Source organism: Astyanax mexicanus, chromosome 16, assembly GCF_023375975.1.
Source record: "Astyanax mexicanus isolate ESR-SI-001 chromosome 16, AstMex3_surface, whole genome shotgun sequence".
Lineage (NCBI taxonomy): Eukaryota > Metazoa > Chordata > Actinopteri > Characiformes > Acestrorhamphidae > Astyanax > Astyanax mexicanus.
This window is the reverse complement of record NC_064423.1, coordinates 35,073,482-35,217,660: the sequence shown is the minus strand read 5'-3', so window position 1 is coordinate 35,217,660 and position 144,179 is coordinate 35,073,482. Positions and strand designations below refer to the sequence as shown.

General features: G+C 38.6%; 2 protein-coding genes across 8 annotated transcripts; both read right to left on the bottom strand.

Moving 5' to 3' along the window:
- Nucleotides 1–10,230: 10,230 nt before the first annotated feature.
- Nucleotides 10,231–16,753, bottom strand: rassf10b (Ras association domain family member 10b). Its single transcript, XM_022670055.2, is given in 3 exon segments — nucleotides 10,231–16,080; nucleotides 16,083–16,116; nucleotides 16,211–16,753. Coding segments are annotated over 3 exon segments (1,470 nt in total). The 5' UTR covers nucleotides 16,616–16,753; the 3' UTR covers nucleotides 10,231–15,049.
- Nucleotides 16,754–25,788: 9,035 nt separating this feature from the next.
- On the bottom strand, nucleotides 25,789–141,437 carry tead1b (TEA domain family member 1b). Of its 7 annotated transcripts, none has more exons than XM_015607221.3 (15): nucleotides 141,225–141,437; nucleotides 140,652–140,800; nucleotides 96,063–96,315; nucleotides 62,019–62,083; nucleotides 56,684–56,746; nucleotides 56,530–56,592; nucleotides 49,948–49,959; nucleotides 44,223–44,357; nucleotides 43,866–43,903; nucleotides 42,064–42,125; nucleotides 41,829–41,953; nucleotides 39,717–39,890; nucleotides 36,917–37,057; nucleotides 34,575–34,727; nucleotides 25,789–32,494 (listed from the first exon to the last, which is right to left on the bottom strand). In XM_015607221.3, exons 3-15 carry the CDS (start codon nucleotides 96,208–96,210, stop codon nucleotides 32,381–32,383), a joined length of 1,293 nt encoding a protein of 430 aa, XP_015462707.1. In that variant the 5' UTR covers nucleotides 96,211–96,315; nucleotides 140,652–140,800; nucleotides 141,225–141,437; the 3' UTR covers nucleotides 25,789–32,380. The 7 variants fall into 7 exon arrangements, with proteins under 7 accessions (XP_015462707.1, XP_015462706.1, XP_007254712.1 ...); XM_015607220.3 differs by having other exon boundaries at nucleotides 43,866–43,912; nucleotides 141,225–141,436; XM_007254650.4 differs by lacking the exon at nucleotides 49,948–49,959 and having other exon boundaries at nucleotides 43,866–43,912; nucleotides 141,225–141,436.
- Between the last annotated feature and the right edge of the window lie 2,742 nt (nucleotides 141,438–144,179).

Here is a 144,179-nt window from a genome sequence, read left to right as displayed (position 1 = left end):
TATTAAACAGTTGCTTAGACAAGCCCATGTTTGATGAGTGTTAATACAGTGTCCTGGAGAGCCTACAAAGCCTGAAATTTGACCCAGCTGACATTTCTTGATCACCACTGGTAACATACCTCATATGTTCATAAATGCCCTTCATGCTCATTAGGGTGAGTTGCATATTGTGCTGCAGTGAGGGTGCAGTCATTAAAGCAGTGTATACTGATCATGTGTGAAAACATTCCCGGCTTTGCTCGCTCAGCTGGAACCACAGCTTTGGTCTGGCCTTTTTTCCCTCTCAAAACATAATCTCCCCTGAGGCTCATCACGCTTCATAACTTAATCGTCACCTGCGTCCCAAATATACACATTCTCTCATACAATATACAGACAAAAGTATTGGGACACCTGCTTAGGCATTGTTTTTCACAAATTGTGTTCTATTGTATTTTGTCTCTTTTTAACACCTCACCCCCCGGTCTCCCCAACTTGCCCCCGTCTCCCCAACTCGTACCCAAATTCAACATCCCCAGCCCCAAAATCAACAACTTGAACCCAAACTCCACAACTCATTCCCAAATTAAACAACTCATCCCCAACTCAACCTGAAACTCAACAACTCGTACTCAAACTCAACAACCCTTACCCAAACTCGACAACTCGCCCCAACTTCACAACTCGTACCCAACTCAACAACTCGTACCCAAACTCAACAACTCGCCCCAACTTCACAACTTGCCCCCAAACTCAACAACTCGTACCCAAACTCGACAAGTCGTACTCAAACTCAACAACTCGTACCCAAACTCGACAACTCGTACCCAAATTTGACAACTTGCCCCAACTTCACAACTCGTACCCAAATTCAGCAACTCGTACCCAAACTCAACAACTTGCCCCAACTTCACAACTCGTACCCAAACTCAACAACTCGTACCCAAACTCAACAACTTGCCCCAACTTCACAACTCGTACCCAAACTCAACAACTCGTACTCAAACTCGACAACTCGTACCCAAATTTGACAACTTGCCCCAACTTCACAACTCGTACCCAAACTCAACAACTGGTACCCAAACTCAACAACTCGTACCCAAACTTGAAACTTGTACCCAAACTCAACAACTCATTCTCAACATCATCCCCAAACTCAGCAACCCCGTCCCCAGACTCAACAACCCCGTCCCCAGACTCAACAACCCCGTCCCCAGACTCAACAACCCTATCCCTAACTCAAACCCATCCCCAAACTCAACAACCCCATCCCCAGACTTACAAACCTCACCACAAACTCAACAACCTCATCCCCACACTCAACTACCCTATCCCAAAACTTAACAACCCCATCCCCAAACCCCATCCCCAGACTCAACAGCTCAGACCGAACTCAACTACCCCATCCCCACACTCAACTACCCCATCCCCACACTCAACTACCCCATCCCCACACTCAACTACCCCATCCCCACACTCAACTACCCCATCCCCAGACTCAACAACCCCATCCCCAGACTCAACAACCCCATCCCCAGACTCAACAACCCCATCCCCAGACTCAACAACCCCATCCCAAGACTCAACAACCCCATCCCCAGACTCCACAACCCCATCCCCAAACTCAACAACCCTATCCCTAACTCATCTCCAAACTCAATATCTTCATCCCAAACTCCTCCTCAACTCCAAACTCAACAACTCATTCCCAAAACTCAACTTCATTCTCAACACTGAACATTTCATCCCAAACTCCACAATTCATCCCAACCCAAGTGCCAGGTGAAGCATTATTATTCCAGAAAACACAATTCCACTGCGTCACTGCTCAATGCTGGAGGGTGTATACTCCTCTAGCCACACCTTGCTTTAGGCACAGTGTCTGTATGTTCAACATGCTTATGTATTTTAGAGAGTCCTATTCTACTGGCAGTGCTTCTTTACAGAATTTGTATAAGCTCTGTCTGGATTTGCACACCTGCCTTAGCAATGGGTTGAACTTAGTAGTAGCTGAATGTGTGCATTTATTAAAAAGGGTGTCCACAGACATACAGTGTATCAGTACAGTCAGTAGAGCTGCATGTAATGAGGCTCTGCTGAGGCAGTTTGCTCAAAAGGAGTGTGCATGTATGTGTTTAGTCAAAAGGATGCATGCGGATGAGTTGTTGCGTGGGTGTGTGTGTCTGTGTGTGCACTGGTGGATGTTTCATGATTTGCATGATGTTAAATTGCAAATATGGCAATTATGTTTGCCTCCTCAAAATAATAAAATGGTGGCCATAGACCAGATGTCACCAGCCGTACCAGCATGTGCTTGCCTGTAGAGAACCATTTAACAGTTATGAGTGGGAGTCACTGGGCATCTTACCAAAGGATATCACAACATTCTGCCCATTATAATGATCACACAATACTTTTATTCTGTGATACTCAATACATCACAAGACAATTCTCTACGATACGATACACTTGTCTTACTGAAGAGGATAAAATACACCTAAAAGAACAAATATCAAGAATTATTGATTTATTGGTGTCAGTTTTACAGAATTTCACAACCAATATTCTTCACCGCAGGATTACCCTATAAATTGATTAGCGCCACCATGTGGGGCTAATAAGGCAGTGACTAACCTTAAGTTAAGTTATTTATTATAATTTAATTTTAATGTTATAAGTTATAATTTGGGGCAAGTCATAAGAAATTTAGAGCACCTATGTTTCAATAAAAATATCCATATTTGATGCCACATATTTATTATGTCACTAATGAAAGCCATATGCTATATTTTATCTTACCCCTATTACCAGTAGAATATGACTTTCTGAAAGAAATATACATGAATATGTTGGCACCCCTGAACATTGAGTTGTCGAGCAGTGGAAGGACTGTGTTCTCTGGAATGATGGTGCTCCATAACGATCATGACCAAGCTAGTTGGCTTGCAAGACCATGCTGGTAAAACAGCATGACCAGGATGAACTGGTTAACCAGCTAATTTACCAGCATAGGGTATGTTTTGACCAGCTTTTTAAGCATTTTGCCTTAAAAAAAATAGCTTAGACCATCTCAAACAGTGACACTGCACTGACTTTGGACTTAATAAAATACAGTGGATCAACACCAGCAGATGACATGTCTCTCCAAACCATCACTGATCATCAGTAAATTTTACATTTCTTTGGAAATCAAGGGAGCAGAGTCTGGAGGAAGAGACACACAGTCCAAACTGCTTGAGGTCTAGTGTGAAGTTTCCACCAATCAGAGATGGTTTGGAGAAACATGTCATCTGCTGGTGTTGATCCACTGTGTTTCATTATCAAGTCTGAAGTCAGTGCAGTTTTGTTTCCCCACAAAATCTTACAGCACTTCATGCTTCTCTCTGCTACTGACAACTTTTATGGAGATGCAGATTTCATTTTCCAGCAGGACTTGGCACACTGCCCACACTGCCAAAAATACTGATTGGTCTTATATAATATTTTAATTTTCTGAGAGACTGATTTTTGAGTTTTTTTATTGGCTGTAAGCCATACAAATCAACAATAAAATAAATATACTATATTCTAAATAAAAATAGATCACTCTGTGTGTAATACATCTATATAATATATATGTTTCACATTTGGAACTACAGAAATAAAGTAACTTTTTTAATGATATTCTAATTTTGAGATGCTCCTATACAGTTCTCAGTATATTTTCTGATGTGTGGCAAGCTTTTTCTGAACTCTGCAGGAAAATGCTTGCTGTCTCTCTTCATCCACAATAAATAAAGTAACGGTGCACCATGGTGGGTGTGAGAGACACAGGGTGTTGCATGTAAGCATGCTAATTGCTTGAAATGTGAGTGTCTCATGCCTAATGCGTGTAGCTATTCAGTAAATTAGTAAATTAAGTTGTGATGTGAAAGGCAGGGTTTTCAAACATTACTTCTTGTAGTTGTAGCGCTGCATACTGCACCTAAAACCTTTGATTTTGTTATCTATTTTATCTGTGTTTATCTTTTTTAACAACAGCTCTTGGGTGTAAACTGAATCGTCTCATGTACCACATGTGGTGCGAATGACAAAGTTTCCTTGAATCCATGAATCCTTAAAAGAACACTTTCCAGCTTTGTAGGTCAGGCACTGAACTTGGTCAATGTTCTGTGGCAGGCTAAAAAGCAAGAAACTGTTTTGTGTTTCAAAACTGTCTGTTTTTTCCACTGCGGGAAAATTGCTGTACTATAAAGTCTACTTAGATACGGGGAGCTGGGTGAAGATTCTTTATCTCACTGCTCTGCGGTCCGACACTTTTACAGCATTCCTCTCACTGCTCCTCTCACAGTTTACTGCATTGGAGAGCAGGGCAGCACCCTGTAAATACTGTAAATACTCCCACTGCTCCTCTACAGACGTCACAGATCAACTAACTGCTCTTCAGCTACAGGAGAGCCAACTGCCTATAAACACTGATACCAGACCTTACAGAGGCAGTTTGGCCAACAATCGAGTTTACACAGTTTCCCCCCTTCTGTCAGAAGTATGTGATTAGTTTAGAAATGGTTAGTGTAGCTACAATGCTAAACGCACAATGAAAGCTTTAAATGCTGTAGAATGTAGGATGCTTTTGTCATATTTAGAAGTAACCATTTAGAAGTACACTTCTAAAAAAAAAATAATGCTAACGCTAAAAGATACATTTATGTAAATGCTAAAAAATGTAAAACACAATCGGTATACAGCCTGTTGAGATCCTGTTAAATTTGGGCACACCTTCTCATTCAATGTTCTTCTTTTTTTCCTACATTGTAAATGAATACTCATAAATCATGTTGTAACTTAAAAGTGTTAAACAAAGCAAAATACTGTTAACTTAAAGTTTCTGAGGCTGGTAACTTAATTTATCTTGTACAACAGAGGAAACTCTTGGTTTTTCTTTTCTTGGGGCGGTCCTGATGAGAGCCAGTTTCATCAGAACATTTTCGATGGTCTTAGCGACTGCACTTGAGGATACTTTCAAAGTTTTTAAAATGTGTCAGATTGACTGACCTTCATTTCTTAAAGTAATTTTTTTCTTTACGTAGTTGAGAAGAAATTGCTTCTCATAATATGAAGTAGAATTACTCAAATAGAGCTATTCACTGTATACCTGTAACTCTACCTCTTCACTACTTTACAACTGATGCTCTCAAACACATTAAGAGGGAAATAAATGAATTGATGAGGAACAGCTGTTAACTGAAAGCTCTATTCCAGGTGACTCTACCTCATAAAGCTGACTAATCGAGACTAAATACGATTTTTTGCTCAGATTTGATTTGGTTATCTTGACGGTGATCTGTATCTGTGTGTAATGTGAACAAATCTGTACCTGAAACGTCTAACATGCGCACAATGATACCCATATAAACAACACCTTCTTCAATAAAACAAAGAAAAAACGTCATATTAGAGAGACAAGAGACTCGTAGCTTTATAAAGGGAAATGGATGAGTTAGCAGCTCATATGTGGAGCATCTTTTGCTGGAGTGGAGAGTAAACAGCTGGTCTGAAGTTCATGCTCAGGTCGAGGAGGTGAAAAAAGGTCAGGCGGTTTGCTTTTGCTGTTTTTGCAGCTATAGCTGCACAGCTGCGCCAAGAGATGTGTTGTGGGTACAAGAGAGAAGCACGTAACGCTAATGCGTAAAAGCAAAAAGACGCTTGAATTCAGATTTGATTGTTCACATTCATGTTGGATATCCATGGATTGGATATGTATCTGATTGAGGACCACATATGGAAGTGACTCAAATCGGATTTGGCACGTTCACACAACCTTAAAAAAAATCAGATTTAGTCGCTTCAGTCTGTTAGTGTGAACACAGCCTAAGAAAATGCCAAGATGTGCAAAGCTGTGATCTAAGCAAGAGATACTTCTTTACAGAATCTAAAATAGAAAACATATTCTGGTTTTGTACTGATAAATAAATTATTCCAGATGTTTTTTTTAAGATAATGAAAAAAAACCCCACTGAATTTAAGATATGTTCAAACTTTTTTTATTTATTTAATGTATTTAACAGATACATGTTTCATGTATCATCAATTTTCATACTTTGCAAAACTATACTTGCAACAATACTTATGAATATATATATCAGTTTTCCATATGATTAAAGGTAACAGTACACTTTGGCAAGTTGTAAGAGATTACTTAACATCCCGACACAGTTTGAGGCAAGGGCATTTTGAGTGTCATAATCATAATGTGATGTAACATGATGAGAGACTACACACATCCAACACACTGATACTCACTCTGCTCTCCTTCCTTCAGGACTAATATTTTACAACAACATCTGAGCTGAGCGGCAAGTGTTCAAATCGACTGTTCACGTTACCTTTACGCTACACTGTTCAAAAATCAGCTGTTTTAGGCTACAAGTGGAGGAGACGATGTGTGCGCAGTGCATTATAAGTGATTATAACATTATAACGTGCAACTTTTTTATTTAAAGACACAGTTTGATTTGTTGCTTTGCTTTATTGCGATTATCACACCATAGCTTTATATAAAATAAAAATAGCATAAAAAAAAAACAGAAGGCCACGTCTCAACATTTTTTTGAGTCCGGCCTGAGGAAAGTTGTTGAAAATCCCAACTCGAGTTGGTAATTGGGTCTAGCTCAAGCTCTGTTTTAAGCTCCTATCACTGTCTCATATACAAATAGTGCTAAAAATTTAGTCCTTCTTGAAGCCTCAGGTAGGCTTGTCACAATAATTACATTATCGAATTATCATACAATAAATGAACATGATATCAATAATATTTCATAATCGTGATATTGTTTATTGTGTTTACTTGTATGTTTACTTGTATACCAATAATGCTTCAAAAACTGACCAATGCTTCAATAACTTTTACTCCATATACACACACAGCAGTAGGTTAAGAAATAAGTATATCATTCCTAAACTATGATTAATTTAAATAAAAAAAAATGGTATGATTGCTTTTTTATGCTATTTTGTTATCATTGTCATTGGCATTTTATGATCTTAAAATGAAAAAAATATTGTGTATCGCAATAATGTCTGGGACGATATATCATCCACAAAAAAATCATATCGTGACAGGCCTAGCCTCAGGGTCAAAATAGGCTAACAGGGTTCCTGCGGGTCCTTAAAAAGTATTTAAAATTTTCAGACGGCATGTTTAATGCATTTAAAGCCAGTGGGGAAATTGGCTTGGAACAGATTTTCATTTTGAGCTTATTTATAATAGAGACTGCTTTATGTGTTCTTTCATTATTCTTCATGGTTTCTACATGCAGTTCTGTGTGTTGTTTAACGTAATGCAACTTCATATATGTTACATTTGCTCTGTTCTGCATCACAATGGAACAAATAAAAAAAAAAGATAATAAATAGGAAATGTTAAGTTTTGATTTGCAATACAATAAATTATTTTCTACCAGAGAAATTATGACTACATTTTCGGTGGTCTAAAATTATATTTATAGAAGTCATAAAAAGGTCTTAAAAAGCATTAAATTTTAGTTTTAAAATGATGCAAGAACCCTAACTAAAACACTTTTGTGTCCCACTGACACTTTAGTAATTTCTGGTCAAACCACTGTTTTAATAAAATTTGTGAATGTTCTTTGAAAGGCAGGAGCTCGTGCCGTCGTGTTTCAGTGCAGTGTGATTGTGGGAGGTCAGATCAGATTTGAAGCTCTGAACCCAGGGGCAGCACGGGTGTGGTAATACCACTGGCCAGATGCTGATGATGTGGAAGTGACGGGTGCCATTTGCAAAGGTCATGAGGGATTTTAATCCCACTCGAGGATAGTGCTGCATACCTGGAGCTGAACTGCTGCATGCTAATGTCTGCATGCTAATCGAACCGTGCTGTTTAGAGTTGCATTTGCCTTATAAATCTGACAATTTCCCCATATACAGCAACCTCATTTAACATTTTATCTTAAAATAGCATCTGTGATGCTACAGTGGCAGTAATACTGATAATAGCCTCTCTGTTATTGCCATTCCAGACTAGTCACACTGCTAACTGCACTATGTAACATTCGGCAAGCAGGCAGAACCAAGTTTAAGACGATACGTAAGACACGTTTCTTTTAGTTTCTTTAAGCGAGTATTATGTATTTCTCAGCTTGTCCAGAAATGCATGTGTAAAGCGTGTCCTCCTTTATCGCTGGCTCAAAGCATGAATTCCACTTCCATTCTTGCACAATGTATTACACTGATATGTCAAAGATCATGAGATAAAAGTCTGTAAATTGATTATAAAATTTTACCTTAGTAGAACACCCACATCTGTATGTGTTGTGAGGTGTTATCTTGTGAGTGTGGTTGAACACTGGCTGGCATGCTCATGGCTAGGTGTCCGTCTGCAAAAATCCACTTTTTCTTGTTCTTTGTGAAATACTATAGGACTCTCTGCGTTGTTTATGATGCTGCACATAAAACTGTTCCTTAACCTCCATTGTCTGCAGTAGTTAGTAAAAGAAATCAGGTAAGGAAAATTCGATCAGGAAAAGCACCATGTCCACGTCAACTTGTGAATTAAAATTCATGGCCACGCCCACTCTCTGCTCGCAACATGGCAGTTCATTTCTGTGTTATTTGTGCAAATATCACATCAGTGTTGTATGCTTTGCCCAGTAATTCAAACCAAAACAAATGGTTAGAATTTGTCTATAAAACACCACCAGCAAAGTACAATTGAGATAGGTAGGTGTATGTTTAAAACAGTTCTGTTTACACTAGTTAAAAGTAAAAATCCACCCCAGGGTTTTGTGGATTTTTACTTTTTGGACCTAAACTACCCACCTCTGTGTGTAACTATAGGTTCACAAGGGATCTCTGGTGGATTTTGTATTTTACAGAGACTCTAAGACTCAGTCAGTGGCTGAACTGTACTTAGCAGCGCATTACACATGTTGTAAAGTAACATATGACATTGTAAAGACTGTTATTTGTGTAAAAAATTATTTATTTAAAAAACTTTTCTAACTGATGTTCATCTCGCTGCCTCACAGTGCTGTTAGTCAATCAGAGGCAAAATGTTTGCATGTATATATGCATATATTTATGAGCAAGAGCCAAAATCCCATCGTTTGTCCTTTTCCACTCCTCCACTGAACTAAAGCAGCATTATACTGGATCACCGGGGCACTTTTTTTTTCACAACAACCAGCTCACATGGCATTCATTTATACTAAATTATTCAGAACACAACTAGACATTTTAAAATGAATGAAAAAACTATGAAATGAGACCTTTAACCAACTTGGGTATAGGTCAGCGACATGGCAAAAGTCATGGGATATAATGTTAATTAAACTTTCAACTTTGTCTCACTATTTTAGCCTAAAATATAGTTGAATAAAGAGGCACAGGCACAAGGCAGACACCTACAGCAGTGTCCTCGTCTCACTGTCCAGTGTGTATAATAACACCTGGGTCCAGATTACCACCGTTAACCGTGCCCCCGCTAATACACTGATGCCATCAGTCCATCACAAATCTCAGTGATGCCCAACTGGCTGAGCTGTGGGCACGCTGACCTGAGATGACCCTGGCCGTCTGTGGTGCTCCTGGCTGTTTGACGTGTGGACGCTTGGACACGTGAGGCAGGTCTGAGTTATGTAAGTGGCCTGTTTTCACCGTGGCACCGCCTGGCATCTGTGTGTATACTGTGTGTGTTTCACCTGCTCAGCTGTTCCACAATAGCCAGTCAATACAACAACAGACACACTCGTCAAGCGCTGTGGGTTTTTTCAGGTGATGCTTTGTGTAATGATGATCCTTCATAGAAGAGTTTGGGTTGGGCAAACTGTGCAGAATGTGGCTGTGCAACCTAATTAAACACTGTGTCAAAACTCTACTATGTTTTATGACTTGGAACAATTGTAGACCAACAGGGGTGTCAAGCAACAAAGTAGAAATGCTGGAGTGTAATTATTTTCTACTCTTTACATTTTAAAAATAGCCTCGTTACTCCTATTTCATTTCAGCTCCAGTTTCTCCTCGTTCAATAAAACCCCTATCCAGATAAATCTCTCCATCCAGATAGAGTGAATCTGATTGTGATTGGATGTAGAGAAGTATACACGTATACCATTCCGACTCTCTAATGGTTTATAGTGTGATCCATCACACCTGCACACGCTCCCACACTCCAGCAAGAACATAGCAGACGTATGTAGTCTAGTATGAAGATGATCCGTGCAGAGACTTAAGAGAACTCAAGACAAACTCCAGTCCAACTAAACTTCTTTAATATATTTACATTCTACTAAAATACATTCATTTACAATCAGCATGTATATATGCAGCTGATACACTAGGGAGTCTAGTGCATACCCAATTTATCAACATCAATATTTTAATATAACATTATAGTCATTATGGCTTTTAGAAAAATGTGTTTCTCCTTTTTTTCCCCTTATATTACTTTTAGTTTTATACTTTAAGTAGTTTTGAAACCTGTACTTTTACACTTTTTTGTTGTAAAAAGCTTGAGTTGATACTACAGAAGTTTTTTAAACCCTAGTATTTATACTTCTACCTACAGAGTAATGAATAGGAATATTTTTTAAACCATTAATTAACTTTTATAAAATGTGTTAAATGTAATGAAAAACACTCCAAAGTATCTAAGAGATGTTTGACTTCCCCCACAGTTGTCCAGTGGTGTCTGCTGGATATCTTTGGAAAATTAGATCCTGGAGTAGTAAGACTAGAACTAGAGGATGGATGTATTTAATACGTTCACATATTTACCCCCATATTGGTTCAGTCTGTGTGCATATATGCTTGACTTTGGTCAAACTAACACTCTGGGTAATCAGATAAATCTTATTGGTCATCCTAACCAGAAATGAACTCTTCATAGAAATAATAGCTGCCAAGAGGATAGGACTTTGGCTCCTACAGCCCCTTCTGTTATAATGACATGAAGTGTGATGATTTTTTAGTGTGATTTTTATATGATTAATAATTTTTAGACCTTTTCCATGATTTAAAGCTTCTGTACCCTTTAAAATTAATGAATTTAATTGATTGATTCTTTACATTCATAATGAGGTTCATTAAAGAGACCATATTATGGAATATTCTAAAATAAGAGTTTGACTGTAGTCAGTAGCAAGTAGCAAACACTGTTACACTTTCAAATTGTACCTTTACTCCCCAACTAAGCTGCAAACTAAATATGTATTAAGCCTATTGCTTTTGTGATTTAACATAATTGACACATTTACATACTTTACATGGGACAGCTACACTGAGTCAGCAGAGCTTTGGACACTTTTCTGCACTGTGCTCCTCAGCACTCGGTGAGCCCACTCTGTAACTTTACATGGTCTGACACTTCGTGGTAGGGCTGGGCAAAATATTGTAATTATCATTATATTTAATCTATGTTATTCATGCCTTATGTGTGATAAATTCCAAAAAAAATGTACTTTGGTCATTTGTTTGTAAATGGAATCTAGGGCTGAGTGACATTGAATAAAAAACTCATATCTCAGTATGCTTAATAAGAGAAATAGTGTTTGTAACTCCATATAATAGCATGTTCTGTATTTAAAAACTGATTTTTAACTGTGTGAATAAATAATAATATAAACATTAGACATGAACATTATATAATTGCACACTTTTTGCTTATTTGACTCAGCAAACTGCCCTGGATGATTATGTTTGAGATGGTAAAAGAAATTTTAAGAACCGGCAGGAAACGATGTTACGATATATTGCCCAGCCCTAGAAGACATTCAACCGAGAGCAGCTTAATTAATTTATTAATAATTAATAAGCAGAATGGCTTTATTGTTTTTGTGTTAAACGTAATCATCCAGTCAGTAAAACATGCTTTGTGTAACTTTCCTTTTTTGTTTATTCTTACAAAATATATAGTACCAGTCAAAAGTTTGGACACACCTTAAATTCTGTATTAGATTAATACTAATAGAATAAGTCATCTAAACTGTAAATAAAAACATATGAAATTATTCAGTGAGCAAACCACAATATTTTATGTTTTACATTTTTTTAAAGTAGCACCTCTTTCTTAGATTAGACAGTTTTGCACATCTTGGCTGCTGGATTTTCTCAGTCAGCTTTATGAGGTAGAGTCACCTGGAATTCAGGCTTTCAGTTAACAGCTGTGCTGAACTCATCAAGAGTTAATTACTTGAATTTCTTGCCTCTTAATGTGTTTGAGAGCATCAGTTGTAAAGTAGTAAAGAGGTGGAGTTACAGGTATACAGTGAATAGCTCTATTTGAGTAATGTTCTAATCCATATTGTGGCAAGAACTACTTGCTGAAACTGGCTCTCACCAGGATTGCCCCATTAAAGGAACAGCAAGGACAGGATCCTGTTGTACAGGATAAGTTCATCAGTTACCAGCCTCATATACCGCAAGTTAACAGCTTCACAGAGTATTTAGTTTGGATTGTTTAACACTTTTAAGTTACTACCCTGTTCTGTTACAAATCTGATAAAATTCTTGTATTTTTTAATATCTCAGTTAGGGGTGTGCCATCAGAGTTCCTGCGGGTCCTTAAAAAGTCTTTAAATGTCTTAAATTAAAATCTTGATAATTAAGGTCTTAAATGGCCTACCATAAACATCTAATCCAGGGAGAGAACTAAGGTTAGCGGAGAGCTAGCTAACATTAGCAGCTAGTTAGCTAAAATACTACGTTAGCAGCAAGCTAACTAATGTTAGCAGCAAGCTAGCTAACATACTAACTTTAGCTAGCTTAAACGAGCTAGCTAACGTTACCAAGGATAGAACTAAGGTTAGCAGAAAGCTAGATAATATTGGCAGCGAGTTAGCTAACATACTAACATTAGCAGCAAGCTAACTAATGTTAGTAGCATTTTAGCTAACATACTAACTTTAGCTAGCAACCTAAAACGAGCTAGCTAACCTTACCAAGGATAGATGAAGGTTAGCGGCAATCTAGCTAACATATTGACTTAAGCTAGCTTTAACAAGCTAGCTAACATTACCAAGGATAGAACTAAGGTTAGCGGAGAGATAGCGAACATACTAACTTTACCCGGAAGAGAACTAAAGAAATTATGACTACATTTTTGGGTCTAAAATTATATTTATTAAAGACTTAAAAACGTCTTTAAAACCATTAAATTTGACTTTTAAAATGCTGCAAGAACCCTGCATATCTTGAAATATTTTTTTTTAATTCAGTGTTTTGTCATATCACCATGAGTATAATTATCGCAAAAATACCATGAAATATTGTGATATTATTTTGGGGCCATATCGCCCACCCATATACTACAAACAACTTCAGAAAGAAATTTGAAATATGGATATTTAATATACGTGGAGCCCTTTAATGTAAAAAGATTCTTCTTGTCATTTACAAAAAGCGACGCGGTTCTAAAACCAGTCCCCCAGGTCCTGAGGTGTTGGTAAAGAGGGGAAAATCACAATGTGGACCATCAGTAATGGTTTCTGAACCAGTGCTCCTTTACTCCAACCTAAATCAGACACACCACTTTCAGCTAAGCAAAGCTAGGTTCACATTAAAACCAATACAAACCATAATCAATTCCTTTATGTTTGCTCAGATCATATTTAGCTCAGATCTCAGTTGCACTGGTTTTCAACATACCTTGTTGGTTCATGTTTATAAATGTAAGTTATCTAATTAGCAAAGATGTCAAAAGTATTCAGATCCATTATTCTGTAGATAGAAGTATAGATACTAGGGTTTAAAATACTTCTGTAGAAGATGAAAAGTATCAACTCAAGCTTTTTACTAAGTAAGTGTAAAAGTACAGCTTTCAAAAGTACTTAAAGTATAAAACTAGGCTCCCAGTTTCAGCTGCATACAGCTCTGGAAAAAATTAGACCACTTAAAAATGATGAGTTTCTTTGATTTTACCAAATTGAAAACCTCTGGAATATAATCAAGAGGAAGATGGATGATCACAAGCCATCAAACCAAGCTGAACTGCTTGAATATGGGTAATGGGTAATATTGAGTAAGACTGGTGGAGGAGAACATGTCAAGAAAACCAGGGTTATTCCACCAAATATTGATTTCTGAACTCTTAAAGCTTTATTAATATGAACTTGTTTTCTTTAATTGAGGTATTATTTGAGGTCTGAAAGCTCTGCATCTTTTTTGTTATTTCAGCCATTTCTCATTTTCTGCAAATAAATGCTCTAAATGACAATATTTTTATTTGGAATTTGGGAGAAATGCTGTTCCAAATATTGTAGTTTATAGACTAAAACAACAATGTTCATTTTAATCAAACATATACTTATAAATGGCAAAATCAGAGAAACTGATTCATAAACTGAGGTGGTCTCTATATATTTTTTGCCAGAGCTGTGTATGGCTATTGCAAATGAATGTAAGTATATTAAAGAAGCTTAGTTGGACTGGAGTTTGTCTGGAGTTCTCTTGAGTCTCTGCATGGATCATACTCATTCGAGGCTACATACGTCTGCTATGTTCTTGCTGAAGTGTGGGGGGGAGGCGTGACGTGTGCAGGTGTGATGGATCACAGTATAAACCAATAGGGAGTCGGAATGGTACATTTTTATACTTCTCTACATCCAATCACAATCAGATTCACTCTATCTGGATGGAGAGATTTATCTGGATAGGGGTTTTATTGAAATAGGAGTATCGACGCTATTTTGAAAATGTAAGGAGTAGAAAGTTCAGATAATTGTGTGAAAATGTGAGGAGTAGAAGTAAAAAGTTGTCTGAAAAATATAATTACTCCAGTAAAGTGTAGATAACCAACATTTCTAAGTAAGAAAACAAAGTATTTGAGTTTGGTTCATTTGACACCTCTGCTAATTAATGACTTAAATCTAATGTGAACATAGCCAAAGACTTCTGAAAGCTGCACGTTGCATCAGTTGGATTTGAGTTAGATAAGAGTTTGGTCCAAAGTCTGGTGGAAGTTAGCTCTCCAGGAGCTCTCCAGACCATTTGGAGACCACTGTTCCATTATGGCACCATTATTATGAAGATTGGACATGCATTGTGTATTGAGTGTCCATAGCACAGCTGTGCTCTGCTATACTAAAGACTCGCAGACGGGCGCACTGTCCGAGTCCTGGCTGTGCATGGAGCTCAGTCCAGTGTCTGAATCGTCATCATTGCTGTTGCTGCAGGTCTTTGAAAGCCCCCTGGCCTGTTCCACCCATCCATTGGGGCACTGAATGGACGAGACCCTGGTACTCTCTGGGTCTGTGCTGTCCTTCAGCCTCCTCGCACATGCTTCTTCCCCCTCATGCCTATTTACATTCCCATCCTCATCATTATCCTCATCATCATCCTCATCATCCTCCAGCTCCAGCGAGTCCACCTTGTCCAAAAGGTCCCTCAGCTCCTTATCTCTCGCCTCCCAGATCTCCTGGCTCAAGTCCAGCTCGTTCTTCACCGTCTCCATGTCCGTGCTCAGCCTCAGTCCGATGTACAAACTTGTGTCCAGCTCGGTTCTCACGCGCTCCTCTTCCAAGACCTCCCCCTCTTCAGCTCCCGGAGGTGCTGCAGCAGCTGCTGCTGTCGCGAGCTCCTTATGCCTGCGCTCCATCCAGCGCCGGTTCAGTTCCTCCTCGAGCTGACTGGTCAGACTGGAAGCGAGGGCCTCGCGCTCCGCCAGGTCCTCGTGCAGACGCAGCACCTCCTCGCACCGGTCCGCATACTCCTCCAGACGGAGCGCTAGGAGGACCCCTTTAGGGGGGCGCACGGTCCTACCCCTGCCTTCACCACCTTTTTGCTCCTCCAGCGTCACAGGCGCACCGTCCTGTTCTCCAGCACCCACTAGATACGTGTCCTGCACGTAGTTGGCACCGTGCGCCTTGACGCGGTCCAAATGCACGCGCGCCTCGTGCCGGTCGATCTCCGCGTCCAGCTCCTCGAGCCTGCGGAGTTGCTGCCGGATGGTGTGGTCCTGCGAGACCACCACGTGCACGAGCGTCTCCATCCTCTCGGCGGAGCGCGTGTCCTTGCTTGCCGCGGCTCGCGCGCGCCTTCTGTTCATCCTCTCTAGCTTTCTGAACGCCTTGCGCACGATGCGCCGCTGCCGCTCGCGCGAGAGCGCGGTGCTGGCCGTGCCGGCGGTCGAGCATGAGGAGGCGGCTGTGGCTGCTGTTGCAGTGGCGTCTGAAGCTGCTGTGGCTGCGGTGGCAGTGGCAGTGCCTGTGGCAGAGGCGCGCGCGCTTGCCCGGCACACTCGCGGGCTGTCCCGGCTCAGCACGACGCGCGCTTCCGCGCTCCGAGGGGCACCGCCGGCCAGGGACGCCTCGCTGCGCACGAGCACAAAGCGCACATTCTCCTGCTCGTCCCCCCACGCGCTCCACAAGCGCAGGATCTTGGTCTTGTGCGGCAGCACGCGCTCCGAACCCCTCCACTTCTCCACGATGCAGTAGGAGCGCGGGCACGCGCCGGAGCTCTGCTCCTCCAGCAGCACCTTGATCACATCAGCGCACGTGGTGCGCTTGGAGAGACCGGACACGAGCTTCTCCTCGCGGCAAACCCACACGGAGATCTTGCTTTCCTCGGGCTCCATCTCTTTACACACTGAAAACGAATCGAACTGGAAGAAAAACCGATTTAAAAAAAAAAAAGTCTGAACCATTCGGGAAGAATCTCAAGCTCCGGATTTGTTTTCGCTGGCTCGCGCGCCGCGCGGACGCTCCGAGCTCCGTCCCCCGTCCCAGTGCGCGCTTCGGAAAGCTGACCGCGCGAGACGAGCCGCGCCGCAGTAAAGTTTAGAGAGGTGCTGTTTTGTTTTTGATTTTTTTCTCTTTACTTTCTCACCCGTTTTCCCGCAAACCACGCCCCTTTCACTGTAATTGGCTGAAAGTCTCTACTCAAAGGCATTTTTTTATTTTATGCACCCGTTTTCTCCACAAACCACGCCCCCTTAAACTCCTATTGGCTATTATAGTGTTGAGGGTCATTCCTATTGGTCACTCCCAGGTCTGGATTTCTGTATAGCTGGCTTAGTGAAATAGGAATACCCTTCTGATTTTCCCACCTGTTTTGCGACAGGACACGCCCTCCTCTACCCCAGCACCACTGTCTTAAAGGGTGTCCCAACAACTAGTTTTGAAGTCTAATATACTCATAATAAATTCACAATGCATAGCATGTTTTAAATACGTGAAAGTGCGCAATTTATTATGTTTATATACACAGTACCTTCAGCTAGTTATCCATTAGTCAACTGATGAAGGGTTTGCAGAATTCATTAAATGGAAATGCATGAATTTTAGAGATTTCTTTTTTCAGCAACAGCTGGAATTCATGCATTTCCACAGAATTAATTTAACAGTCTGTTCCCAGTGAATTAAAGGTAGTTTGAGCTTGTTAATGGTGTAAAAATAGTGATTTATTGGAATGGTCAATGCTATGCCCCTATCATTAGCATTGTAGCATGTTTTACTACAACCATTTTACACTAGATTTCACCTTTAAACAAAATACTTAAGCATTTCTGGAGAAAACTATGAGTATTCAAAATGATTGGTGCACAGTTTAAGCACTAATCTCAGTGTTTCACAACATTTACCACTAAAAACACTGAAAAAAACTGTCTGAAAACTGTACAATGTTGTAAATTAGAATAAGCACTATACGTTTCTCATTTATTTAGTGAAACAAAGCTTTGTAATGACTGTTTACAGCTCAGTGACTGTGAGAATGTGTGTTTAGAGCATTGTCAATGCTGATATATTTGTGAACAAAGCATTTACTTTGATTGAAGTTTTACTGGACTAAAACTGTATTCACACTCATGGCACATCCAGACTCTTAATTTCCATAAAGCTGTAATTATGAGTGAGTCTATAGCTGAGGGTTGATGGATGAGAGAAAGTCTCAGTCCTCAGTACTGTAGCGGTGGCTCACCGTGGCTCAGAGGATTTGTGTGTAATGTCACAAAATCCCTCATAAGGATTTACCCTCTTTTTCAGCATGCCATTGTCCCTGATAAAATTGGAAGCTCGTGGCATCACAGTTTGTGTGTGTGAGAGTTGATAAGAAATGCTGCTTTATCCTTCTGATATGTTTATTATTAATATTAAAACATGCTGAATCATTATTTAGTGAATCTAAACCCTATAATAAATGCCACACCACTAAACCACTAAACTACCCACACAATACCAAACTAACTCATTATGCTCCTATTCTACTAGACAATCTGTGTGTGGGTGTGCTTTTGCACATCTGTGTCAGCAATCTTAAAGTAGCTGAATGCATTCGTTAGAAGGGGTGGACAAAATAGTGTATTATAATTACTGTTATAAACACAATGCATATAGGGATGTAACATATAGTATTGTATGCAGTATTATTGACAAAAATAATCCTGAAATTTCATGGTAATATTTTAGGGCAATATAAGCCTTTTTTTTTTAATTCACACTGTTCTCATTTCCAATTAAATATCTATTAGAGGTTATAAAGATTATATGTGACCATTTTCTATTTATTATACTTTAATCCTGGATATATGCATTGCATTATTATTCTTATTATAACATGTATCATTGACTTATGTTACAATCTGGTAAAAATCTCAATTAGGGGTGTGCTGTATTACAATATATAAGCAATAATATCGACAAAGAAACTGTAATATTCATTTTGTTGCAGTAGGCTATTCTTAAAATGATTATTTTTTAATTCAATGTTTTGTCATATTGCCAAATAATATTGTGATATTATTTTACGGCCATATCATTTATCCGCAGAGAGTACACAAATTTCAGTATTTGTAGCTGTTTATGGCACATTGTAAACTCCTGTAAACTATTATATAAAGTATAAACTATTACACAGTATAAACTGCACTGCCTGGGTAAAAAAGAAATGCCACCTGGATGTAAGTAAGTAATGATGTGGGGTTGATGCTGCTGATGGTCTGCAGGTTTAGGTTCAGCAACAGTATGTGCTGTAAGAATGAGGTCAGCTGACTACCTGAATATATTGAATATAGACCAGGTTATTCTATCAAAGGAATTCATTTTTTCCCCAATGGCACGGCCATATTCCAAGATGACAATAATGTCATGAGTTCATGGGGCTGAAATTGTGAAAGAGTTCAGGGTTCAGGGAGCATGAGATCATCATTTTCACACATGGATTGAGAGAGAGTTCACCACAGAGTCCAGACCTTAACCTCATTGAGAATCTTTGGGATGTGCTGGATGGAGAAGTGCTGCTTTGTGCAGCGGTCAGACTCTACCATCATCAATGCTGCTGCAAGATCTTGGTGAAAATTTAATCCAACAATGGATTTAAATACATTTTGTAACATTGCAGAAGCTTATAGAAACAATGCCACAATGAATGTGTTCAGCAATCAAAGCAAAAGACTGTCAAACCAATTTGTTTGGTCAGGCAGTGTAATACTGTATGCTACTGCTGAATATTCTAAGAATAACTGTATCACCCTTTTCGGCCAGTGTAATACTGTGAGTCATGATTTCTGTGGGGCACTGGGGCTGAAATCTTTTCCGCTGCATGCTCTGGTGGGAAGCAGCACATCCGTCCTGACCTTTGCTTTAATCCTCTCCTAAAGAGGAAAGGAGGAGGAGAGGAGACTGATTTCCTCCAGCAGGTTTTTGCCCAGTTTAGGATGAAGTGTAAGCACTAAGATTAAGTGGTAGTGATGAGTGTGTCCAGTTTTGTAACAGTGGTGTAACAGTGAATGATTCACTGCTACTGAGGATAAATTTTGAGTTAGTTTTTTTGTAGGCCGATAATTCAAGCACAACACTGCCCTCTGCTGTATTATATTGCAGTGAGGGAAGTTCATTCATAAAGTATTAGTAAAACAATCTCTCCCCCTGGTGTTTAACAGCATTATTGCATGTACCTCACTGTTGTTACTAAGAAAATCACTTTATACTACAGTTCATGCCGTGTACAGTGCTGTGAAAAAGGTTAACAAACACCATCTAATATGAACCAAAGATAATCTGAGTAAATAAAAGAACAGTTTTTAAATGATAATTTCATTGATTAAGTGAAGAAAATCTATTCAAACTAATCTGGCCCTATGTGAAAAAGTATTTTAAATCTAAATCTTAAATCTAATAACTTGTTTGTGTCACCCTTGACAGCAACAACTGCAATCAAGCTTTAATGATAACGGACAATGAGTCTTTCACCTCTGTGGAGCAGTTTTGTTCCACTCTTCTTTACAAAATAAGTTTTCATTCAGCCATATTGGAGGATTTTCCAGCTTGAATGGCTTGTTTTAGATCATCAATATCATTTCAATCAGACTTTGACTAGGCCACTCCCAAACCTTAACCTCTGTCGGCTTAGTGGTTAGCACGTTCGCCACCCAATATATTCTATATTGTAATACCCTAAACTGATCTGGTGTGTATGTGTGTGTGTGTGTGTGGTTTGTATTTAAGTTGGCACTTTGTCCTTGGTAAATGCTGTAGTGCCCGATGCAGTCCTCCTCCAGGTGGACGGTTGTTTCCGGTTGAGAGTACGCTGTGCGCTATTGGCTGCCGCTTCTCAACGGTGTGTGGATGAGTGCTGAGTATGAATGGTTGTGTCTAATATGTGTAAACTGTAAAGTGTCCTTGGGTTTCTAGTAGGGGTGTCACGATTCTCTAAATCTTCGATTCGATTTCATTTTCGATTTGAGGGTCACGATTCGATTCGATTCTCGATTTTCTTGTTTTTTTTTTTTTCTTGTTATTATTTTATGCCTCATAAAATTTAAATAATATATTTATTATTATTATTATTATAAATATTATAAATATTATTATTATTATTATTTATTAAGATATATATGGTAATGCCATCTAGTGACTTTTTTTGGTAGCAACAGTGTGCACTATTAAAACAAGCAGTTTATCAGAGCTGTGTGTGGATGGCTGGTGAAACTGCTCACTTACATGAAGCTGCAGTTCTTCATCAAACCACTAGTCGGAGCTGCAGCAGCACAAGCCCCGCTCTCTTCACTCAGTCACTACTTCAGTACAGCCCAGCCACGGGCTACAGAGCTCAGCCAGTCCGTTTTTACTGTTTCTGTAAACAAATAAAGGTTTTAACCCCACTAACCGGATAATACAGCTCACTACAGTTCATCTTTCAGCCCAAGCAGCTAACAGCAGCAGGTTAGAACAGCCGACACGGAGTCACTGCTCGGATTACATTATAAACAGGTCAGTTAGCGCGCTGCTAACCTCAGGATGTTTATAACTACGGAGTTTAGTGGACACACCACGGCCGCCAGGTAAGTCTTTTAAAGGCTACTGAAGACTATTAAAGGCTATTAGAGGTTATTGAAAGCATTATTGGGGGGCAGAAATCAGTACAGGCTGGTTAGATAAGTGATGTGGTGAAACTGTGACTAGCACTGTCACAGTGATGTTTATTAACGTCATTAAAACAGATGTTGTCAGGTATTGTCTTATAAATATTTACACATAACTTATATCTCTCCTGAAAAGCTTTTATTTTAGTCAGAAACACGCTTGTGTTTACTTTATCTGAGAGAAAGATGTTTTTTTTAATTCAATGGAAAGCAACAGGTGTAGTCAATTATACGTTTAAGATTTTTAATCCACCTCACTGTGATCTATAGTCAGTGTTCTCAAGTCACACTGACACACGCATTTCAGCGAGTTCACACGCTCTCACCTGCGCGCACCCACCCCTCCGTTAGATACAGATACAAAACCTGCGCGCCCAACCCCCGCCCCCCCTCCCCCGTTGGACAGATAAAAAACAGTGATCACACTCCCGCCGACACTCAAAACTTGAGAGCCCTGTCTATATTTCTATAAATCCGTTTTCAGTTTCTCCTCCGTGGTTGAAAGGCAGCTGTCTCTCACACAGCAGAACTGAGGGCGGGGCTGCGCTCATGCAGTGGCTATCTCTATTTAAATGAATAGGATGCGCTGTGTTGGTGCCGCGCCATTTGCGTAGCGCGCGCGGCAGGGATCGTCGATCCTCTTTTTGACTTCGATACTCGAGACCATGACCTCATTTCGATTCGATTTCGATAAAATATCGAGATCGTGACACCCCTAGTTTCTAGAAATCCTATATAAGTTGAACTCTGAGGTCGATTTGTTGGTGTGCTTTGGATTATTGTCCCGCTGCAGAACCCAAGTACACCTGAGCTTAATATCACAAATTGATGGCCGGATATTCTGGTTCAGGATTGTCTGATAGAGAGCAGAATTCATGGTTTCATCAATTACAGCAAGTTGTCCAGACCCTGAAACATTAAAGTAGCCCCAGACGATCACACTACCGCCACCATGTTTTACATTCAGTATAATGTTCTTTTCCTGAAATTATGTCTTGGGATCATCAAGATTGTTTGTTGCCAAATATGGAATGGGCCTTTGTGTTCTTTTTGTTCAGAAGTGTTTTTTTTTTTTTTTTTTTTTTACGTCTTGGAACTCTCCTATGAAGTCCGATTTTCACCCAGTCTCTTTCTTATTCTTGAATCATTACCACTGACCTAAACTGAGGTGAGTGAGACCTGCACTTCTTTAAAAGTTGTTCTGGGTTCTTTTGGTATCTCCTGGATGAGTTGTTGATGCCCTTTTGGAGTAATTTCGGTCGGCCGGTCACTCCTGTTCCATGTTTTCTCCATTTGTAAATAATAGCTCTCACTGTGGTTCTCTCGAGTCCAAAAGCTTTAGAAATTTAGTAGAGGTGTGCCAAAAAATCGATTCACATAAGAATCTTGATTCTCATTTACTACGATTCAGAATCGATTTAAAATGTCCCAAAATCGATTCTAAGGTCCAATCCCATTTCTTCCCTTGGCCCTACCCCTCACGGTAAGTTCACACTGCAGCGGCACGAAGCGTTTTTCGCTCCGCCTCCCACTGCCCAAAGCGACCGTGGCCGCTGCAGTTTGAACTTACCGTCAGACCCACACAGAGCGTAGGTGTATGAGAATCACCGGTAAGATGGCAGAACAAGCACTATATTACCTTAGATTAACGTGTAGTTTTAATGTTTTATGGCAGAATGCTTCATAACAAGCATAAAAAAGATCGCTAGTAGTTAGTTTCAGTTTCTGTTAGCTAGCTAACTAGCTAACTTTCCAGTTCCACCTTAAATAACGCTACAGGTGGCAGCGGGCTGCAGCATTTAAGGCGGAACGGAAAAATAACAATAAGCTAATCAGAGCTAATTTCAGCTCCCCATCACAGAGGAATTAAGGAATGGACAATATGAATTAATTTCTCCACCTCCTGCCCCCTTTCTGAAGAAATACAACGGCCTAAAATTAACTAGTTAATCAGCAGCTGCTCCTGAACTTTAGCGCTCCACTGCTATCATCACATCAGCCCAGCAGCGTCACCTACACACCACCGCTAGTAGCCTGGTAATAAAGCAGTGTTATTTATTATTTATTTATTGTTCATTAACGTCATTGTGATATCCCAGTGATTCCTCTGTCACTGAAGACCCACATTCCTGCACATTTTATTGTTTTTGTAACACATTACCTTCTCCAGGACCAGTGTATATTTTGGAGGCTTTTTTTTCAATAAGTTTTCAATAAATTTTTATAAATCAAATCGTTTTGAATCAAAAATCGATTTTGAATCGAATCGTGGCCCCCAAAATCGGAATCGAATCGAATCGTGAGATAGTAAAAGATTCCCACCCCTAAAATTTAGACTTTGTAACCTTTTCCAGACTGATAGATGATCAATGTGATCAATGTTTTCTCATCTGTTTTGGATTTCTTCAGATTGAGACATAATGTGTTGCTTTTTGAGATCTTTAATCTGCTTCATGTTGTCACACAGATTATATTTTAGTGATTTTCTTGATTCTACAATTCTGGCAGTAAGCAGACCTGGTTGTGATTTGTAGTGAAATTAAACCTAGCTTTCCAAGAAAATTTGTTAATCACAGTTAATTCATATGGAAATATTACTTTTAAGTGAAATCATCATTTAAAAACAGATTTGTTATATACTCTATATTTGTGTGATGTTAAAAATGATAAAGCAAAAACAAAGAAATCTGTAAGGAGGTAAATACTTTTCTATGGCACTGTAAGTCTATGCTTGCTTTGGATTTATTGACTGTAGAAGTGAATGAACAAAAAATCGAATATGCCTTTAAATAGAGGTATGCCCAGGTCTGTATGATAAGAACTAATTAAATGCATTAATATTAAATGACATTGCTTTACATTACATTTGGCAGACCCTTTTGTCCAAAGCAACTTACAATAATGCTGTACATAGAGTAATAAATGATGTACATTTAGTAATAATGTACATAATTAAATGTAGTCTTTTGCTCACATCCAAACCACAGCATTAGCTACCAGTAACAGTGATAGAGCAGAGGGCAGTGGGTTTAATACTCAGGCTCAACATGCTGCCTTCACTGTGCCCATGAGCAAGATATCATTTATTAATCATATTAATCAAATAGTAGTGAAATACCTCGTTCTCCATTTAATGTGAAAACCCTTCAAACTGATACTGATCTAAACTGTTTAATCACTATGTCCAGTATTAAAACCCACTCTCTTTTGTTGCTGATACACATTATATAACTTTGGTATATTATCATATGCTTATGCTCCTTATAATGACTAAAAATAAGTTTTAAGTATTAATAGGTCCCCATTACAACCTGTTGGAATATTGCAGATGTCATTAAAATGAAATTAACATCCGGATGAAGTGATAACTTTTATGAAACTACTGTAGGTAGATAATCAAAACATATTATTTATTGTTTATTGCACTCTTAGTATTCTCTTAATACAATACAAAAATAAGTTATATTTTCCACAATTACACAGTGTAACACTGTTAACAGTGTTATAGTTATGAACTCTAAAGCTGTGTCTGAAACTGTGGCCTATTCACTATGTAGTGCACCACGTTGTAGTGGTGTCAGACAATTCCACTCATCAGAACAGGTGTCCAAAAACATTTGGACACATTTTGCATGATAACTATTGTTATAAAAGACTGTAAATGCACCAATCTTTGCAGTCCTACACTGTAAAAATCTTACAACGCTCTATAATGTATACAATACCAGGCAAAATTGTGGACACACCTCAATTAATTTTTTTTTTTTCTACATAGTAAATAAATAGTGAAGTGATCCAGACTATAAAGGATCACATAAGGAATCACCTAGTAACTTAAAAGTGGCGTTATTTAGCTCTTATCTGAGGATCTGTTAACTTGTAACTCTGATGAGCTCATTCTGTACAACAGAGGGAACTCTTGCTCTTCCTTTCCTGGGGTGGTCCTGATGAGAGCCAGTTTCATCATAACGTTATTGATGGTCTTTGCAGTGAGGATACTTTTAAAGTTCTTAAAAGTTTTCGGATTGACTGACCTTAATTTTTTAAAGTATTTTTTCTTTACTTAGTTGAGTAGTTCTTGCCATAACGTGGATTCGAACACTACTCAAATTGGGCTATTCACTGTATACCAACTCTACCTCTTCACAACTTCATAACTGAGCTTGTTATTGGTGTTGAAAATAGAAACTTCTTTGCATGTGCAATGCTGTGCACCTGTTGTAAGCATTGTGAGCCTGTTGTGCTATTTGAAAAGTTTGTGCTTTAAATAGCTGTGCTACGTGGAGGTGAAGTAAGTGGATGCATGTTTAATGCATTATGGTAAATGTATCGTTAGACAAAGGGGCTAGTCCTGCTTACTGAGGAGTGAATTAATCTGCACAAAAGTATATAACTTTAATTAAATTGCATGTTAACCTACAACACTTGAAAATGAAATGAAAGGACAAGCCAAAAAGTGTTTTTACTTATTTTATTCAATAATGTATACATACAAAGTATCTAGAAAGCTACAAAATATCTACCACTTTATCAAGAAGGCATCAAAATGTTACAGAGCAAAGACAAGACCATATGCAGTAAAGAACACATACACATAGCAGGATTTCTTCTCCCCCCTCGCCTTTGCTCCAACGCTTTACCGTCGTTATGGATATTAAAAGATATCACACCTTTGTACCAAGAAAAGCCAGAATATATAATTTTATACAAAGCACCTTTTTACAAAAAAAGAAAATCTCTGCACACAGACCCAATAGTTTTCTTTTTTATGATACTATTTTGAACTAGAGAATAGTTCACTTTAAAGCCAACGTCTTAAATGGTAATGAACAAAGGAGGTACCAGTACCTACACACAGACAAAATACAAATAAAGAACAAGAGCTAGACTGCTGACGTGATCCCGTTAAGAAAGCAACTGCTTTAGTGTCCGTTACTATCAAAACAGTGTCCTAACATTCATCGTGTTAAAGGCATTGATTTCGGCTCTTGAGCCGAGTAAAGGGGTGGCAGCTGGAATCGTTTTCGGGCTTCTGAACCGACAGTGTGGAAAGGTACCAGCAGTGCAGCAGTAACAGTTTCACCGCCCTTCACTGGGCCTCCGATTTACTGACATCACAAAACCATCGCATACACAGAAAAACAGGAATTACACGCCTCCAGAATTCACGCGACGAGACGCGAACCAGAACAGAGAGGAGAGCTGAGGGCAAACACAAAAACCATTAAAAATAGTCCTGTCGCTTTCAGAGAGAGCGAACACTAAAACTCCACACTTTACATTAAGCAGTACATAAGAACATACAGATCAGTCAGTCACGCAGAGTCACAACCCACGTGACTGTTCTTTAGAAACGACTGGAATGGATAACTTGGGTACATGTTGTATAAAAAAAATATTCATAATATGAATGAGTTCAGTGAGTTTTTAAAACCATAAAAATGATTCCCAATTGATAAATTAGACCAATGACTGTAGAAAACATGGACAGCAGTCTAGCGCCACTGTTGGCTGGTTGCAGTATAATGTGTAGCTCTGCCTATTTCCATATATATATATATATATATATATATATACAGCTCTGGAAAAAAAATCATATTCATATTCATAAAGTATTCAAAGTTCAGAAATCAATATTTGGTGGAATAACCCTGGTTTTTAAATCACAGTTTTCATGCATCTTGGCATGTTCTCCTCCACCAGTCTTACACACTGCTTTTGGATAACTTTGTCACTTCTAGTGCACAAATTAAATCAGTTCAGTTTGGTTTGATGGCTTGTGATCATCCATCTTTCTCTTGTTTATATTCCAGAGGTTTTCAATTCGGTAAAATCTAAGAAACTCATCATTTTTAGATGGCCTCTAATTTTTTTTGTGTCCATGTTTTATTACAGTCATTGTGCTAGACTTTTGCACCACTTAAAAACGTTTTTTAAACCCTCCAAAAAAAACAGTAAATTTGTTCTTCAAATTCCAGTAAAACCAAGACAGTTCTGCAGTATTTATAAAGAGAAAACAAAAAAAAAATAGCACAGTGATACTGATAAGATAAACGGTTAAAAGGTTCCAATTTTCTGTAAGAAATGTGTGTTTTTACCCCCAAAAAGTTAATAAATTCCTTTAAAAACACATACAAACGGAGGTGCTTCTCAAAATATTTTACAGTCTAAATCATTTTAAATAATTATAGTAATAATTTCTCTAATCAATAATCGTCACATAATGTTATTTCAATAGTTCTCCACTGAATAGTCCCTTGTCGTCTACTAGAACTTTATTTTTTAGGAAAGGCATTGTGGTGAATATTTTTTACGTACATCCACTTATTTGGTTTTTCTGTTGATAATCTTTTTTAATGCAAAATAAGAGTCTGTCTTTTCTAAGCTGGAAAAAATTAAGAAAAAAAAGGTGAACCAAAGGCACTTTCATGCTACAGTGCAGGAGACTAGGAGGAGATCACTGTACCTCCAAGGACATTTTTGGTCTTTTCCGATGAGAAAGGCGTGGTCAGTTGGTTTGAGCAGTGTTTTACTGTTTACTGTAGTGTGTAAGAGATGCAGTGGTGCAGTGATGGGTCGAGACACTGTTCTACGTGCTCAGGTTTTAGTGTTTCTTGGGCGAGAGACTGTGAGAGACAGTATGAGAGAGAGAGAGAGAGAGAGAGACAGACAGGAGAGAGTGAGACGTACTTTTCCACGTTCGTGCGGCATCCACTAAGGCACTGTGCTGGATATTGTTAACGCTTTGGCAGCTCTGTACTGTACAATTCCTACGATGTGTGACGCAAACGAGAACGAAAAGTCTTCCAGCTTAGGAAAGAGCTCACAGCTTTAGTGGCATCTTTTGGAGGAAAAAGAAAAGAAAAGAAAAGAAAAAGAAATCACACGAGCATGTGGTTAAGGCTCGCAGTCTCTGGAGGAGACCGGAGGAGGCCACAGAGGCATGGGCTTGGTGGTGTCTGGAGTTAAAGGCAGCAGAGGGACTCCTTAAATAAGAGAAGATCCATAGAAACGGAGAGATACTCTCTTAAAAATACAGATTCCTAAATGATTCCTGGTTCGGAATGTGTTAAAGGTGGAAATAAACTGGTTTAGAATCGTAGGGTTACATAATACTGTGCAAAAAATCAGTTCATTTCCAGTCCAAGGCTGCGTTCACATTACCAGGCTAAAGTGAATTAAACAATTGTTTTGATTTGTGGGCGTGCATGCTGTTTCAAAACAGATTCACATTACAGACAGATAAATACAGGTTACTTACATTCATAAATGTGAATCATTAAGACATCCAAATCTGACCTGAGCATAAAATCTAAATAGATTAATAATGCCTGTGATGTGAATGTAGCCTAAATAGCCATTAAGTACAAGTTTATCATTTTATCAGCAAGTATTTGTGAGGAGACTAGATGTAAGATAATAAATCCACTTGTTTTTTAGGAAGGTAATATCAAAGCATATGTATATGTATATGGTGGTGATAGATTTTCCAGCAGTTTTTTCATCGGTTCCTAGAGCAAATAGGACCTTTATTAACTGTAAGAGACCTGGTTAACCTAGTAAATATCTTAAGTTAACCCTCTACGGCATAGTGTTGCCCTTAGGCAACAAACCACATTTTAGTTATTATACCTTTCCATACCATATATGTTTTAGTATATTTATGAATGTTTTTATCTTTACTACATGGCACATGTTTGCATATGTATGTCCAATACAATGAGGCATACAAGTGGGTTTTATAAATATGTGTATGTTCAAGAATATGTAAAGAAGTATATTTGGCAGTTTATATTTTTACTATTTCCTTACATTCTTGTTTTAAACAAAATGCTTATGCTTTTTATTGTTTGCCGTGTGCAGTTAGACAGCTTTTTGTTAGATTTATCATGGTAAAGCAGTGGTTTGCATCCTACCCTGTAATTTAAACCAATTTATATTATCAGCTTGTTATCAAAAGTCAAAATCTTAATTTAAATTTGCTGCATCCACAGGGAACAGAAAGCTTTTATGCAGATACAGCAAACATTAAATAAAAATATAATTAATGCCCCAGAGGCTTAATTTAGACAATCTGTGTTACAACAATGGGTAAAACTTAATGTAATCAATTATATTTCTATATAATTAAAAAAAAAAATGCATATCTTGTACTTAATGGCCATTTTAAGCAATTGTTTCACAAAATTGGGAACAAACCATTAAGACACCTTTATTTTTAAGAGCGTACGCATTCCAGCAACAAGCAGAAAGGGGACGAGCCTCGAGCGAAGCTTCCCTGATGTCTTTAAGATACGATGCGATTGTGTCTCGACAAAAAGATCCGAGGAGCATTGTCCGCGATCCGAAAGAAGAAACGTAGGATCGCTTGATAAGGCGTGTCCTACTAGAGGATCAAGTGCTTGGGACATTGTGTCTATCGATAAGCCCCCCTGTGTGTGTACATTATGTATAGTAGTGCTTTTTTTACTTTTATTTATTTTAGTGATACACTTTAACTCTTTAATGTGAGGGCATGAGAACAGGAACTGGCTGTGGAGGAGGGGGGATTGTAAATGGATCTCAAATCTCTGCTTTTCTTTTTATTTATTGTTTATTATTATTATTTTTTTTTTGTCGTTATTGCAGGTGATGACTCGCCTTTAGCCACAGCAGAGAGAGAGTGAGAGAGTGAAAGAGAAGGTGGAGTAAAACCTCTGGAAAACGCCATCACAGTGCAGTCAATCATCAAAAGCCAGGTAAGAAAAAAAATAGTTCTGAATAAAACTTTTTTTTTTTCTTCAAGCCTCGTCCACACGTATCCAGATATTTAAAAAAGTATATATATATATGTATATGCCAAGATTTCCTTATATATTTCCATCCACAGTAGAACAAAAACTCTTGCATTATAATGGTATAGGTATATGGTATATTATATGGCATTATATGGTATAAAGATGTTTTTACCTTTAACTTCCATTACTTTTGTACTTCACTATTGTAAGTTGCTTCGGACAAAAGCGTCTGCCTAATGTAATGTAAATGATAGCTCTGCATGGAGTGATAGTCACTCATAACAAGAGACATACATCAACACACCACTAAAAAGAAAGAAAATAGGGAGTAGTGTGTAATTTGGAACAAAACCTTAGTGTACTACACAAGTCAAAATAAAATCTGAAATTACTGATTATAAGTCTAAACATGGCATTATATATCTAACATATATTTACGTATGTATAGGGTTCATACTTTTTTTAACCAATACATTTCCAGGCCTCTGTAACTAAAAATGAACTAAAACTAGAATTAAAATTGATTAAAGTAAGCCTAAAATTAATATGATAATGTTGACACACAATCTTTAATAATAAAATGTGTGTCAGATACTGAGAGCTCCGTTGTGTAGAGTTAATATACTGAATTAACTCTGAGCTGATGCATTTTTTTTTTTAGCTTAAAATAGATTTTCTGCATCGATAAATTGAAACACAAAGATTTGTAGAGCAAATTTCTATGACTTTTCCCAAACTTTCTGGGTATTTTTATTTTTCCAAAACTTAGCCAGGCCTGGAATTGCTATTTTCAAATTCCATGACTTTTCCGGGTTTTTCATGATCGTACGAACCCTGTATGTAATCTGCGTGTAGACACTAGTTTTATAACTTGCGTAGTTCACTATATAGGGAGTGTCCCTCGTTCACACTAGCAGGCAACAAAGTGATTTTTTTTCCTTATCAGATTAATGCAAATAAATAATAATGTGTAGATTGTGGAAACGGCTTCTACTCGCCAAAATAAAAGCTCCATCAAAAGTTTTACCAGGAGACTCTAATGCAAATAACTCATTATGATTCATTATTTCCTCACAAATTGTTCTGATTTTGTCTTAATTTAAAATGGTTTCATTTTGTATGCTTGAGTTAAGAGTCTTCTCCTTGTAGAGCTTTGTGTTTTACATTATATTGTATGAGCCTCTGCACTGATACAGGGTCAGTTCAAATAAAAGTAAAACAAATAATACTATTAGCCACAATTTGAATATTTTTATTAATTAGATACCAAATTTTGGTAAAGTATTGTATATAGTTGTGGTCTTAAATACGAGATGAGACAAAGTCATCTACTGGTGTGAATGCAACTTCTGCCTGTTCACATAAAAATACTGAAAACGACTTTTCCCCTAAATCTCTATTTTGAAAGCATTTACAAAAAGCTCTGTTGGTAGTGATTAAAAATGGTGTTTTCATGCAGAAAGGAAGCTAAAACACATTAAAATACTCTCTCTATTTCCTTTTTAAAAAAAATATCTGGATACGTGTGGACAGGGCCTGAGATTTCTATTTCCTGGGCTGGATTTTGAATTCCCTGATGCTACAAGCGTCTTTTTAAAGTCAGAAATATGTAGAATCTGTCTAATGGCCACGATAATGAACCAAACGTTCTTTTCAAATGTACTTTTTTTTTCTTTGGAAAAACAACACAAACAGAAAAAAACAAACAATGAAGAACTACATTTTATGTGAGTATATACATCTATACACACACGCTCACAAATTTAGGCCTACACACACACAAAGACGTAATCGTTTTACATGAACCATAGAAAGAAGGCTAAGATCTGCGTTCAGGGTGTGTGATAGAACATTTAAAAACCGCTAAATCAGTCGCGTCCGTTCGACTCGTTCCTCAGATCAGATTTTATCTAATTGGAGGCGGCCGCGAGTTTACGGATAGTGTTAACTTTCTATATACAACCTACGGAGGAGAAACGTCAGTTAGGAGGAGTCGTCCTTTATAATGAAGAATTATTTCCTGTATCAAAACATAAAATACAACTGTACCGCAATTCACAGCTGCAGTCGGAACATCCAAACACACATACATAATTAAAGACTGAAAAAACAAACAAACGAACAATCAAATAAACAAAACGTAATAATGTAATAACAAAAAGTGTCACCCGGGCGTGAGCGAGAATCGTTGCGGGTGAGTGTTGAACTAGAGGCACTGCCACTTTCTTTTTTTTTTTTTGTATTGAGGTTGAGAGTCTATAGGACAGGAGCTTCAGTCTTTCACCAGCCTGTAGATGTGATGCTGCGCCCCGTGCTCGCTGTTCGACACCTCAAACACACAGGCCATGCACAGCAGGGTCTCCTGTGTGTCTCTGTTTGTGACCACCTGCCTCACAGAGAAAGAAAGAGAGAGAGAGAATGTGAGAGAGTGCGAGGTTACATGCCGTTACTGCACATCCTAACAGCCTGCCTAATACTCCCTCAAACAAACACACACCCTAGGTTTCCTCGAGAAAGGTATTCACATGTGTATTCACGTGTATTTAGGCAAAACAAACCATAAACCACTTGATGAAAAGGAAATATGGCATTCAAAAGTTTGGTCTCTGCTAGTCACAAATGCAATTAAATCAAAAATGAACTTAAAAAGGACAGATTTTAAGATTAAAATACATTTTAAAAATGTTAAACTAAAACAGTTAAGCAAAAACACTACAGTAAACACTACAGTTTGTGAACACTTTTTCATAGCCAAGTAAGTTTGCATTCAGGTTTAGTTAAATATAGTATATATACTCCCCCATTCACCCCCAGCATTCACAAATACAGTGCTTATCTCATAAGGGCATAGTGTTACCCATGCAAATAAAATCACTATTTTTACACCAATAACAAGCGCAAAGTATCTCCACACTACATTGGTTTAATTCTGAGGCCCTGATTATTAAAAAGGAGGCACTGGAACCTTTTTAATCATTAAAACTTTTAAATCCAGGTAAGCTAGGTAAAAAGGCTTTACAGTTTCTGGCTTTTAAAGTGTTAAAAAAAAATATTGACTGAATTTAGGATTGTTTCTGTTTGTTTTTGCTGCTCGACTGTATAATAAACTAATAATCTTAACCTTCCTATTATCTTTTGACTTGCTAAAACCCTTCTCTTCTTTATCTGTGGGGTCAGTTTGAATTTAGCAATTAAAACACGAATTGTTACCCAAGTTTATGTATGTTTTATGCAGCTAAAAAAAAAGCCTAGGGTAAAACTGACATCAAATAACACTGGTGTTTACAGGATGTAAAAAATATATTATTGTGTTAATTATGTTAACCCTCCTGTTATGTTCCGGGTCGGTTTGATATGTTTTAAAGTTTGAAGATCTAGGAAAAAGTATTTTTTCAGTATGAAACTTCTTTTGCTTGCCTTAATTAGTTTAATCAACATATAATATGAAAATGCTTCATCTCACATATTTGCAACAACCACCCCCTGCAACAACTAAAACAAAATGACAGTTATATTTCAATGTTATGTAAAACTATTGTTTTTTATGTTGGTCTTTTAAAAGTAATAAAGTAGTAAAACATAAAAAAAGTTTGAGCATGTTTTTTTTTAATGAAAAACAAGTGAATTATCCTAATTGAACCATCATTACCTGTTAGAGGTAAGAAACTCCATTATAATAATTAGCAATGGAGTTAGTAAAAAAGAAAATATATTTACACTGCTTGTAAGGATTTTTGGGGGGGTTTTACACATCTTTTGGATAATTAAACATGCATCGGTTCAAATTAACCCCGGTTCACCATTGCTGTTCCTGACAAATGAACATAACAGGAGGGTTAACTTGATTTTCCACATTAAAAAGTCGTTAAATATGAAGCACAAATGTTAAACACTGACTTTTCTGTCTAATTTTTAAATAGCCATAACAGTCAAATATTTGTTTTCTGAAAAACTTAAATTAGTTAATATATGAGGCGATTATAATTTAGGAAAGTGTCGATATGCATTCTTTGCATAATTGCAGACGTGTAAATCAGCTTTAACATAAACACACACTTTCCCTGCAGCCCCTCAGGTCAACCTGGGTGAAAGTAGGCGGCTCTACAGATCCCAGCAGTGCTGCTGTCAGTTTTACAGGCCGTGTTAGAATGGGTCTATCTGTGGAATGTGAGGAAGTGATGAAGATGTAAAGAGGGGAGGAGGAAGAAGAGGAGCAGAAAGAGCACCTATAACTGCATTCATCACGCTCTATTCCTGCAGGAGAAACTCAGCTCTGATCCCTGTGTGGTTCCTGCCTAATAAAACCACCCCCTCACCCCCCTCTCCACAGGAGATTAGCAGGCTCCAGGAGAGATTGCAGGAATGTCAGGAATGTTGAGCCCAGGGCCACAGGCTCCGCCCACCGCCCTGAGGAGGCGGCGGTCCAGATAGAGAAAGAGAGATGTTGATAGAAGAAGGTGACTCACCAATAGGATGGTGAAGTTCTCCAGAACGCTGTTCATCATGTACTTCTCAGGCAGGTGTTTGAGTTTGTGGATGAAGTTGATCATGTATTCACACATCGGAGATCGGCTTATCCGGTACACGAAGCGGCCGTTCTCGAAGCGAGCATACTCCGTCTGCAGAAAAGCACAAAGACCAAAGTCAAGGCAGGTATTACACAAATATTTGGAAACTTCACAAAAAAAAGGTTAGTATACCCGTAGATGAAATTGACCAAATTGGGCCCAAATTGTTAATATTTTGTGTGGCAAACATTATTTTCTGGCATAGATTTCACTACAGCTTCACAGGTATTCAGCCACTGGAATCCTCTTCCACCTTCCAGGTGAGTAAAGACCAAGAGCTTAGCAATAAACTGCATGAAATTCAGCTTTTGTTAAGACAGACAATCTTCAAGCACAGTTCAAGATCAGATCAGACAGTCTACACAAGATGCCGCATAGGTCACTCAGAACTAACACATAGAAACCTTATGAGCAGTGTTGGGCACGTTACTTTGGAAAAAGTAATTAGTTATAGTTACTAGTTACTTCTTCAAATACGTAACTGAGTTACTAACTAAGTTACTCCACTATAAAAGTAACTAGTTACCAGTAAAAGTAACTATCGTGTTAGTTACTCGCCCCCATAACCCTGTTAACCTCAAACATCTAATTTAGTACATATTTACTGAGTTACATTTCCCTTATCATGCCATAACCTTTGAACAATTGTACTCTATCTCTATCTACATAAAAGCAAGTGTATGCCACAAATAGCCACAATTTTGGTGAGGTGGCAATAAAACCTCGACAACAAACCAACCAACCAATCCAGGTGAGGATGCCCCACAGGTGCTCAATTAGGTTTCTAGTCTAGAGATCATGTTCTGCTTTAGAACTCACCAGTGCTACTCATACAGCTCAGACCATGATGCTACCATCACCATGCTTGACTGTAGACATAGAAACAGTTGTCTTGGTACTTCATACCAGGACACTGCCACACATGCTGGACACCATCTGAGCCAAACAAGTTTATCTTGATCTTGTCACACCACTGAACATGATTCCAGAAACCCATACACTTGGGCTGGTTCAGCAACCTATGTGCAGGCTTTATTGTGCATTAGCTTCAGAAAAGGCTTCCTTCGAGGACAGTGCCATGCAGACAGAGTTGATGCAGTGTATGGTCCGAGCAATTCTTCAAGCTCTGCAGCAATGCTGGCAGCACTTGTGCCAGCCTCTGGATATTACGCTGAACATATGCACTCAACTTCTTTGGTCAGTTTTGATTTGACGGGTTGTACTGGAAAACTGCTGCATAAGCTTGGCCCTCATGCTGTATCTCAGTCTTTTTATAGCCTAGGCATCTTTAATGAGATAAACGATTATGTTTTTCACATGTTCAGAGGATTCTTGCCATGTTGAATATCCAGTGGCTAGTATAAAAGAATTGAACCCAAAACACCATATTTACAGACCTGCTCCCTATTCACAGCTGAGACCATGTAACACTAAAGAGTCACATGACACCGGGGAGGGAAAATAGCTAATTGGACACAATTTGTGCCGTTTTCACTTAGAGGTGTACTCACTTTTGTTGCCAGTGGTTCAGACCACTGTGTTAATTTCAACTGATTTTTTTTTTTTTAATGGTCACATTCTTTTCTATGTTGTCAACTTTTTAAATACATGTTATATATAATATACATTCACAAAAGTGAGTACACCCTTTAGTACATTCCCACACCACGTAAAAAAGATGCCTAGGCTATAAGAAGATTGCCAACACCTTGAAACTGAGCTGCAGCAAGGTGGCCAAGACCATACATCAGTTTACCAGGATGGGTCTCACACCAAAGAAGTTGATTGCACATGCTCAGCATAATATCCAGAGGTTGGCTTTAAATAATGAACTTAAGAGTACTGAGAGCATGGGATATAGGAGGTGGGAGGTCAGCCTGCAGTGCTCAGAAGATATGCTGGACACTGCATTGACTTGGTCTGCATGGCACTGTCCAAGAGAAAGCCTCTTCTAAAGCTGATGCACAAGAAAGCCTGCAAACAGTTTGCTGTGGATTATTACATGAATTTCTGGATAATGGTGACTTAACCCAATTGAGCACCTGTGGGGCATCCGCAAGCAAAGGGGGAAGAGGACAAGGTGTGGAAAGAGTGGAAGGGAATTCCAGTAGCAACCTGTGAAATCTAATATAATCTACTGAACTCTATGCTTAAGAGAGCTAAGGCATTAAGGCAGTGCTGGAAAATAATCCCTTTCAACTTTGTTGTTTTATTTTTTGAAAAGCTTGTGTACAACCTACCTCCACTTTCTCCACCACCTGTTTGCCGAAGGAGCACACTTTAGTGGAGCAGGTGATGGTCATGTTCTCCGGGCTCTCGTACTGGCTGGTGACTCCATAGAAGGCACCGGTTTCCTCCTGAACGTTGCAGTTTAAATCAGCCTGAAAAAACAGCAGAAGTGTGAAACATTAGAGCTGACAGCGGGATCACTAAGTCTATATTTTAATGAAAAACAGCGTGTCTATTTTAAAGAGTGTGACTTTTGTAGCACCCATTAACACCTTAGCAACAGTAAAATAATACCACAAACTGCTATCTGCAGTCAAACATGAGTATATAGGATAATTGCACTAATTGTAGTTTGGAAAGGGGGGAGAACATGTTCTGCTTTAGAACTCACTAGTGCCAGAGGCACTCATACAGCCCCAGACCATGATGCTACCACCGACATGCTTGACTGTAGACAGTCGCCTTGGTACTCCATACCAGGGCACAGCTATCTGTTTTAAAGAGTGTGACTTTTGTAGCACCCATCAACACCTTAGCAACAATTAAATAAAATCACAAACATTAGTATATATTAGGATAATTACACTGAATCATAATGTAAGTTAGACAATGAAGTTCTGGACCTTGGCTTTAATTAAATAACCCTCTTCAAAAAGTACTTTTTCCAAAAATATATATAATAAATAAGTACCCTCTCTATTAAAAAAAATAAAACATAAAACGGATGTATAGGCCAATTTATAGGTTCTTGCACATCTCTATTAAAAAACAGTTTTTAAATGGCAAGTGGTTCCTATATGGCATCACACAAAGAACCATTTGAAGCATTATTATTATTATTATATATTACATATTAGTATATTTAAGTATATTACTATATATACCAACATAATGCTGTAATAATAAATAATACAGTAATACAGGCTTTTTTATACAGTGCTGCCACCTGGTGGACATGCTGAGAGTAGTTCACTCTTAAAGCAGGCTCCCTCTTATTACTGTAAAGATGAACAAAACCGGATCTGTTCTGGTGCATTAAGGATGAAATTAGGGAAATATCCAGGAGAGATCTGTATCCCTTAAGTAAATAGTTTGGATCATGAAACTCTATTCATTTTCAGCGCTGTGTTTTCCATTCATCTCTCTAACAATCTGAGCCTTTATGCCTGTCCATTTAAAACAGCGCTGTATCAGCGTGGCCTTTCAAAGGCAGATGATAAAGAATAGATTAAATGACATCATGCGCGAAAGCTATTTCATCCCTGTGAAAAAGAGCAGCTCTCAGTGGCCCCCGTTTTCTTTCATTAGGAGCTGATGTTCATTATCGAAATTAATATGAAAAAAGAAAGGAAAAGAAAAGAAAAACGCAAATATTCCTCTCCGGCATGCTCTCCCCTTCATTAAGACAGCCCGTTAGATTTTCACATAATATTCAGAAGAGGCATTATTGTGCAGATCTGCCGATTCATTTGAAATTCAGATCCGCTCATCACTTCAAACGGAATCTGAGCCGCCTCGCTCTGGCCCACTTTGTTGCTCGCCGCTAGTTAGCATTTTGTTTTGGGTAAAACATATGCAATGTTTAAACAGCTATTAGAGCCGCAGTCGGGCCTAGCAATTGTTTTCAAATATTAGATGGAATTAGCGAAGGCTTTGATCCGGCGCTTTCCCGCTATGCCACCGCAAATATAGAGCCGCATGTAAACTGCGCCTGAAGTGGCTCATTCTTTTCATGCCCAAGTGGGCAGCAGTCCAGAAATTCAGAGAGAGCGGAGAACAGCGCATACATGTTCAGAGAGCTGCTGGAACAAGAACACTCTTAAAGGAGAAATCTGGTGTGAAACGGACTTGTAGTGAAACATGATGAAATATCCCTAGCATTCCCAAATACAGCACTTTTAGCTGATACTCCCAACAGGCTTACAATGCTAGAGATAGGGGCATAGCGTTTCCCATGCAAAGAAATCTTCATTTTTACACCATTAACAAGCTCAAGAGTAGCTCCACACTTCATTGGTAGAATTCTGAAGGCCCTGACATTTAAGAGCTTTAACAATGCACAGATTGGGTATAAATCATGTTTTTAATAAACTGAGTACCTTCAAGTAGTTCTTCGGTGCAGTCATTTTGAAATTCATCACAATAATTGAACTGAGGATTGGGGAACAGATAGCAAAATGAATAATAGAGCTATTTTCAGCTGGAATTCCACTGAATTAATTTAATCCATTTCCCCTATCCTACCTATTTGTTTGTGCTTGTCAGTTGATTTATTGTGACTTATATAAAGGTATATAAATGTGTATACTGACGGACACTGGAGTTACACTTCAGAATGCGGGTCTGTGACTGAAAATTGAAGACATTTTTGGATATTTTAGATTAAAAAGATAAAACATCTGTATGTGAATTGCGATTATTCCATTTTTTATAAAAATCACATTAAAAATCATGTAATTCGAATGAACCAAATTAATTGTGAATATTGCCCAGCACTAATCACTACTATTTATATCAGAACTATTTAAATACTAAATGCATTGTGTGTGAGACAAATGTGTTGATAGGATTACATTACAACTTTATATCTACTTTAGCCTTGTAGTTCTAATACATAACTAAAGAACTGAGCATCAGGCACTACATACATACATACATACATATTCAGAATAAAAAGGGGAAAAAATGTGTTGATTACATTTTTTTCACCAACATATTCATCTCATATTCATCTCAGTGTCAGACTACGTGTAACATAAGGTAGATGAAACCCTGCAAATAAACTCCGACTCGCCGTGAAGAGCCACTCACCCAGAACTTTATGAGGAAGAAGGAATTCTGAGGGCCTTTGCCAAAGAGCTCCTTCAGCCCTCCTTTCTTCTCGGGGAATTTGTCGTAAATCTGACGGATGTCCACCGACTCCAACAAGGCATCGTTGTAGGAGTGATTTGTCTGACCGATGTGCACAAAGAGGTGCTTGTTGTACTGCGGAGAGAAGAGAGACAGACGCTCAGGAACAAGGAAACGTGATGCTTTCCAAACACACACAACTCAGTTACAGATCGGACCGAGCGAGCGGTCGAGCCGGGAGAAAATAGCAGCTGTCTCCTGAGCTTCAATAACAGCGTGACAGTAAATGTACGAGGTGTTTTATGTTCTTAGGGCTTTCACAGTAACTCATAAAAGCCTATTACTGAGCTAAATTTAGCAGCTGCAGTCCCGCGCCACAGATACGAGCGTTTCAAACACGCAGCTAAACGCATGATAAATGGCTGATGTCACGCGTTATCGATAGCAAAACAAAGCTCTCTGGAGAATGCGGGAAAACTAAGACGGATCGCGGCCGTCTCAGACAAATCATAAAAAATGTGAGGCTCGGGCTCAGGGTTGCCAGTCTGAGGGACAGAAGAGCGCTTGGCCTTTCTGCCTGACCTCGTCTCGTGTCTGCTTACAGCGATACAGACAGCCTGGCATACCCATAGAGAGAGAGAGAGCGGGGTGATGTGTGTTTGTGTATAAATGTATTTTTTAATACAGTAAAATATGTAAGTATGTATAACAGTTAACAGATTCAGGGTTAAACCTAGTGCTGGATAAGATGAGTTCAAATACTTTAGTGTTCTTGTGAAAACAACCAATAGCTTTGGACTGATTATTGAGTAATACAGACCCAAAAATATAAGCTATTAGCTAAATATTACATTTCTAGCTAAATACATACTTTATCCCAGCGGGGGTTTGTGCCAAAAGTGCTGGAACTTTTTTCGGTTTTAGCTTAATCCTCTGACTGAATGGAATGGTTAGAAAGTACGTATGTTAGTCTGTGGGAGGTGCTGGTAATCAACGTAAGGTGGATAAACACTTCAGAAATGAGGAGCGTTTTTTAATATTTTAGATCAAAAAGATTGTGAAAATTGTGATTACTCCATTTTGAAAATCACATTAAAAATGTAATTCGAATGAACCATTCAATTAATTAATTAGCTTTGGACTGATTATTGAGTAATACAGTTAAACTTAAAAATATTCTAAGAGTTGTCATGGGCTCTGCATATCACCACCCTGGATTTGAAATTAAACAAATAAAATCGAAGTGCAGACTTTCAAGTTTAATTCAAGGGGTTGAACAAAAACATCTTATGAAATGTTTAGGAATTGTGGAGATATTCTTCAAAACTCACCTTTTTAAAAGTAGTAGGACAAATAAAATGTAACATGAATAAAATGTTCATTTTTAATACTTTGTTGAGAATACTTTGCAGGTAATGACTGCCTGAAGTCTGGAACCCTGGAACATCACTAAAGTACAAACTGCCTTTAGTTGTCTTAAACAAGCGAAAGGCTGCTGGATCAGGTTCAGATCTAGTGTTTGATTCAGCCTCTGTTGGGTTGTTTTGGCTGCGTTTGGTTTAATCTGAGCGGAAAGTAATTCTCTAAACTTCAGAATTCATACTTCAGCTTCTGTCACTTCAATAAACACTAAATCTTACAATAAACACAATAAAAAATAAAATCTATATTGTAATATCGCAATATTCTTGAAAGCATGTTTGTATATATGCAATTTTTATGCATTAAATATGCTGAACTTTAGTTTTGCAGTCAAGGTTTGTTGTTACAATACTCTATTTTTGTAACATTTTTATTATATTGTTTTACAAAATCTTGGTAAGGTTCTGTTTACAAAATAGACCAAATTCCTAGATTTTTTTTTTTTTTTGCTTCTTCTGAATGTATAAAACTGCTATATTTATACTAAATAAAAAATAATATTTTTATTTTGTTGCAGTAGTTTATTTCTGAAATTAAATGTTTGGTTAATTTTCATTCATCTCCAAGAATCTCCAAGAATATCGATATCACAAAAAATACCCCGAAATATCGTGATATAATTTTAGGGGCATATCGCCCACCCCTACTCACAGAGTCTGGGTCCCTCTGCTGCTCCAGAAATGCTGAGAACTCCACCAGCCGGAGTTTGGTGGTGCCGATGGAGCGGCCCTGCCACGCTGGCACTGTGGGTGCTGGTGCTGCTGGGGACTCGTAACCTGCTCACACACAACACAGCCAATGGTTTCTTTCAGCAATTCCAAAAATTCAACTTAAATCTGACTCAAATATTTCTAATTCATCAATAAATCATTAACAGGTGACGTACTTGAGATTGCTGTGGTGACGGCGGGCTGGATGGGGTAGGCTTGCTGGGCGAATGGTTTGATACTGAAACAGACAGGAAGAGGAGGAGTCAGGGCAGGGAGCACAGCTGTCCAACACACTGAAGATATTACGAGAGCCGGACACTGAAGAATAAAACAAAGCTGGACGAAGAATTCAGACTTGGATGAGCTTTGTTCCTGCCTTTAATACAGCAGAGGAACGAGGGAGGAGGAAAAGAACAAAGACATGGGGATGGATGCGAAAAAGAGAGGTAGAAGGAGAACAAAGAGAAGACAGACGGTAGGGGTGAGAGAGAGAAGGGGAGAGAGAGAGATACTAAAGATGATGAAGAAGCTGAAGATTGAGAGAAAAGAGAAATGATTAATCTTAGAGATAGTAAGACAAAATAAAAGAATGAAAGAAGCCCAAATCAATGAAAGAAACAGGTGAAGATATGCCTAGATGAGAAATAGAGAGAAAGAAAAAGAGCAAGAGAAATGAAATTGTCACTGTCCAATGAAAAACATGCATCTCCAAAACAGCAACTGTACAGGAGAGAGAGGAAAAAAAAAACCTTCTAAACTTTCAATGGAAGCCAAAGTAAAAAGTGTTTATTTCAGGTCAATTTGAAGCATTTTTATTGGTCTGTTCATCAATAATTGTGGTACAGTGTGGACAGTTTGTGTGTTCAAATTATTTAGTAAACTAAACATCAACAACATGGAGATACTTATTTTTCCAAATGTTTAGCAAAATTTGATATCAACAATTTTTTTTCACAAGTTTGCATTTATTTTGCCACTTTTTTTATTAGGGGATTAACGGTACGTATATTCTTTAGGAGCCATCATGATACGGGGTCATGGTTTGGTTCACGTAAACGTGAGAAGAATACACAGTACAGCCTAAAGGAGACTTGTGGAACCAAGGAACGTACTGCAGAACTATGCAAAATGTTCACAGGAGTGTTGCACCCGGCGCTGCACTGAAACCACGCCCTGCCATAGGAAATGAATGGTCGCCTATCGCCTGTGTGTGAACACAGGGTTAGGCGCTTGTATTCTCTCTCTCTCTCTCTCTCTCTCTCTCTCTCTCGCATGTGCACTGGCTCTCTCGCTCTCACTTTCTCTCTCCAGTAATATGTTTAGGGGGAAAAAAATGTAGTTTAAACTTATTTTGTTGTTTCTGTTCTTAATAAACATGCATCCCAATAAACTAAACATGATTATAATGAAGAGTCACTGTTATTATGAAGTTAATAAAGGTGAGGCTATACAGAATGCCCAGCCTCTTAAAATTTTTCCACCGAACGTACCGAAAACATAGCAAACTGTGGGGTTTATACAGAGGTGTGGACCGAACCTTGATTTTTTTGTACTGTTACACCCCTATTTTGTTTATCATTTAAATCATCTAAATGTATTTAGATTAGAGAGAGAGAGAGAGAGAGAGAGAGAGAGAGGAACATTGAAAGTATTTAGTTGAGAAAGCAAGAAATAGAGAAAGAAAAAAGGCAAGACTCATTAGAGAGAATGAGTAAAAGGGGGGAGAGAGAGATAAGAATAAGAGAAAAGGAGATAGGGAACAGAGGTAAATAGTCAGAAAGAGAGGGAGAGAAAGTATGATATAGCGAGGAGGAAAAAGCAGAGGAATAGGCAGATAGAGATACAGAAAGTAGAAGAGTAAAAGAGTTTTAAAGTTGGCTCAGAGAGAAAGGGAAAGAATGATTAGAGAGAGAGAGAGATAAAGTGTGTATTTGGCTGTTTTGGAGCAGAAGTTTGGAGTTTGGAGGGAAGTACTCACTCTTGTGAGGATCCTGGCTGGCCCGTGGAAATCATGCCCTGCCAAAACTGAAGAATTAGATAAATAAATAGACAAAACAGCAAAGCCTTTCCTCACACACACACACACACACACACACTCCCACTCACACACACTCCCGCTCCCACCCTGCAGAGTGTGATACCCCCCTTATCTGACAGTTAGTTCCCACTCCTACAAAGCCCAGGTGAATAACGTGCCATACTGGCCTGTTATCTTGACTATAGCATTGGTGGCTTATCAGATGTGGCCAGTGGATGCGAGCTGGGCTTGCTTGTGTGTGTAATGGGATTGGGCCCCGGTTGGCCGATAGCGGGGGGCGCCAGAGGGCCGTCTTACCCCAGCTGCTCCGGGGAAGGCGGGGCGAGGGATGCCTGGCAGGCCCAGCTTGTTGTGGATGGCCGTGGCGGAGACGATCTGTGCCGAGGACATGGAGGCCATGCTCTGGAGGGCTTTGTCCTTCACGGTCTGATCCTTCAACAGCGTTCACAAAAGGGGCTTAAGACTCCATGAAGGGTGAGGGGTGGGGGGGAACAAAACACAAAACACACATCCGACAAGACAAGCGGGACACAGCCTGTGCCTTCATGAAACAAGCAAAGACGTGATTGGCCGAAATGGAAGAGAGCAAGCCAACTAGAGGAAGTCTCTGCAGTCACAGAAGCACTGGTTTCAGAACAGCATCAAAAGCAGTTAAAGTGATGGAGTCCGGTGCCAAGACCTGCCCATCATGAAGAGTACACTATATGGGCAAAAGTATTGGGACACCTGCTCATTCATTGTCCTTAAACATGGTGTCCACAAATTTTTGGACAATATAATGTAAGAGCGCTAATATAGAGGGTGTGTAATAGCAGTCTACATAGCCCTTTTCACATGACGATTAATGACATTTGTTCATATTTCAATAAAATATATACAGTGCCCTCCATAATTATTGGCACCCCTGGTTAAGATGTGTTTTTTAGCTTCTCATAAATTGAGTTTTGTTCAAAATAATATAGGACCACGATGGAAAAAAAGAGTAAAATACAACCTTTAACTCAAGTGAATTTATTCAGTAGGAAAAAAATCCCACATTAAGAAATAATTATTTAACATCAAATCATGTGTGCCACAATTATTAGCACCCCTGATGTTAATACTTTGTACAACCCCCTTTTGCCAACAAAACAGCACCTAATCTTCTCCTGTAATGTTTCACAAGATGGGAGAATACAGAAAGAGGGATCTTTGCCCATTCCTCTTTGCACATTCTCTCTAAATCATCCAACGACCTGGGTCCTCTCCTCTGCACTCTCCTCTTCAGCTCACCCCACAGGTTTTCAATGGGGTTGAGGTCTGGGGACTGAGATGGCCATAGGAGGAGCTTGATTCTGTGTGCGGTGAACCATTTCTGTGTAGATTTGGCCACATGTTTAGGGTCATTATCTTGCTGAAAGACCCAGTGACGACCCATCTTCAGCTTTCGGGCAGAAGCACCAGATTTTGTTTTAAAATGTCCTGGTATTTTAGAGCATTCATGATGCCATGCACCCTAACAAGGTTCCCAGGGCCTTTAGAAGAGAAACAGGCCCACAGCATCACTGATCCCCCGCCGTATTTCACAGTGGGCATGAGGTGCTTTTCTGCATACTCAGCTCTTGTGTTACGCCAGACCCACTTAGAGCATTTGTTGCCAAAAAGCTCTATCTTTGTTTCATCTGACCAAAGCACACGGTCCCAGTTGAAGTCCCAGTACCGCTTAGCAAACTCCAAACGTTTGTGTTTATGATTGTGAGTGAGAAATGGTTTCTTCCGTGCATGCCTCCCAAACAGCTTGTTGGCATGTAGATAGCGCCTGATGGTTGTTTTGGAGACTTTGTGACCCCAAGAAGCTACCATTTGTTGCAATTCTGTAACAGTGAGCTTTGGAGAACTTTTTATTTCTCTTATCATCCTCCTCACTGTGCGTGGTGGCAAAATAAACTTGCGTCCTCGTCCAGGCTTGTTTACCACTGTTCCAGTTGTTTTAAACTTCTTAATAATTCCTCTGACAGTAGATATGGACAGGTGTAGGCGAGTAGCGATTTTCTTGTTGCCATTGCCTGACTTGTGAAGGTCAACACACATCTGCCTCACTTGAATGGTATGTTCCTTTGTCTTTCCCATGTTGAAGATAAATGGCCTCTGTGTCACGTCATATTTATACCCCAGGGAAACAGGAAGTTGTGAATTACTAATTAAATGTTCCTACATACTCTGATCAACTTCGTAAACTACTGTAGAAGTGCCAGAAATACTTTTATTAAATTTATTTCCTAAGAATTGTTAGGGGTGCCAATAATTGTGGAACAGGTGATTTTATGAAGAATAATTATTTCTTAGTCAGGGATTTTATTTCCCCCTTAAAATTTACTTGAGTTAAAGGTTGGACTTTACTTTTTTGTCCCATCGTGGTCCTATATTATTCTGAACAAAACTCAATTTATGAGAAGCTAAAGAACACATCTTAACCAGGGGTGCCAATAATTATGGAGGGCACTGTATATATATATATAATATATATATATGGTACACATATAGTACAGATTGCCTTTGGGTCCATTTTGAAATTATGGTACAAGCTGGACCTACCAGCCATTGTGATATGATACATAATAACAATACAGGGGGTTATGATTTAATATACTGATTTAATACTTAATACATATTATGATAGCATTACTGTTAAACTATTACACATAATTACACTAATCTACACTGTCTGAATGTATGCTTAATTTCATATTGTACAATTTAAATATCAGTAAATCACTGTCCAATGGAAAAACAAAACTTTACAGGAGAGAAATAAACCTTCTTAACCTTCAATGGACATCAATGTAAAAAGAGTTTATTTCAGGTAATTCTGGAGAATTTCTATTGGTCCATTCATTAAGCAATTTAAAGGACAGTTGCGTGTTCAAATTGTGTAGTAAACTAAAAATTGTTTACTGTGATTGGGAAGTCATCAAAGCATTTCAGTGTTAGTTCAGTGCAGTGTATCACCGTGTATGTGACAGTGATACAGTAATTAAAATTATGAAAAATGTTGATTTTTAGCATAAAAACAACATACACATATGATTGAGTAAACAAAATTAGACCCATGAGACCCATTAAAGACAATGGATACTGATATGTAATGGAGGGTTTAAACACAACACTAAATAAACCAATGCCTTTTCACCAATCTTTAAAAATGTAAACTAATAATAAAAATTCAATACTTTGTTTTTGAAAATTTATACAGCATTGCAAAACATAATCTCACAATACTTTGATATATAGCTATATCAATGCCACCCTTAGTAATGTCCTACATTCTGAGTGTGAAAAGGGCTAAGCCAATTGCCTGAAAGCAGGCTTATTACATAATTTAGCCATATAACATAATTATCCATTTTTCTGTCCATCAGACCCATCACTTTAACAAGCAGTATTAAAGAGGCAGTATTGTAACTGTAGAAAGATGTCTTTTGTATACTTCGGTAATAAAAAAGTATCTGAAACTCTAGGGAACCATATGTGTGATTGATGGCACAGCCAATTCGCGTTACCCTATGCAGCGGCGGCGGCGTTCAAAACATCAGCCGTCTCGCAACTTCTATGAGCGACAGGAAAGCAATAATAGCCTCCCATTCTCCCGTACACTATATTCCACATCGGCAGGCAGCCATCAAGGTTACCAACAGAGCCCAGTCAACAACGCAGCTAATGCCTGAATGAAAGAAAGCGGAGGATGCTGTGATTAGCACGCTTTCTCCTTAAGATATCAACTCATTAACTAGAGCTTTAATCCTCGCGGGGAGGCTAAAGGCTAACTCTGCATATAGACTTTCAGATTTCCTTCAATTCTCCAAGCGCTCACAATCCCAGGCACCTCTCGACGTGCCAAAGGTTAATTAATAAGCGGCAAGAGCCATGTGGGGACCTGTGAGAGCACAAAGGCTACAAAAGACATCCTTCTGCCCGCCACACACCACAGACAAGAAGAAGAAGAACACAGAAAAAAAAAACAGCATTCCTTCCGATGCTGCAGAAGCGTAAAGAGCTCGTCATGTAATAACAAAGGTTTGGAAGGCCCTGTGCGGAAAAGCCTGAGGAATGCTGCTTTCTAACGCCATTCAAGCACCCGGAGCTGAATGCCAGCGTGCCGCTGACCGGCCTTCTGTGCAAAAGCTGCGAGCGCGGGCTGGAAGTGAGGTGAACATGCTGGCAAGGGCTGTGTGAGTGAGTGTATACACAGGTCAAGCAGAACATAATGACTAACTCCTTGTTTCGACACCCATTATCTATATTTTTCATCAGCTCCATCATTACAGACTGAGACTCAGGAATGCTGGTATGCGTGTTTTGCTGGTTTGAGTCAATCAGATACAGAAGTGCTGCTGGAGGTTTATAAACTAGTGCTGTCAATCGATTAGATTTCTTTTTTTGGTGATCAGCTTTTTATTTGTTTTACAAATGTTTAACAGCAGGGAAGCTCACTATAAATTTAACACAGACAATATACAACTTCAAGATAAAACTATTACTAAAGATCCATCAGATAAGAGATTATAAATCAGACAACTCATCAAAAAGCTACACAATCCACAAATGGATAGGCTCATAATTTCTCCCAGTTACTGATTGCTGAAAATATCAAAATTTAGCTTTGTTAATTTTAGCTGTTAAATATTCCATTCTGACTATATTTTGAAAGCTAGAGATCCAGAAATTCACAACTGAAATCTGAGGAGAAATCCAGTGTTGCAGAATCGCATCTTTTCTTCTTCTTAAAACTAAGCTTATTATAATAGGTATATCCATGTAAATGAAAGAATCAATTTTAGATTATGTAAAAATGAAATTATATTTATATTAGTGATGTAAAAAGTATTAATCACAGCAATATTCAGTGATTAATCATAATTAAAATACAACAAAATAATTGAGAGCCTTAGTGGAAGAAATTACTGCTAGCTCTATATTCTACCTTATACAACTTGGAAAGGAAGTGTGCCAGCACAGGAAAAAAAAGAGATTTTATATATTAGCATACATATAAAATAACCTACCTTTTAATCTCAGCACTAGTAAACAGTGCAGTGTTAATAGTGCTAAGAAAACACTAATAATGTCACAAGACTCTAAAATAGTGCTGTCAAAGTCTGAAAACAGCATTTTACAAACACCTAAGTGTCACTTCTGGACTGATAATAAAACTTTAGACTTGATAATAAAACACAGTGGATCAACACCAGCAGATGACATGTCTCTCCAAACCATCACTGATTGTAGAAACTTCACACTAGACCTCAAGCAGCTTGTACTGTCTCTCCACTCTTCCTCCAGACTCTTCTCCCTTAATTTACAAATGAAATGTAAAATTTACTGACGATCAGTGCTGCTGTTGATCCATAATTCTATAATATTAAAATTTTCTGGAGACACTGATTGTTTGGGTTTTTATTGGCTGTAAGCCATAATCTGAACTGATAATAGACTACCAACAGCATCCTGGGAGCACTGATGAAGTTCTAGAAGATGGTCAACACTGTAAACTGTGCAGCAACAGATTCAGAGCTTCTGTTTCGGACTTTACTTTATCTACATGGTGTTTCAGCTGTAGGTAGGAGTGTGTAATAGAGTAGAGGACAGTGAGTATTTAAAAACTCCAGCAGCACTGCTGTATCTGATCCACTCACTGTACATCAGCACAACATACACTAACACCTCATACACCACCACCATGCTAATCAGTGCTAATCACCGCAGCGCTGAGAACAGGGTGAAAGGACTATAATAGAAAATAGTATATAGAGAAACAGATACAGGAATACAGTCTGTGATTATAGAACTAGAGTGGAAAAATGGATAATGTTTGTAGAAACGAGCAGGTGGTCATAATGTTATGCTTGTGTGGGTAATGCTGGGCTGGTGAGGAGCTGGCTGCTAGCACACATCATAAGCAGTCGTGCACAAGCAAGGCGCAAGGCCACCATCAGTACACGATGGCAGTGCAGCAGTGGACGCACACTCAGAACACAGTACTTACCATGCTCGTCACCTAGACACACAAAAGAAAGACTTTATGTAGTCACACAATATTCAATATTCACAAAATTCATAACAACAGATAAGAGACAAAACATTTCCACCATGATCTGATCCCATTCAAAATCAATCAGCTTGATTACTTCCCCACTTTACTAACTAAAAGTGATGGTTCAGCCAAAAATCCCACTGATTTGACTTTTTATATACAGATCCAAAAACAAAATTACATTATACTGGGGCTACAAATAATTTGCGCACATGATAAATTCGATCTGTACAAATCATATTTGAGTAATTTCATCAGTAGTCTTATACAGGTGCATCTAAAAAAAATAGAATATCATTGAAAAGTTACTTTATTTCAGTAATTCAGTTTAATGTGAAACTCATCTTATATAGATTTATTACACACAGAGTGATCTGTTTTAAGACAATTAGAATATTATTTAATACCAATTGGTACTTTTGGCAGTGTGGGCAGTGTGCCAAGTCCTGCTGGAAAAAAAAATCTGCATCTCTATAAAAATTATCAGCAGAGGAATGCATAAAGTGCTGTAAGATTTAATGACATGTCTCTCCAACCCATCACTGATTGGTGGAAACTTCACACTAGACCTCGAGCAGTTTGGACTGTGTGTCTCTCTACTCTTCCTCCAGATTCTGCTCCCTTGATTTACAAATGAAAGGTAAAATTTACTGATGATCAGTGATGGTTTGGAGAGACATGTCATCTGCTGGTGTTGATCCACTGTGTTTCATTATCAAGTCTAAAGTCAGTGCAGTGTTTTCCAGGATAATCTTACAGCACTTTAGCTGATTTCATTTTCCAGCAGGACTTGGCACACTGCCCACACTGCCAAAAGTACCAATTGGTCTTATATAATATTCTAAGTTTGTAAGATACTGAGTTGTGGGTTTTCATTGGCTGTAAGCCATAATCAACAACAATAAAAGAAATAAACTCTTAAAATAGATCACTCTGAGTGTAATACATCTATATAATATATGAATTTAATGTTTTTAACCGAATTACTGAACTAAAGTAACTTTTCAAGATGCACTATTATACATCATCTCAAAAATACTAGTGCTCAAAAACGCCTCTTAAAGAAATTATATTATTGTCATTTTAAGCCCATTAAATGTGACTGACATGATGATAATAGAATAGCATAACAAAGCAATTACACACTTTTGAAGACAACTAAATTTAACTCTAACTTAACAGACATTAGCCTGTATACAGGCTAGAGGTGTAGGTGATACAAAACCCTTTATCTCTGCAGTACATTATTTATATTCTAAAACTTTTAGAGTTTTGGAGAGATTCTCCTGCAGAACAGTTGGAGAAGCTGCGTATTCACTCTGTACTCTTAATCATTTTTGATCAGGGATCAAGTCCAAATTCTGCATGATTAAAAATAGACATAATAACTAGACAATCGTTATAAAATTCTAATTTTAGAGGACACAAAATGAATAATTTACATTTAGAAAAATATTGATTTAAAAATGTTAAAAGTTCAGGAAAGTGCCAATTTATGATTTTTATTACTTATATTTTGACAGTTGCAAATTTACTTCAATATTTTCTATTACAATTACAGTTAAGATTTTCAGTCATCTTTATGATCAAACATGAACCTTTATGTGTATTGCTTAAAGAGAAATTCTCAAGATATAGCTGTGTAATATCAGGCAAAAAATTGTCGAAATACCGGCATGTTAAGGGGTTAATTAAATTATAATCTGGTAGATATATACATATATAAAAAAAAATACAACAGTCAGTGTTGTGTGTATGGAGTCACAGTTATTAAAGCGCTGGTTCTTACACAGCTGGTTAAAATACTGTTCCCTGATATATATGTGAACAAACATACAAATAAACACAATAGATAATATATTATCAAATGAAGCCATTATCAAATACTGTTGAGGTCATGTGCATTTATTCTATGATAAGTTAATAATGTAATCATGATTACAGGCCTTTGTAGCACCTTTTTATTAAGGTTATTATACTACCATTACCTTAACGTTGCTGAACCACAAATTTGATTTCTGGCTGAACCATGACTTCAGATCTAGAACATTCCACTGCCCATTACACCCAGCTGATTCTGGATCAGTGCTGAGGCTTCACTCAAACCACCCTTCACCCCTCTGAACTGATCAGAATGGAAGCGTGGTCATCAGGTGAACAGCAGAGCAGCATCTTAAAGGAAGATATCAGGGCTGATGATATGGGAAGGGTGGGGGGCGGCTGGGGGGCCTTTAGATCATCGTGGCCACCTTTCATTACGAGCTGCCCGGAGAGTGGCACCGTAATGACCGTCATTTCACTCAACATGTCTGAGCTAAGAGGACGCGGGGCCCGATCGCTCTAATGCTCGGCCGCAAATGGCGGGAGGGAGGCGGCTCGGATTCTTCCTCTCTCCCCGTTTCTAATTTGCTTTAGATGAGAGGAGACAGAGACCCATACAAAAGCTGCCTGCTTCTACTCAGCAGACGCCAGTGGCCCTGAAAGACCGGCCATTCACAGCGGAAACACACACACACACACATACGTACACACTGACACACACACACACACATACACATACAAATACACAGGACACAAATGAGGGGTCATTAATCCATCTGAGTAAACTGGAACTGTGGAAAAGTGTGCTGGTCAAAAGAGTTAGTCATCTTTTCAGAGAGGTAGTTGGGTGAGGGGGGGTTGGGTGCTTGGTTGGGGGTAGAGAGAGAAAGAGAGACATAAAGAAAGTATATGAGAGAGAGAGAGAGAGAGAGAGAGAGAGAGAGAGAGAGTGAAAGAAAGAGAGAGAGAGCATCTACAAGGTCAAAGACGTTTATAGGTAACCCTTACAGAAGCGTCTTAAATAACAGGGCAATTTATTATCAGATTAGACACCCCACAAAAAAAGCCTCTCAGGCTGGGGTGGGCTCTGTGGGCAGGATTTGGACTCAGGTGAATATATCAGGATATCTGCAGGTATGGGGAAATTAAATTACTTTTTATTTTAACACTTTTATTAACATTCAGAGTATATAAGGTACAGTATGTATTTTCTTGTCTGACAAATCGGTTTACTTTAAGTTAGTTTTACTGACATTGCAGTATCTCTGCATCTCTGTAACTAAAATAAAGTTATATTAATAGCAAATATTTAGCATCCAGCAGAGCCATGAATAATGGCTAGTAAACCTGGATAAGAAATTTGTGTGGATATAAGTGTGGCATTTGTAAGATCTTTGGAATTTTAGGATGGATTTAAAACATTTTATTACAAATTAAGGCATTTTTGGCTAAATGATTTAAAATTTAAGACCCTTTTAACACTTTCAGAAGATCCACAGACAGCCTGATATACCCAGGACTCCGGATTCTGTTTGTTTGAGTGAATTATAGAAGATGAGGGTAAATGGGGGCTCGGGGCAGCAGTGGGGGGGGATTTCAGTAGTTTCATTAATGCAGCATGAGGTAAGCATCTGACAGCCAGTGGGGTTATGGAAAAAGAGGACACAGGAAAAAGAGCGAGCGAGAGCAAGAGAGAGAGAGAGAGAGAGAGAAAGGGAGTGATTGAGAGGGAGAGAAAAAGCAAAAGAGACAGGGTGGGAGGGAGAAAGTGAGAGACAAGGAGGAAGAGAGAAAAAGAGCAAGAGAGAAAGAGAGTGAAAGAGGGAGAGAGATAAAAAGAGGTAGAGTAAGCAAGAGAGGGAAAAGAGGGCTAGAGAGAGAGAGAGAGAAGTAGAAGAGAGCAAAAGAGAGAGGGGAAAAAGAGTGAGAGGGAGAAAGAGAGAGAGAAGACAGAAGGAGAGAAAAAGTGGGAGAGCGCAAAAGAGAGAAAAAGAGAAAGGAAGAGAGATGGGGAGGAAGGGAAAGAGAGAGCAAGAGAGATAGAAAAGAGAGAATGAGAGAAAAATAAGGAGAGACAGAGGGAGGCAGAAAGAAAGAGGAAAAGAGTGAAAAAGAGAGCAAGGGACAGAGAGCAAAGAGGAAGAGAGTGAAAGGGAGAGAAAGAGAGAATAAAAGAGGTAGCAAGCAAGAGAGAGGGAGATAGACAAAGAGAGAGGGAGAGAGTGATGGAAAGAAAGTGAGTGAAAAAGAGAGAGGGAGAGAGTGATGGAGAAAAAGGAAGGGAGGGAGGGTGGGAGAGGAGCCGAGCCCCTTAGAAATAGAGCATGTAGAGAAATAGAGCAGCTGCTCTAATGGTGCCTCTTTAGTCCATCATTCCACAGAGAGTTGGGCCAAGAAGAGAAGAGATGACTTCATCACTACTAGAGCACCAGAAACCAGCTTCAGTTTCAGCACCAGCTTCAGTACAGCCGGCCTCTCCTCTCCTCTCCTCTCCTCTCCTCTCCTCTCCTCTCCTCTCCTCTCCTCTCCTCTCCTCTCCTCTCCTCTCCTCTCCTCTCCTCTCCTCTCCTCTCCTCTCCTCTCCTCTCCTCTCCTCTCCTCTCCTCTCCTCTCTCTTTATATAGTATTTAATATCACTAGCGCACTATTATACCTTTAGAGCAACGGTCAAGAAAACAGCTGACCGTCTGACCTGCAGCTCTCAGCCACTCACCCACCAGCCAAAGCGCCTTGCCAGCATGCCATCAAACGTCCACAGAGAAGACCACCATACAACAACAAAGCCAATCAGAACACTGCCCCAACACACACACACACTGATATATACACACACACTGACATATACACACATGCAGGACAGGGCTGTGCACTCGGAAGAGCAATGCAGCACTATGTATTCATTCAATAATTAACACTATGTTTATTAATAGTGTAATATTATTTTTTTTTATTTATTTTATAAATCTATAATTAACTCCTTATCGTGGCGCTTATAGTTCATAAAAAACAATTAATTAATAAATATTTTTGATAATTATATGAATAAACTTATCAATACAAAAGTGCTAGAAGAGCTGAACATAATAACCTTTGAAATATATATTTTTATAATAATATTAATATTTTGCAATTTAACAATTAGTTTTAATGAAATTCTATTTCCTTTTGTAGTGGAATTTTAAAGACCTTTGGGATTTTAGACATTTTAAGCTAATTTTTTTAAATAGAAGTTTTGTTTAAAACTTTGAGTATCCACAGACTATTCTATAGACTATATACTAGTGTAGTTAAATCACCTCACCATCTCAGTTCATCAGGTTTAGATTAGATGATTAAAGTGGAGGAATAACCCTTTTTTTACTGTTTACTACCCTGTTTACAGTCCCTTAATTGTATTTTTGTGCTTAATATTAATCTACAATGTAGAAAATCAAATAAATATAGAAATAAAGAAACACATTGAATTAAAAGGTGTCTCCAAACTTTTGACTTTTTACTGGAGTAAAATTATCAATATTGGGAAGATATAATCTGCTTCTGGTATACATGTCATGAGAAATGATGATGTATCAAGCAGCAAAAAGTTTTAATAAATGTAATTTGTCATTTATGTCCTTCGATGTGACTACTGCAGCACTAAAACTATATACAGGTCTAAAAAAAATTAAGAGACCACCTAAAATTACGAGTTTCTTTGAGTTAAAAACCCCTGGAATATAATCAAGAGGAAGATGGATGATCACAAGCCATCAAACCAAGCTAAACTTTTGCACCAGGAGTAAAGGCATAAAGTTATCCAAAAGCAGTGTGTAAGACTGGTGGAGTAGAACATGCCAAGATGCATGAAAACTGTGATCAAAAAACAGAGTTATTCCACCAAATACTGATTTCTGAACTCTTAAAACTTTATGAATATGAACGTGTTTTATTTGCATTATTTGAGAATAAAGGCTCTAAATTACTATTTTTATTCGGAATTTGTGAGAAATGTTGTCTGGAGTTTATAAAATAAAACAACAATATTCATTTTACTCAAATATATACCTATAAATAGCAAAATCAAAGAAACTGATTCTGAAATTGAGATGGTCTCTTATTTTTTTTTCCAGAGCTGTATGTTATCTAACAAAATAACACAAGGCTCATTTGTAGCTGTATTTGAGTGATTCAACAGGTGATCCTCACACAGTGTTTTAGCAAACACCTGCTGCTACTGTTTTATCATGCTGACTGACTATTCCAGCCTATTTAGAATATATCTATGTAGCTATATTATGGACTAATTAAAACAATAATAGCACAATAGTATTGCACTAATTTTACTGTTAAAGTATTTAAACGGCAGAGAGACACAGTGTTAGAGGCACAGGACACAAGCAGACACAGCAGCACAGAGACGCATGGTCAATAGAGAGACACTAAAAGACCTGAGGGAGCATCAGAGTGAGTGAGTGAGGGAGTGTGTATAAGTATAATATGAGTGTGTATATATATGTGAGATTGTGAGGGTAAGAGGGGGTACACAAGGGTCAGACATGGAGGATGGAGGGGAAGGTGTGTGTGTGTGTGTGTGTGTGTGTGTGTGTTGTGGGGTGAATTCTACACTCTAAAACACCCACTACTGCATGCAGGTTAAGAGAATCAGACGCAGCGGAACAGGAGGAAGAGCGGCGGCGTAGCGTTCAGGAAGCCCAACAGCAGAAAAGCGCATACCTTCAGCTTGGAATGAAACTCACGAGATTTCCTTCTGGCAAGAACCTGAATGTGACTAGACACCTGCGGGGTAGGGGGAGGGAGGAAGACAAAGGAACAGCCTGTAACCATGGCGATGAAAAGCCCCCCTGCAAGTGGGCGGAGTCAGACCTACCTTGATGGCAGCTTGGATTTCGCGAACTTTCTTTCTTGCTAAGACCTGTATGTGACTAGACACCTCCAATTTCAGAAGAAGAAGAAGAAGAAGAAGGAAAAAATAAAAAACAAAACAATACAAAAAGGCATTACACTTTCTCTCTTTTCCCTTCTTTCTTTTCATTCAGAGAAACACTTTTCAGGATATTTAGATTTAGACAGTTGTTTGTTTTTGTTTGTTTTTATCGACAGGGCTAGCCAGAGGAAGATGTGAAAGAAAAAGAAGGAGGAGAAAAAGAAGAAGAAGAAGAAGAAGAAAAAGAAGCTGAAGCCCGAAGCTCGCAGCCACACAGCGCAGTGCAGCGGCTCCTCCATTAAGTGAGCTGATTAAGGAGGATGCAGGCTCCTTAAGCACATTAAGAGACGGCAGATGTGCTCAGCTGCGCGCTGAATGAGAATGGGCATGTCTAGTATCCTTCAGGGACCGAGGAGGAGGAGGAGGACCAACCAGCCTCGCAGCCCAGAGCTCCAGGGGTGTAAATCTCTGACCTCACAACCATTCGATTGCATTAAGAGTCGTTAGGAAACGATTCAAAGCGATTCAATCACAAAATCTCAAATCTCTCTGAATTGAACTTATTTTTATATGACAATTGTGTTCAAAAGTTTGAATTTGTGGTTATTTTACTTGTGAAATGTTTTAAATGTGAAATGTTATAGGAATCACATAATTTACTATTATTTAGTTTTCCAAGGTTGTGAATCAATTAGCAACTCAGAAATATCTCTTAAAATGACTCATTTTTACCAATTAACAAATTTACTGGAAATTAAATACATAATTGGTCTATGACTTTGAGGGTCATTCAGCCTCTATTATTTATGATGAGAGATAAATATGATTGCCAACTAATCGCTGCCAAATTATCGATGAAGTACATTTCATGAAAGCTTGTTGAATTAATTAACTTTGTCCTACTTATAAATAAAAATAATAAAAGTCGTCTGAAACAGGTTTACACCGCTGTCGAGCTCTTTACCTCCCAGGACCTTTAGTTCATTGCACTGAGGCAGTGCTGATTTAGCTAAGCCCACACTAAACGCTGTATCAGTGATGGAGGGGGCGGGAGGTCGGTGTGGTCGGGGGGCGTTGGGGGGCACGGGGGGGCTGAGGAGCGAGTGTTCCCTGTCTTAATCAGGCCAATCATACTCAAGAGGCTGTTGAGCAGCCTCACACTGAACGCAGAGTGTTAATGAGGGCCGCTGGCCTCCGGAGGCCCGATAACTCTCAACACTCCAGCGCGGGCAAAGTCGCATTTGTGCATATTTCAACAGCGCAAGTGCTCCTTTGACCTTTACAATTTAATTACAACAATCACTTCAGCTAAGCCTGAGCTTAAGCAAATCAAATTAGTATGTAATTGTGGTCGTGTTAACATGCACTGCTAAATCAGCCTTACTTTGCGTAAACTGCAACAAGTGCAACCAGGAAAATTCACTTTTCACATCTGTTCATATTATTAAGAGCGTTTTCAACTGAAATCTTACAGAAAATGCATTGGGGGGAAAAAGACAGCATTAAAATATATTATAATGAAATGCGTGCATAATTTTCATATGAATAAATTATTGTATATACTGCCCTGCTATATAAACACATTTGCTTTGTTTTTTTCTACCTTTGGCAATAACTATTAACTATTAACTAATTTTTAATTTTAATTTCTAAGTATTTTTGGCTCTGTGCGCATTTTATTTGTGTGTGCTTATGCACCAAATACAGTTATAATTAATAACTCCATGACCATTCTTCCAACCTTTCTTTAGCCCTTATAGAATTAAACAAGTGGTTTCTGGTACTGTCGCTTCATGATATACACAATATGAACAGTAAACAGTATAGGGAACATGAAGTGTATTATAAAAAGTTTATCCTGCGTTTGCTGGAGTAACTGTCTCTACAGTGCAGGGAAGTGTTTCTACTACTTATTGGATGGTTACCAACCCACCTCATTATTCCCAACTTACAAAAAACAACACCCATGCATATATCTGCCTAATCTGCCTACATTAGTTATGCTTTAGCCATTTAAAGGGTTATTGAGGCATGATGGCTTTATTAAGTAGTAGCGTTCTTAAATACAGCGCTTTTAGACCATGCTCCCAACAGGCTTACAATGCTGGTGATAGGGGCAATATATTAATAATGTGAAAATGCATGAATTCCAGAATATCTCTTTAATACTCATGCATTTCTGTACAAACAGTGTTTTACATAAACTATCTATTCACTTCCAGAGTTCTCAGTGTCTCATTTTAAATGTCGGTGTGGAGCTACTTTGTGCTGGTTGTTAATGGTGTAAAAATAGTGTTTTCTTTGCATGGGCAGTGTTATGCTTCTATCACTAGCATTGTAAGCCTGTTGCGAGCATCTGCTAAAAGCCCTGTATTTTGGAAATACTGAAGATGAATGGGGAGGAGATATTCAATGCAAGTAACAGTAATTCTGAGTTTTTAAGTCTTGTTTTTTGTTTGTAAGGGCTAAAGACAGGGTGGAAAATGGTCATATAAAAATGAACCCAAATGCTCTACAGTTTGATGCAAATGTTTTAACATCCTTGGTCAAATGGAACATACATGATGATATCAGAATTATATTGTATTGGATGATAATTATGGCAGCTCTGATGTATTTATTGCATGCTTGAAAAGGACCATACACTGCTGGCTGTGCATCTCTGTGTGTCTGGTCTACCTGTAAGTTATAGTTGTGTACATTAGCAGATAAATTACGTGTAACATTGGATATTGAAATCTGCTCAAAATTAGCACATCAGTGTGTTTTTTTTAATGGCATGTTTAATTAATTTGCTATGTTAAATTAAATTAACAATCTGTAAACACTTTAGATAAATATATCTAAGATATATTTATCTTCATCTCTTGACTTCATACTTGAGAGCAATAAAATAGATCTTACACTTTCTCTTGTACAAAAAAATGTATTCTTTAAAAAAAATTGACCTTATTTTGTTTTATCGTTTCTTTAATATTCTGATTTTAATTTTTTGATTTTATTTATTTATTTATTTTTTTACAAATAATACATGTCTTAACCAAATATTTTAAGTTTGCTGCCTAAAGAGGATTTGTTCACTTATTTTTTTACTAATAAAATCAGCAAAACACAACTGAACAGGGATACCCAAACATGTGCACACTACTGTAAGTAGACCTCAGGCAGAAAATACCACAAATGTCAGAAAAATGCAGGATATGTGCCTCTCGATATCTAAAAAAAACCCAGAAAGGCTATGGGGACGTGTGCATCTTCATCTGCAGTGTGTTGCTGTGATGAAAGGGTCAGTCTGTTGTGGCTAAAAGGGAAGTGATGTCATGGCGCTGCTGTCTGATCTGGAGAGTGCTGGTCAGTGAAGTGCTGCAGGACTGTGGCGAGGCCTGGATCAGTCCGAGCCCAGACTTCACAGGTAACACGTCACGTCTAATTACGTTTATCAGGAAGAGAGACGCGGGTTCTAATGAGTTAACGGGAAATCTGATTGGAGGTTCTGCAGCAGCGCTTTGTTTTTGCTATTAAGGCATGAATACATACAGCTCTGGGAAAATATAAGAGATCACTTCAGCTTCTGAATTAATTTCTCTGAATTGGCTAATAATAGGTTTATGTTCTATAAACTACAGACAACATTTCTCCCAAATTCCAAATATAATAATGTAATTTAGAGCATTTATTTGCAGAAAATTAGAAATGGCTGAAATGACAAAAAATGCAGAGCTTTCAGACCTTAAATAATGCAAATAATACAAGTTCATGTTCATAAATATTTAAGAGTTCATAAATCAATATTTGGTGGAGTAATCCTGGTTTTTAATCACAGTTTTTATGCATCTGGTCATGTTCTCCTCCACCAGTCTTACACACTGCTTTTGGAAAACTTTATGCCTTTACTCCTGGTGCAAAAATTCAAGCAGTTCAGTTTGGTGGTTTGATGGCTTGTGATCATCCATCTTCCTCTTGATTATATTCCAGAGGTTTTTAATTTTGTAAAATCAAAGAAACTCATCATTTTTAAGTTGTCTCTTATTATTTTCCAGAGCTGTACGTTGCTTTGTTCTGACTTGTAACGTATGTGTATATTTGCACGTGTTTGTGTGTTTTGGCTGAAGCCCCAGTTGAACAGCATGCTCTCATGCAGCCGAATTTAGGGAATAATAGTAATAATAACAACAATAATAATAATAAAGAAAAGCCTGCTGGCAGAGAATTCAGGAGTATAGAACACCTCTTCCAAGGCCACATCAGACCATTTATCCCGAGACAGGGCATGCTGCAAAGCTCCATGCTGCTCTGAGAATGTGTGTGTATATATTTGTGTATATATGGATGAACCAAATATTAATACAAATAACATTTTTTTAATGAAAAATGATCACACTGGAGTGTTTCCTCTAACATTAGGATTCTTTTCAGCAGCAGCAGAAGGCTCACACTACCTTTCTCCACTCCTGCATATTATAGTGCTACTGTATACAATGTTGGCAAGGAGCCAACAAACGGCAGGTTTAAGTTCATTTTTACACACTACTCACACAATTCAAAGTAAATAAAATGTCAGCGTAACTTATCACACTTGGCAGCAGTTCATTATCATCACAAAGTGTATGATTATGATCTGGCTCTTTTTGAGCTGAAAGATACAAGCTGTACTGGGCTAGGATAGTAACGTTAGCTGAGCTAACTTAGCCTAAGCATCTTAGCATCTCTGTGTAAATCTCAATCACATGTATCTAGAGTAGCACTGCTGAGGTAAATTTAGGTTTAGAATAGCAGTGCTAAGGTAAATTTATAACAAGAACAGCAGTGCTGAGATAAATGTATAGCTTAAATATCACTACTGAGGTGAATTTGGGTTTAAAATAGCAGTGCTATAAGGTAAATGTATAATTTGAAAAGCAGTTATTGTTTTGTGGGTATATCAGAGTTCAAATATTATTAATATTCAAATATAGTTTGAATTCAGTTTATTCAGTCATAAAACTGTGAAAAGCATGTTCAGTATTCAGCTTTATGTTTGGTTGCGGTCGAATATTTTCACTTTGGTGCATCCCTGTGTGTGCGTGTGTGTATGCATCAAATAGTGTGATAGTGTGTGCGTGTGAAAGCAGTGTGTGTAAGTGAGGGTATATGCAGGTATCTGAGCGGGTGCTTAAATAATCTGAAAGTGTTCTGAATAACGCTTTTATGCAAAAAGCTCAGCCAGCAGGCGGCCCATTCAACAGTAAAGGTCTTCCTCTGCTTTGTGCCATGCATACGCTGCCAGTCTGAGCCTTACCTGCTTCCTCGTCCTCGTCTTCCCCGTCCGCAGCTTAATGTATCTGGCTATAAGCTCGTTCCGACCTGAAAGAGAAAGAAGCAGAAAAGGAGAGATATTTACCCAGAGGCAGCTTTGTAGGAGCGGGCGATATAGCAAATATGGAATACTGCAATACTACTATATATACTACCAATACACTATGCAATACTTACACATATACAGTATGTTTAATTTTATCTAATTCAGCTAAGCCAATTAACCCATCCACTCAGTATAGATCTCCCCAAAGTCTCAAAGGCTTTATACTATATTTTCTAGCTGTAATTGCTGTGATAATTTAATTAGCGACAATGCAATTGGTGACAAGGTAATTTTGAAGCATTTCTATTGGTCCATTCATTGTGAACTGTACATTAGTCACATTATGTCCAAAACACATTATGTTTTTAAAAAAAGTTACTATAAATATTCATAATGCTAGGTACGTAGTTAAAGTCCTAATTTTATACTTTATTAATGTGTCACAGTTTTTACGAGAAAAACATTGCATACTGGCATTGGCCCACAATTTCCATACAAATGCTTTTTTCAGTACCACTTAATTAATCAGTACCTTCTAATTATTTAAAAATAGTATTTACTAGGTTAGATAGGTTAAATAGGTTAAATAAGTGTTGCCACCATGATTGGGAGATTGCTGGATTGAGTCCCAGTCTTGCAGCTTGCCACCAGCTCATAGTGTGATATCAATCGGCACAAGGCTGCGTCTGTGAGCTGATGTATCGGAACCGAGTCGCTGCACTTTCCTCCGAGAGAAGCTGTGATGCTATTTGGTAAGGCTGCATCAGCAGAAGTTGGAAAAGAGGCCAAGTCTGACTTCAAATGTATCAGAGGAGGCATGTGCTGGTGTGATGAGGGATATACAGCTGAGTAGCATTAGTATCAAAATAGGTACTAATGATTCGATACCTACTAATTAGGCAGTAAGCACTTATTATTCAATAAGTAGTAATTTATAAGTAACGTCAATAGTTTAAGTATTATTTATCACCTACTAAGTATTTACACCTACTAAGCACTTATTTTATGTACTTAAGCATTTTGGGTTTGACCATTATTAAAATATAAAGATAACAGTGTAGTTGACTGATTTTAGTCTTAATATTGTTTGACAGCATCAAATACATATTATATACTATGATGATTATTATACTATTATATATTATATACTGTGATAATATAATATACTTTAATATTTACCACACAATCCTAAACACATGGTTATATCACCTGTACCCGTGTCCTGCTGTAAACGCAGCCCCCTATTCAGCGTGTGTATATTCATGACCGGTGTACAGGCAGCGCGGACCTGTTTCCTGTCCCGCAAATAAACAAACATGCTTCATTTAAATGCAAACGCGGCCCGCTCGCAGTATTACCATGAAAAAAGCCGGCCAAGTCTATAGCCTTTCAGATTAATCTAATTTAATGCCAATTTCTTCAAAGCCTCACGCCATGAAAGGAAACAGATCCCGACATTCATACTGTTACAGCCTATAATGGCGGAGGAAATATGTTCATTTAACGCAGTGCTGTTCTCACTAAATTATAATTAAAGCATGGCTTTGTAGTGATTTCCAATTAATGGCAGCTCCAAACATTCTTCTGCCCTCGGCTCTCCCACCCCTAATTGCTGATGCGAAACACAATGACCCCTGCTTAGCCTTTTCATATGTTAATAACATACCGCTACCCCAAAACTATTACGCAAATTATAGGTAAGGAGCCACTCTAATTATGTGTCCAGCTGTATCCGACGGTTGTCATAGAACTGTTTTCATTTTTTTTTTTTTTTTTTTAAATCAGGGCCGTGCGGCATAATAAGCTTTTTAAATGGGCACGCTGTGGATTTCCAGTACAATTTAAGGCTCTGACCTCACAATTTACTTTGGAGCAACATTAAACTGTGTTTTTCAGCGCTGTGCTGTAATTAGTCTGGGCAAAAGCAGCATGAAAATACAGAAAAGGACACGAATAAAAAGAAAACGATAAGCATCACTCTAAATAACATGATTAGAGCCTCGGAGTGTTAACCCTGACCAGTGAGACGGAAACGTGACGCCACCAATACGTCTCTACCAGCGTCTACAGAGGAGTGAACTGACTGAGACTGCCTGAACCAACCATGCTGCAGGTTATCTTGTAAGTTATACTGACATGATGAAAGGTCATGGAATGGCATATTTTAATTGATCGTGGTGTGTTGTATCCGTTGTGAGGTGTTATCAATCTGAGTGACACTGAACACAGGACACAGTGCTCATGGCAAGGCAACATGAATTATCATTGCACAGTTCCGAAAAGGACTGTAGCTATTGAATATTTTTGTAAGATAAAACATATTTTTGCTTGGTTAAAGAGCTATTATAAATTCACAAGAGAAAATAAGAAAATTTTACTTAACAATAATTTTTTATATAACTGTTTTATTCTTATATCACACTGTAAATAATAGTCATAGTCATATCAAAATTATGACTTGGAAGCTGGGAGGCATTTACACTTTCAAATCAGCTGATATTCCGTGAACCAATCACTTGATCTGTGTAGTGTTTAAATGCTTTGAGAAACTTACACTATGGGTTGAGTGTAGAGTCACTGGCGCGTTGAGCGAATGAGTTCAGGAATCAAGTGCAAATTCGTATCAATGATTCAAAACACTGTTTATACGCCTGGGTTGATATTAAGACACTGAGCTGGTGTAAACATAAACACAGCCTAGGGGAAACTCCGAGATGACACAGAGCTCTCCTCAGACACTGGATTATACTGAGAAATAAGGCAGTAAATCAGTCACAGAAAGATACTGTCAAATAAACTTTGAAGGAGAGATAATTATTATAATTATTCAGTGTTTTCCACAAAGGATTAATGGATAACGCTGCAGTTTTTTTTTTAGAAATGCCAGAATTTCTTTCTCCAGCTCTTTCTAGTCATGTATATGGTTATGCTGATGTGTTGAGGTATTTGGGAGTTATAAAGTTGACAATAAAGTGTGATTTTTGTAACGTTGTAAGCATGTTGTGATGCATTAAAAGCTTTACAATTAATTAAACGATTCCTCACGGCAGAGAAAAGTGTTTACCCGGGAATAAATCATGAAAGGCATTACCACTTACAGTAGACAGTGCAGTGGGTGGTAATGATTGTGACCGGCGGTGTCTGGCTAGAATTGTCCATGTGATATCACTTTTACATTCAGTGCAGGAGACCCAAAACACACATAACCCACATATCAGTGTGGCATTCTTTAGCATCCATGAGACATGGCAAAAGTCATGGGACATGACACTAGTTCCTGTCCTATGACACGGGGCATATCAGTGTATTTGCGTTCTAATTTTTACACAGTTTAAGAATAATAAATGTGGGTGCGTCCTAACATTTTCCACACAACAAATACTTAATTTGTACATTTATATTAAGTACATTTTACCAATTATTTTAAGTTTTTTTGAGTAATATTACCAGCATCTTTTGATATTGTTTAAATAAAGGTCAACAGTCCAAATGTGTATAAATATGTTAAAAATGAGGCGTCCTACTTTTTCACATGACTGTATACAGATGCATGAGTAAGCAGTGAACTGTAGTACTGCAGATGCTGCCTGGTTGTGGCAAGACACACACACACACACACACACACACACACAGAAGTGCACAGGCTGCAGCCTCTGCCTGCTGTGCACTGAGGGAGCTTGCTGTGTTCAGGTGGGTCAGATGAAAGCCAGCGGGTCCGGGTAATGCCTCTTGAGCTTCTGCCATTACACACACCTGCCGCGTGAAAAAGAATCTCTCACACTTTGTGAGTGCGAGTGTGTGTGATGTACTTCCTTGGCTATAAAAAGAGCATGTTTCCATGATTTTTTAAATATTAATATGTATGTTTTTTTCTTTTTTCTTCTTGAGGTCAACTTCTTTACTTTTAGGAAACTAATAGATAATCATTTCCTTTACAATTCAACAGGTTCAATGGATATACAGTATGTAAATAAGCTTTATCTGATTCACTGGTCTGTTTAACATTTATTTATAACTAGGCCAATAATCCCACCCATTCAGCTGTTACTCAGCTCATACCACAACCCAAGGAGGGTGAAGACTAGCACATGCCTCCTCCGACACATGTGAAGTCAGCATGTGAATTGGCCGAACTGCTGCTGATGTAGCATTGTAGAGTAGAATCACAGCACACTCGGATTAAAGCGCAGCAACTCTCTTCTCTCAGGGCTCTGGCAGCTGATGGCCAGCTGCATAACTGGGATTCGAACCAGCGATCACCCAACCATAAAGGCTGTGCTTTAGACCAATGTGGACCATTAAAAACATTATGATGATGCTGGCTCTCATCAGGACTGCCCCAAAAAAGAGCAAGAGAAGAGCAAGAGTTTCCTCTGTTGCACAGGATAAGTTCATCAGAGTTACCAGCCTCAGAAACTACAAGTTAACAGCTCCCCAGATTAGAGCACTTAATGCTTCACATAGTATTTTTGTTTGTTCTTTTATAGTCTAGATCATTTCAGTGTTCATTTACTCTGTAGGAAATAAATAAAAAGAAAGAAAACACATTAAATCAAATTTATTTGTGGATTTGGATTTAACGTGTTTCACAAGCTCAAAATCTTTTTGACCTTTTTCTGACTCCATAGTTGCTTAAATCCTGGGATTTGTTTAGAGTAATAACCCAGATTTTCTGTAAACACACTGTAATATATGATGTCAATCACAAAGACAGCTCACGTCTGAATGAAAACAGAGTGAAACACTTCGGCCAGGCTCCGCCCAACAGGTGTGCAGCGCCGCCTGGCCTCAGGGCGGGGCCGTGCGGATGTTAGACACGCGTGTGTGTTTGTGTGCGTATCAGATGAGCTGAAGCGTGAGGGAACTCTCATCTACTGCCCGCAGAAAAAGCGTTTTGTTAAGGTCTCGCCGGCGGCTGGAGATCATGTGACCCCAAGACAAATAAATAGCATCTGGGGGATTTGCAGTTCCAGCCCGCCACCCCAGCATGCCTGCACTGTAATCTCTCCCAGATGAAGCCGGGGCCCTCGCCACTTTCAATAATTCACACACTGTGTACACATAACATGACAATAAGGCTATTCATGCAGACGCCTGATTCCTAGATCAAAGCTCACAATCGGCCAGCTGTAAGCATGCTTACTGCTGAATAATTCATTCTTTTCACCGGCTCGAAAAAAAGAAAAAAGAAAGGAGGGGGGAAAAAGCCACTCCGCTCAGCAGGACCGGGCCAGCGCACTTTCTCTCCTGTGTTTGCAGTGCAAAACAACATTGGCAGGAAGAAAGAGAGTCCGAGAAAGAAGGAGAAAAAGAAAAAAAAAAAGGGCGGCATTCAAGACCCCCAAATCCCTGCGACACAAGCACCCACCCCCCACCAAGTTTATATGGGCCAATACTTTGTGTCTTATAAGCTAATCAGCACCACTGTTTTATCTGCAGGAGGAAAAAAAGAAAGCCGAGCCTCTACACGTGGCCAGACGAGCAGAAATAAGACCCCACCCGCAGAGATTTATTAATAAAAGTATTAAAAATGGGAGAACTTTCTAAACAGATGTGCCGTGCACAGCACAACCAGTAATCTCTACACAGCAAATCAAACTTAAAAAAAAAAGACTGTAGGCATCACTGCCGTCAAACACAACATTCTTATTTTCAGTGACATGTAAAGTCATGTAACTCTTAAAAAGTGATGTGATGTAAGTTAAAAATAGTACATTTGTACAGAAGGAGAAAAAAAAACTCATGATTTCAATGAAAGTCAATGTATAAGGTTTTGATTTTAAGTCATTTAGAGGAATTTCCACTTATACAAGAACATTTTTGGGTGATACAGCCCTAAAATCATTTTGATATTTCATGGTATTTTCGCGATAACTATACTCTTGGCAATATGACAAAACACTGAATTAAAAATTTAATTTAATTATTGCATTCGATATGATATGGCACACCCCTAACTGAGATATTAAAAAATACAAGATTTTATCAGATTTGTAACAGAAGTCAATAATCCAGAATGTCATGATACTAATAATAATGCACTCCAAATATCTCCATATATCCAGGATTAAAGTAAAATAAATGATACTGGGCAGATATAATCTGTCTCTAGTAGATATTTAATGGAAATGAGAACAGTGTGAATATTTTCTATTGCTAAAAACAGTAAAAAAAAAAAAGTAGTAACCTGATGTGATAATTAGGGGTGGGTGATATGGTATGATATTTCAGGCTATAATATCAATAATTTCAAGATATTTAAAAATGTTATAAATATAGTGATAGTATTGTGTACGATACGATATGGCACACCTCTACTTGTACCACACAATAAGAGTATCTGCCACAATCATATAAACTCAAAGTGGAAAAATGCCAGGTTTTAACTTAAGCATGCCAGAAACTAGTGCTGAGCTATTAGACCTCAAATCAAGATCATGTTAATGTAACATTTTTCCTCAATAATACTTAAATTAAGCATTATTTAAAGAAAAAGAGATACAGCATTATTATTTGGTTGAATTTGATTTAGTCCCTAGAGTAAAAAGTTCTTTCAATCATAATCTTTAAAAGTGTATACTTTGCTTGCTTTGTTAAGCCATTTTATCATCATTACATTAGTAGTATTTAATGGTCTTAAAATGACAAGAATATTGTTTATCGCAATTATTTCTGGGACGATATATCATCCACAAAACACCAATATTGTGAAAGGCCTAAAGGGGACAGTATATGAACACACATAGTAGAAAAAGAAATTCAGGATACTGGTTTTAATTCATTGCTAAATCTTTTTAGAAGTAAGAATTGCACCAAGACAGTCCATGTTAATTGATCAACAGCTCAAAAAATTTTTTTATTATTTTTTAAGCTTTCCAGCTTCAAATTTCAATTTGGGTAGACACCCTGACCTTAAAGGCTGGTTAATTCCTACTATAGACTAAAATATGCCATAGAGTGCAAAATGATAACTGTAGAAGAAACACCCAGACAAGAAAGCCAAATTTAAGGGACACTTGCCACATAAAAAATCTAATAACATAGCTGGTTTGCCTTACTGCCAATAGAACTGGATTGTCTAGAACAGATAAACACGAACCTATATGCTTCCTGTCTGAAGCCTAAGAGATTAGATGGGTGGTTATCACCAAACATTCTGACTTTACCAACACTCTTGCTCCAAAATCTTGTCAAAAGACAGTACAGACAAATAAACTCTGGAGGAAAAAAAAGAGAACAAGCATGGTTCCCAACACTTTTGCCCATTTATTATTTGAACATTAAGAACTGTAGACGTTCCGGTGCAACAGCATGCACTGCTCCGTGTCCTCAGTAGGTATAATCCAGCCTTAAGTCCCTATTGCTTCCACATGTACATTTAAAAACCCACAAGCCTGCTCCCTGTTACTATTACAGGCTTTCCGGGCACTTGGCAGAGGAAGAGAGGGATGGAGCTGCTTTTCTGACACGCATACTTTTTTTTTTCAGTGTAATTGAGTAATGCTAATATGCATCTAACACACACGTAGGTACTCTTGTTTTCCCCCTTTTTGGCAGGTCTTACCAGGAGATTGTGGGCTTCTCAAAAAACTCAGTGTCCGAAGATTACCTCACCCTCTTCCCATTCAGATCCCCTCAGAAGGGGAACGTGTTGGGGCGTGAACCTCGTGAGGGAGCTTCATCTCGTCACTGAAAACAGCAGGGGAAGGATTAGGTATTTATGGGCTAACCCCAAAAGAGCCCTGCCCTGGCCCTGGGCTGAAAGTGAAAGTGTGTTTTCACTGTTCTTTGGCTCTGAATGACCCTGAAGGCCCTGCATCAAATCAATAGCCCTCAAATGGCAGTGGGCCCACAATGGAGCCTTGAGGCACCCCTCTCTTCCCAGAATTGGCCTCCAGCAGCTGACTCCTCTCTATTCAATCAGAAATGCAGCACAACTCTTGTGGCGCCTCCGTCTGAGGCTTCTGCAACCTCCTACCCCACCGCCTACCCTGTCCCCTTGCTCCCTGCTGAGGGGCATTTCACCACACCCACCATGGCATGGAGATAGACACTCCCTCAGCCTGGCCTGCCTTTATACGCAAAGAGGAAACCCTACAGCTGGGTTTGGGTCGTGCTGAAGGAGTTTGAATTCAGCCGCCAAGCCGAAGACTTCTCTTAAGCTTCTCAGGGTGGTGAACTGAGGATCTGCATGGTCCAACAAGCTGGAAGTTGAGTGCAAGAAACGGTTAACTGCCTTTATAGAAAAGTCCAGTCCACCGCCCCTTCTCTCTTCATCCCTCCCTCCCTCCCTTCAGACCCTCCCTGAATCAGTGAATCGGTGGGGTTTACACAGCTGCTCCGTCTGCACACCCCCACCTTCGCTCTTCTAACCTCCACCCCCTGCTGCCGCAATGGAGGCCAGCCTGATTTACAACACATTCACTTTCCCCTGGCACATTCTGAGCATGTTCCATCACACTCCTTTCATTTGAGGGTAGATTTCATTAGCTCGACCAGTCCGCTTTTAATCCGCCCAGCTTCAAGTTATTTCCTCTGTCTTTTTATTGGTTCTTTCCCAGGGCTGCCCAAACACCCTAAACGCAATGGCACGATGCGGCTTTAGTTTTACTTTTATTTCAAAAGCACAGATTTGTAGTCATGATGAATTAAGTGTCTAGACGCGCCCATTACTACCCTTGAGGTCTGCTGCATGAGCCCAGGTCTTAAAAGTTCTGAAAGTTCTACTGAAAAGTCATTACGGTAAATGAAAAGGCGAAAATTTGCCATATACGCACTTCGTAATCACCCTCATCACCATCAGAATAATAAAAAAAAGTCAGAAAAGGCTATGTTTCTCTTCTCTCCAGCAGGAGACCTCAGATTTTCAAGTATCGTGATTTGTGAATACCACGCAGGTCCAAAATCCTTAATCCATACCCTTAACCCCGCAGTCGAAGCAACACGTGGCACGTCCCTCCTCCCTTCCCCAGGTCATTGAATTGGGACAGACTCGGTCATATCCCCCGTCGCTGCTGTCCCTTGCATTAACATCCATCTTTCCCTTCTTGCGCTCTGCAGGAGGACACAGGAAAATTGCCATTGATTCCGCACCCAGGGGGCACGGCAAATAAAGCCCCATCATCCTCCCCGCCGGCATGTCAAAGCGAAGATGATTTAATCAAAGGAAAGCCGGCAGCTCGACGCGAGCTCACACGAGCCCACACGATAAACAGCGGCCCTCGTTTACGTTATTGCGTATTAAAGCATTTTAATGGCCTCAGTTGCATCCTTTGTTTGCTAATAACACGTCACTCTGTGGCCGTCTCTCCTTTTCTTTCGCTCAGCGCTTTTTAAAGCACTCATTTCCTGTAGCACCACTTTTGTTTAACGCAGGCCCAACCGCGATCACATCTGGCCCGCCAGCCAGGGATGATGTCAGCTCGCATTGGGCTGCGCCAGCTCAAGGCCCAGAGTCAGAGTCAGCCTGCAGAGCTCTCTCTCTCTCTTTCTCTCTTTCTTCCTCTCTCTCTTTCTTGCGTGTACGCTCAGAGCGCACATACTCTCGCAAAGCAAAGCTTCTCTTCATGTGGCTTTTTCCTTCACGAGTGCGCTCCCGCCTTCCTCTCTGCCTCTCTGGGACGAGAGGCAGCTTTCAGGCAGCCCGCAGAGTGCCACCTCAACTCGGCCCCACTTCCAAATCTATCATTAATTCTCATTAGCTTGTAATTTCCTAAGTGTCACTTGTCACAACGAAAAAGAGCGGCAATCGCAACACAATTTTGCCAGCGCCTAACCTTATTTAGCCCACAGAAAGCCTCGACATGCCTGTTAGATGTAAACGAACTGCCATGCAATTATCCGAGACAATGCTTCAGACCTTGGGCTGTTTAAACAGCAAACAAAATGCAGCAGCTCATTTTCTTTCTTTTTTTAAAACACGTGTGCAATGGCACGAAGAGGTACTGCATTAGTCACTGCATTAACAGAAAGAATCTGTAGCTCAGGAACTCCCCAGTGAATGGTGTAGGCTTTGGTAAGTCGCCATTGCTTCTAACCGAGACGTGGAGTTTTATCAAGGTAATACGGAGGTAGAAACAGTACTTGGACTGCTGGTAATGTGTAGCATTATAATTACAGGCTAGAATCAGTCAGTCAGTCGGTCTCTACATGCTCACTCAGGAACATTAAGTCTTCTATTTAGCTTGTGTCCATTGAAGACAGCGGAGGCCGTGGTTCTGTTCCAGAGCAGGGTGTCAAGCTCAGACAATACCCCTGCCTTCCTGTCATGCGTGATAGATGACTCAAGGGTCTTGGGCTTTCATTAGCATCACAATGGACAAAACCAACAATATGGAGGCATTCACTCCGAGGGTCCCTGGCTGAGTTTGGGTGTGTGTGTATGTGCAAGTGTGTGTCTGTGTGTGTCTGTGTGTTTCAAGGGGGGGGGGGGGGGGGACAGGAAGCCTTTTACTCCCAAGAACAACGCCATTCTAGGAAGCACTGCTAGCCAGGAGGGGAGGCTATTTAAGAAGAAGACAAAGAACAGGACTTGTGCTTTGGAAGCCGAACAGGTGACAGAGCCGGCTTTTTGAAGTGTCTAGCATTTGTATGCTGTACATCTGCAGGTCTACCGCAGACGAATAAAACATCCACTATACCCAAGTGAAATATAGCATGTGTTCAGGAATCCTCTCTCTCAGGAATGTGGACTTAATTAATTCTCACTCTTTAACGAGTTATTAACACAGGTATGTGCACTTGAAAGCAATTTTTTTTAATCACCTGCTTTTTCTCTCATTTATCAAGCTACTCAGAGGAAGGCGATTCAAAATAATGCGCATATACACTCATCTCAAAATTGCACTGCAGTAGCACGCAGAAGGATCAACTAATAGATATGAAACTTAGTGGGTAGTTGTGCCAGACTGTCATGGAGTGACTCGTGTCATGGAAAATGGCAGTGGGTCATCTTCAGTGTTTTTATCTTGTTAGAGACAACCAATGAATCTGTGTGTGGAGGCACTCCATCTCTTTTGATAACTCACCGGTCACTTAATCGGCAGAAGCACAAAGCCTTGGGGTAGTAATAAATTACCAGTTATCATTCTCAAGCCATGTTGGAAAGAATCTGACTGGGTCATGCAGATTTCTCTTGAATAAAATTAGAATAATTCAGCAGTTTCTGTCTCAGGAAGCCACTCAGGTGCTTGTGCAGTCTCTTGTCAGCTCAAGACTTGACTACTGCAACTCTCTACTGGCTGGTCTTCCACTGCGAGCCACCAAAATCCTGCAACTAGTTTAGAATTAGCGGCAGCACGACTCGTCTTCAATCTTCTGAAGTGCAGTAATATGACTCCTTTGCTGCGTTCCCTCCACTGGCTTCCTGTCGCCACCCCAATTTAAAATCCTTACTCTGGCCTACAAGGCAAAAAACAGACCAGCTCCTTCATACTTGATGGCACTGATGGTCAAAGCCAGATCTGTACCAAGAGCCTACATTTTCTGAACGCACACTCTGGTGTGCTATTCCAGCAGGACAATGCTTTTCCTCATACTGCTGTTACCATCTTAAGAACTTGCCCTGAAAACACAGGCACTATTCAAAAGACCGATCGCACTGGCAGACCTATCAACACTCCAGCCCTACTGCAAGGTGTGAATATTCAAGGTGCATAGGATTGATTATTGCAGAACACCAATAAGATGCAGATATTAGAGCTCCACAGGTATGTTACACACTACTTCTTCATGTGTAGCTCGATAAAAATAAGAGATTCCTCATATCAGTCTAAAACGTATTTTTTAGTGAACAACGTCTAGTGTACTGAGAAGATGAGCAGTGGGACAGGTCAGTGGAAACAGTGGATTATAATGTAAATAATGTAAAACACAAATATAGTCAATATACATAGCATTATAGCAATTACAGCAAAAATAGATAATTATAATTTAATTTACAAAAACTTTGATATGGTTAATAAAATCTGACCATATATTAATGGTTAATAGGATGCGGACAAATTCTGTGCAGACCATGGACAGCTTGTAAAATGTATATACATTAAAAAATAAGATAAAAATGATAATGCTCATCTGATTTTCTACTCGTCTTCTAATGGGGGGAAAAGGAGACAGAGTTTCTTACTAATGTACTCTAAATGAAGATGCAATGAAAATGCAGCGTAAGAAAAAAAAAATCTGTGGCCTTGTTTATTTGCAGTTTTACTTTAATCATTTATTAAAGGAACTTTTAAACAGGTAGTTTTACTGTTCCTCCTCATTCACTCTGCATGCATATGTATGTTTAAATGGGTTTTTGAAGGCTTTTTTTTTTCAAATATAAATTTGTTTGGTTTGTATTCTATAAAAATATGTCGCGACTTAAAGACAATGAGAAAATGTTCTGAGACCCGCTGAGGACCCTCTGATTTATTGTCCCTGGTAACTTTTATCTTTCTTCTAAATATCAGTGCAGTCAGACACTTCTTTTGATGATGAGTGTATGATAACATGCAATGCTTTAATGCAGCAGAGCAGCCAAAACAGCCCCAAGACTCAAGCTCTTGTTCTACAGCATGGCTATAATAAGCATGACCCCTCAAATAAGCATGGCTTAAGAGGTTTTGCAGGTCGGCCAGTGCTGCCGGACGCTGCTCTCTGAGATAATGAGGGGAAGGGGAACAAGGGATGAGCGTGCCCGGCCACTGAAATCCATTTAGAGAGAGACACAGGATAACGGCTGCTGATCCAACATCTGACTCCGGCCAACCAGCTGCCGATTAAGGCTGGCTTAAGTTCCCAAATGGGAACTTTGTTGGGAGGGACCGGGGGAAAGGGGGTGCGCTCTGGGCTTTAGAAAACAGAACCCTAAGAAAGACTTCAAGGCCAAAGCTGGGCACGCCCACAGCCGTGACCATCGCACTCACCCCAGGCACCACAGACTCCTTTACGGGTCACAATGCTGGACCCCCAAACACCCCCCTGCCTTTACAAGCTGAAGCCTCCAAAGGCTGAAGGTTATACGTTCAGCACCGTGACCCAGCGAACTGTGGAACTGTGGGCTTGTCTGGAGATGCAGTTGGGAGTTAGCCGTACCCCCCCTAAAGCCATCTGCCACCCGCTGTGCATAGTAGCATGTTTCACAATGCATGCGCACACCCTCACACACACACACACACACAGGTCATCTCCTAGCCATAACTCTGGCCTTATTAACCCATCAGCAGGGGAGTCTTCATGCACGGCTGACAGAGCGAAACAGAATAAACAGAGGAAAAACAAGAGTTCTCTCTCTACATACCTTGTAACATTCTCATCTAATTCCAGCTGCAGCATGATAAATCAGCATGAATAATTCCCAGAACCCCTTCCTAATAGCGACCTAATGATGCCATTATAAGCCCTGTGCAAATAATACAGCTTCACATTTCTCCTCCGGATTTTGAGGGGTGCCCACCGCCTTTCATATGCATAAATTAGCTTAATTCGAGCTGCATTAGGTTAATGGGAATACTTGCCTTGGATTCGGAGTTAAGAGCGTTTTTAGTGCACATGATAGAAAATGCACCGCAGGTACAGGCACTCACATTCACAAGAAGGCCAGAAGGCTATTTATTATAATATATGATAATGTATATAAATGTCCACAGCATGTGAAAGAACTTCTCTCTTAGTATATGCACTACCTTACCAAAAGCTATTCAAACAGCTCAGAAATGTTCATACCTGTGTAGGTTATGAGGTGTTATCTTGTGAGTAAGGATAAATTCCACAACTCATGGGTGGGCGCAAAGTGGTCCAGCAGACAATCAATCAATAAATAAATAAAATAGTGGTCCAGCGGTCCAAAACCCTGCCCTTATGATCGGGAGATTCGATCAGGTTCAAATCCCTGTCATGCAGCTCCCCATCAGCTGCGGGAGCCCTGAGAGAGCACAATTGGCCTTGCTCTCTCTGGGTGGGTAGATGGCGCTCTCTCCACACATCACTCCAAGGGTGATGTCGCTCAGCACAAGGCGTCTGTTAGCTGATGTATTGGAACCCAGTCGCTGCGCGTACTTTGGAAAAAATGGGGTAAAAATTTGGAAATAAATAAATAAATTAATTAAATTAAATAACACTTAACACAATCCTGTGTCACAGAGGCACCACTGGATCTGGTTGCAAATGTTTTGGCTAAAATTTGAAGAAAATATACCATAAATGTCAAGGACAGTGATGGATTGGTGGTGGAGTGCAAAGTTTTACCATCATAAGGTTCTGGATTTGCAACTGTTGGGCCTAGTACAGACTAGCATCTCCAATCTGGTACAGCTTAGCTATTAGGACAATTATAGAAAAAAAAAATTAAAAATAAATAAATAAATAAATGATGTTAGCATTTTTTTCTTTCAGTCTTGTTTAGTGTAGTAAGTTGGTATTTCCTAGGTTCATGAAAACTATGCGCTGGGTTATGTTACATACAGCTAGCATTACTAGAGCTTGGTTTGGAACTTCAGACCAACCAGTAAATGCTTGCCAGTGAAAAGACTACGCAGCTTAGACAGGAAATCTACAAACCTGCCTAGAATGTCATTAGATCACGCCCCCAATCATGGCTTTGAAGGCCGTCCCATCCTCCATGCTACTATGGCCATGTGCATCTTCTTGAATCCCTTTCACAAGCTAAGCCATGATTCGGCAGCAGCTATTCAGCTCAACTTTTTCCCAGTGCCTTCTAATGGTCGTGATTCTCAATCGAGATCAAACTTAGCCAACAATGAATTCATTTCAGACGCTCTCTTTCATTCCCAGCCACCCTTGATCCAAGGATTTCTATTCACCACTTTGTTTCAAAAGCTTCACCTTTCAAAGGTGATTCTCATTGCACATGAAATGAAAAATTTCTCACGGCACAAAAAACTTAGAGCAGCAATAGCCACTTCAGTTTAAAACGAGCCAGCCATTTATCAACCTGTATCAGGCAGAGCGAGGACGAGGGCTGGTCGGATGGAAATGTAAAAAAAAAAGTAAGCTTTCTCTCTGATGTTCTGCAAAGACTACAGGAAGCAAAATCAAAGGCTTGTGGTTGTGGTCTGCAAATAGTAAAAACCAGAAATCCAGAAAGTGCCAGAACAGGCAAAAAACCCACAAACACTACAGGTTTCGTATTGAGCCACCATGACTATCTATGACATCCGCTGTTCAATCACTGCCAATCCAACAGTCCAAGATGCTGCTACTGCTGCAGCAAGGCAAGTAGACCCGATACAATATTAACATTATCTACCTCAATAATTGATAATCCTGATACGGTCTATTGTGTTTATTTGTACGTTTGCTAACACACAATACCAATGCTTCCATAACTGTAACTCCATACACAGTGTAGACTGCAGTAGTTAAAAAGAAAAAAAGAGAATATATCTGCTATTGCTAAAAGACTATGATTTAATTAGAAGATTTAAAAGTTGGTCATCTTTAAAAGTGTGCAATTTCTTGGTTATGCAAATATATTATTATGTTGGCATTTTAATGGTCTTAAAATGACAATAATATTGTTTCTATCGCAATCATTTCTGGAGCATCAAATACCATCCAGATTTTTTTATTTTCATTGCGATCGTAAGAGGTCTAAAGGTAAGTAACAGGAATGTCATGCAGGAATGCAGCAGGATCTTTGAGTATTCACTGGTAACAGACTATCACTTTTAAACCACATTCGTATACGGCTGCCCGTCTCCGGAGCATAGATCAGCTTTCGGTGCTATGACACAGTCGCAGTCCTATTCAGCGCAGGTCAGGGAGCAGGTACTTCACTAAGATGACTTGCTCTGAAGTAAAACGGAGACGCCGCAGCACTGTATTTAAGGCCGTCTAATAGACGATCGGTCTTATTACGAGTCGGACGAGTTGACGGCAGATCAATTAATTTCTCGTAATACTGTCTATAAGCGTAATGAATACCTCTTCAAAAATCAATTGAAAGTTTCCCAACACAAAAATGGAATCGATAGTTAACTCCAGGTGACCCGGTGCGAGGGCTAAAAGCCTGCGTTATGGAGGCTCAGCCGGAGGAGAAGTGACGGCGAGTCGGGGGCAGCGGGCAGGATTAACGACAAGCATCCATTGTGCAAACAGACAAGCCAACAGCAGAAATCTGCAGGTGGCCACCCGAGCCTTCCAAGAGAGACAGAGAGGATTACATTAGACGACCCCTCGTAAATCCCGAGAGTGCGGCAGCAGGTGGGGAGGAAGACGAGGCAGCGGTGCGCTCGTCCTCTCTGGCCGCTCCTCGCCGTTTGTCAGCAGAAGCCACTCCCCCCCTCGCCGGGCCTGCACCGGCTCCCGCGGGACCAATTAACGCAGCCAAGTCCTTCCACGGCCTCGCTCTATCAATTAGGAGGCGGTGAGTGCATCATCGTCATCATCATCACATACATTACTGCTGAGGCAGGCCTGGTCATGGGGGTAATAATGGCTATCTCAGAAAGAGAGAGAGAGAGAGAGAGAGAGAGAGAGAGAGAGAAATGCAGGGGAAGCACTGGCAGTAATGAGGAGTCCCAAGAGAAGTGAAGGAACAGAGGAACTCGGTCCCGCTGATGTGTGAACACGCCGCCGGCTGGCACCTCCCAGCACTCACGCAGTCAGACATGGGGTTAAATCAATATTTTCAATCTCTCAGGATCAATCCAGCATCTGAACATGAAGAGAAACCTGTTAGCAGTCACCAATATGTGTAAATGAAAAGCCAAACTTCATGACCCTGATGGATCGCTTTTTTCTCCCCGCGCTCCAGCTCTGCTTCTCAGTGCTCCGGCCCTCCATCACTGTCAAACTCCCTCAACTAGCTCCACACTTAGCAGCACAAGTTGCATGGGAATTTTCCCTCCGATTCCTCGTCCCTCACCCTCGACTGTCTGAGTGCAGGTTATATACATTAAAAAAACAAGAACATCTCAGTACTGTACAGGGTATCCTAATTAAGACAAGACAAGACAAGACAAGGCAATGTAGCTTAGAGGTGTGCCCTATCGTATCGTACCCAATAATATCGCCAACATTTTTTAATACTGTAAACGATATTATACCCTGAAATATGGTGCCATATCACCCACCCCTAATTATCACATCAGGGTACTACTTTTTTTTTCTGTTTTTTAGCAAAATAAAAATTCACACTGTTCTCATTCCCCATTATATATCTACTAGAGACAGATTATATCTGTCTAGTATAATTTAATTTTAATTCTGAATATATGGAGATATATGGAGTGCATTATTATTATTATCATGACATTCTGGATCATTGACCTATGTTACAAATGTGATCAAATGCTTGTATTTTTTAATATCTCAGTCAGGGGGTATTATATCATATCATATCATATCATATCATATATGCAATAGTAGTGTATTCTTGAAATACATTTTTCAATTCAGTGATTTTTGTCATATTGCCAAGAGTATTGTTATCGTTAAATTGCGATACCTATCCATCCATTAATCCATCCATCCAATCTATCTGATACATACAAGTGACATGCACTTACTACACAAGGGCCTAACAGTGGTAGCTTGCCAAACCAGGGTACTGAACCCACAACCTTGTCATTAATAACCTGGTGCTTTTGCTGCTTAGTCACTCCTGTCTTTTTAATAGACTTTTCCCCCATTTTACCCATTGGAATTTTAAAGAAAAAGCAAGGCACAATTACACTAACATGCCAAAAGTTACATGGGTAGCAGTACGTAAACTAATCATGTAGTGTTACCTCAGGGAATGGCTAATCTTATTGGCTTGGTAACACCTACACCTGTATAATTTTATCTTTACCTGTATAAGCATTATCTTGATAATAAGTTTGAACATTGGCCAGTGTGCTCATGGCAAGGCAGTGTAAATTATCAGCATTCAAACAAGGATTGACAGTAGGTGCCAGATGGGTGGCATATTCCTTTTAACAAATTCAATGATCCAGAATGCCACGTGTGTACTGGGAATATGTCATAGGAAGCATTACCATTCACTGCACTGTCCACTGTGGGTAGTAATGATTGAGACCAGTAGCGTCTGTCTAGAATTGTTCATGCAAACAGACTCAAACAGTGACTCTGGCAGAAATCACAACCACATTCAATACAGGAGACCCACATACCCCACAGGTTAGTGCAGCATTCTTTAGCTTCTAGTGGCAAATGGCAAAAGTCATGGTACACAATACTAGTTATTGTCTCATTACATGTGACATGTCATTGTAGGTAAAAAATCTAAATAAATAAATGATTACAGCTCCTGACGGCTTGAGATGATCAGTGGCGCTGTGTCTTTAAATGGTTCAGAGCAGCCTGTTTCAGTTACACAAAAGCAGCCAATGGGAGCAGTGCAACCTGAAACCAGTCATTGCACAGGCTGCCTGCTCTGCTGGACACACTCCACAACCTCTTCAGCACCGAGCAACGGCCTCTGAAAGCTCCTCTCTGCTCACAGACAAGCGCTTCCTGCAATCAAGGCTTAAAGCACAATCAGATCTACTGAACACTACAGTCTTCAGATAAACCTCAACATGGATTTAAATGATCAAAAATACAGATCATCATCAAAAACTAAGCTTAGTGTAATATTACTGTAATTAATGCAACTTTCAACAGGCTGAAATATAGACTGGCTAGACTTAGGGACAGAGATCTGATCTGATCAGATCTATCTGGATTTATCTGATCTATCTGACCTGATCTATAATCTATCTGATCTAATTTATCATCTATCTGATATATTTGATCTACTTACCTGATTTATCTATCTGATTATCTGATCTTCATATTTGATTTATCTATCATACTATCAGATCTATCTATCCGATTATCTGATTCATCTATGTGATTCATCTTCCTCTGTGGTTCTTTCTATCTGATCGATCCATGTCTATCTCTCTGCCTGTCTATCTGTTTGTCTATCTGTCTGTCATTCTATATATTTTTCTCTGTTGCTCTACCTATCTGAACTGTCGTTCTATCTATCCGATTTAATCTATCCATCTATCTGATCTAATCTATCATCTATCTGATATATTTCATATATTTACCTGATGTATCTGATTATCTGATCTTTCTATCTGATTATGTGATTCATCTATGTGATTCATCTTCCTCTGTGGTTCTTTCTATCTGATCCATACATCCATCCATCCATCTGTTTGTCTGTCTGTGTCGTTCTACCTATCTTTCTCCATTGTTCTATCTATTTTTCTCTGTTGCTCTACCTATCTAAACTGTCGTTCTATCTATCCGATTTAATCTATCCATCTATCTGATCTAATCTATCATCTATCTGATATATTTGATCTATTTACCTGATTTATCTATCTGATCTTTCTATTTGATCTTTCTATCTGATCTTTCTATCTGATCTATCTATGTGATTCATCTTCCTCTGTGGTTCTTTCTATCTAATCTATCCATCCATCCGTCCATCCGTCTATCTGTCTGTCATTCTACCTATCTTTCTTTCTTTCTCTGTTGCTCTATCTATCTGAACTGTCGCTCTATTTTTCTGAACTGTCGATCTATCTATCTGAGCTGTCATTCTATCTCTATATATCGGTCGTTCCATCCATCCATCCATCCATCACCGTCATGCTGTCTATCAGAACTACTTGTATTGCTAGTGTAGTGCTGTAAGTTCCTTAAGGATTTTTTTCAGTCTGTTAACAATTCATTAATTACATTAATATTACTAAAAATATATTAAAAAACTAATATAGTTTAGTTTTTAATGATCCATGTTCTTGATCATCTAAATCTAGGCTCTTATTCTGTAGATCTGCCTGTGCTTAAAGCCCTGACTGCGCTGATATGAAGAGAAACAGGACTACAGTCTGTATTTATAGAACTACAAAGCATACCTACACGAGTAGTGGAGCTGATAAGATGGATAATGGGGAGAAAAAGCAGGAGTTGGTTGTGTGTAGATACTGAATTTAAGCCCATGTTTCCAAGATATGGATTAAGTTTAAAGTCTTTGACTACAATTTAGTCTAAGATTAGGGTTAAATCTTTTCTGAGAAACCAGCACTTAGACTCTTCATGATCCTCAGACGCCTCCTTCACTCAGTTCACGATAAACAGATGCAGTTTGCTAATAGAGCAATATGAGATTCCCCAGCACATTCCAAACTGATGAGGAGCCAGTGTGAAGTCTGGAGCCTCGAAATGCCTTACCAAGCAAAAGTCCAGACCCAGACAACACAGTCTCAGTCTGCGCATGAAAATAAGCACGCCTTGGAATTTATTCTGAAATTAAAACAAAAGTCTCTAAGGTATTTTAAGTCTGCCCCCCACCATCACCATCACCATCACCACCAATCACACACAACAAAAGCTAAAACAGAGCGTGAAATCTGAAGAGACAAAACACCTTTCCCTGCAGCCGTCCAGACTCAAAACAACTGCTTACAGCTGTCAATAACCTCACATCTCACACAGCGTTCCCAGCACACACGCCTCAGGCTGCTGGTTCAGGGTGGGCAGCCATGCAGGAGATGGGTCAGCTAACCTGAAGACCATTTGCTCTCTGCTGCAGGTGAGGGGGAATGTTCAACCTGTGTGGACACGCAAAGCCAAGACACTACCTATATTAAACACTCCAACAGTGTGAGAAAAACAGAGCAGACGGATGGATGGACTTAGCTGTTTATATGGATTTTTAATAAACTCTATTTTAAGGTGTTTTACATTCATCTACCTTCCAACAAAAACATTTTTACAGTTTTACAGCCATTGTAACCTAAATAAGTAGTTTATTAGTCACCATTACAATCAGTACACTAAATAGTGACAACTTAAATCTTAGAATAACTTAACTTGGGCAATATCGTCGCTGTCCAATGAAAAACAAGTTTCTCCATTTTTGTCGATTTTAAATTCACTACACTTGAAAATTTCTTGATGAATGGACGAAAAGAAATACTTTAAAAAGACCTGAAATAAACTTTTTTGCATTGACTTCCATTGAAAGTTTAGAAGTTTTTTTTCTCTCTCCCGTAAAGCTGCTCTTTTGGAGATAATTGTTTTTCATTGGACAGCAACTATATGCTTCCAGCTACCAATTTTAGAAGTTAAAAGTTAGAAGAAAGCTTTCTAAACATTACAATTACTGCTTATAGAACATTCAATCAATACAATTTTTAATTTAACATTTTAAAGGTTCTGGTAGTGTTGCTGCAGCATAACTTCTGACAACATTTTTTTATTTTTAGTTCTGGGAATGCTACTTTTATTGTTTCCATAATTTAGTATTGGTCTACCTGGGAACATTACGTAACAAAAAAATATAGTAATGTTGTGCTGCAAACTATTATTATTACATTATTAGGTCTTTAGAACTCTTTTATAATTCCCCTCCTAAAACCTTCTTAAAACATCGCTAAATTTTCTTATAACATTCTCTGTTAGATTCAGATTCTCTGTTCCTACTTCATCAGAGACTAGAATATGTGTAAAATTATTTAGATTAGAAAATACAACATGTTCATAATATGCACACACATGGCATAAGTCATGGGACAGCTGTGCTGTGTTAAAACTAACCACCCTGAGTGGAGGCTGAAATTTTGCTTAGGTAACTTTAATAATTTTCAGTAATGCCGTGTAATACACTGACATGCCGCCAAATGTCATCCCTTCATTTTTCATCTCTTCAAGGCAAATTTTCATGACCATGCGATATTTAAAACATTAGTGCAGACATGGACAATAAAACCAAAAATCAACTAAAACTACAAACAAAATTGATTATAGTAGGTCTAAAATGAATTTTTAGTAATAAAATGTGTGTCAGACCCAGAGAACTCTATTATGTAGGGCTAAATTACTGAAATAACTCTGAGCTGATTTACTTGTTAGCTCAAAATAGATTTTCTCCATCGATAAACTGGAACACAAAGATTTGTAGACCAAATTTCCATGACTTCTCCAAAACTTTATGGGTATTTTTATTTTTCCAAAATTTATCCAGGCCTGAAAATAGCTATTTTCAAATACCATTACATTTTTTTTTTAGGTTTTTCATGACTGTTTGAACCCTAATGAAAGCACTGCAAATAATACCTTACAACAGTACAGAAAACAATTGATTTGAAAAATGGTAGGTATATGGTTGATATATGGTAGATATTTGTTAGAAGGGCTTAATGATTAAACTGAGTGTCGGAAAAATGTCTTGCAGACATCTGTGAAAAACAGCAATTCAGCCCAAAACTACTTCGCTTCTCCTTCAAAATAACGGAGGAGTCCAGAGTGATCCACTGTAAAACAGAACCTCAGTAGCTCAGACCATTTGTCTGCACCACAAACAGGAAGAAATTAGAGAATGGTGGAGAGTGCCCAGCACCTGGGGAACAGTTTGCAGACGGGACCATATGTTTTTACTACCCTCTCCCCCCGCCTCAGGAGCCCAGTCCAAATGGACAAAACATCTCCCCTGTTTTACTGGTTGCTGAAAAACTACAGGTGCTGACAAGCTCCAACAGGACTGTCAATAATGGGCTTTGTAGGAAACGGCTGCACCGGGAGAGTCCGGAATAAAAGTCTCGGAAAACAGCGACGGGCTGGTTCTGCCACGGCTATGCAGACCTTAAAGGGGAATTCCGCTGCTTTTTCAAGCTTCTTGAATAATTCAGCGGCTGGGATTCAGTGTGGTTTGATGTGAAATATGAAATGTGAAATGTGGGCACTGTAGAAAAAAGTGGACTTGGGAGGACTACAGTAAATCTAGGTCATATGAGATTTACACTAACAAGCTAAAGATCAGGAGACATAGGACTAGTATTGTAAGACTATGACTAGGCAATGACCCTTGAAAGCTGAAGAATGCTGCATCTGACCTGTGGATGTGTGTGGGGTCAATGAACTTGGAATTTGGATATTTACATAGACATTTCTAACCAAACGTTGCCGGTCACGATCATTACCATCCACTGTACTGTGCACTCCAATGCCTTCTGTGGATGGTAAAAGAAAGCCCCATATACTGTACCTGGCACCCACCATCATGACTTTTTACCATGTCCCATGTGAACTATGTTTCTGCTAGAGTTGCTTTTCTGTCCATGTGGACAATTCACGATCATTATCACCCACTGTGCTACTGTCCACTGTGGGTGGTAATATTAGCCTTCTATAGCATACTCCTGGTGCACACGTGATGCTGTGGATCGAGAAATGTTAAATGTACAGCTGGACAACTTCAGAAATCTAAATTTTAGGCATCAAACCACGCTTAAACACAACCATAACTCGCATCGCTTTGCCATGAGCACGCTGGACAGGTCCCTTTGTCCAACACAACATGCCATGCAACAAGTGGGGTCTGTATGAGTACGCTAATTAAGAACAAGAAGGTTTGTGCACTGGCTCTATGAACCCATCTAGCCCATGCTCCACCCATGTGAGCTTGCATGCTAACAAATGAACATATTATGAAACATAAGCCACATTTTCTCTAAAGTAATATAAAAAAATAAGAGATTTCTTAAGTAGGGCGAAGTTCCAAAAGAGCGATTTGACACGAATGCTAATTTTAGGAGGCCACTCACTCTTGAAACACGAAATGGGCACACTCTTGTTTAGCTTCGTGGAAGCATTAAGGATTGTACGCTAAGGGTAGATTCACCTTAGGTGAACAATGCACTGCCAAATAGCATGTCACCAGCAAAAATGACAAAAAAAAAACAGCCACCATGATTTCAGCTACACAACTGGAAGACTGCACATTAACCCAGCAGACTCCCCGCGCTGAGAAAGAATCAGGTGCTATCTAACTCATCTTCGCGCCGCGCACAGTAAATCACGCGGTAATTGGAAACGTGTTCTTCTCGGGCGCGAAAGTACGCCGCCGCTGCCACCGAGCCCACAATGGCGTGCCGACAAAAGCGAGGGATTACGTTGGAGGCGCGCGCGTGTGCGAGCGCGAGGCCGAAGTTCTCCAGACTCCATTCGGAAGCGAACACAGGTAGCCGAGGGAGCCTGAGCGGATCCCAGAATTCCTCATTATCCTCCCAGCGGGCGGCCCCTGGCTCGAGGCGGCGGTGTGAGCGCGAGGCGGCCCGGCGTGAGGGAGGCAGCGCCTGGACCCCCGCGCTCGCTGCAGCCCCGCGGGGGGAGGGCCAGGCTCGCTCATTACGCTTAACCGATCCACAGCGGCCCTGCAAACCAAGTGCCACTTAGTGTCCGTCTGAGCCAGGCCGCCCCGGCCCTGATGAGATGACTGAGCACACTGCATATCTGTAATGGGGCTAAAACAAACGGCTCATCAAAGCCTCCCAGCCATCCAACCGCACTAACCTGCGGCTGGCAATTACACGCCGGGCCTTGATCCCGACGCAGAGCGTCTTCCTGCCATCGCCCTTCGTCGAGTCCAGGTTGCAAATTAATAAATAAATAAGCAAATAAACAAACAGATGATTATAAAGCGACATGATTAGCGTTCGCCACCTTCAAAGCAAACAAATGCACTGTAAAGGCTGCTCGGGTGGTCGGGGGCCAGATCGCAGCCCCTAAAAGCACCCAGAGTTCCTGAAAAAGATGGTCCTTTCACACATAATAATCATAACAGCCTGCGTGCGCTCCTTAGGCTCCGTCCAAAGCATATTGTGATATTTAGACTGCTGTACAACAGAAGACCCAGCAAGGGTATTGCAAATGTTTAAAGGAGCATCGGTCCTTTTGTCTTTGCTTGTTTTTTAACTAATTTAAAACTGTAATTTGTCGACCATATTCAACTAAATAACTTAGAATTTTGAACTAAAACCTTGTCGTTGTTTTTAAACTGATCGCTTATCATTGTGCAACAGTCTTAACACTCCATCTCTCACCCTTATCTCAGTCTGTTCGGCTGAAACAACACGCCAGAATCTGCCGTGGGTATTTTCCATACATTGCTGTGGGTAAAAAACATGTTATGATGCCAAAAAAACGTATTAATCTAGCTGATAAGTAATGCTGGAAGTGCTTTTCCAAAATGGAGAAAATTATTTCCCATAAAAGGGCATGAAGTTGGCCACAAAATCTGTGATGTTACAGGTCTGTAAATGCTGTATAAAACTGTGAATCTGTTTAATGCACTCAATCACTTAGAGAGCTAAGTAAAGGAAAGCATTTGGTGAACTGCATTTATTGTATCAAAGTTTATGTAACACTGGTGAACTGCAATTCTAACACAGATAGTGGCCGATAAACTCATGGGAGCTCATTACAGGGTATTATTAGACAGCGAATAAATTCACTCTATGCAAAACATTATGTGACAAAGTCCAACTGTTCATACTTTTTTAACTTTTTTTTTTTTTTTCATTTTTAATAAACTAAATGCTGTAGTGGGACATCATGTTCCGGGATGCAGTGCTAACACTATGACACATCCTATACACAGAAGTTTGAGGTGCGTTCTGGATGTCACAAATTGCATTCAACTACACATAATAATATGTTTTTAATGAACACACAGACACAGTTGGGCAAAATGTTTACATAATTAAAAAATGACAACCAACGTAAGCAAGATTAATTCGGTAAGAGCAGGGGTGTCCAAACTTTTTTTGTTGGGAGCCAGAAGGAGAAATATATTTGAAGTCACGGGCCACAGACTCTGTAATAAAACAAATAATGAAATATACCACTTTAAATAATACTTTTTCCTGATTACTTTCATTTACACACCATTTTACTTGACTTACTATCTTTATCTTTGACAGTGTTGTGTAAACTAAGATGTTTCAAATTGATGTTTAATTTCATGATGTCTCTTAATATTAAACTCCTTAATTACGGCAACTTTTAGACTCTTTGGCCCGTTTTTCTGCAGACTTTTTTTGGACTGTATGAGAAACCTTCCCCAAAGAAGTCCACACCTCCAGAGAGGGACTTGAACCCAAGACTCCAGCACTGATAGGATGATAGGAAAATGTGCTAAGCACCAAGCAAGTCACTCTTGCCTCTAAATTTTGACTAATGTCCTGTAAAGTAAGAGAGTGACATGCTGCTAAGCGACGCCTGGTAATTTGTGGATTTGGGTAAGATGTTCTATCCATCAGTTGGAAGCTGAATTTGAAAAAGTGTAAAAAGCAAGAGCGAGGGCGCAGCTATACGCAGCGAAGAACTTCTGAGAGCAACTTACTGAAGTGCATTATTCAAAGCAAATTGACTTAAGGTGCTCCCGCATGCACAATAACACCCATTAAATGCATTTTCTTGGAACTCAATGTCCCATTGTGCTTTTCTTGTCGTATTTCACATCTGGTCATGTGTTCGGTGATGTACTCCAGAGGGTATGTAATTGTCTGCGGCCGGGCTGAATGGAGGCTTGCAAAGCAGGTGAATTATGTAAGTGCTGTCCGTGTCTTTGGCTCTTTGCTGTTTGGTGGGGGGGTAGGTGGGTGGATGAGGGGGTTTTGGTGGGTGATTGGGAGGAGGGGAGGGGGGACTCGCCACTTTCTTTCTTCCCTCTTTTTTTTTCTCTTCCACAGCTCCTCTTCACCACAAAGCAGCTGTTGTGATGTTTTTCACTGCTGTCACAATTAACCTCGAAGGCTGGGCGGGGAGCCAGTGCCGGCGCAACTCGGGGCAGCGAGCCCTTCAGGTAAACAGTATGATAAGCTTAGCCGCAAAAATTAGACACTGTTTTGAAGCGAGAGGCAGTTGCTATAGTGACTGTTGCTAATTAACTGCATTCAGCCGGAGGAACAAAGGGCTTAAGGGCACTCAGGACGGCGTCTCGTGCAGAGAGCAGCTCGTACTGCACATGTGCAAAAGCCCCCCCACCATCACCCATCCCTCCGCCCAACACACAAAATCTCCTCAATAAAATACCTGAGCCTCTACCACACTACCACCCCCCCCCCTCCTCCACACACACACACACACATACACACACAACCCCCTGCACTTCACACATGCCAGGAGAAGTGAGGCTGCCAGCAGCCTATCGGAACAACGGGCCGCTGGACGACAATTACGATGATGCGCGAATCGTACCGACGTCCACCGCCAGGGGGGTTAGGGGTGCCCTCACCATTCTCACCACCCTCGCTGCCCTAAAACAAAAAATAATCATGGCGTCCCAGGCCAATCAACATCCTCCATCAGCAGCAAGGGCCACTTGAAGAGGATCTCATCAGCTCCAGTGGCATTCTGGAGAGACAGCCCGCCGGCAAGCGCATTTCATTAAAGCGACAGTAGAAGATGGATCAAAAATCTCTGATGTTTTACTAAATACACCGTGCAACAGGTTAGCAAAGAGAAGGTATAAAGAGAAGGGAAGGTTTAGGAAAGAAACACAGTAACTCTGTACAAACTGTAATTGTAAGCTGCTGCTGCTGCTGCAAGGTCATAGTGTAGAGAGCTGCTTGCAAACTATTAAGGCAAGCAGGTCATATATCTGTTGCATGTCGTGCGACCTCTATGCTAACAAACTGTACAAAACTCTCCTTCAAAATATCTAATGGCCTACTGCAGTCAAGCAGATATCTGATGTCTAGCCTTGAGCAGATACAGTAACTAATATTTTTCAAATGTTAAGCACTACATGACTTTTTTTAATTGCTTCTCCAGCATTTCACATTCTTTTTTACAAGCACTCTAATTTACGATTAGTTAAAATGTACAGCATTGAAAAGACAGCCATTATTAAAATGCAATATAAAAAAAAGTAAGCAATACCAATGAAAGACCAATTATTGCGTAATCCTTCTTTAATTTGTTACTCTATACAGTTGGGGAGCATAATGCGATTTCAATTCAACGTCATAATTACAAATTATACTTTAAACAGCAGAATTCTGTTTAACACCACTGCCATAGATACAAAATCATACTTTGCACCCTCCAAACATACAACAGAGAACAGAGCACTTTCTCAGACTTTTCTCACATTTAATAATCCAATTGTTTAAAGCAGCATTAAGCGAAAGTTCTTGCTCCTCAGCTGCCCTACGATTGGAAAGAGGAATTTGCAACGTGAGCCACCACTGAAAGTGAGACTTTTTTTTTATTAGACGTTTAGAGATAAAGAACTATTACTGAAAGAAAAAGAAGTATGTGGACTGAGGTCGTAAGGTAATATCACAGGATTTCACATTATGACTACGTAAAAATGTTTTCTTTCTGATAGCTTATATTTATTCATATTGTACTTATATTTCAAATAGCTTTGTTTTAGTGCACTCAATACTTTCTACTAGAATTGTATAGGTTTCACTTTAGGTTTTATACATATTTCTTGTTTTATACAAGGCAAACTGAGCTGCTAGAATCTGTGCACATTATAAATCGGCCACTAGAATTGTGCATCCTAAAATACCTTTAAAAACTGATATAACATACCATATTGAGACGACCCACTTTAAGCTGTGACTGGAAGCATGTCTTACGAAGATTCTGTACACTGCTTGCTGCAGTTTGTGGTGACTGTGTGGTCACCACAATGGGCAACAGTTACACAATACAAATTCATTAAGACACAAAGCAACAGCTTATGCAACAGCTCTGATTTCCACGAATGCCACCGACGACATGCATAATGCAGGTGTTTACAATCCCCTCGCCCAGAGAAGAAGATGCCCCATTCATCAATCTGCAATCAGGAGAAATATTAATGAATTCTGCTCCTCTAATTTGCCCGGCCTCCCCGCTGACATTCTCGCCCTCGTGTTTTGACAGTTGTAACGGCCCTCGTTAATGGTTGAGTGAGTGTGCGGGTCACAGTTCACGGGGCAATGGCTTTGGCACTAGGACCCGGCGACAGCTGCGGGGCTGAAAGACGAGCCCGGCCCCTACAAAGAGCGGCGAGCTACAATCTGCTGCCTTCAGCTTTCTCCCGCCAAACAAGTTTCAGCAGAAGGAGGCCCCGCCCACACGCTGCCATTCAGAGCTGCCCCTCCTGCCACAGACAGCCAGTTATCTGCTTTTAAAACTCAGAGTCTGGATTAGCTCTACCTGGGGAGCGTGCTCTGATTTAACCCTGTACTGATGTCTGTGCATAATTTTAGATTAATTAATCTTCTGTAACTGGCTGTGTTTGGTCACATGACACTACAGCAATGTAATAACAAAAGCAGAACATAGAGTCTTAAGTATATGATCATCTTAACCAATGCAAAATGGAATGCATTAACAGCATGCAGTGTACTGTTATATCTTATTATTATTATCATCATTATAATATAGGGAATGAATTGGTGAGCAATATGGCAAAATTTCATGGTATTTTCGCAATAATTAAACAAAAAAAAACCTTTAATATGACAAAACAATGAATTATATATATATAATTTTTCAAAAACTACGATATTAAAAAATACAAGAATTCTATCAGATTTGTAACACAACTCAATGATACAGAATGTCATGAGACTAATAAGCCACTCCAAAAATCTCCATATATTACAGTAAAATAAATAATACTGGACAGATATAATATGTATATATACTGTATAATTGGAAATGAGAACAGAGTAAATTGTTCTTTTGCTAAAAACAGCAAAAATGTTAGTACCCTGATATAATAATTAGGGGTGGGTGATATGGCACGATATTTCAGGGTATGAAATTCACTTTCACAATATTCAAAAATGTTGGTGATATTATTGGGTACGATACGATAGGGCACACAGCTAGTATCAGTTCCAGTTATAATCCTTTGTTTTTAACCACTGTGCTAAAGGTTTTAATTTTACTATAGTACTCGTAAAAAGCTTTCAGCTAAACATTTAGGGAGATCAGTCAATCTGGACTGAACTGTATAAATCCTGTGTGAGTCCGGAGTGATTATTATATGCACAAATACTAAAAATAAAAGATGATATTACACACAGCTCGAATCAAAGATCGAAACGGCCAACAATCAGCATTAACATATCCAGGCCTGGAAACAAAAAAAAGGTATCAAAACATCCTTAAATAAAAGAGAAAATAGTTTATTTTGGGAATATTTTTGCACCTTATCACGAAAAAAAGCTGATGACATGATAATCAACCTTATAAACAAATAACTCACTCAACATATAAACTGAGGATAGAGAACCCCTTAAAGTTATGAAATCTTATTTACAAAATGCTGCAGAGGGCTCTTTGAAAATTTGAAAATGACTGATACAGCATATGGAGATGCATGCAGGAGCTTCATGACTCTGAGCACTGTTCAATTCCTATACCTATAAGACAAAATCACTCAACAACATTACCATAGTCATTATAGAACAGTAGTTCATTTCAAAAACAACCAATAATATCAGCCACAGCTTAAACCTGGACACCCCCCTGGTCTGTTACACTGCTTTTCCCACAAACCCCTGGTGCTCCATAAACATGTGACGATTTGCTTAACAAATCTTTTTTTATGAGCTTTCTGTTTTCACCAAGGTAAGAGAGACACAGCTTGAGGCTGAAATACAAATCTGCAAACATGCACACACACACACATTTGTGTAAAGTATGGTGTGATCTGTGCTGAGCAGGAAGGTAAAACAAGCTTAATTAATCCACAATATGTAGTGAGTGTGTTGAGCAGCAGCGTGTGCTATAATGAGTGCTCGCTGTTCCTGAAGCCGCGCTCACGCTCACGCTCGCCCTGCGGTCAGAGAGGCTGGGAAACGCTACACCAGGCCGGCCGTGGACAGAGCTGTTGAGTAAACATGCAACCAGACACCCTGAACATCTGGCACTGCTGACCCCTGCTCAAACCCTATACACTCAGACGGGTCTCACACACACACACACACACACACACACACTTAATATAGCACTTAACTTATCTTATCTTAACTAAGAAGCTAAACGCTTAGCAGCTTTCTAAACCACTTTCACTGGTGCACATGCCAAAAAACTCAGATCCTACATTTTAAATGATATGCAAGTGCCTTCTTTTCTGATTGGCTACCCTGCCTTTTCACTGCTTCACTCCTGGCTTTCAGGCTAACAATATTGAATGGGTATGAATGTGGTGGCTAAACTTCTCTTAGCTGAACAGGCCCAACTGTAAAGGTGTTGTTTTTTTCTGACGTCACATGACAATTTTTTTTGTGTTATGCACAGGCCTTTCACGATAACAGTTTTTTGCGAATGATATGTTGTGCCAGAAATTTTTGCGATAAACGATATAGTTGCAATTTTAAGACCAATAAATGCCACTTATATAATGATACCATATCGTAACAAAGGAACCACACCCCTTTAAGGACAATAAACTTGACGTGCAACTCCGGTCTGTGCCAGCTGGCCCGCATTGGACTGGCATAAAGACCTTGCCTCATTTTGTAAGTGCAAACACATTTATTATAATGATTGAGGTCATGTCCATTTATTGAACGATACGTCGATAATGTAATTATTGTGACAAGCCTAGTTATGTGTCTTTAAATGAGACTTCCTTATTTTCTTTTCTTTATTAATTTTAATAAAGAAAAGAAAATAAAGAAGTCTCATTGAAAGGCTGAAATATTAAAATGTTAGACATATTCTTTTATTTCCTGTTGGACCTTCACAGCAGTATCGATTACACCAACTAAATCTGGGAGAGTTCTCTCAGATCTCCAAAGCAGTGAAGCGTGAGCAGGTCTGGTCGTTGGTGTTAATCATTTAAAACTCACTGGGACAACCCATTTTTCATGCTCTAATCCCGGGCGAGGGAGAGGGAGGGAGAGAGAGAGAGAGAGTGTATGAGGCGGAGGGGCTGCAGTGTGTACGGGTGGGGGTGAAGGGGGTGGTCCGTGCACTCTGAAGCCCCTCTTTGTAGCGGCAGCTGAGAGCCATCGCTGTGACTCCTAAACTTTACATTTCATTTGGCCGGAAGGGTCACATGACAGCTGCAGAGAACGCCCCCAGGGCCTTCTGCTTTCACTTGACACTGACGGGCTGTGAGAGACTCCGACGCTGCAGAAAGAAAATATGCCCTCTTTCCATGACATCACCCAGCCAGGATTTTGGAGGGGGGTGGGGGGGGGGGGGTGGGGGGGTGCACAGCTGGTGGCAGCCGCAGTACCATCTGCTCCTGACTAATAGTTCATGCTGCTTTACTTATAGGCTCCGACTCCTCCACGCCGGCAGCTCGAGCGACAGAGAGAGAGAGAGAGAGAGAGAGAGCGAGCCCTGCCGCTGACGCTGACGTCCGCACAGACCGGGCGAGATAACACATTAATTCCTGATCGACAATTACGCTCACATTCTGCCGTCCCCGCTTCCTCGGACCGCTCCGTTCCCTTTCTCACCTCCGCCCGTCCCCTGCAGATCCGCTGCCGGCAGATCAAGGTGCCCAGCAGGGTGGAGGTCACCTGGTGGGTCTGTGTCACATGAAGCTCCTCCGTCTAATTTAATTGTGAGATTTTCTAAGAAGCCGTCTCCAGGCTGCGAGACCTCACCCACAGCATCATTTAGGAGGTGTCGACTGGGACTATTTGAACATCTTGAACATTCTGAGTGGTGTGATGTCGGCTTAATGTAATCTTTAAATAAGTCTGATGTGTAATGTGGAATTTCAGGGACAGTGACGAGTCTGTAACTGTGAAATGATTCTTATAATCATTTGTAAAGTGCAGGGAGTCAGCCTCATGTGTTATTTCAGATTACTTTATGGAAGCCTGAGGAGCATCAGATATATATATATATATATATATATAGCTATTATTACCAGTCAAAATGGCAATATTACAATAATATTAACTCAGGGTTCCTGCACCATTTTAAAAGACAAATTTAATGCTTTTAAAAACATTTTTTAAGACTTCAATAAATGCAATTTAGGGCCCAAAAATGTAGTCATAATTTCTTAGCTAGATTGCCGCAGACATTAGCTGGCTGAATGTTAACATTAGCATGTTAGTTAGCTCGCTGTTAATGTTAGCCAGCTCATCGCGAATGCTAGTATGTTAGCATGTTGACTAGCTCTCCACTAACCTTAGTTCTCTCCCCGTTTAGTAAGTTAGTATGTGCTTTCCCACCAACCATCAACCATTAAACACACCATGAGGAAATGTAAAACCTACAGCAAATTTACACTAAATGTAAGACAATTTAAGACCTTAATTACCCGAATTGTAATTTAAGACATTTTAAGGACCTGCGGGAACCCTGTAATTTCTGGAGATACACTTCTTGACACAGACAAGGCAATGAGTATGCTGCCAACTTGGCATTCAGTTATGCTTCAGGCAGATATGTAAATGATCACAGGTGTGCTTCCCGGCTGCACTAAAAAAAAAAAAAAAAAAAGGCTTTCAGAAGCTACCCTGGGGTAGTGTACCTCTTGGTGAGAGATATGTAGAGGTCTGTAAGTGACACTAACAGTTCACAGCTGGTGTTCTCATTAACCTACTGATATCTGGGAGTATGTGGGTCAGTCCAGACCTCAACATTATTTGTAGGTCTGTCACAATAATAATTATTTGTGGACGATGCATCATTTACAATAAGTGAGTCATTTTAAGACCATTAAATGCCACTGGTATAATATAATAGATAACAGAATAGCATAACAAAGCATTCATACCCCTTTAAAGACAACTAACACATTTTTAATTATTCATATTTGGAAATTATAAATAATTTTCCAAGTTATTAATCATAACTTGGAAAATATATACTTTTTTTCATCTACTCAGTCTTTCTACACTGTATGTATGGAGTCACAATTATTGAAGCACTAGACATTTAGCATTACTGGTTAAAATACTGCTCACTAGAATATATGTTATATAAACATACAAACAAATAAACACATATAACAATATTATTGAGGTCATGAGGTAATGAGCTATTTACTGGACGATAAATCATACTTGTAATTATTGTGACAGGCCTAATCATTGGCTATGTTTAGAAAAGAGCAGAGAATGCTCCAACTTCTAAATTATCTGCTTTAACGCTTCTGGTTGAATAAAACCCCTACCACAAGTTGAGTGAGCAAGAATCCTATTCATTCTAATTCAATATTAATCCAAAGACAATCTTTCAGTAACACTGCAGAGCTCTTACCATACATCTTGCCCTCGTCTGAAAGGATGATCTTGCGGCGGCCGCAGGGTGGGTAGATGGCCAGGGCTTCCTGGAAGCTCTGCTCGATGTCAGGACTCCACACGCCCTCAGCGTCGTTGTCCATCGGCTTGTCCGCCGAGTCGCTCATCCTCTCGATGTCTTCGGCAGGACTTTCGCTGCCGCTCCAGCTGCTGGGATCAATGGTGGCGGTTGAGACCTCCAAGCCGAAGCCTGGAGCAAACTAGGGTGAGACCTGGAAAAGTAAAAAAAAAAAAAAAAAAAAAAAAAGATTAGGGATTGACTAATTTATTATTTAAGGGTTTAGTTAAGGTCTGATAATGAGGACAGACAATATACTTCAAATAGAACAATTATTTAAGCTTATTAATAGTACGTTTTTTTGTTAATAGTGTGAGTGTTGCTTCAAAACTCTAAGAAATGTCATGAAATGTGGTATTTTAATTTGAACAGACAATAGAATGGTAGACATGTGATGATACACAAACCAGGTTTCCTGTATCTATGACTCTATGTAGAAAAGAGAGAAATAAGGAAGGTAGGAGGAGAGAAGAGAGAGAAATAAGATATATAACTAGCTACTAGTTATAGCTAATGGAGGCATGCACAGCAGCACTGACACTGCGTGAGGATGCATGCAATCGCTTCATGGCTCTGAGCACTGTTTGATTCCTCAGTTTGCCACAACAAAAGCCACATAGTGACCCAGAAAGCCACAGTAGATTACATGGGACTGACATTAACATAGAGAGAGCCAAGTTCAGCTATCGCTACTATCCTAGTCCTGTACAGCTTGTAGCTTTCTGCTAAAAAAGCAGACAGTTTGTGAACAGGCATAAAATTGAGTAAACTAAAACCAAGGGTAAGCGAGTGATAAGTGATGCTAAAGGGTTTTTTGCAGTTAATTTAAGTAAGTAGCTCTATTTGCCAGCATTCTGTCCCAAGTTGGAGTCACATCAACACAGGTGACCGCTTTTTAAACTAGCTATTGTTCAATTCTGTTGTTTATAATAAAGACAGGCACAGCAGCACAGGCACTGCATGAGGATGCATGCAAGCGCTTCATGAATCTGAGCACTGCTTAATTCCTCAGTTTGCTGCAAGGCTGCAAAAAATAAAAGCCACATGGAGACCCAGAAAGCCACAGTAGATCACTTCGGACTGACATTTACTCAGAGACAGACAGTCTTTTGTTAAACAAACAAATGCCAAGTTCAGCTATTGTTACTATTCTAGTTCTGTACAGCTCGTAGATTTCAGCTAGACTTTGGGTTGGAGAATGGTTAGGAAAGCTGAATATTCACATCCACACAGGTTCCCGCTTGTGTTGACCAGAAGATCCAGCTGAAGCACGACAGAAACAATCAGGTCCGACCAACTCAAACTAGGTCTACATGCATCTTCATGAAATACATAACAGCACACTTTCATTAAAGATATTGTCAAGCAATAATTCCATTATTTAGCAACAAAAACAGCTCAACTGGCTCCCAGATATGATACTCATTTCCCCGATATTAAGATCGTATTTCTATTTTCTCAGAGGCACGTCTCTCAGCGTACTTCAAGTACGATCCAATTGCCCTGAGAAATGAGATGGGTCGGACGAGGAGGCAGCAGGCGTATAATCTTAAAACACTCGCCCAGAACCACCTGGCATCTCCCGTAAAGCAGCAGACTTTCTTCTCTAAAAAGGCCTTTATCAGACTAGCCAATTTCAGGCCAGCTGTCTGGACCTTCAAACGGGCCCTTAAATCTGGATGGAAATCATGTCGGCCGACGGTGGGAGGCACGGCACCTCCGCTTCCAAAACATCGTGAGCAATATCAGTATCACTTTCAACTCCAAACCAAATAAAGGAACCCGATTCCAGCCAAAGAGAATCTGCTTTTCCCATTCGGATTTGGCTGAATCAGTGCAAAGGCTTTTATCCTCCATGTCTTTCAGTAGTGTAAGCAAACTGTGCCAAATGAGCTATACCCAGAGGCCTAGTCCAGAAGCTCAGTCTGAGGAGAAATAATAGCCTTTCAGTCCTCAGACTGCAGAAGTCACAGCTTACAAAAATATACAGTCATTTGATTTGAAGCTATTTAACTCCTGCAGATTCACTGTAACAATACAGAGACACTCAAAAGTACCAGTTTGAAAACACCCCTTCTCATTCAGTGTTTTCCTTTTTTTTGTATTATTATATTGTATTTCATACAGTGTAGATTAACACTAGGGATGCACCCAATATTTGGCAACTAAAATCATTTGGCTGAAAATGGCAAAAAATTGAATAAGTAAAAAGACCATATCATTTATACCAAACAAAAACTACTATTTAAAACTTTTTTTAAAACAAAATATAGGCTATTTAATTTATTTAAATGGTGAACAAAATGGAAGCATGAATGGGTAAAAAAAAAATGTTCGATACTTGTCTTGTGGCCAAATGTTTTAAATAGTTTCAGCCGAAAAATATAATTCTGGTGCACCAATAATTAATAATGAAGGATTTAAAACTATGAAGGAACTATAGAATAGCACCTTATGATTTGAAGCCAGTGAACTTAAAATGCCTTATTATTCATGCGTGTCTCTACTGACCGCACTACACAAGATAATCCAAAAAAAATCACAAACATGAGAACTAGTGGATGTTCCTGAAGTCCTGAGTACAAGTAACACTGGCTTGGCCCTGCCCCCTCACCTATAGCTCCACCCTCCCATCCCTCCATCCTCCAATCCAGCTCTTCAGATCACTATCTCTCATCATCTAGCTTTCCTTCTCCCTCTCTCTTTCTCCCACTTACCCATCACCCTCCTCTTCCACCCTCTTGGTCACTATCTCACTTTTTTCTCTTTCTCTCTCTCTTTTTTTCGCTCTCTCTTTCTCTCTCTCTTTCTCTCTCTCTTTCTCTCTTTCTATCTCTCTTTCTATCTCTCTCTCTCTCTTTCTCTCTCTCTCTTTCTCTCTCTCTCTTTCTCTCTCTCTCTTTCTCTCTCTCTCTTTCTCTCTCTCTCTTTCTCTCTCTCTCTTTCTCTCTCTGTCTCTTTCTGGTTCAGGCTGTTCTCGTTCAGGCAGTGCAAGCTGTTGTGAAGTGGGACCAGCAGCATATGTTTCTTCTAGAATGTCAGTTCATGGTGGGGAGGGAGGGGGATGGAGGGAGGGAGCAAGCTGTTGGGGGGAAAAAAGAGAGGGAAAAAAAGTGGATGGTGGAGGGAGCTTTTCCTGAATTCCGTTTTTGTGCGCTGAATGCTGACGCTGCAGAAGCGACTCACAGACTGATGAGAGAGGGGGAAAAAGCTCCACGTTCTGACCGCTAAATGGGTCGGGCCTCTTTTTTTTAGCCTCAGTCCCCCAAAACCCACCCGCCCACCCACCCACTGCTCCCCCCCATTACCCCTCCACCTCCACCCCTCCATCCTGACTGCATAATGAACTACACTGGTAATCACTTCCAGCACTGGGATGAGTGTACTGTGGTTGTTTCGGTGCAGACGCTAGACTCGCTACTCCTCCAAAAAAAAGAGAAAGAAGTGACTTTAGCTTCGTAGCAGCACAAACTGTTTAAAGACGACGAGGTCAGGGACGTGTTTGAGAGCCAAGCGCGGATAAACATGTTTACTCCAGGATGTCACACAACGTTAGCTTCCATATGAACAGAAGAAAAGAAGGTTAAGGGAGAAAAAGGAAAGAGGGAAGAGGGGGGAAAAAAAACACCACTGGGCTAAGGGTGGGCGATACAGCCCTCAAATAATATCATCACGATAAATCAGTGTATTTTTTGCGATAATATATGGATTTTAAAAATATGGTTCAACTTCAGAACAATGTGATTTTTTTTTTTTAAGATTTACTCTGAATTAATACATTATTGCAAATTTACAGGAATGTTCTTTTTTAGAATATAGACTAGAATAGAATATTCACTAAAACGGTCCGTCCTGTTGCGCAGCCTGCCATAACACGTGGACACATGCAAGACAGGAAATAAAAAAAAGTGAAAATAAGAAGTGGAGATAAGTGGAATTAAGCTAAAAATAGCTGGAAGTCTTATCAATGTGAAACTCAAAAGAATAAAAACTGTTACTATAATGACCAAATGCTACTGCAAAAAATAAAAATTTAAAAGTTTCACTTTGTATAAATAAAACAAAATGTTTAAAGCACACAGAAGAAACAGAAAAAAGAATGTACAGAATTAGAACATAATTTAACAAAAAATCTATAACAGTAAAGTGTAGTACATTTAGTGTGTTCAAAAAACAACTGTAAACAAAAATAATTAAACAAAATGCTGAAAATATATATTTACCTGTGCTTTTCAAACTGTTTAATTTGCTTTACTTGTATTTAAATTTTAAATCATGTTAATTCACAGTTTTAAATTTCATGTTAATATTTTTAATCATATTTCTTTTTGTTCTTAGCTTTCATTACTTCTTTCTTTTAACTATAGGGTCTTAAAACATAGCTCTGTATTATATATTTAATATTTCTGTAAAGCACTTTGAATTGCCTCTGTGTGTATGAAGGGTGCTATAGAATTAAAGCTATTTTATAACTATATAGATGGTTTTTATTTTAGCCTTTCAAAAATGACATCGATATTATTGCGTATGATACGAAATGGCACCCCCCCCTGAGCCCTGTCAGCTCTGAGCTGCTTTCTCGAGCGGCCTACTTCCCTCAGTAAGGTGATGGGAGGGATGGGGAGATGTAATGCAGGGGCTGGGCATGTCTGCAGTGCTGCTAGTGTTTTCCTGCAGCACTACATCCCTCATTTCTCCCGCTCAACTTTACTCCTCCTCCATTCAGCTCACAGACCTATACGTTCCAGCGCTGCCCCCCTCCATCGCCACAGGTGGTTACCCCCAACACGTCACACGAGGAAATGAATACCAGTATGCTGCAGCAACCCATAAATTATTAATCCCCGCCTCGCTGTTCAACAACTTCACATACAAATACAAGCACTACACACACACACACAGCTTTACAGCTGGCCTGAGGTGACCACAGCTCCCGAACAGGAGGAGGTGCTGAGCTTCACGTGGGTCTGCAGATTCAGATTACACATAAAAGCCATATTATAGCTCTCTGATATACATAAAGAACAGCATGAGACCCATAAAAGTCAGATTTTCAATGCTGCTATGAGTAAAGGCCGTCTCGCTTATGTGACTATAGCTATAACACTATTTAGAATATGTTTAATAACAGAAGGATTTGGCAGATTATCAATCATTTATTAGTCATTTTGAAAACCACATTTAACAGTCATTTTATTAATCAAATTCATTATATTAACCTCTAAGCACTATGTTAAAATTAACAGCTTTAAAATAATAGAAAAGAGTTTGTTATGTTACTTCTTCAGGCTTGGCAGACTGCTAAGTGCACTATGTAACTTTGGTGAAGTGTGCAGGAAAATGCTTGCAAAGTCTGTGTAGCGCTGTGTAACATAACCCAAATAATATTTGCTAAGAATCTGATAAAATTAATGTACCACATTTGTGCCTGTTTTTTTTTTGTTTTTGTTTTTTTACATTCATTGACATTTCCGTATCTTTTAGCTTGTCCAGAAAAAGATGTCCTTTAAAAGTAAGAAATCACATTTTTCATTGGCAAAAAGCATTCATTCATAATTTTCTATAAAACAGTATTTATTTATTATTAATATTTATTATTAACTGTTATAGTCATGGAGATTCTGAGGTAAAAATCCTTGCTGTTCACTAGAAAAAAAAAAGTTTATTTTAACTTATTCTATAGTTAGGGTCTGTAATATTACAGTATCACTGCTGTCATGCAAAAACATGTATCTGTATTTTTTTGGCTATACAGCTTTTAACAGTGCGAATCTTGCAGTTTTATTACGAGCTGACCAATAGAAATGCTCCAAAATTACTTGAATTAATATAACTTTTTACACTGACTTCCATAAGATACCAATATTTTTATTAAAAACTCAATTCGTAATTCAATCATAACCAATAGATGGAAAACAATACAAACGAACAATACACAAGAGAGGCTGCTCTCAATTCTATACACTAACCAAAATCTATATATATATATATATATATATATATATACATATATATATATATATATATATATATATATATATATATGTATATATATATATATATATATATATATACATATACATATATATATGAATACTTCTCACTCAGTGTAAATAATACACTAATATTAATTAATACTGACATCTGACTGATCTGATCCACGTCTCCGTTGCCAAGCGGCACCAACTGCACTCTTCTCCTCACTCCAGAGTCAGTGTGAAGGCAACATACATCAACAGGAACAAGTGTTAAAGAACATTCCGGGCAGAAATCAATAGTCTAAAAACAGCCTAATCACAGTACATGGCTCTGGTCCCTCTGTGGTCATTTACGCTTCGATAAATCAACTTAACTGATTTACCTCTGCCACAATTTCATATGTACGATCCCCCAGGAGAGGGCCAGATCAATCCCGCCTAAAAGAATGATAATTTCCTCCCAGTTCAAGAGCTCTGCGTGATTGTGTTACGGATAAAATGTATAAAATGGGAGCGTGATTAAGGTTTGCTCTTATCTGCTGCTGCTGCTGCTTCCTCTTCTTCTCTATAATAAAGACATTCAGGAGATTAGGGTAAAAAGACAATGAATGTGGAATTACAGCTGTGTTTCTGTGTAGCGTAGTGCACTGCTCTGTATACGCCTCATGATACAATCTGCACAATAATGTTGTGTATTGGCAAGAACCTGGCAATGGCATATGAATCACAATAATAAGGGTTACGATTTGATATTTTGGGATGTGCTGCGTTATTGTCAGTTATCAAATCAAATCAGTTTACTGTCACATCTCAGTAACACAGATGTACAGGTCACTGAAAAAGTCATCCAGGTCCCCTACAGCAGTAGAAATACAATAATGAATGCAATGAATAGAAATATAAAAATATAAAAATCACACATAACTTAGACCATACATACATACATATTGGTCTGATGAAGATGGCATTATCGTGTACAGTATGTGGATTGAATGCTGCAACTGGCTGTTCAACAGCCTGATGGCCTGGGGGAAGAAGCTGTCTCTGATCCAGTTGGTCCAGATCTGCATGCAGCTGTGAGAACAGGCAGTGGCTTGGGTGGGTGGAGTCCTAGTTTTCTTACTTGCGAATCAGATCATACAAAGCAAATAAGCAAAGGAGAACTGTGAGCATGCACAACTGAAGTACAGTTAGCGAACCATGCTAAGAAAAAGTCCCCAGACGGGATTAGTTTCTCAGGGGGCCCTGTGGTAATTTTCTTTTTTATGAGGGGTTCTCTGTAATTTTATTCCTGTGTGGAACGACCATGTATATGTTTTTATCAGATGTCCTCTTAAAAAAGTACAGGCTGAATTATCTACTGTTTTTCACCGAACTCCATGGTCCGCCAGTAATTTTAGTTTCGTCCAGATCCACATCTCTGAGTTTGGCCTACTCGTTTTTTAAAAACAGATATTCGTCCACTGCTATGCACCATAATTACACTTTGGGAGCGTGTTTCTATGGAGATCCACCTATAACAAAACGGCGAGTGGAAGTGGAGGAGCTACTGAACATCATGTGACAGAGAAATCCAAAAACCTCAGTGTATGTAAGAGTTTTATCACTGAGTAGAAGTGTTTATTGGGCGGTTTAATCAGCCAAACTTTACCAGATAGGTACCAGTATTTATGTTGTGTTTGTGGGTAAAAAATTAAAGAAATGTATATGTACAGATTCTCTATATGTAATGATGACTGTCCCAAGAACTATTCTACACTAAGCTGTGAACTGTCACACGTCCTCTCTAAGTACAGACAAACAAATGCTACATGTTTACTGGGTCCACTGGTCTGTGGAGGAGCTGTGAGAACCAGAAACTGGCTCTCTGTTCCTAACAGACCTGTACACTTAATTTACTAAAGGCAATTTAGTGTTAAATACGACTTATTGCGACATCCAGGTACTCAAATTCAGAAAAAAAAACATTATTATATCGTGGTTTCTAGGGGTGGGACAATATATCAATATGTCAATATATTGTGTCAATTTGTTTGAATCATATCGAATTGATATATGGCAACAAATATTGATATTTTTATGGAAACAAGACATTTTAAACTCCAAGATTCCCAATTTGACTTCAAATGAATCTTGAAGTGAAGAATTATGGTTGCCAATTTCTGAGAAACTGACACAAAAAAAAATCCATAATTTCTGGTATTTGCAAAACCACAGCACTATGATATCATTGTTTTTATGGGTAATGTATGAAGATGATAACACTGTATCGCAAGATAAAGTATTATCATGTGATTCCTATCCTACAGTTGTCATGCAAAACTCTTGTATATACAAACTATTAACTGCACAGAAAAAAAATAAAAAAATACTTTTAATGAAAGTCAATGTAAAAACGTTTTGAATAATTTATATTGGTCAATTTTATAAGAAATGTTTGGGGGGAAAACTGACAACACAACTGTCAAATTTGGAATATTAATAAATAATAATAACTAGAGTAGCATACATTGAGCAAGCAGCTAAGATGTTAGACAATTATGCATTTTAATTATTTAATTATTTTATTTCACACTTTAATTTATTCTTTTTATTTCCTCAACACTGAATCCTCAATCCAACTCAAATAATGATACACTTTTTAAGGTGCTCACTACTGTTAATTATCGTTAAACATATTGATTATCATTATGTCTCATGTATCATAATGTTGCCTTTTCCCTCCATATCACACACCTTAATCTTAACTACAGGAATGTTAGTCTATGCTAGGTTAAATCAGCATGTGAGTTGTGGAGTGTTGTGACTGGAGAAATCTCTGGAGTCTCCAGTTGATGCTGAGGTGATGCTGCTTGTGAAAATCTCAGTGACAGATGGAAGGCAGAGATCAGTCACGCTACAATATACTGTGGTTACTCTGCTGCTCTCAGGGCAGGTTAAGCATGTCAGACATGGACAGACGACACGGATACATGGAGATCATTCCACGGGGATGAGATGGGCTATCCTACAGGTCTGCAGTGAGTGTTCTTATGCTTTAAACAGCTTTAGACTGGTAAAACTGTGGCATGTGACCCAAATAGTTTCTGGACTGAGAGTATGAGTCTACAAAAAACTTTAATCTAATGGCCAGTACACAGGCTGAGTGGGATTGACTGTTTTCTGACAAACATTTAAAAAGTGTTTTTTGCTGCATCTGAGATCTTGTTGGATGTGCTATGTTTCTCACCCAGTGTGCAAACAATAATTTACAATAGTAAAGTATCAAATTATTATTATTATTAATAACAATTATTTCTGAAGAAATTTTAAGCTTACTAAAAATGGTATAGGATAAGCCGCCACATTTTTAGCCAAGTGCTAAATAAACACTATATAAAGCTTATTTGTAATTTTACAAATCTTATTTTGTAATAACAAGATTCTTGGTGATATGAAAAAGAAATACATTTTTAAAATGAATTTCAAGAATATAGAATATAAATAAAGATTGTAGTATGTAGTAGATTGTTGTATTTAGGATATATTCTACATTCAGTAGAAAAAAAAACTTTAAAGGTTTGTCTAATTTTTTAAACAGTAACCGATTATGTATAAAATAACAGTGCAGCACAATAAAAATAACAAAAATAAAGTAATGTAACAACACAAATCCACAACCCACAACTATTCTTAATTTCTTTAATTTGAGTCATGCCTTGAAGAGATGTTTTGGAACGTTTTGGGTCATTGGCATGTTGCATGGTCCACCTTCTTCTTACCTTCTTAAAACACAAAACTAAAGGTGTAGCACATTTAGTGCATGTAAACTGCCAACAAACAATTTAAATAAATACAATGAATAGTTGTTATCCTGTTTTTTTTTGTGTGTGTGTGTGTGTTTCCAAAAATACACTATCATGCCATAGGTCATGGGATAGCAGTATGTGAATTGATCATGAAGTATATCCTCAGAGGATGACTTGGAAAGGCCAACATCTGAATAAGTTGTGAGGTGTTACCTTGTGAGTGAGACTAATCACTGAGAGGATAACGCAGTTAGTGGTAATGATCATGACCAGCAACTTCTGGCTAGAATTGTCCCCACAAACAGACAAGCTTCAATAAAGAAATCAACAATAATATTCAATGCAGCGTTTAGCTTTCTGGGGGTGTGACAAAAGTCATGGGACACAATACTAGCTCCTGTCCCATGTCAGAAAAATACTAAAATTTTAAAAACATAATGTGCAATGGTCCATAACAAGTAACTGTCCAAGAAAGGCTTCCTACCAGATTTTGGAGCCAGATGTAGTGAGTTTATTTTTACTGTGAGGATTATGAGAGTTTTCATGGATTTTATATCATTGTTGTGAGGATTTGATTGCATTCAGTCACAAAAGCATTAGTTAGAGATGTCAGGATGTTGGATGATCACCCCTCCTCATCCCCAAATCCCCTCCCATCTAAAAGTATTGAGTACAGCGCCATCATTCCAAAGAACAGAGTTTCACTGCTCCTGGTATTAGGCATTGTACCCGAAGGTTCTGTGTAAGCAATTGGTTCAATTTAAAGAAGCTGAAACATATATAGAGTATATTATATTCACTAGGAATGTCAGTGTATATGTGTATAAAAAAGTAATTGCGGTTATTATGCTGTAAACATCTGCTGCTATCCACAGTATTCAGCCTGCTTCAATTATGTATCATACTTCTTACAGAAAGCTCTGTCAACCTACAGCTTTCATCCACAGCTTTTTCTTTCCTTACAAAAAAAAAATCGAAGAGTAATTTTGGTTCTTTCTCAGATTCCAAGGATTTTCTGGACTGGGTTAACTGGCATAATCTTACACAATAGGTCTAACACACTTAACTAAATTCAATAAGAGAACAGAGATGTGTAACGGATTTCGCCTCTTCAGGGAGAATTTGACTGGTTTTCTGCAGAGAAGTTTCAACATGAACTGAATCTGATCTCACTGTAGATTACCTGTATGTGAAAATCAACGTCACCAGATTCTGAAACTGGTTATGAGTTTAAATTTGAATATCTATTGCGTCTCCATGTAGGGGTGGGAGTTATGTCCCTAAAATAATATCACAATATTTCATGGTATTTTTGTGATAACGATACTCTTGGCGATATGACCAAACACTGAATTTAACCCTTGTGTGGTGTTCATATTTTTTGTTACTCGTTTACTTTGTTACTTGTATTTAATTCAGCAAAATTAATCAATTTTACATTAAAATGCTTTACACATGCTCCCTTCACCTAAATTGCAAGCAATATAAACAGCTTACATGGTTAATATTTGCCCTTTACCTTTCTTATGTTACATTTCTTTCAAAAAGTGCTACTCTTTTTTTATTAGTTTTTTAATAAAATGTAAAAGAAAATGAATTAAACTGTAGGGGGGGGGGGGGTGTACAGTGTGTGTTTATCGAAAATGTGTTTTGATATATGTTTCTCACAAAAAATGAGCCAATGCCAATGAGTTTGAGTTAGAAAAAATATTTTTTTAGTATCATTTGATGAAAAATGAAAACGGGTCCCACAGACCCGAACACCACACAAGGGTTAATGATTTTTTCGAGAATAAACTACTGCAAGAAAATAAAATTTTACATTTTATATTTGTCTACAATATGATATGGCACACCCCTAACTGAGAAACAAAAAGTACAAGAATTTTATCAGATTTGTAACAGAAGTCAATGATCCAGAATGTCTTGATGTCCATCCTCAAAGACTCCACCCATCCCCAGCATGGACTGTTCACACTTCTGCCCTCAGGCCGGAGGTACAGAAGTGTAAAATGCAAGACCACCAGGTTAAAGAACAGTTTCTTCCCCACGGCCATCAGACTCTTGAACACACCTAAGGAATGACCCTGCCTTCAGACTCTAAACACACCTCAGGTATAACCCTGCGATCAGACTCTTGAACACAACTCAGGAATAACCCTGCACTTTACTTCAACATGTTTACATTGCAGCCGTCACTTTACTGTTAATCTTTTTTTAATATATATAGTTAATGTCCATAACTGCATTATTTCGTTCTTGCACTTTTTTTATACATTTCTTTGCTTAAGTAACTTTTATTTTTTTTGTCTTTGACAATTAGTTTAATATTTATAACCTTATTGTATTTTTTTGCACTTTTTCTATCTTCTATTTGGCATTCTTGGCGAAGAGCAAAGAAAGAATTTCATTGTACACTGAAACCCGTTTCTGTACTGTACATATGACAATAAACTCTTTGAATCTCTTTGAATCTTGAATCTTGATACTAATCTGATCATTAAACAATGCAAATTTAATAAAAATCTGTGAAAAACTCTTAGGCATGAGTGAGAATCACTGGGCATCTCATGATACGATATTATTACAGTACGTTTCCCACGGTAACGATGATATCACAATACTGCGATTTTGCGATACTCGATTCATCACAAGACAATTGATAATAAAACAATATTAGTTGTATTTTTCTTGCATTATCAAAAACACAAATGGTATAATTGGTTTATAGGATTCAATCATTTCATTAACACCAAAAGTTTTCTTTTTTTTTTTTTTTTTTTTTACATTTTTCAGTCAAATCATTTAATTGGACAAACTTCAACTCTTTTTTGTTTCGCCCCCATCCAAAACAGACATTTCAATTGGTTCTGGAGCAGACTCTGACTCTGTTGCCACGCCCCCACCTGCAATACAGATTCTGACTGGTTGATTCTGACACAGTCAAACACTGATTTTAAATGTATTTAATAAGCCGTATCATAACCTTAATCAGACTGATTTGACCCAATATCCACTGTTTCAACAGAAAAACAAAACATCCTACACATTCTGTATCCTGACTTTAAACAGGAAAAAGCAGAAAATTTCAGTAAAATATCTGTAATATCTCAGATTTCTTCAGTATAAGAGCTTTCAGCAGAACAGCAGAGATACCGCAGTGCAGCGCTGATTATGTACAAGCACAGAAAGAGCCTTAATGAGAATGTACTTTGGCAAGAATGAACACATTACGTCACTGCGAGCCTCTTCGTCTTGCTTTATTAAAAATATGCTATAATGGAGCAACAAGTGCTTCTCTGTTCTCCAACAATGTGCACACCTGCACCGTGCGGAGCGAGCGCACCGACTCGTGATAACACCGCAGAACATAAAACCATTTCTACACCATATACTTCACATCAAACATGGTTGCCAGCCAGGCTTAAAAGAGATTAATGAAGCAAAGTATATTCCAGAACAAGAGACCTTAAACGTCATCCATCAAACGCTTAGAAACCTGTGATGTTGGACTGAATGGGGGCATTATCGCTAGCTTTGTTCAGTTTGCAGGCTGGCAGAAGTCTGTGTACTGTAAACTGTATTAATACACACACACACAAAGAGACACACACACACAGAGACACACACACACACACACACAGACACACACACACAGAGACACACACAGACACACACACAGACACAGACACACACACAGAGAGACACACACACAGAGAGACACACACACATAGACACACACACACAGAGAGACACACACACACAGAGACACACACACACAGAGACACACACACACAGAGACACACACACACACAGAGACACACACACACACAGAGACACACACACACACAGAGACACACACACACAGACACACACACAGACACACACACAGACACACACACAGACACACACACAGACACACACACAGACACACAGAACAAAACTCCATGACGATTATGTGAATTAATGAGTTATTAATTAGACATGGACCTGATCCAACAGCAGCAGCATCACTACTGAGTCAACAGAAGAAAAAAATGTGGATCCGATATCGTAGGACTGAATGAGAGTCTTAACAATTGCAGAATTCCTTGTAAAATCAAATCCAATAAATGTATTTGTACATAATAATATCACGATTTTAAAGCACAATATTTCATAGTATTTTTGAGATAACTATACTCTTGGCGATATGACAAAACACTGAATTTAAAAAAGGATTTAAATAATACACTACTGCAACAAAATGAAAATTAAATCTTATTATTGCACATGCCTAAGTGAGATATTTTATCTCACTTTTTTTAAAGAATTTTATCAAATTTGTAACAGAAGCCATGATACTAATAATAATGCACTCCAAATATCTCCATATATCCAGGATTAAAGTAAAATAAATGATACTGGACAGATCTAATCGGTATCTAGTAGATATACTGTATAGTGGGAAATAAGAACAGTGAGAATTTTTCTTTTTTTCTTTTTTTTTTTCTTTTTACTTTAATACTGTCCTATTCTTTTCGCAGTAAAGTAGCTGAATGCATTAACTAGAATAGATGCTCACAAACATTTGTACATCTAGGGCACTATTTTAGTGATCTATAAGGTATCGGTCAATTGTGGATCGTGCAGCTGGATTTTTGGCCTGTTTGTGTGTCTTTGGTATCGTCAGGACACAAAAATACACCTTACATGGCTTGAAACTAGCAAAAGGCACTTAATTAATCTCTTAATGGGTGTGTTGGCATAACGTAAAAAAACAATCAGTGCGTTAGTTGTCATTCCCTTTAAGAGGCAGTTGTGCTTTGATTTTGGCGCTTTCATATCGTAACAGTGCAGCACTTTTCTGCGTCTCAGCAGAGAATACTGATCTGCATGTTAACGCTGTGAAGATACACCAGCAGCTCATTTAAGGGAACAATGTTATTTTATTCTTTATTCTGTTTATTGTTGATTGAAAAGCTGGATTTGCACTCTGCAGCAGTGAGTATATTTGTGTGTGTGTGTAATGAGTTGTATGCATGCTGATGATGCACAACATATACAGTGCTCCTGTATGGCTAAGATACTTTTGGGCTGCTAACTGTTCACTGTTGTCAGGGTTTAAATCAGTCAGTGGTGCACCTGTATTTTCCGCTGCCAAGATATTAACGTGAAAACACCTCACTTTTTAGACCACCACGCCCATCAGCGTAGATTTAGTCCTGAACTCTGATATTATGTAAATGGCCAAGTGCAAGGAATGAAAATAGACTGTTGATGGGGTGTAAAGAGCAGCAAATATAGCAAAGAGCATCGCGAAACACCTAGCGCAGGGCGTACAATAGCGCCCCTGGTGTCAATCGACTGTATATGTGGAGAATGTGTGTTTGTGTGTGTGTGTGTGTGTGTGTGTGTGTGTGTGTTACGGGGTGCTCAGTCTCAGCTCCTCCTGAGGCCAACTCCCTCTCTGATAATGTTCTCTGCACATCGCCGTGGCCAGGATGTGCCCAAACACGCCTCTTTCACAACTCAGTGCCATGCGCCCACACACACACACCAACACACACACACACTCCAGCACACACTATTGCACACACACCAGCACACACCCTTCCAGGACTGGGGATTTGAATCTGTTAAGAAAGTCAGTGGAGCTTCACTGGCTACAGCACAGGACTGGTGTTCGGCTAGATTTCTGCTATCTGTTCTGGCTGGATGACACAGTGCTGACGGGTCAGAGTGCTCAGCGGGTGAGAACAGTACTAAACTAAAGGACGGTACTGGAGAACTTGCTTAACCATTAAAAGGTGTTAAAGTGTGTTAAGTCATAAAATTGAAATATCAGTGTCCAAGAATATTTACTATATTCTACCTAGGGCTGCACAATACATTGTTTCAGCATTGATATCACAATGTAATCATGCACATTAGTCACGCTGCAGGATGTGCAATGTTTGAGCAACGTCAAATTACGTTTTCCATTATATTAAGCAACATTTTTGCTGCTTAATATAAAGACATTTCAAGTCAAGTCAAGAGGCCGTTACTGTCATCACATCTGAGTACAGGTACATAGAGTAACGAAATTACGTTTCTCAGGAACCACAGTGCAACATAGAACAACAATACAGCAGACAACATAAAGTGCACAGTGTAACTATGACATTACAATGAACACAATAAATACAGGACGAGGCAATTTAACAAACAGGACAGTGCAGTACCGACACGGTGCAATTAAAATGTTTTTAGTGAGAATAAGGTGCTTTTAATAACATTTGGAACTGGTCTGATTTTACATGACAATATCCAATATCGATTATATCTACCTAATACCATTTATTTTAATGACATCTGTCATTATATCTATCAATGATTAATTATTAATATCATGACTTTTGTATTTTTTTATAATATGATATATATTACAGAACAAGAAAATATCACAATGTAAAATTTTCCCAATATCACGCAGCCCTAATTCTATAACAAGCAAATATCTCAAGAGGTGATATGAATTTTGTATACAAGACATGGACGAAAGTTTTGGAACACCTGTTGCTCACCTGTTGTTCTTTTATATTTTTCAATTTTTACTTCTCATTGTTTTAATCATGTTTGAATCCATCATGCTTTATTCTTATTTTAGTTTTTATTTCCATTTTTATTGTTATTCTTTTACATGTTTTTTTATTTGACTTCTCTGTGTATTCTCTAATTTGTAAAGCACTTTGAATAACCGTTTTGTATAAAAGGTGTTCTATAAATAAACTTGCCTTGCCATATTTTGTGTAAAGTTAAGGATTTGGTATTTGTTGAAGTAACTGTCTCTACTCTCTAGGTAGGGTTTCAGCTTTTTCTGGATGTCACTTCTAGCTCAATACTGCTGTATAACTGAAGACCAGAGTAATGTACAGACACCATACACACATCATATTAATCAGCAGAACTTATTCCAGGGGTCCTACCTATCCCAGAAGGTTTCACATTTTAATAGGAGCTCCCTGATGCCCACAAGTTATAAACAATATCACAGAAATCCTGCAATAAAAACCTAACAATCACAAATGTGCAGTAAAAAATTGAGAAAACCCGAAAACAGAAGAATATAAAACAGAATTTCCCCCCAAAATACAACTGATTTCATAGAGCCCTAAGTATGTTTAAGTTTACCTGCTTCAGAGAGTGCTATTATGTTGGCAATGCTTCTCTACAGAAATGTGTCACCCAGTGTTAGTAGTTGTAGTAGTAAGGAAGCTTAACACCAAGGCAGCTCATTAGCTCTTTTCCTGGCAGGAGTGGTTATGTTAGGTACACTCTTCGAGGGGTAAGGAAGTGTTCAGATATGTACTTTTAAATCCAGTGAGTAATAAGAATTTCAACAGCATTCCAGGGTTAGTTTGAGTTAAAATCTTCAGTATAGTAGATGGTATAGAGAGTTGGTATCTGTCCTGATGGTACAGTTTGCAGTCCAGTAATAAATGTCTGCAGCAGCAGGTCAACTTTAGAGATGAGTCTTGGTGGAGATGACAAACAAATCCATTTGTTACATTAATTGAGGCTGTGCAAACAGTGGCCCTACCTTTTCTAAACACACACACTCAGCTGAACCATTCCAAAACGACAATGCTCTTCCACACAATGCTGCTGTCTCAAGAGCTTGCCTTGAAGACACTGGTACATCACCAGAGCGATCCTTGATTGCTATTGTGTGGGATGCTATTGGACGTGCTATTAACACCCCTAATTTTCAAGCTGTATGGGATGGATTATTACAAGACTCCATTAAGAACCTCTACAACTTCATGGCGAGACATCTGGCATGTTGTTACATAGTGTAATTCTATTCCTGCCAAATAGCATTGCAAATCCAACAACAGTTTCTTTCAGGTTCAGGTACATTTCTGGTGCTATGGTATTTTGGAAACGGAAAACCCAGGTGCGCCACTGACTGATTAAAACCCTGACAACAGTCAACCATCAGAGTCTATTCCTATAGGTGCGCCCAGCTTGTACACCCCTGCTTGTTGAACACTCACTTTTTGATACATGGACACACTGCAGAGCATAAACCCGACTTTTAACTCAACAATAAACAGAATAAAGAATAAAATAGCACTGCTGTTCCCTTAAATGAGCTGCTGGTGTATCTTCACAGCGTGAACATGCAGGTCAGTATCCACTGCTGAGATGCATAAAAGTACAGCACTGTTAAGATATGAACATTCCAAAGTCTCTTAAAGCGCACCTACCTTTTAAAGGGAATGACGACTAGCACACGGATATTTTTTTTTCACATTACAGGCAAAACACCCCTAAATTAAGAGAATTAGAACATGCCTTTTGTACATTTTGATCTGTGCAAGGTGTATTGTTTGCACCCTCACGATACCAAAGACACACAGATACGCCCTAAATCCAGCTGTGTAATGCCCTAAGGATCGCTAAAATAGGGCCCCAAGTATCATCATACAGTATATTTACCATTTCACCCAACCCTCGCCGAAACCAATGGTGGTTCTTCAGCTAAAACCACAATTTCTTTTAATCCAGAATTCACACTGTTGAAGACTACAGCCATCTCTCTGATAAGCGAAGCCCACGGAACGCGCCAGGCTAATTCATTAAACTCAATTAAGACGTACAAAACGTGTCCTTTCAAAGGATCCTCTTATGTGAGGTCATTTGCATCTGAATGGAATATTTCTGTTAGTGCATCTCTTTTGTGCCGTGGTATCTGCTCTGCTCTTAGCTACACGGGTACGAGTGCTTTATAGCGGTGGAGTGGACCGCAGTGCTGCCATGCGCTCATTAGAATCATATCAAAAAGTCTGCTGCAGTAAAAGAGCACTATTTATTTGTTCATTCATACTGTAGATCTGCATGGCTTCATTATATCCATGTCATCATTTAGACACAAAGCATCTGCGTATGAGGAGCGCGGCTCTAAAGGAGGCCCGCTGCTTAAGAGCGTATGATAAACACATAGTGACGCATTCTGAAAATAGACTTATTTGTGCTGTTGCATGACTAATACACGGCGGAATCAAAAATGCTTTAAGACTCTTTCTATCATTTGTGTTACAGCAAAAAAAAGGAAAATCTAATGTATTGAACTGAACAACGACATAGCTGAGATATGTAGCTGTAAAAGACAAAACATCAGCAACATACAACAAATAAAGGTTTCAGCATCAGTATTGAAAAAAGATGATATCGGGACATATATTGGAACTCATTGAATGCATCTTTGCCAATTACACTGCATACTGAGTTCAGAATATTATATTACACGATAAAATATTGTGATTATATCAACAATGTGAGTATATTAGTATTAGTATACATACTTAAAGAAGTATATTTTTGTATATTTTGAGCTCTAATATTCCACTAATATTAAATTAAAGAGAGTAATGGTTAAAATAAAATAAAAATAATAATACCTGTCCTATTTAACTTGAATCCAGGCTTCCAATACAAACCTAAAGACCCATTCATAATGGCTGTATTGGATTATGTATTAAACCTACCGACAAAAATCTTATTAGATTTTTAATCGAGCCATCACTTGGGGTGGTTTTAAAGCTACCGATGCATTTTTATCTCTTTTTTTTATAGTAGTTACTGTATTTAGCATGATGTTGTATTTAAAGTGACAGTTCAAAGGTTTTAGACGTCTGGAGATTTGGAGACCTTTCTGGTGAGAATGTCTAACTGCACATATAAAATCATGTGGAAGGACTTTTAATGCAGGTTAATGTAAATAAATGTAAAGTTTTAGACTATATTTTTTGCTCATTTGCTCATCACTTATGAAATACTATCAAATTGTAAAAAAGCAATTGTAATCATCAAACATACCAGATCATATATTTGCTTATATGAGAGGTTCATTAAAATATTTTATCCCCTCCCTAGTCAGGAATACTACTGCTTTTTAGGTAAAAAAAAAATGGGGAATGCACTTTTAAATATTGCATTTAACAAAACACACCCCTAAAATAACATCACACTATTTCAGGATGTTCAGAAATGTTGGCTATATCATTGTGTATGATACGATATATCACACTCATAGTTAAAAATTGCAACAAATAAATATTGTGCATCATGGAAATCCTTAAATATCATGACAATACTGTTTACCTTATTGCCCCCTTTTATCTTAGTTTAAGTATAATGACAAATCAAACTTGAGTCACAACGCTCATCCCTAAGGTCATGATCATCATCCTCCTCCATAAAGAACCAATCACACATCAGTGTCTGGGCTGATGTAATAAACCTATGTAAACGTGATTTTTAACCAAGCTATCTTTTTTTTTTAAGTGTCTCTAAGAAGCAGAAAGGCCGGCGCCGTTGTGCACCAAATGACACGCTCACGCCAATTATAAGTCAAGTCTGAGGGCCGCACGGCCATCGTTACACCATCTCTTCATGCCTGAACTTTGAACGTGAACTCGGCAGCCTGTGGCAACAGCGTAACACCATTCAAACACGCCGGATAAGTGGCTCTCCGCTGACTGGAGTGCGTCTAGACTCCCCGCATCTCCGGCACTGGTCACGAGCCTGTCAAAAGCCGAGGCCGTGTGCGGCGGGCGCTGTTTCGAACACTAATTATCACAGCTTCTAAGAGAGAGGAATGTCACCTGTGGAAACTGTTGCAACCTTAAGAGATAATTGCGTGCTCCTATCCGCGCGACTCTGGTACCATGGAAATGGTCTTATTAGTGGGATAAAGGGAGGGGGAGTGGGCAACAAGTGAATGCCTCGGCGAGAGGTGAGCCGAGGCTGTGACACGGCATTATGGGGAATGACACTTATCGACAGATTACATGAACCACTCCGGTCGAGGCTGAGCTGGAATCCGGCTCCTTAAATTAAGAGACCCAATTTCAGCCATCACACAAGGCTAGGGTAATGAAATAGAAGATGAGAGGAGAGCGAAAAGTAATTTTCTGTGTTGAGTCCTTTTGTGCTATTATCTCAGAAGGTGCGGTAATGATTCGGTGAATGGCTTTCACCAACTCCGTAATGACTCGTAGTAGTTAAGGCCTCAAAGAGGAGAACTATAATTACCAAGTAATTACCAAACGCGATGTTCTTTGAGCATTTTATAAGCGAACCATGGAGCAACGTCTAGTTAATTACTGCTGTAATGCTGAAACTATTCCAAAAGTCCTCTTGATCGCAAAAAAATAAAAAAGCCCAAGTCCAATTAGGCATATTCACAACAACAAGCACGGCATAGCTGGCATTCCAGACGCCGCGCGTGTGTCATCATAATGCATAACCCATCCGTAATCACATAGAACTCTATAACGAACCAAAAGAATAGAAGAAAAGAGGGGAAGAAAGCAAACAGGAAACCAAACGCTAAACCATTTTTGGGACGTTTCTAACAAATTGCATTCATAATTATGTTTTCATACAAATAATACAAATAAGTAATTTTTTCCATTTCCCTAAACAGGCAGGCCAGACCAATCACCGGAATAATCAAAATTCCATAAAAGCTTTTGAGTTATTCATACGGCCGGTATTATCTACAGTAATATTAAACCGCAAACCTTAATTCCAAGCATTCATTTCTTTTTTTTTTTCAGTAAACATTTCCTTTCAATGCACTTTTTTGTCCAATCGTAGGGATAAACATGGTCAAAACTCGTAACTTATTGAAATCCAAGCAAATTAAACGGGTCACGGGTGCCAACAGCCGAGCCTTTCAGGCTGGCGAAGCTCATTGTCCGTGACCTCCGCGAGATTCTGCAGCCATAAACAGAGAAGAATTGATCTGTTTTGCATTGGATTTTCCTCCTGGCTTCATGAATACGTCTTCGGGCCCGGAGCGCTGATGGATGGACGGATGAATGATCGAGCTCATCTCCAGCGCTCTCCCAAAACAGAAAGCGAAAAAGAGAAAAAGGTCCAATGGAGTGGACAAGCCAACGATCTCCTCTCCTGCTGGCAGCGGCCGGCCGTTTATTTCATGCCTCTTTAAACCAACAGAACTGGACGCGGCGAATCCGTCTGATAACATCCAACTCAAACCTGAGGCCCGCGAGCCCGCTGCCCGCCGCCGCTCCTACAGGCCACACAGGGATCAATTTCTGTTGGCCAGAACGCCGGATTGATTTACAGGGCCTGTCAAAACAGCTTTCTCCACCTGCCTCCGACGCGCCACAATCATGGGCACTGTTCAGCCCATTACACCACTGCAGCGGAGAGGCCTGTGAGGAGGGTCTCCACTATTTATGGCTTTTGGTCGAGATATTGGAGCTCAAAACTTGTTTGATGTTGTGACACAGCACAGTAGAGCTGTTGTTTTACTAGATAAGACCTGAAGCTCCTGCTCGGGAAGAGCTGTCTGAAAGAATCACAGCAGGAAAGATATCTTGCAGGATCAGTCAGGCGGAGCAGTGAAGCACATCTCCTCACTCTTAAAGACCTTCAGCTTGTTGACCATGTTATTCACAAGTTGCAGTTAACATTAAAAGCATGGGAGAAGCATGTTGGATAAGACCCTTGTTTTGGCAAAAGCTTGCCTATATGATGCGCTATATAACTTACAGAAAAATAGCGACACTGAGCAGAGAAAAATTAACAGAATTTTACCTTGCGAAATCAAACATTAGTCTATTATTGCTATATAGGAGATGTGGTTTAAATAACCCACTACCGTCACTAATCTTTACACTAATAATTGAGCCAATACTCAATAACTGAATAGCAATACAATATTGAAAACCTAAATATTGCGATTTAATATTGATATTTTCTTACACCCCTAAGTAGAACAGGAGCAGAATTTCTTTTATATAGCCTGTAATTGGGTCTCAACCCCAAATATCAACCATGACTGGCCTAGTAGGTTTGTTCTGTGGTAAATGGAAATGAGGCAACCTAAAGAAACCTCTATGCCTTCAGAGAAGGTCTAATACTTTCTAGGAACAAGCGATCATTAGAACCTATTTTCTTTTATCTTAATGATTGTTACTTTTAAATAGGATTGTGTTCTGTATAGATCTTGGCAATACAATCTGCATCATGATACAGTGGTTACAATTTAATTTATCACAAAATTCTGTGATACTATGCAAAAACATTTTGAAACTGTCGCATGTGGAAGCAAAAAAATGTAAAAAAAAAATTACAAAATTAGAGAAGTTATAGTAATCAATTAAAACTTCTGTTAGTTATTTTTAACTTTAACATTAATCATTTATTTTTATAACAAAGGATTTAAAACAGTCCAACCAGAAATTACTGAAGCATCTCAAAGAATCATCACCACCCCTCAATGGTGCTTCATCCAGAGTAAAGTCAGACCTAAGGAAAACATACTGAAGAGTATTTTTTGTTCATTTAAATAGAAATTTTATTTGTTTTTGATTTGCTGGATAAACTAATGGAAAACCTAGGCCTCGAACCTGTTGATGCAAATTGTAGGCTGAATGTAAACACAATCCTCTATTTAATCATCCTCTATATAATTCACTGTTTAATTTAAACAGGTGGATGAGGTGACAGTAATAACTATGTTTTACAAAGCATCCCTGTCAGAAATATGTAGCACATTCCAGCATCACCACACACACGAGCGGTGCACATCACAGCGAGGGAGGCGGGGCATTAAAAAGCACAGGAAATTAAAGCTGTAAATAAGCAGGGAGGCAGATAAGGGATCTCTCTGGTAAAGAGACACGTTATGAGCGGCCGAGTGACACCGTACGCTTCCAGGCGACAGCGATGATGAGCAGGGAGGCCATCTGCATTTCACAAGTCAAAGAGTGTGTCAGTTCAGAACCTCAATCTGCCATAAACCACCTCTTCCCACCACAGCGCTAACGGCACAAAGGTCAGGCGGAATTTCTGACTGGCGTTTGTTTGCTGTGAGCTGATGGAGCAGAGATGAGGCCGAGCTCACGGTTTCCTCGTGACGCAGCGAGGCCGGGAGAGACGCTTCCGCCTGGATCCATGGAAACACTCGGGCGAAATCCAAGGCAGGTCATCGGGGAGTAATGCTATGTAAAAACTGCCATTTGGGAAAAAGTCAGGCCTCTATGGAATCTACATGTCGAGACTGGATAAGAGGAATCCTGTTACACTTTAAAAACCAGGAAATGAAAAACGTAAGAGAAAAAAGAAAGCAATTTAATGTAATTTGTATATAATAATTTATTTGGTGAAGCACTTAGTGTAGCATACTGGAGAGGGTGGATGATATGGTAAATATTCTTTATTGCACAATGTTTTGCTCTCCAAAGAAAACGCAATGGTGAACTACAATCTAAAAATGTATTACACAATAAACATTTTTAACATACCCACATATCACAACACATTTACATCAGCAATGCTAGTCCAATCATGAATTTACCTCAGCAATGTCATTATTATTATTATTATTATTATTATTATTATTATTATTATTATTATTATCTCCGCATTGCTATTCTATTCTATTCTATTCATGACCTTACTTCAGCAGTGCAATCAGCTAGTGTTACTATCCTAGCCCTGTACAGCTCCGTTGTTTCAGATAGAAATATGTGATGCTAAATGTATTCTTGGCTCTTCGTGCCTGTTCTCTCCCACACCTCTCCCAGGCCTTAATTTTTTAGGTCATGTCATCCAACATTAATAGCATTAATTGTTACAACTTCTTTAATTATCCCAGGTAAATAAAACGCCAAAACGTTTCTGTATTCTGCATCTTCCTACAATTACCTTTTTGTAATTATAGATTTATATAAGCACCCTGTTCTTGACATATACTGAACATCCTGAGAGATTCATCACTACAGGTCAGTGTGTGAATCTGTGTTGGTTTATCGGACCTTATTTACAGAATGTAGGAGTGCTGGGTTAGTGCTGGAGAATAAACTAAACTAGTTCCTTTTTTACAAAAGGGTATTATTTGATTCTGTTCCAACCATTTAACCATTCAGATGCTTAAATTCATGTTTTATGTTCCTTAGAACTAGTTCTGACCTGATTTCGAGAACATAATGATAATAACGATTATGAAATTGCTGTTGAGTCATTTGTGTTACATCATGATTTTAACCTTAAAATATGTACAGTCATGTGAAAGCAGTATCTATATCTAGTGCTGGGTTGATCATTTTGGTGAAAATGAGTGAAACCTGTAGAGTTTTTTTGGGGGGTTTGTTTGTTCATGTATTTCTCAGATTGAGTTTTCTGATGTGATGTGTGTTTTATGTCCATGTGTTTTTTTTAAAGGTAATTTTAAGCAGCAGTATATATATATATATATATATATATATATATATATATATATATATATATATATTGCACTTAACGCTGCTAGTTTGAGGACTGTTACTGTTTAAATGGTTTCTTTTGTTGAGTTTTATTACATAACTTTTTAAATGCTGCATCTCACAAATAACCCAAAGTATGAAAGAACAATAAAACTAATACTAGAATTAATAAAAACTAACTAAAACTAAGCACTAATAAAAAAACTAATAAAAAAACTAGCAAACTTGACTAATTGAATTGGAGGAGAAAAAGTGAAAACTAAATTAAATTAAACTATAATGAAAGAATCAAAAGTATTATAACCTTGGTCTGGACTCTTTGAGTTAATGATTTTACACAGTTAAAAAAAAAACACTTCTAAACCATTCTAGACCATTCTGGCCAGTTAACGCAGCTACTCCACTACTAACACAGCTATGATGGCTATGATCCACATCTTTAACTGTCCTCATGTGCTCGTGCAACTTGAATGCAACCTGAAGAGGAAAAAACTTGTAAAACTAGTCAAAACTTTTTTTTTTCCTTTAAAAGCTGTGTAACTTCCAGCGTTCAGTGCAGTACTGTACATCGTAAACACAGTCTGGATCTGATCTGGGATCTGAATATTATCTGGTAGTGTTGGATCAGCGTGGCAGTGTTTACAGAGCTCAGGCCGCACTGTAGTGAGAGTTCAAGCTCATTCAGCTGCTGCCCTTCGCATACTAATGCCCCCTTCCTCCACGCGCTAAATCCAGGCCAGAGCGGGGCAGGGGGAGCCCGCCCGGACCGGGGCAGCCACCGTAACAATGCGGCGGCCATTAATGAAAGGCCTGCTGGGGATTTATGGCGCTGGAGGAGCGGGGATACGGTGCCAGCGAGCCTGGGCGCTCGACATTTGAATGCAGACCACAAATTATAAACAGTTTCAGTAAATGAAGTGAGCGAGCCGCCTTTGTTCCGCCGGCGTACATCTTCCTATCACCGGGTCGGAGCGGCGAGCGCTAACCGCTAGCTCAGCCAGCGCTGGGAAAGGAAGTTATTGAAGCCTGGATTTCCTGCTTTCAGCTGTGGCCAAGAACTCCGAGGTTTATGGCGGCTTCAGGATCTGACTCATCTAATGATTCATGGATTAGATATTGCTTTTCATCTGCGTCTGCTCAGCCAAGAGTTCTGCCTAAACACAAAACTTACCAAACACTGTTAAACCAAGTCAGACGCGCAGCAGCAGTGACGGATAAGAGCATGAAAAATCACTAACATCATAACGCGTAACACGTCATAACACATTACACATAACACGGCCTCAGCTCAGACACAATCAGTGCTTTTACAATAAGTGGTTACAACACCATTTCTATTAAACTCGCTCATTCATTTGTTCCTTAAAATCAGGCCAAAGCCAAGACGACCATCTGGATTTAATTATGAGACTATAATACACTAATGCTAAATAATGTAACAGCTCCAGCCTCCCTCATCTTAACAACGATTCAGATCAAGAAAAAAAAAAAGAAGCTAATTTTCTTTCCATTTTTTCTTATTCTGAACGTCAATGTTTTTTTTTTTTTTTTTTTTTCCCAAAAACAATCAGAATTCATTTACATGATCATTTTCTGTACACTTTTTCATCCCTCAAAATTCAAAAGGCTGTTTCTGGGTCTTTAAGATCCAGAGGTATATGTAAATGGGCTCTGCTTTGACTGGTTTCCTTGCATTATAAATGGTTGGGTGGAGCTAAAATCATTGAGTAGCTTTTGTGACTTAACAAAAACAGCAAAACATTAAAAACATTCTCGTTTTAGAGATTGAAGTTTCAGATATGAAAATGAGTGGGACGTGCATGCTCTAAAACATTCAACATTATTTTTATACACACAACTTTTATGAGGTGTAAAAAACAAAGTTTACAGGAAATGGGCCCTTTAAATAAAACAGTTTTAATTAAAAAACTTCCTAACTTCACAGGTTAGGAAGTAGTTTGGTGTGCACATTTACTGTGGACCTTTACCTCACTCTACCCTTCCTCTACATAGTGCTTCCTCCCTCTACCCTTGGTCTGCCTCGCTCTGCCTCCAACCTGATCACAGTGTGCAGTGTGAAGTTCTCCCTCTGTGGCCACACACGGTAATGCAATTTGAGTTTGCTGCTTTTCACAATGTTGTCATGTTAACAATAAAAATATGATTTATCCAACAGCCCAACCAAATACATGGTCACAGAAATTATGGTGAAACAATATTTGTCATTTTTAGACACATCACATCTGCTCACCAATTGGTATACAATGTTTTATTCTGGAATGACGACCTGTTTAAATTGCTTTAATTACAAGACTATAATACACTAATTCTAAATGTAACAGCTCCAACCTCCCTTCACTTTTAAAAATGATTCAGATGAAGAAAAATAAAGCAAATTTTCTTTCCATTTGTCCTTATTCAAAATTTAATGTGTTTTTCCTTTATTTGTCATTTTTAGACACATCACATCTGCTCACCAATTGATATACAATGCTTTAGTCTTGTATTGTGATCTTTAAATGAACCACAATACAAGATAGTGGGCAGCCAGAACAGAGGTCATTTAAATATATAGATTTTACAGGTGTAGTAGTGCTGGGCGATAAAACGATATCGATAGTTATCGAGGAAACTATATATCGCGATAAGTCGGGGCGAGAAATTCGATAAACTAAATTTTCTATTTCCCGTTTAAGTAGCGTTGTGAAAAGGCGCAGCACGAGATCAGGCAGCACGCTGAACTGCTGCTCAGCCCAGTACAACCCCTCCCCTCCCCTCTCCACCATCCCCCTCCGCCCCACCCCCCGAGCCCCTCCACTCTGAACTCCTCACATAGCGGCTCCTTCTCTCCCATTTACTGGATAAACTTCATTTATACTATTCAGCGGCGCTACACTGGAAAACTCACCTTTTAAATATGAGGCATGCGTCTCCAAGATATTTAGAGAGGTGAGCTTGTTCAGATTTCTGAAGGCAGGTAAACGCTGCTCTGTTTGCTGCTAGTTAGATTAGCTTGTCTCCAGTTTAAAGTTAGCGATGTTTAGGTGTAAAAGGGATCTGTGCAATCTGTCATCATTAGCTAAGATGCTTTCACTGCTTTTTACATTCTAATAAACTAATGGGTAACGCACGTTAGCCGTGTTAATCCACGTTTCGTGTAAATTAAGGTTAACTTCAGCACGAGTGAGGGGTTAGTATATAAACACACAGAAAGGAAGCACTTTCCATCTTTTTTCCTAACTCTCACTGTTTCTGTTAGAAAACCCTGAGGGCAGCATTCTCCTCTGTCTTTGTGTTTTATAGTTTTTAACAGATAGAGAGTCTGTTATGCTGGATATTTTACTAAATACAGAAGATTATATAATCTGTCTAGCTGTATTTGAACTGAGCTAAACATTGCTGTTACTGAACTGGAGTTTTAAATACACTTAAGTAATGTAAGTCTAGTCTACTGAAAGCCAGTAATGTTAGTATAAATCTGTACTGCAGTAGAAGTGGATCATTTCAGAAACTTGACTTTATTCCTCCCACCTCCATTATAGGCCACTTTTTTTTTTAAATATTTAAATGTTAGCTTAATTTAAATGAAAAAAAAAACTAAAGGCTCTTATTTAAAAAAAAAACATAAGCAGTAAATTATCTAAAATTACAACAAATAGAAAATAGAAAAACAGTAAAACATATGTAATACATACTTTTTATATGACCAAAATTAAACTAGACTGAAATCTGACTAAAACTAATAATATCCGATAGACTAAAATGTAACTAAAACTATTATACATTTTAGTGAAAAGACTAAGACTGTATCAAAATCACCTGTCAAAATGAACACTGTGATATACTCTTGTATTTTGCTTTATGTAGTTGCCTGCATTCAGGGAGGGGAATGATCTTTTGATTAAATATAATTTTATAAAAATAAATAAAGTGTTATTGCAATTTAAATTAAACAGACATATAATGTAAAGGGTCTTACATATTTTTTAGTTTATATATTTGTCCCCTTTTTAAAATTAATTTAAAAGCTGTACCCACCTGGCAAGATGTTAACATCCTAGTGTCTGTCCACAAGGCTCTGAGCCTGCTAGTGATTTTGTCCATAACTCCCTTATTCTGTCACTTCTGAGTAAAAATAGAAACCTTTAAGTGTAACAGAAAGTGATTTGATTTATATCGTGATACATATCGATATCGGCTGATATGAAAAACTATATCGTAATAAGATTTTTTTCCATATCGCCCAGCCCTAAGGTGTAGTAAAGGAAAAACAGACTTTCAGTTCTGCGAGAGACAGAGGGGTTTAACATGGTTGATGTGGTACTTAAACACAAAGAAATGCCAAAATGGACCTGAGTAAATAAGCTAAAATTAAATAAGGAAAGTGAAGGATATGGACACACATGGATTCTTTTAGCTAACAGCAATTTCCTAAACTCACATAATTTCCAGTGTTTATCAGTATAATCCCCAACTGAACGGCTGCTGTAAAAGTCCTCTAAATAGGTAAGCACATAAAACTCACTGGAGTCATAGCCAATTAGGTCATAGCTAATTATGTGTCTGTGGGACAAATTCTCGAAGTAGCAGGAAAGGAGTAAAAGAAATAGAGCGAGCGCCACTGTATTATGTAATTATGTATTTAAAAGCAATAATTGATATACTGCTGCAAAAAAAGAAAGAAAAAAAAAAGATGGCAGAGGCCAAAGTGCACTCAGCAGTTTGCAGGAGGTTTTATAGCTGCTGTTGTGAAGCACACAGTTTCTCCTTTTGGTGGCGACCTAGCTCAGCTGTGTTAAGAGTTTACTCAAACTGCTGAACAGGAGGAGGCTCACAAATTCTCACATCCCTCTACAGCAGGGGTGTCCAAACTTTTTTTGTTGGGGGCCAGAAGGAGAAATATATTTGAAGTCACGGGCCACAGACTCTGTAATAAAACAAATAATGAAATATACCCCTTTAAATAATACATTTTCCCACACCATTTTACTTGACTTACTATCTTTATCTATCTTTGACAGTGTGAAAGATTTTTCAAACTGATGTTTATTTTCAGGATGTCTCTTATTATTAAACTCCTTAATTACGCCCACTTTTAGACTCTTTGGCTCGTTTTTCTGCACTAGAAATGCGCACCCTCTCCGCTTTTAGATTCTTTTGCATCGTTTTTCTGTGTTTGAATTGCACACCCTCTCTGCTTTTAGACTCTTTTGCCCCATTTTTCTGCGCTAGAAATGTGCACCCTCTCCGCTTTTAGACTCCTTGGCCCGTTTCTGACACCTAGCATTCAAACTTTGAATCTCACATTATAAAAACCTGCTTAACAGCAGGCCAACTTTCACTAAAATACTTTGTACCCCGTAGTTTGGACACCCCTGCTCTACAGGTTATTCACTGAGGGATAAAAGAGTGATGCACACACCAACATGTTTCCAGTCTGTGGAAACAGGGGCTGGATTTCCTAAAATCTTCCTAAGAAGAAGGAAAAACTTTTACTTAGGTGCCTGAAGTGAAGAACCAACGTGATCTGGCATCATGACTGGTGTCAGGTCACCTCACAAATACATATTTTAGTCTCCAAAAAAACAGCTCTATGTTATATGGAGCTGGATGGATAATTAAAGGTGCCTTAAGAAGCCTCTACAACTCTATGCTAAAACATCTGGCATGCCGTGTTGCGCATATCAGTCTAACAGCATTCCCAATAGCATTTCAATCTGTCACTTCCTTCCGGTTGCAGCTATTTTTTGAGGAAAAGTGTATTTTTTAGGATATGTGAGCTTCTTTCTTTTCCAATTCTAGTGTCTGAATATTTTTAATAATATATTATACCATGATATTAATACTAGGTAAGATGCTCAAAACTTAAACCAAACTTAGACTTAACCCAAAAGAGAACCCATGGTGAGAGACCCTTTAAAAGCTGTGTAAAGTTCTACAGAACACTTTGTCTGTCTGTATTTTAACTTGAAGTACCCAAGTGGCAAATACTGAATATCCTGAGAGAACCACTGTAGGATAGAATGTGAATCTGTGTTCATTCATCTGATCTTATTTACAGAATGTAGGAGTGCTGGGCTACTGCTGGAGATAAAACTAGCCCTAGCCTAGCTTTTTAAAGTGTATTTTGGCTTCTACAGCTCTGTTTTAATCATTTAACCATTCAAACACTTAAATTAATGTTTTACATCCATATAACTAGATCTGATCTGATTTCGGGAACATGATGTTAAATATAGTTTGGAAATTGTCATTCATTTCATTCATGTTACATCAAGATATTAACCTTTAAATATTTACAGGCATTTAGGGGTGGGCGATGTGGCCCTAAAATATTATCACGATATTTTATGGTATATTTGGCGATATGACAAATCAATGCATTAAAAAATAATTTTAAGAATACACTACTGCAACAAAATAAAAATTAAATTGTATTAATGCATACAATATGATATGGCACATCCCTAACTGTGATATAAAAATAAAAAAATACAAGAATTTTATCAGATTTGAATGTTATGATACTAATAATACACTCCAGACATCTCCATATATCCAGGATTAAAGTAAAATAAATGATACTGGACAGATATAATCTGTTTCGAGTAGATATATATTGCTAAAAATAGCAAAAAATAAATAAATAAATAGTACCCTGATGTGATAATTAGGGGTGGGTGATACAAACACAGCTAATGTGTCTAAAGGGCTACATTCAGAGTTAATCAGCATTTAAAATCTACAGACTTTCAGAACCGTGCCGTTCACATGAAGACACTTTAAATGAACACTCCAACACTACATTGTGCTCTATTCGGCTAAATAACCAACATTCACAGCTTTCACTGCTTCTTAAAAATCAAATCTGAGAAAATAAACCTCCTACCTTGGAAATGTATCCAAAGAATAAACTACAGATAATGGATTTTCTTTCTGATTCAAATACATACCGTACTCAGGTCAGACGGACTCTGTATTAACTTAAACTCACACTGGCTACAAAGACCCTGAAGAGCACTCAGGATCAGGACAAATAGCTCATCACTTCTTATAATCTGCTCTTATATCAGCAGAATTCCCTACACAAGCAGCAGTCCTGAGATAAAGTAGCTTCAGTCATTAAATCATTGTGAGTATTAAAAAAAACGTACGCACTTCAAAAGTGAATTTATAGCTCCAGTGTTCGGATCTAATAACTGAGCTTTTATCATTCGAATATAAATCATATTAAAGTAGGTCTCAAAAAAATAAAAACATCTTAACATTGAAAAATGTAACATGAATGAAACATGAAAAATCTTAACATTACAGTGAAGTAAAGAAATGCCTTCTGGACATAACGGTAATCTTCAAACTTGTTATTTACACTGTCTCACATTATCACGACTAATGCACCAATAGAAAAGCTTTAAAATGAATTGAAATAAAAACATTCTCTGAATGTTAAGAAGGTTTTAGTTCTTATACTACAAAGTTGCTATTGAGATTTTTCTCAATATGATATCAGCACACAGAGAGGGGGATTATGTTATGATCAAGTCCACATTCAAATGACTCGTCTTTTTTTATGCTATTAAAAATTAAATGATGTGCCTTCAACCACAGACGCAGCTCCCCTTTATGGAAAGTACTGGATAGAAGTTATAAAGATATGTAGTCCAGCAAAACTAACATTTTGTGAAATGTGAAAAACTAGAAAAAGCAACAATATTAAAATAATATTAAATATTAAATTTAATATTCTAAACAAATAGAACAAAACTAGAATATAATCATTGGTTTTAAACAAAACACAGCCAACATACCAGTTAATTCATGTTAATATTGGTCAGAAAAAATGATTGAGGTCATGTCTGTATAGCATAGATAACATTTGATTACCTAATTATTGTGACAGGTAGATATATAACGCAGTAGAGATTATAAATATAGTAAAATCAGTTAATCACATAAACTTCATAACAGAGTCATATACACATGATCCTGCTCACTCATCCAAATCAATCACGATTTTCACGATTAATTTCATTAATTTGAATTACAACTTTAATGCATTTTTTTTAAATGGAGTAATCGTGATTTTACATCTTTACATACAGACATTTTATCTTTTTAATCTAAAATATCCGAAAACGCTACTCATTTCTGAAGTGTTTATCCATGTTATCTTGGTTACAGCTGCCTCCAGCAGACTAACACACGCATATTTTATAAACAGTCTGCCAAGGACTGAGCTCGTACCATCAAAAGTTCCAGCATTTCGACACAAACACCCGGTGTGATAAAACAAAGCTAGAAATTATTTAGCTAGAAATAAAATCTAATGTTTCTAAAAACCGCAGCTTCATCGCTCTCTGTTGAGGATTCGTGATTAATTGTCGAAAACAATAATAATAATAATAATCTCTCATTTAAAGTTTCTTTTGTGATTCGTTTAGTGCATATTTCTAAATTTTTGGTATAATCCAGTGTCCGTCAGTGTGTGAGATTCTCCGCATGATATTAAACGCATGGGCTTGTTAAACAATATTTTGAATCATTGAATCACTCAATGATGAGTCGGCTCTACCCAAAGCATCTGAACACCAAACAGATCACATGATTATTTCATGAAACATCAGCGAAGTTTATATGTGATGTGTCCCAGCTTTTAAATGTCTTAATTTTCTTTTTTTAACAGGTAAACCTAGTGTTGAATAATTTCTTTGTCATCTGTAGTTTGATTTTTATTAGGGGGAAAAAACGATTACAATTGAATCAAATTGAAGATTATTTTTAGGCCATAATCACTCAGCACTGATTCAAAATACAATAATTCAACAGTAGATCATATAATATCAGCCTAATTATAATATTCACATGCAATTCTTTAATTTGACAGTTCAATCACGTGACGCCGGCCATTTATAACTTCTCCAGACTGCCTCAAAGCTTCTGTTAGTATCTTCATGTCACCCTGCATTAGGAGCAGAAGCAGTGAAGCTCTGAGAGGCAGTTCTGCCATCTGAAGCACAGAGATGTGTGCATCTGCTGCTGGAAAGAGTGAATAATGCTGGGGTATGTGTAAAACCGCTTTTGATCAGTTCGGTCCTTTATTTATACCAGCTGCTTCCAGTGCTGGAAGAATGCGTCGATGAGAAGGGACGGGAATAGCTCTCGGTTCGGCAGAACAATTCTTCCATATCCCACCGTAGCTTTTACTCAGCTTTAACCAGAATATAATACGCAACACAGTGGGGGGAATTCCTGCCTAATGGAAGCCCACAATTATGTCAATGTTTGCAATCAGGACCTTCCAAGGTCTGTTCAGATATATCCAGTAATATTTTCCATCCTTTTAGGGTTTGTTGTTTTCTCCCGCTACCCAACGATCAGTCCGATTCCTGCTCGACCGCGGATAGCTTCTAATAGGAAATGATGTGGAGGCCGAATAAAACAGACAGGACGTGGCTGTTTGTGTTGGGCTGCGTCCCAGCAGAGTTTAGCAGTTCACGTTGCCCCGTGACCGCAGACGGGAGAAAAGTGAGTTAGCTGCTTCTAAAAGTGGCGAGGATGCGCGTGTGCGGTTCATTCATATCTGTTGATGCCTCGCTGAGGTAAACCCACAGCTCTGAGCGAACAGCCATTAGAAATCTATTTGATTCCATGCTGCTGGATAAGCGCAGATATAAATCATTCAGAAAGTCAGTAAAAGCATCATCACTACTAAAACAACCAGTTAATACTCTTCTGAGCCCTTCTACTTTCCTTCCATTCAAAGCCTGGCGTTAATTTAGCATTAATTTACAGTATTAAAGATATTTGCCTCCCTCTATTAGCTTACACACAGTAAAACGACAATCACCACTAATATTAATCAGATTTGTTTTTACAAACGTAAACCTTTTATCCGATAAATTCCACCTCATATATCCAATTATATCCAATTACGGCACATGTACCATTTGCATAATGTACATTCCAACAGCAAATGCTTTCCACAGCAGTAATCCAACATGTACATACAAGAACTGAAGCAGGTAATTAGAAAAAGCCAAGCAGCAACAATAATACAGCATTAATTGAATTCTGTTTAAAGTGAATTACAGGCAAATTCTGCATGTATGAAGGAATTTTTTGCATTAACGTGAGCTGTGAGTGTACAACTTAATTTTGGACATATGAGGACTTACACAAGTTAAAGCTAAAATATAGCAAAAATATCATTTTTGCTTTAAGCTTAAGGATACTTCATGCAGCTTATGTTTGATAGGTAGAGTTGGAACAGACCCCAGACTATTGAGGGACGAAATGACCTCAAATCAGCAATATAATAATAATTTTAGCCAATTTATTGAACACCAAACGGATTCATTCAGATCCATGCTGCTTTCATGTTACAAACTGATCAGGATGGAGTAAGCTGACTACACACACAGTAGCATGCTTTTTAAAGGGACAGTAAATCAACTTAAACAACAAGAAAGTATATAAAAAAAAGCATTTCAAGAACTAAAAAATATATTCTATAAGATTACAACAGTTTGAGCATGTTCTGCCGAACTCCTCACTCCAAATCTGAACTAGCAGCGTCACACTTAAATAAATGTTTTTACAGTCTGTCCATTTCCGATCCTTTGTTTTTACCACTGAGAGCCCTATTTATATGGTGTTTCTTTTGCACTGAATAGATCTGATTAATTTTTACATGAAAAATAAAATTAGGATCTGTCCACATGTTGACCAATGAATTCATTTTAGAATTGCAGTATTGCAATTGAGCCACATCACTAATTAAATATACCCATACACTATACCATATACGTATGTCGCTCCATACTTTATTTATTTATGGAATAGTAATAGTCATTTATAGTTGTTAAAGACTAATAGGTCTTAAAATTAAGCCCTAAGGAAATCCTGTTTAAAAAAAAGCAGATACAGCTCCAGAAGATCCAACAGTATCCATCTTGTATTTTTTTAATATCTCAGTTAGGGGTGTGTCATATCATATATCATATGCAATAATAAAATTCATTTTCATTTTGTAGCAGTAGTGTATTCTTAAAATAATGTTTTAAATTCAATGTTTTGTCAAATAGGCAAGAATATAGTTATCGTGAAAATACCATAAAATATCTTTATTTAGGGCCATATCGTCCACCCCTAACGTGCAGTAATTCAACACAATAGCATCCAATGCTGCCATACCGCCCTGCCTAATGAGTAGCTTTAGTTTATTTAGTGCGAGAACAAGCGACCCAAAGACAAATTCACCCTGCGCCACAAACAGTCAGCAACTGAAATATGAAGCGTATTAAAATGCCATTGATAAGTTAAGTGAGCAGATATCTTATCTGAAGCATACAGGAGCCATATGGTGCCATGGCCACTAGTGCCTGTTGCTGGCACAACAATGGCCCGGCCTAGACGTGGAGCGACGGCCGCGGGGTTGACAAATGGCCGTTAGCCCGAGTCCTCGGAGCAGTAAATACGAGAGCAAACGTTCATATTTGCATTTTTTCCCCCTTACAGGTGCAGAAAGGGTCTAAACCAGATGTCAACCCAGACACGGCCTTGTTTGCCTTCTGCAGTTCCACACACACACACACACACACTTTAGTGCGCACACACACACAATCCTCTCTGGCTCAGCAACAGGAAAGACAATAGGGTCTCTCTGTGTGTTCTCCCATTCCCCCACAATCCTCCATTCCCAGAGGTAACCCAATCCACTATGTCTGAGCAAGGCACCTATTCTCTTCCCATTTCACAACTGAAAGACTGCATTCTTCCCCCCTCCGCCGTGCTGACGAGCACCACTCAGACAGAAAGTACTGAAATTAACATGGTTCCCCCCCAAACCCATCCACCCCCCCTCAATACCACCTACCAGATTCAGATTTGCTATTAAACTGGTGATGCTGTTCAGTAGGGGTGGGAATCACAGGGCATTTTAAGGGGATAGTACATGAACCAACACAAAAAGATAATAAAATAATAAAATAAAATAAATATATATATATAAGAATTAAAATCTAAATGTTATATTACAAGATTACATCAATTTGAGCCAGTGCTGCCCAACTCATCATTAACTCTAGGGACCTAGCAGTGTCACATAAAAAATAAAAATGTGATTAAAAAATAAATCCAACCAAAAATCTATTTTAAGCTTTAATTCTGAGATTTCATCCAGCCTTATTGGTGCATTAGATTTTTTTTTTCTGTACTGTTCTGTACTGTTCTGTACTTTATTAATCATGATACGTTACCCATAATATCATAAGATACTGCGATTCTCTGATACTCAATATTTTACTAAACAATTTTCTACAATACTTCAGAGCATTTTGTTTTACTGAAGAGGATAAAATGCTACTAAATAAGCAAATATCAGGAATTTTTAAATTAATGAATTTATGAATGTATCAATCAATATTCTTCACCGCAGGTTTTCTATATTCACTTTATTAGCGCCACCATTTGGAATAATGGTGTAATGAAATATGGACTAATACTTGTTTTAGCCAAATGCCAGATTAATGCCACACAGGTGCAGGGCAAACTTGGTACAGCTCAGCCTAACTACAGCCACCTCTGAGAAAACATTGTAGATCTAATCAAAATAAACAAATTTCAGTAATGATGTAGGTTCAAATAGTTCTTTTTTATAACCGTTTTATTTACCTAGACACCAACGACGCAGGAACGAGTATCATAACATCTTCTGCCTCACTGTCTGTTAACACAGACATCTTTCTGCTTAAAATAGGCAATATTTACTGTTTAACATTTTTATATGGATTTTTTTTAACAATACTATAGTCTGTGAATCCTCCATGATGAACTGCACTTAAAGTGGCAACATCTAAAAACTGCTGTTTATCCAGCACTAAACATTTTGACTGCAGCAGCTGCTGTTACTGGTGGTTGGTGTTAAATGCAGTGCTTGGTGGTGTGTGTGGTTAGTGGTGTTTGTTAGCTCTGCTACTCACTGTATGAGCTGTATTATCCAGTCAGATGGGTTAAAACCTTCATTTTTTCTTTCCACTATCCAATATAAACAGCAAAATTCACGGAAAAGCGAACTCCAAGATGAATGAGCTGAGCATGTAGCATGGTCAGTAGCAGGTGTGGTTGCTGACGAGCTAGCCAAGAAGGCGGGGTTACTCGAGTGAGTTTCTCCAGCTCTGCTGTTCCATCTAGCGGTTGAGCGAGGAACTGCAGCTTTATGTGACTTCTATATCAAATCGGCTAAATTAGAGAAATATCAGCCAAACGTGTATTTTGGATGAAAATTGCCCATTACGATACAAAGTTGATTGATCTTTCCATCTCTGGTTTCAATAAACTATAAAAAAATGTATCAATAATAAATCAATATATCACGATATTAATATTTTGTCAAATAAATCTTTGTTTAAATTATCTGATATTAATTCATCTAAACCAGAGACGCAGCTTTAAAACTAGCATATTTTTCCTCCACATTCACCCTCAAACATGCTGTGCTTCTAAAGAAGCCAACATAAACAATAAGATTTCTCACCCAAAGATACTAAAGCCTGCTAGATTAGTTAATCAAGATGAATTAAAGAAAGAATTTAGCAAACAAGTTAGCATTAGCTTCCCTGCACCCTGCTCCGAGTTTCATATTCATGTTAAAATCCTAAATATCTACCCGTCTGACGGGGAAAAAAAAATAAAAGTCTTATTTATTATAATAAATATATAGGAACATAAAAATGATGTAATGTAAAGTAGCAAAAAAAAAAAAACACATTATTACAAGAATTTAGTGAATGCCTATAGAACGCATTCAATCTGCCAACATCGACAACTGTGCAAAACAATAACTTAAAAGCTTCACAGTAAGTAACTGATATACTGTGTGCAATTATGCACATTTACAAAAAAAGAAAATCATGTAATGTGAGGGTTTCTTTATTTTATTTGCTAAAACATAACATGCACATAAGTACAAGCAATTTATCTGAGCACTGATTGGAGCATTCAATCCAGAGCCCCCAGCCATGTCAAATACATGCCAATACATACCAAATACATAAAAAAATATAAATGCTTTGTGTCCAAAGGCGAAAAAATTACAAGTATGCAAATATCTTCTGCACCCCAAAGCAAACCTGCACGGCAAAATGTGGCATGCCCCGTCCCGTCCAGTAAAAAACAGAAATAACATACTACCTTCACTTCTAATTTGTATATTAACAGTCAACATGTTTCTGTACAGCCTGTAAGGGCTGCAGCTCTATGAAATGTCCCTGGTATAATAACTGTCTCAGACAATATTACTGCATTACAGTACAACTGTATCTCAAAATTTTCCCAAAACATAGCTAAAATGTTTTAGAAATGGCATGTAACTGCATGAACGAATATAATAAAGAAAAAAGAGAAAAAACGAATACCACACTGTAAATATTGTCACTGTCCAGTGAAAAACGAGCATCTCCGTTTTTTGTTGATTTTTAGTTTACTAAATAATTTAAAACACACAAACTTTTCCATACAATGCATCAAGATTTATTGATTTATTGATCACAGAAATTATCCACAATTACATTAAATAAACTCATTTTACAGTGAATTCCATTGATATTTTAGAAGGTTTTATCTCTCTACTGTAAAGTTGCTGTTTTAAAACTAGATATTTTTCATTGGGCAGCAATGATCTGTTATTTGTTAAATGTCCTGAAAGTCCTTTTTAGTACTTTTTTTTGTTATTTTTATCCATTTAAGTATCACAAGCATCTCGCTTCAATCTTACAATCAGCACAGAATAACCTGCTTGTACTTCAGTTTAAGATAAATATGGAAAATATGTGAAAATCACTGCCACATACAAGAACTGAGATTACTTCTGGTAGGTTATGTTTATAAAACAAAGAAGTAGAGTCAATCAACAGTAGGCTGATTAATTGGACTTATTAATTTGAGCAAACTCAGCATTTGGGTGTTGTTATATATTATGACAGTTTTCCCAAAATTGTATTCAAGCAATTGCATTTAAATCATATTGTTGGCAGTGTTGCAATATATTGTGATATATTTAATCGTAACCCCTGTATTGTGATAAGTTTTTGGCAATACACAGCTCCTAGTTCTGATCATGACGGAATCTGTTCTACACACCAACATCTGTCTGACTGTCTGTCTGTCGAACTCAAGCTCATAACCTTCCTCTCCTCCAGAACCAGGAGGGTGAAGACTGGGTCAGCGTGTCCCCGACACGAGCTCCTGCCTCTCCAGAGCTGAAAATGCTAAGCACGCTCGCGTCCAACAGGTCTCCTCATTGCATAAGCTGCAAACAAAGCACCTATTGCTAGTTTTTTCCCCCACAGTGAGCAGATTTACTTCTCAACATCGTGACATGTCAGGGGTTAAGTCCGATAGAAGTCAATCTGTTTACTGTAGTAAATGATAATGGCCCAGTTAGAGGAAACAAACAAGGCATTGTGTCTGGCTGGCCCCTCTTTTTAAAAAGGCCACAGTGAAATAAGACAATAATTAACTGCAAGAAAGGAGGTCTATTCCCAAATCGCACAACAGCGAGGCTTTTTTTCAGAGGGAGAACAAGAACCGGGCAGAAATCTAACTCAACTATACGAGACATTTTTGAGGCAGATAGCTTAGATACTTAGCATGATAGACAAGAGCGAGAGATACATAGATAGATGTGTAGACAGTAGGGCAGTGTATTGGCAAAAACTTGGCACTACAATATATGTTGGATCGAAATACGGCGCTTACGATTCAATATATTTTAATATTTTGTGATACTTTAAGCCAGACAATATAATTACATTATAGAACACTCATAGTAAAAAAAACACCATGATTTGTATACACGATCATAATTTATCCAATCAGAAAAGCATGATTAGAAGACTGAAGAATACAAGGCTGTTAAATAGTGGGTGGGGTTTAAACACAACACAACACAACACTAAATGAATTACTGACCAACAGCAATCTTAACATGTAAACTAAAAATTAGAAATTACTGTTGTGTTTGGCAATCGAAGCATTACTGCAAAACATTATATTGATGTCTCTGACAAAAAAACAGAACCTACACCCAGCTGGCATTTCAACGTTAAATAAGCTTTGAATTAACGTTGAATCAACGTTGATTTTGAAAAGTGAAAAAAATGTTACGCCATACATTCAACATTTAATGAACCATGAGAAAATCCTATAGCGAACAAAGTGGTAACAATAAAATTACATCACTGTAGTAAATCTGAGTATAAAGAAAGTCACCCACCACTACCAATCTGATTCAATATCTGAGCTCAAAAATTCTAAAACAGTAAAACTAATAGAACATGAACATGGTGTTAAATTAAAAAGCAGTTACTGCACTTTTTCAATCCTCCATCCAACCGTTTTGAGAAATTATATGGTGATAAAATGTAAAATGCTGATTCAGAAGGCAGAGGGTTGAGGACATTATGTTGATTTCAACGTTTGCACAACCATTTAACATTAAATTTTGATTCAATGTCCTTTTAACATTGAAACAACAACAGACATTAGTTTAGTCATATTTCAATCACATTTCAACACTGAAGGTCAGTCATGTGCCAGCTTTGGACAAAAGCGTCTGCCAAATGTAATGTAATGGGACAGTAACAAAAGAACATCATATGTTAAAACAGCAAGTAGAAATCAACAAGTGAACTGAAACCACAGACAGAAAAATAGCTTTTCACAGCCTGTCTAATCCTCAAGTTATCTATTTTCATGTCCTGCGGTCCAATCACAGAAAGAGAAACAAAAACCTATGACAACAGGGACACCGTTGATACTCGCAGTAACTGAGCATTCACAAATATGATCAAAACATGCTTTGCTAACCATCTAATCAAACAGTAGGTATTGATTCCACTCCTCTGAAATGATTTTACTCGATCCAACACTTTTGGTGATTAGAAGACAAGGTGATCATCCAACATTCTGACCTCACTTCTTGCCGATCGCAATCAAATCCTCACAGCAATGCACAAAAATCTAGTTTATTAGCTCTTTTGACGGTAGAGCCATTTTTATAACAGCTTCAGAAAATGCCTAGCTAGCTAAACATGTCTCAATATCTTCAAATACCCATAAATACTTAGATTATGTGAGCAATGCATCAATTACTGTGTCTTTATGCCCACAGAGCAGCCTGCAACAGGTGAATACATGCATTTAAAATGTGCAGCAAACTTTTAACAGACAAAATTAAATAACTTTTGTTAAGTTAAGGTTTGTTGTATTTTTTAAAGAGTGTAACCTTCTTAAAAAAGACAAATAATAACATTTATTAGTTGAACACACAATGTTAGCTAGCTAACATTCAACTAGCTTTTTTTACATTTTAATAAAACACTTTTAGGCACTTAAGCACTCTATCTGCCAAGATATATCTTTAAAAGCTCTCACACCTTATTAGTGTACATTCTAAGGAGGTAAACTAGCTCCAATACAGATAAGCTGAATCAAACATGAGCAAACACAGAACACAGAACTGATACAAACTAACTAGCCAGCTACAAGGAATGGACCAAAAATTCTGCAACAGAAATTGTTTTTGTCAGAAAATGGCAAAAAGCAATTTCTGTGTTAAACAAAACAGGAGAAAAGGGAGAATAATTAAGAAACAATGTTGTGCTTTGTTGGTAAGCTTGCTGAGGTGTTAAATCACCTTTAAAAAAATCATAAAACATGTTTATGTTTGTAGTTCTTTGAGAAGCAAAATACATTTACAGCCTGTTTTTTTGTTATGATAAAATAAAGTGGCAAAATCAATGTAAACATACAAAACAATACGTTCAGTTTTGGTATTTATCCTTTGTCTAAATGTTACACTCTCACTATGTTGTTACAGTAGCTCTACAGCTAAAGGCAACAAATGGTTTTAAGCTTGAAATATGAAACAACAGGTAGCAAGCTAGCTGGTTTGTTTAGTTAAATAAAATGTAGAAAAAAGTAAGCTCTCTCAGTAAGTTAACCCCCCCAAAAAATCACAGGTTTGTACATCTGTTAGTGTGTGTATCCTCCTCCTACCACAGAACTCACACCACTTTCACACTTACACTTATTCACATTTTCAGCAAGCTGAGACTAAACATTAGCCTACTGACACAGTGCTACACTATAGCCTCTGCTCTGCTTTATGTTTGTAGTTATGTAATTTTCTGTAGTTTGAAACGCAAAATCCATTTACAGCCTTTTTTGTTATGATAAAATAAAGTGGCAAAATCAATGTAAACATACAAAACAATACGTTCAGTTTTGGTATTTATCCCTTGTCTTAATGTTACACTCTCACTATGTTGTTACAGTAGCTCTATGACTAAAGGCAACAAATGGTTTTAAGCTAGAAATCTAAAACAACAGGTAGCAAGCTAGCTAGTTTGTTTTGTTAAGTCAAAGGTAGTAAAAAAAACAGTAAGCTCTCTCAGTAAGTAAGTTACACCCTAAAAAACTGTGTGTATCCTCCTACCACAGAACTCTCACCACTTTCACACTTTTACACTTTTTCAGCAAGCTAAGCCTAAACATTAGCCTACTGACACATTGCTACAATCTAGCCTCTGCTATGCTGTTGCTCTACAGCCTCCCAAACCTCAACCAACCATTTCTAAGTTACAGATTTTTTACAACACCAGCTAATAATCACAGCTCCCACCATAATTCGCACTAGGTTTTATTACGTAAGAGACGTTATCCCGGGTTATGTTACAACGACATCCACCTCTTCGCCATTACTCCATGACTCCATGAGAAGAAGAACAAGGCGGGCAATTCCAACAAAGGAAATGACAAACTCAAGCCTGAGCGGTCTGGCGTACAAAAACAGGAGGAGGAAAAGAGGAAAGCGGATTTTTGGGGATAATGCTGAAACCTAAAGGCTAAATGTGGATAAACAGGTCTAAACAAACAGTGTAAACAATGGAACAAGCAGTTGTAGTAGTAGTAGCCTGTTAGGCTACAGTGTGAAGTTGGGCTTCGAGCTCGTTATACTCACTAAAGCTACAGCCAGCCCTGCAAGCAACAGATTGCCGAAAGGAGAAAAGTTGGAAAGAAAATAAGTTGGGAGGAAAAACCTTTCATTTAAGCCTCGTCAAATTAGGATATCACCTTTTTTGACAAGTTAAATTTGTTTGTTTGAGACGGGTTAATGTTTTCGCGTTTTTAAAGCAGCTTTAGCTAGGCTACAGGAATCTAGTAGTAAACGGACATAAAACACAACAGACATAAACTGAATTAACCTACGCTGGTAACATTTATACTAGTGCTAGTTGTTTGTTTTTTATTTTTGCTACTCTGCAGTGCGTGCACACGCTTTGATATTTGAATTTGAAGCGGCGCGCGTGGAATGTGAAAAATTCGAATGTTTCAAATAGCCTAACGCCACAGTGTAAACACAAGCAAAAAAAGCGTATTTACGCTACTCACGGTTAAGGTCCGAAAAGATGATGAAGATGAAGAAGAAGTAGAAGAACCAAACGCAGCAGATGCAACAAGAGCAACAAGTCTCCCCGTGCCGTGTTTTTGCGCCACTTCCCAAATGTTCCAGGATCTGCAACTCCCGGCGGAGAGAAGAACTACAGAGGAGAGAAGAGCAACATTTGGCTCCGTCATCTTGTCCAAAAAATTCTCCATAAAATTTCATGCAACCAATTACATCCACAAAACAAACAAAAAAACGTCCGCGAAACGTCGCGCGCTGCTCCTCGCCCGCCCGCGCTGAGCTCCAGTGTAGAGCAGCAGCGGCAGGTCGGCCTTCTACAGCAAAAAATGCGAAAAATTTCAAAGATTTTTTGCGCTGTGTCAGACGGGCAAAAGTGAAAGCGCCCTGTTGCAGCTCACAGGCAGCAGGCAGGGCAGCCAACTCACCCCACTTTCAGCTCTTTTTAATCTGTTAAATCTGCCTTATCCCCCCAAAAAAACAACAGAATAAAACCAAACACTAAAAAACACAGTGTTGTATTTCCCTGCGCTAAATTTTCTCTCCAGCTACAAACTTACCTTAACGTCCGAAACTGACACAAAATCTACACTTCGCCCCCCTCTCTGATTTCGTGACTGTTTTTACTGTGTTGTTATTATTATAATATATTATTATTTTTTATATATATAAACTGTGTAAAGTTATTCCCGGGTGTTTCTGGGCCGGCCGGGAATGTGAGCGCGAGGCGGCGACGCAGCGCGAGAGATGCGAAGAATGCGCGGAATGAGAGCAGGAATGAAATGAACGCGAGTGCGGCGGCTGCGCGGGGGCGGAGCCTGCACGACGTCATCGCCCAGCCAGCGGCCACGGGGCGGAGCCACGGACAGGCGGGGCGACGTCACTGGACACGTCGAGCTCGTCGGCCAATGACGGCGCGTTGAGATTTTTAATAATAATAAAATAAATAAATTATTAAACAATTATTATACAATCTGATTGTTGTAGTAAAAGAAATGTAGAAAAAAATGAAAAATGTTGCTTTATTTGTTGATTTATTTCAGGATACACACCCAACATGTATTTTTACTTACTTCTGCATACACTACATATATGTGCAAATATTGTGCAAATATTTTATCATTTATATATTTTTTACAGTTGTGTACATATATATACATATTCACATATATATATATATATATATATATATATATATATATATATATATATATATATATATATATATATATATATATATATATATATATTTCTATTTATATATTTTATTATCTCAGTATATGTTTTTTAAAAAATACTGACATTTTCATATTTTAAACATTCTGTCTTCTATTCTATAGTAAATCAAATAGTTTTTTGTTTTGATTGGGTTTGAATTTATTTAAAGTGCAGGTTAGTATTATGTCAAAAAATAAATAAAAACAATACAACTTTTTCTAGACCTTTTGTGGAGCAGCCCAGTATTACTGTATTTGTAAGATAAGCTAAGATAATCCTTTATTAATCACACAATGGGGACATTTGCAATGTTACAGAATTACAGAGGAAAGGACAGAGAAACAGTTCAGGAAAATATACGAACAAATAATAATAAATCTATATATACAAAAGATTACAGAAAAAGGAGGAAAGGATTTATTATTATTGATTGGTTGTGACCAGTATTATTGCACAAGGACTAACAGTAAATAAATAGCAGATAAATAGTAAATGAAAAAGGTGAGAAATATTGCACATCATTCATTTTCATCCATTACCCAGGTGTATCACTGGATTTGAACTGATTGTAATTGCTCAGATACCAAGGAAAAATCTGGATTACATTCTTAAACACAAAACAAGGACCTCGTTCCACTTTTTTACCAACATGTTACATTACATTACATTAAATTACATTTGGCAGATGCTTTTGTCCAAAGCGACTTACAATAGTGAAGTACAAAAGTAATAGAAGTTAAAGGTAAAACATCGTTAGATAGGGCCTAAAGGAGGTCAAAGGGAGGTCAAACATGTGATGTTTTATACACACACACACACACACACACACACACACACACACACACACACACACACACCACTGCTGCTGTAGTTTATTTAAGAGCATTTTATAATATACACAATGATACACAACCTTAACTGAAGTCTGCCCACTTGCTCTTCATTCTTTTTTTACTATATTTATATATGTTTAACACATACAATATTCAGACATGCCAGCAGTCATGGGATAACAACACAGATATTGATTAAGTGCAAGCCTTATATCATGTCAGTGTATTTATAATATGATGCAAGGCTCGTATATTACCTTGTGTATACAAACTATGCCAAACTGGTTCCTCCAGGTTTACTCAGACAGGAGAAACTGGATCTTTTCCACTGTTCATGATGTCTATTCATACCAGTCTAATCCTTTAAGCTGGACGTCTTGTATTGGAAATATGAAAATCCCAGTTTAAAACTGCGGTGGCTGAGGAAGACACTGGAGCACTGGAGGACTACATGCTTCAGTGCAGGTGTGTGAAGTCAGCTTGTCTGGTCATGTCTGTGCAAGCCTCACGTTCCTGTTATGACACTGCTGCCCTTAAGTACTTCCAAAAATATATTGACGGGATAGATCTTCAAGGCACTAATCATTACACCAGTTTGTGCTTGTTGGAGACGGCTGGAGGTTTTTCAGGATTGAAGAGGCCTTCACAAAAACAAACAAATACAGGCTCAATCCTATTTTAAATTTGTAACATTACCCCTTGTTTCCTTTTTGACACTTACAGTATTTTAGAAAAGTGAGTACTTGGTTACCATAGTTTCACATGTATTGGAGGAGACATGTGCTATCCTTCATAATTCTAGTGTCGGGGCATTACTAGTGGTAGGGGTTAGGAATCCTAATGAGTGGGCGAGGTAGTTGGCCTCCTTTATTGGGGAGAAAATGGGAGAACACTAAAAATACATAATAAAAAAACTCCAAAAAGGCATAAATTCATTTACATTACATACAATATAAATTAAACTAGGATAATGCAATCGGTTCATCATTTAAAAAAAAAAAGAAAATATTACATTTGTGGGTTAGGAATAGTTTTTTAGTCACTTAAAATGTTTAGTCATCTTGCCAGCGATGTCTTATAACCCTGTATTTGGAGTGTGTCTGGGCTTTGTAGCCAAGGACTAAGAAAATATTGATATTGTATTCTCAAAAACAAAGTATCGAGTTTTAATTATTAGTTTAAACTATTTTAAACCCATTTAACATTCAATTCAATTCAATTCAATTTTATTTATATAGCGCTTTTTACAACAAAGGTTGTCACAAAGCCACTTTACAGGAAAAACAGGTCCACGCCTCTTATGAGCAGCACCACAGAGATGCCAATTTTATGGTGACACAGTGGCAAGGAAAAACTCCCTTTAAGAGGAAGAAACCTTGGAAGGAACCAAGACTCAGTCCGAGGAACCCATCCTACTCGGGTTGACCCGCTCAGTACAAACAAACAACAAACAAATAACAGAAC

What these genes read in the sequence shown, in the direction of transcription:
- tead1b (XM_015607220.3), bottom strand. Translation starts at nt 96,210, where the DNA reads ATGAGCGACTCGGCGGACAAGCCGATGGACAACGACGCTGAGGGCGTG. An exon ending in CCTTCCCCGGAGCAGCTGGG is followed by an intron (nt 43,913 to 44,222) that starts GTAAGACGGCCC and finishes CTAATTCTTCAG; the next exon opens with TTTTGGCAGGGCATGATTTC. An exon ending in AGCAGAGGGACCCAGACTCT is followed by an intron (nt 39,891 to 41,828) that starts GTGAGTAGGGGT and finishes TTCTCTCCGCAG; the next exon opens with TACAACAAGCACCTCTTTGT.